The 141,698-nt window shown below is 48.8% G+C and overlaps 4 protein-coding genes and 1 long non-coding RNA gene across 15 annotated transcripts in view; 1 reads left to right on the top strand and 4 right to left on the bottom strand.

Annotated features, from left to right (window-relative positions):
* Positions 1–16,268: 16,268 nt before the first annotated feature.
* LOC127464054 (coiled-coil domain-containing protein 81-like) lies at positions 16,269–36,762 on the bottom strand. 4 transcript variants are annotated; one of them, XM_051774171.1, is made up of 12 exons: positions 36,490–36,682; positions 35,916–35,977; positions 35,446–35,599; positions 35,000–35,256; positions 34,340–34,425; positions 34,107–34,180; positions 33,908–34,004; positions 33,576–33,699; positions 32,669–32,805; positions 32,434–32,559; positions 31,691–31,956; positions 16,269–16,435 (listed from the first exon to the last, which is right to left on the bottom strand). In XM_051774171.1, the coding sequence occupies exons 1-11, from the start codon at positions 36,566–36,568 to the stop codon at positions 31,860–31,862; spliced, it is 1,293 nt and encodes a 430-aa protein (XP_051630131.1). In that variant the 5' UTR covers positions 36,569–36,682; the 3' UTR covers positions 16,269–16,435; positions 31,691–31,859. The 4 variants fall into 4 exon arrangements, with proteins under 4 accessions (XP_051630131.1, XP_051630132.1, XP_051630134.1 ...); XM_051774173.1 differs by lacking the exon at positions 16,269–16,435 and adding an exon at positions 32,049–32,297 and having other exon boundaries at positions 31,851–31,950; XM_051774172.1 differs by lacking the exon at positions 16,269–16,435 and having other exon boundaries at positions 31,823–31,950; positions 36,490–36,660.
* Positions 19,169–26,795, bottom strand: LOC127464068 (uncharacterized). The gene is made up of 5 exons (XM_051774180.1): positions 26,739–26,795; positions 24,349–24,525; positions 21,899–22,573; positions 21,013–21,418; positions 19,169–19,719 (listed from the first exon to the last, which is right to left on the bottom strand). The coding sequence occupies exons 1-5, from the start codon at positions 26,793–26,795 to the stop codon at positions 19,430–19,432; spliced, it is 1,605 nt and encodes a 534-aa protein (XP_051630140.1). The 3' UTR covers positions 19,169–19,429.
* A 17,499-nt stretch (positions 36,763–54,261) lies between the features above and the next one.
* LOC127464067 (uncharacterized) lies at positions 54,262–61,252 on the bottom strand. Its single transcript, XR_007901135.1, has 2 exons — positions 60,827–61,252; positions 54,262–54,524 (listed from the first exon to the last, which is right to left on the bottom strand). It is a non-coding gene; the product is annotated as an uncharacterized LOC127464067 (long non-coding RNA).
* Positions 61,253–76,143: 14,891 nt separating this feature from the next.
* Positions 76,144–122,166, bottom strand: MORC2 (MORC family CW-type zinc finger 2). 4 transcript variants are annotated; one of them, XM_051774132.1, is made up of 26 exons: positions 121,957–122,166; positions 115,622–115,675; positions 115,207–115,241; positions 114,229–114,297; positions 103,621–103,711; positions 101,203–101,311; positions 99,874–100,033; positions 99,681–99,792; positions 98,321–98,446; positions 95,304–95,383; positions 93,378–93,460; positions 92,383–92,468; positions 89,301–89,441; positions 88,710–88,864; positions 88,454–88,582; positions 87,073–87,178; positions 81,832–81,964; positions 81,450–81,524; positions 80,968–81,345; positions 80,437–80,577; positions 80,287–80,341; positions 79,370–79,511; positions 78,871–79,062; positions 78,684–78,777; positions 77,353–77,541; positions 76,144–76,467 (listed from the first exon to the last, which is right to left on the bottom strand). In XM_051774132.1, exons 1-26 carry the CDS (start codon positions 122,037–122,039, stop codon positions 76,399–76,401), a joined length of 3,087 nt encoding a protein of 1,028 aa, XP_051630092.1. In that variant the 5' UTR covers positions 122,040–122,166; the 3' UTR covers positions 76,144–76,398. The 4 variants fall into 4 exon arrangements, with proteins under 4 accessions (XP_051630092.1, XP_051630093.1, XP_051630094.1 ...); XM_051774133.1 differs by having other exon boundaries at positions 93,378–93,457; XM_051774134.1 differs by having other exon boundaries at positions 99,883–100,033.
* A 17,275-nt stretch (positions 122,167–139,441) lies between these two features.
* Positions 139,442–141,698, top strand: part of SMTN (smoothelin) — a 23,012-nt gene continuing 20,755 nt past the window's right edge. The window contains exon 1 of one of the 5 annotated variants that reach the window (XM_051774140.1): positions 139,442–139,849. In XM_051774140.1, coding sequence (XP_051630100.1) covers positions 139,799–139,849 — 51 coding nt within the window. In that variant the 5' untranslated portion in view covers positions 139,442–139,798. The remainder of the gene's footprint in view (positions 139,850–141,698) is intronic. The other 4 variants (XM_051774137.1, XM_051774139.1, XM_051774141.1 and 1 more) reach the window with 4 other exon arrangements.

Raw genomic sequence — 141,698 nt, 5'->3', positions numbered from 1 at the left:
CAGCCAATAGAACGGCTCTGCTGGAATGACGTCATTGCCAAATTCTGCTGGGCCCCTGTCCTTGTGCCGGTGAGTCACCCAATAGAACGTCGAAACTTCCGCGGGGGCTGCCGGGAGCGGGGCGGGGAAGGCGGGGGAGGGGAGGATCGGGATTGAACCCGACTGGTCCCAATCGATCCCGGCCCCAGGGTCTCCCCCCGCCGCGATATTTTTCACGTGCGACCCCAACGAGGCCATGGTGGTGTGGGGTGAGTTCAGGGGGTCCGGGGGCTCCTGGTGACCCCTCCAAATCTCCCCCAAGACTCTCAGGAACTGCCCAGATCCCCCCAAGAATCCTGGGGACCCTCCAAAAGCCCCCCTCCTGGGGGCCGACCCCTGCACCTTTCCCCCTCCCCTCCAAATCTCCTGTGCATCCCCTTAACCCTTGAAAATCTCCTAGGACCACCTCAGACCCCCAAACTCCCTCCTGGGGACCCCCAAAGCCTCTTCAGGACTCCTGGGTCCCTCCCGACCCCGTCCTAGAATCTTTTGGGTCTCCCCAAGCCTTTACGGTGGATTCCTCCATCCATTTTTTCCCCCCGGACTGCTGAGGGTCAACCCCCCAAGAAACTACTGGGAACTCCCCAGTGTCCCACCACGAGATTCCTGGGTCCCTCCCCCCCAACCCCCTGTGGGTGCCCCCATCCTTCCCCCCCTCGAAAATACTCTTGGGGGTCCCCCAATGTCCCCCCCAGCCCCCATCCTGCCAGGGATGGATTTGGGGGGATCTCCTTCCCCTTCCCTCTGGCCCGAAGGCAAATGCCCTCCCTGTCCTTCTTCCTTCACCCCCAGGCAGCAAAGAGAAGAGAAACAGCCAGTTGGCCCTGGCAGGTGTGGGTGTGTGCAGGTTGTGGTTGAGAAGGGTAAGGAGGGGGCTGGTGTTTGGGCAGAGTCCAGCAGGTGATGTCTTTCGTGTCTGGCAAGGCAAGGCAAAGAGGAGCTGATGCTGATGCTGATGCTGTCACTTGTTTTTGTGTCTGTCGGAACTGGAACAAGGATGTTTGTCCAGGAAAAGTGCTGCCCTAGGATACTGCCTTGCTCCCAAACATGGCCCCTTCCCCAGTCACATGTTGTTCTTTCTGTTTTACCAACAGTCCTTGGTCGGATCCACGACCATCCAGCTGTCAGTAATCACGACATACCCATCAGCCCCTTCTCTTCTGGGCTCCTACACTTGCCAGCCCTAAGCTGCTCCTAAGTTCTCTTGCTGTCAGTTCATAAAGAGGTCTTGTCAAGTGTTACTGATTTAGAAACTAAACCCTGACATCTTTGCCTTTGCCAAAGATGTGTGTGAAAGGGCAGTGCTGGTGCAAAGCAGTGTTGAGCTTCACACTGGGTGACTTGACAGCTCGCTCTGCATCACCCATGCACCCTGGGTTTCTTTGAAAAGTATTTTTACTCCAAATGTGACACCACATTAGTCTGTAGGACATCCCGTCCCCAAATGGATAACTGTAAATATTAATAATTAAAAAGTGACCCCCTCCATTATTCAAGAAAAGCTTGTATCTCTGTACTAAAAGTATCCAAGGGTCACGTCCCCCAGTTTTCTATCTGACAAGGGTTTGGAGGGGCTGCTTTGTGCAGGGAACCCTTTGGGGGCCCCTTGCACATGGGTGGGGCTGCACTCTGGGAGTGTGGGGCTTTGGTTCTTTGGTTGCCAGGGGCCACTGTGAGTCACTGAGCCGGGGTGGGGACAATGGGCAGGGCTGGCTGGGACAGGCTGTGGCACCTGTGACATAAAAGGGAAGTGTCCCCGTGGGGCAGCTCTGCAGGGCCCATCAGGGGATGCTGCCCAGTGCAGTCTGTGCTGTGGGGAGCACGCACACAGGGAGAGGCTGGGCCGGACGAGGGCCGGGGCAGCAAGGCCGCCCCAGGGAGTGGGTTCTACCCCTGCCTGCATGGCCCAGCCCCTGGCAGGAGTGCCTTGGGCAGGGCCTGGTGCTGCTGCTGGGGCAGGAGGTGAGGTCTTGCCGCCTGCCAGCTGCCTGGGCCCCTGTCCTTGCTGCGCCACATCCCCGAGGCTCCATCCCCGCTCCCCCAGCGCCAGCTCCCTCCTTCCCAGCCCCAACCAAGCCCTTCTCTGTGTCCTCCTGCAGGCCATGGCTTTCACAACATTCCTTTTGGCGCTTGTGCAAAGCATCATCCAGTCCCTGCAGGCGGTCGGGGAGGGGCTGCACAAGACTCAGTGGGCTTGGAGGTCTTTTTCAAGCTGAAGGACTCTTGGTTTCTGTGACCGTGTGCTGGATTCAGCTGGGTCCGTGTTAGCAGCATTAGTTTGCTCCCCAAGTTTCCTCGCTGTCAGCTCTTGTGACCTAAGGCTTGAGCTCCTTTAGCTCCTTGTGCTGAGCTGCTGATGGGAAACGAGAGGCCTCTGTGAGCAGATTCCTGGTGTTCCCTGTAGAACAGTGAGGGAGAAGGTGGTGTCAAGTGGGAAGAGGAGTACAGTTTGTGTGTGGCCTCCTATGTGGCCTTGGCGCCTTTGAGGGGCTTGACGGAGAAAAGAGCTTTGTTAAAGTGAGAAATGAAATAGTGTGTTGGTTGTGGGAATGGGAAGGGAAGAGGAACGGGGAATGGGAAGGGAAAGAGGAATGGAAAGGCATCTGCTGATGCTGTCATTTGTTTGTTATGTCTGCGTCTAGCAGGGAGATTGCCAAAACTGAAACCAGTACACAGTTGAAAGCTGAACAAAACAACATTTATTCCAAAGAAAGTAGCAAACAAAATGAGAAACCGAGAGACAGAAAAAAGAAGGGAAACAAGCCCCCAAGACAACCCCCCATTGGCTCAAGTGTTACTTACCAGGTTGTCTTACTGATCCCAGAATGCTTAGAATTCCCCATAGCAGAAGCTGCATCCTCATTATCCTCAATAAGCCAATTTTCATTAATGTGAGGAAAGCTGGGAGACTGTAGAAACATCAGTTGAACTTCAAAGTCTCCTGGATTCTATCTCTCCTAAGACTAAGAATCAGGGTTCTCCCATGTTTTCAACCCTGCCTCCCAACTACCAGCCTGTCTCCAAAAATTGCATACAGACAAAGATTGCTGCCACACCAAAGGTGCCACCACAGAAAACTCTTGCTGCCCATGGAGTCTCCAGGCTGGTTCACCAAGTGCAAAACAATACCAAAGCTTCCAGGCTCTCTTTCCTGGGTTTAAGGGCTGCTGTTTCTCTTTTCAGTCCTACCTCTAAAATGTCAGCCCTACACCAAAAATTTCGTATGGATGATGATTCCTCCCACACCAAAGGTGCTTGCACAGAAAGCTCTTCCTGCCAATAGAGTACCCAGGCTGACAAACCAACCGGACCACTAAGCAAAACCTTGCGGGCTTTCTTTCCTGGGGATAAGGGCTGTTGTTTCCTGGTTTCAGACCTGCCTCCCAACAGCCAGCCAGACCCTGAAAAATTGCATACAGACAATGATTCCTGCCACACCAAAGGTGCCAACACGGAAAGCTCTTGCTGCCCATGGAGACCCAGACTTGACCACCAACTGCACCAAAAAGTCAAATCAGCCAGTCTTTCTTTCCTGGCAATAAGGGTTGTTGTTTCCTGTTTTCAACCCTACCTCTCAACTGACAACCCAACTCCAAAAATTGCATACAAACAAAGATTCCTCCCAGAACAAAGATACCATCACAGAAAGTTCTTGCTGCTCATGGAGTCTCCAGGCTGACAATCCCAACTGCAACAAAAAGCAAAATCATCCATTCTTTCTTTCGAGGGGTAAAGGGCTGTTGTTTCCTGGTTTCAGCTCTGCCCCCAAACTCCCAGTCAGACCCTGAAAAATTGCATACAGACAATGATTCCTGCCACACCAAAGGTGCCAGCACAGAAAGCTCTTGCTGCCCATGGAGTCCCCAGGCTGAAAAACCAAGAGAACCACGAAGCGAAAGCTTGCAGGATTTCTTTCCTGGGGATAAGGGCTATTGTTTCCTTTTTTCAGGCCTGCCTCCCAAATGCCAGCCCGACTACCAGAATTGCATACAAAGAAAGATTCCTCCCACACCAAAGGTGCCAGCAAAAAAACCTCCTGGTGCCCATAGAGACCCCACACTCGCTCACCAACTGCCCCAAAAAGCAAAATCATCCAATCTTTCTTGCCTGGCGATAAGGGCTGTTGTTTCCTGGTTTCAGACCTGCCTCCAAACCTCCAGTCAGACCCTGAAAAATTGCATACAAATGATGATTCCTGCCACACCAAAGGTGCCAGTACAGAAAGCTCTTGCTGCCCATGGAGTCTCCAGGCTGAAAAACCCAACTGCAACAAAAAGCCATAGTTTCCAGTTCTTCTTTCCTTGGCATAAGGGCTATTGTTTCCTGTTTTCAGCCGTGCCTCCCAATGCCAGCCTGACTCAGAAAATTGAATAAAAAGGTTCCTCCCACACTAAAGGTGCCAGCACAGAAAGTTCTTGCTGCCAATCGAGTACCCAGGTTGACAAACAAACCTAACCACCAAGCAAAAGCTTACAGTTGTTCTTTCGTTGGGATAAGGGCTGTTGTTTCCTGTTTTCAGCCCTGCCTCCCAACTCCCAGCCTGACTCCCAAAATTGCATACAAACAAAGATTCCTCCCACACCAAAGGTGCCAGCAGAAAAAGCTCTTGCTGCCCAAGAGTCTCCAGGCTGACAAACCCAACTGCACCACAAAATGAAATCTTCCAGTCTTTCTTGCATGGCGATAAGGGTTGTTGTTTCTTGTTTTCAACCCTGCCTCTCAACTGACAGCCTGACTCCCAAACTTACATACAGACGATGATTCCTCCCACACTAAAGCTGCCAGCACAGGAAGCTCTTGCTGCCAATAGAGTACCAAGGTTGACAAACAAACAGAACCACCAAGCGAAGGCTTGCAGGATTTCTTTCCCGGGGATAAGGGTTATTGTTTCCTGTTTTCAGACCCGCCTCCCAAATGCCGGTCCGAGTCCCAAAATTGCATACAAACAAAGATTCCTCCCACATAAAAGTTACCAGCACAGAAAGTTCTTGGTACCCATGGAGACCCCAGACTTGCCCACCAACTGCACCAAAAAGCAAGATCTTCCAGTCTTTCTTTCCTGGCGATAAGGGTTGTTGTTTCCTGTTTTCAGACCTGCCTCCAAACCACCAACCTGACCCTGAAAAATTGCATACAGACGATGATTCCTGCCACACCAAAGGTGCCAGCACAGAAAGCTCTTGCTGCAAATAGAGTACCCAGGCTGACAAACCAACCGGACCACCAAGCAAAACCTTGCAGGTTTTCTTTCCTGGGGATAAGGGCTACTGTTTCCTGGTTTCAGACCTGCCTCCCAAATGCCAGCCTGACTCCCAAAATTGCATACAAAGAAAGATTCCTCCCACACCAAAGGTACCAGCACAGAAAGTTCTTGCTGCCAATCGAGTACCCAGGTTGACAAACAAACCTAACCACCAAGCAAAAGCTTACAGTTGTTCTTTCATGGGGATAAGGGCTGTTGTTTCCTGTTTTCAGACCTGCCTCCCAAATACCAGCCCAAATCCCAAAATTGCATTCGAACAAAGATTCCTCCCACACCAAAGGTGCCAGCACAAAAAGATCTTGCTGCCCATGGAGTCTCCAGGCTGACAAACCCAACTGCACCACAAAGCCAAATCTTCCAGTCTTTCTTGCCTGGCGATAAGGGCTGTTGTTTCCTGTTTTCAGACCTGCCTCCCAACTCCCAGCCAGACCCTGAAAAACTGCATCCAGATGATGATTCCTCCCGCACCAAAGGTGCCAGCACAGAAAGCTCTTGCTGCTAATAGAGTACCCAGGTTGACAAACCAACCGGACCACCAAGCAAAACCTTGCGGGCTTTCTTTCTTGGGGATAAGGGCTGTTGTTTCCTGGTTTCAACCCTGCCTCCCGACTCCCAGCCCGACTCGCAAAATTGCATACAAACAAGGATTCCTGCCACACCAAAGGCACCAGCACAGAAAGCTCTTGCTGCCCATGGAGTCCTCAGGCTGACACACCAACAGTAACACAAAGCCAAAGCTTCCAGTCTTTCTTTCGTGGGGATAAGGGCTGCTGTTCCCTGTTTTCAGCCCTGCATCCCAACTCCCAGCCAGACTCCCAAAATTGCTTTCTTACGAAGATTCCTCCCACAACAAAGGTGCCACCACTGAAAGCTCTTGCTGCCCATGGAGTCTCCAGGCTGACAAACCAACAGAACCACGAAGCGAAAGCTTCCAGTCTTTCTTTCCTAGAGATAAGGGCTGTTGTTTCCTGTTTTCAGCCCTGCCTCCCAACTGCCAACAAAACAACCGAAATTGCATACTGACAAAGATTCCTCCCACACCACTGATACCTGCACAAAAAGCTCTTGATGCTCATGGGGTCTCCAGGCTGAAAAACCCACTGTAACGCAAAGCCAAAATTTCCAGTCTTTCTCTCCTAGGAGTAAGGGCTCCTGTTTCCCGTTTTCAACCCTGCCTCCCAACTGCCAGCCCAACTCCCAAAATTGCATACGGACTAAGATTCCTCTCAGAACAAAGGTGATAGCACAGAAAACTCTGGTTACCCAAGGGGTCTCCAGGCTGACAAACTCACTGTACCAAAAAGCCAAAGTTTCCAGGTTTTTCTTTCCTGGGGATAAGGGTTGTTGTTTCCTGTTTTCAACCCGGCCTCCCAGCTGCCAGCCAGACTCCCAAAATTGCATACAGACGATGATTCCTTTCACAAGAAAGGTACCAGCACAGACAGGTTTTGCTTCCCAAGAATCTCCATATTGACAAACCCACTGCAACAAAAAGCTAATGTTTCCAGGCTTTCTCTCCTTGGGATAAGGGCAGTTGTTTCCCGTTTTCAGCCCCACCTCCCAGCTGCCAGCCCGACTCCCAAAATTGCATATGGACTAAGATTCCTCACAGAAAAAAGGTCATAGCACAGAAAGCTCTTGGTGCTCATAAAATGCCCAGCCTTGCTCACCAACTGCAACACAAAGCAAAAGTTTTCAGGTTTTCTTTCCTGACCATAAGGGCTGGTATTTCCTCTTTTCAACCCTGTCTCCCAAATGCCAGCTCGACTCCCAAAATTGCATACAGAAAAAGATTCCTCCCAGATCAAAGGCAATAGCACAGAAACCTCTTTCTGATCATGGAGTCCCCTGGCTGACACACCCACTGCACAGCAAAGCCATATCTTCCAGTATTTCTTTCCTGGCCATAAGGGTTGTTGTTTCCTTTTTTCAGCCCTGCCTCCCAACTACCAACCAGACTCCCAAATTTGCATATGGACAAAGATTCCACCCACAAGAAAAGTGTCGTACGGAAATCTCTTGCTGCCCAATGAGTGCCCAGGCTGACAAACCCACTGCAACAAAAAGCTAATGTCTCCAGGCTTTCTTTCCTGGGGATAAAGGCTGTTGTTTCCTGTTTTCAACCCTGCCTCCTAACTGCCAACCCAACTCTCAAAACTGCATACGGACAAAGATTTCTCCCATACCAGAGTTACCAACATTGGAAGCTCTTGCTGCCCAAGGGGTCTCCAGGCTGGCAAACCAACTGCAACAAATTCAAAATCTTCCAGTCTTTCTTTCCTGGTCATAAGGTGTGACAGCCTGGGGACTCCGTGAGCAGGAAGACCTTTCTGTGCTGGCACCAGTGGTGTGGGAAAGATCTTCGTCCGTATGTAATTTTGGGGGTAGGGCTGGGAGTTGGGAGGTGGGGCTGAAAACAGGAAACAACAGCCCTTCTGGCCAGGAAAGAAAGACTAGAAGCTCTGGCTTTCTGGTGCAGTTGGTGTGTCCACCTGGTGACTCCACGAGCAGCAAGAGCTTTCTGTGGTGCCACCTTTTTTCGTGTGGGAGGAATCTTATTCCATATGCATCTTTGGGAGTCTGGCTGGTAGCTGGGAGGCAGGATTGAAAACAGGAAACAACAGCCCTTCTGGCCAGGAAAGAAAACCTGTAAACTTGCTTTGTGGTGTAGTGGATTTTTCAGTATGAAGACTCTTTGGGAAGCAAGAGCTTTCCATGTTAGTACCTTTGGTGTGGGAGAAATCTTTGTCCGTATGCAGTTTTGGGAGTCTGGCTGGTATTTGGGAGGCAGGGCTGAAAAGAGGAAACAACAGCCCTTATCGCCAGGAAAGAAAGACTGGAAGCTTTTGCTTTTTGGTGCAATTGGTATGCAAGCCTGAGCACTCCATGAGAAGCAAGAGTTTTCTGTGCTGGCACCTTCCTCGTGGGACGAATCTTTGTCCATATGCAATTTTGTGAGTGTGGCTGGCATTTGGGAGGCAGGGCTGAAAAGAGGAAACAACAGCCCTTATCCCCAGGAAAGAAAGACTGGAAGGTTTGGTTTTGTGGTGCAGTTGGCTTGTCAACCTGGAGACTCCATGGGCAGCAAGAGCTTTCTGTGCTGTCACCTTTGATGTTGATATAGGAGGTTAGGCCCCAGAAGAGTTAACTAAGAGATTTGGGCCTGCAAACATGTTACCAATATCCAAAACGATCTGTACCCGTTCTGTTCTACTTACTGGACCAAAGCTTAAGAGCATAGTACGAAAACATGTAATAGACTTAGAAGCAATAAATTAGAAATATAACAGGATCAGGTAGACATTTGAATAGGAGAAATAGGCCTGGAGCCAGGACCTTTTCCAAGCTTCAGTGAACGGGTCAAGAACAATGGAAAAGAAGAAGGGTCAAGCTGAGGAAAATGAGTTAGAGACCCCTGCCCTATGGATGAAGATCAAAACAACCCCTCGAAATGGGGTGCCAAGAGAAGTACCGCCCCAAGCTCCACCTATACTCCGCCTATTATTAATATGTATTGATAGATGTTGTAATCGTTCGAATATGCATTTAATCGCATCTGAAAATTGTATAAAAGTGCTGATTTTCTGAGGAGCCGGTGAGCAAGTTTTTCCAGCAATAGTTGGCTTGCTCCCAACGCTGCTAATAAATACCTTTGCTACTCAAAAATCAAAAGTGTCTGAGCAGTTTGTCGAACTGGTTTTTCGGATTCAATGTGGGAGGAATCTTCGTCCATATGCAATTTTGGGAGTCTGGCTGGCAGTTGGGAGGCAGGGTTGAAACAGGAAACAACAGCCCTTATGGCCAGGAAAGAAGGACTGGAAGTTTGGGCTTTGTGGTGCAGTTGATGTGTCAGCCTGGGGACTCCATGGGCAGCAAGAGCTTCCTGTGTTATCACCTTTTTTCTGTGAGGAATCTTGGTCCGAATGCAATTTTTGGAGTCTGGCTGGCATTTGGGAGGCAGGTCTGAAAACAGGAAACAACCGCCCTTATGCCCAAGAAAGAAAGTCTGGAATCTTTGGCTGTGTGGTGCAGTTGGTGGGCCACGCTGAGCACACCATGAGAAGCAAAAGCTTTCTGAGCTGGAAACTGTGAGGTATCTTTTTTTTTATGCAATTTTGGTGGGTCGCGCTGGCAGTTGGGAGGCGGGGCTGAAAACAGAAAACACCAGCCCTTATCCCCACGAAAGAAAGCCTGGAAGCTTTGGGTTTGTGGTGCAGTTGGTTTGCCAACCTGGGGACTCCTTGGGCAGCAAGAGCTTTCTGTGCTGGCACCTTCGGTTTGGGAAAGATCTTCGTCCGTATGCAATTTTGGGAGTCGAGCTTGAAGATGGGAGGCAAGGCTGAAAACAGGAAACAACCATCCTTATTGCCAGGAAAGAAAACCTACCAGCTTTGGTTTTGTGGTGCAGTTGGTGTGTGGGAAATTCTGGGAAAAATGGGGGGAAATCTGGGAAAACGTGGAAAAAATGAGGAAAAAATGTGGAAAATTGGGGAAAAATGGGGGGAAATGTGGGAAAATCTGGGAAAAATCGGGGGGGAAATGGGGAAAAAATGGGAAAATCTGGGAAAAATGGGGTAAAAATGGGAAAAATCTGGGAAAATGGGGGAAAAATGGGGGAAATTCAGGGAAAAATGAGGAAAAATCTGGGAAAATCTGGAGAAAAATGTGGGAAAATGTGGGAAAAATGGGAAAAATCTGGGAAAATGGGGAAAAAACCAGATAAATGGGGAAATTCTTGGAAAAATGAGGAAAAATGTGGGAAAATGTGGGAAAAAATGTGGGAAAATGTGGAGAAAAATGTGGGAAAATGGGAAAAATATGAGAAAATTTGGAAAAAATGGGGGGAAATGTGGGAAAAATCTGGGAAAATCTGGAGGAAAATGTGGAAAAAATGGGAAAAATTCAAGAAAATGTGGGAAAAAATGGGGAAAAATGTGGGAAAATGGGGAAAAATCTGGGAAAATGTGGGAAAAATGTGGGGAAAATTTGGGATAGTGGGAGAAAAGGGAAAAAATGGGAAAATGTGGGAAAATTGGGAAAAATCCAGGAAAATGGGGAAAAAATCTGGGAAAATGGGAAAAAATGTGGAAAAACTGGGTTAAACTGGGAGGAACTGGGAGAAACTGGGCCGGAGGGAAAGGGTCGTTGCCATGGAAACATGAGCCCACCTCTCCCCCACCCGGCCCAGGGCCCGCAGGGGGAGAACTGGGTTAAACTGGGACCTACTGGGAGGCACTGGGGGGGACACTGGGAGTTACTGGGAGCTACTGGGGGGGGATCACTGGGGTTACTGGGATGGACACTAGGGTTACTGGGAGATACTGGGGGGTCACTGGGGTTACTGGGAGTTACTGGGAGCTACTGGGAGGGTTACTGGGAGTTACTGGGATGGACACTGGGATGGACACGGGGGTTACTGGGAGCTACTGGGGGGTTACTGGGAGTTACTGGGAGCTACTGGGAGCCCTGGGAGATACTGGGAGGCACTGGGGTGGACACTGGGAGTTACTGGGAGCTACTGGGATGGACACTGGGGTTACTGGGAGTTACTGGGATGGACACTGGGGTTACTGCTAGTTACTGGGAGCTACTGGGATGGACATTGGGGTTACTTGGAGCTACTGGGACCTACTGGGGGGGGTCACTGGGGTTACTGGGTGGGTCACTGGGGTTACTGGGAGGGGTCACTGGGGTTACTGGGAGTTACTGGGAGGGTCACTGGGGTTACTGGGAGTTACTGGGAGGGTCACTTGGGGTCACTGGGGGGGTCACTGGGGTTACTGGGAGCTACTGGAGGGGTGTTTGGGGGGGTTACTGGTGTTACTGGGAGGGTCACTGGGGTTACTGGGAGCTACTGGAGGAGTAACTGGGGTTACTGGGGGGGTTACTAGGGTTACTGGGAGGATCACTGGGGTTACTAAGGGGATCACTGGGGTTACTGGGAGGGTCACTGGGGTTATTGGGGGGTCACTGGGGTTACTCGGGGGGTCGCTGGAGATACGGGGGGGTTACTGGGGTTACTGGGGTTACTGGGAGCTACTGGGGGGGTCACTGGGGTTACTGGGAGTTACTGGGGGGATTGAGGTGAGTAACTGGGGTTCCGGGGGGGGTCACTGGGTTTACTGGGAGCTACTGGGAGCCACTGGGAGGAGCCCATCCCCTTCCCCCCGCAAGGTCACCCCGAGGACATGGAGGGGGGAGGCCCTGCCCCCTCCCTGTCCCTCCCAGTCCCTCCCAATCCCTCCCAGTACCTGAACTGGTCGCACTGGGAGCAACTCCGGGTGTCCCCCCCGTTTGGGCCCCCCGGGGCTATTTTTGGGACCTGGTGACATCACTGTGGGGGGAGGGGCCTCGAGGGGGCGGCCCCTCCCCTCTCCCTTCCCAGTACAGACCAGTAAGGGACCAGTGGTGGCACGAGGCCACACCCCCTTCCCAGTAACGGACCAGTAACAGACTGGGGAGGTCCGGGACCCTCCTAGTAACACCAGTAAGAGCTCAGGGACCCTCCCAGTAACACCAGTAACACCAGTAAGAGCCCAGTAAGAGCTCAGAGGGTGGGGGAGGAGTCTGGGAGGGGGCTTTTTGGGGGTAGGGGAAAGGCCTTGAGCATGGGGGAGGGGCAGGAGAGAACCCTGAAGGTGGGGGAGGGGCAGGAGCAGGAGGGTCACTGAGGGTGGGGGTGGGGAAGGAGGGTCCCTGAGGGTGGGGGAGGGGTCCTGTGGGTCCCTGAGGGTGGGGGAGGGGAAGGAGGGACCCCGAGGATGGGGGTGGGGCAGGAGGGGACCCTGAGGGTTGGGGAGAGGAACGAGGGGTCTCTGAGGGTGGGGGAGGGGCCCTGAGGGTCCCTGAGGGTGGGGGAGAGGCAGGAGGAGACCCTGATAGTGGGGGAGGGGCAGGAGAGGACCTCAAGGGTGGGGGAGGGGCAGTGAGGGACTTCGAAGGTTTGGGAGGGGCAGGAGGGTCCCTGAGGGTGGGGGAGGGGCCCTGAGAGTCCCTGAAAGTGGGGGAGGGGCAGGAGGGTCCTGAGGGTGGGGGAGGGGCAGGAAAAGACCCCAAGGGTGGGGTAGGGGCCCTGAGGGTCCATGAGGGTGGGGGAAGGGCAGGAAGTTCCCCGAGGGTGGGAGAGTGGCAGGAGAGACTCTGAGGGTGGGGGAGGGTCCCTGAGGGTCCCTGAGGCTGGGGGAGGGGAAAGAGGGGACCCTGAGGGTGGGGGAGGGGAAGGGAGGGCCCCTGAGGGTTGGGGCAGGGCAGGAGGTTCTCTGAGGGTGGGGGAGGGGCAGGGAGGGAGCCCGAGGGTGGGGAAGGGGCAGGAGGTTCCCTTAGGGTGGGGGAGGGGCAGGAGAGGACCCTGAGGGTAGGGGAAAGGTAGGAAGGGACCCCGAGGGTGGGGGAGGGGCAGGAAGGGGTGGGAGGGGCCTTGGGGGGATCCTTAACGGTGGGGGGAGGGGCTGAAGTTGGGTCCATCATTGGGAGGGGACACGCCCACCCAAAACCCAGTAAGTCCCAGTTGAGCTCCCAGTTCAGGGAGGGGGAGAGGAGGCAAAAGACACGCCCACTTGGAGAGACCATGCCCACCTTGGGATGGGACACACCCCCCAGGTAGAGACACCACGCCCACCTAAAGAGGGGACACACCCACCCCCAAACCAGTAAGTCCCAGTTGAGTTCTGCCTTAACTGGTCCCTACTAGTCCCACCACCCCATTCCGCGTTCCAGTGACCCGTACTGGTTTATACTGGTTTATACTGGTCTATCCTGGTTTATACTGGTCTATACTGGTCCATACTGGTTTATACTGGTCTGTACTGGTCTGATGTTGATGGAGATGCTTAAGTGCCCCCAACCCCCTTAACTGGTCCTTACTGGTTCCACCACCCCATTCCGCATTCCAGTGACCCGTACTGGTCCATACTGGTCTATACTGGTCCGTACTGGATTTTACTGGTCTATACTGGTCTATACTGGTTTATACTGGTCTGTACTGACCTGACCTTGATGGAGATGCTGAAGTGCCCCCAACCCCCTTAACTAGTCCTTACTGGTCCCACCACCTCATTCCCCGTTAGAGTGACCTATACGGGTCCATACTGGTCCATACTGGTCCATACTGGTTTATACAGGCCTATACTGGTTTATACTGGTCTATACTGGTCTATACTGGTCTGACCTTGATGGAGATGCTGAAGTGCCCCCAACCCCCTTAACTGGTCCTTACTGGTCCCACCGCCCTGCTCCCCATTCCATTGACCCATACTGGGTCGTGGTGGCAAGAACCCCAGCAGGAGCCAGGTGGGGTCTTCCTGCCACTGGATGAGTGCTGTGGGAGGTCAGGCCTGCTCACAGATCCAGATCACACCAGCACATTTCCAAGAACGCTGTCAGATGGGAAGGGTAAAGCACAATTATTTGGAAGGAAAGGAGCTTTTCTGAGGCAGTGTTTTCAGTTTCCTACTCCTGAGGAATCTGGGGGTTGAGAAATGGAAAAGAAACTCTCATGTTGGACAAGTCACTGAGACTCCTGAGCTGTAACTTGGAATGCACAAGTGCTTCTGTAAGCAACTTCCTAAAGTGCTTTCGGCCTCTACTCTGCCTTTGAAAGAAGCAGCATCACTTCTGCTGGACCCATCTGTTTTCTCTTTATCTACCCTTTTCCACCCGCAAAAAGAAAAGTTGCCCAGTCAGTGCCCTGCAAACAGGCAGGTTTCTCTCAGGCCAAAGTGAGTGCACAGACATTTGCATGGAGTGGTGACAGGGAAGTCATGAATGGATTTCTGATGTTGAGTCTACTGTTTTGAAATCAGAAAATGTGGTGCTGAAGTCATCGTTAGCCTTTGAGAGGGAAACGGGAGAAAAATCAGATAAACTTGTTGCTAAAAATGAGCTGCTTCAAACTGAGGTTGACCACCTTCAAAGTCTTGTTGCACCAGAGCGCAGAGAGAAAACTTGCTAAAAAAACAGACTCCTGGTTTGGTCAGGCAACTTCATAAACCAGTGTCTTACCCTGGCATTGAGACTTGGGAAACCACAGAGGACCCTGATTCTAAGTCTGAGGAGAGAAAGAAACCAGGAGACTTTGAAGTTCAACTGATGTTTCTACAGTCTCCCAGCTTTCCTCACATTAATGAAAATAGAGTGTGTGATCCCTGTGATAATGAACAAAGGGAAGATTATTCTTTACCTCCCTCAAATTCCTTTGTACCTGAAACTGAATCCACTAAAAACCCTTGGACTCAACAAGAGAACCCGACCCAGAAAACAACTCAATTCAATCTGATTCAAGTGGCTAAAGAGCAGAAACATTATGGCCATAAGCCTGGAAAATTAAAAGCCAACCAGTGAAATCCTGTCAATATATCGCATACCTTGGGATTCCACTTGGTTCTCATCAAGAGTTAATACAATTTCCAATGGATATGGGGACACAACGTTCACAGTAAAATGCCAAAGCTGGGATTAAAACCCAGACGAAAAAGAGTTAAAATCACTGGAGAAAAAGAAGCAACCAAAGTCTTCAACCAAGAGCTTCACCCTGTTACTGTTTTGTTGATATTACCTTCTTGCTTTTTATTCTAATAATCATATTGTATGTTAAAATTTAAATGATTATGAAACAGTCAGCTCACTGATTACCCCCATCAATACTAGACGATGCCCGCAGTTTAAAGGCATAAACCCCTCCCAGCCCCTCCAGGAGCCCTCAAATCCCATCCTGGTCCCACAGGACACTCCCAACTTCCCCTCAAACCCTCCGAGGTCCCCAGATTGACTCCCAGACCCCGAAAGCTCTTGCTGCCCATGGAGTGCCCAGCGTGGCCCACCAACTGCACCACAAAGCCAAAGTTTACAGTCTTTCTTTCCTGGGGATAAGGGCTGTTGTTTCCTGTTTTCAGCCCCGCCTCCCAACTGCCAGCCAGACTCCCAAAATTGCATACGGACAGATTCCTCCCAAATCAAAGGTACCAGCACAGAAAGCTCTTGCTGCTCATAGAGCGCCAAGCCTGGCCCACAAACTGCACCATAAAGCCAAAGCTTCCAGTCTTTCTTTCCTGGCCAGAAGGGTTGTTGTTTTCTGTTTTCAGCCCTGCCTCCCAAATGCCAGCCAGACTCCCAAAATTGCATACGGACAGATTCCTCCCACACCAAAGGTGTGGCTGGTACCTTGGGGGTAGGACTGGCGTTTCAGAGGCAGGACTGAAAACAGGAAACAACAGATTTATCACCAGGAAAGAAAGACCGGAGTGTTGGCTTTGTGGTGCAGATGGTCAGTCAGGCTGGGTACTCTATGAGCAGCAAGAACTGTCTGTGCTGGCACCTTTCTTGTGGAAGGAATCTTCATCCGTATGCAATTTTGGAAGTCATGTTGGCATTTGGGAGGCAGGGCTGAAAACAGGAAACAGCAGCCCTAATCCCCAAGAGAGAAAGCCTGGAAACATTGGCTTTTTTAATGCAGTGAATTTCTCAGTATGGAGACTCCTTCGACACCTTTGGTGTGGGAGGAGTCTTTCTCCGTATGCAATTTTGGGAGTATTGGCACTTGGAAGGCATGGTTGAAAACAGGAAAAAACAGCCCTTATACCCAGGAAAGAAGACTGGAAACATTGACTTTTTGTTGCAGTGGGTTTGTCAGCCTGGAGACACCATGAGCAGCAAGAGCTTTCTGTGCTGGCACCTTTGGTGTAAGAGAAATCTTCGTCCGTATGCAATTTTGGGAGTTTGGTTAGCAATTGGGAGGCATGGTGCCCTTATGGCCAGGAAAGAAAGACTGGAAACTTTGGCTTTGTGGTGCACTTGGTGTGTCAGCCAGGGGACTCCATGAGTGTAGAGGATTGGTTAGAAATACAAGGACATATGAACATGGCTAAGGCTATGGATGAGCTGCTAAAGTATAAGACTACTGCTAAAGTATAAGATGCAGTTTTCACTAGGTCCATGAGAAAGTTTGAGATAGCAGGGCCGTGAGAAAGCGGCAGTGTCCTTGGGTATCCTAAATTGAGCTGAAAAACAGGAGCTAGGCATTACCAAAACAAAAGACACTTAATGAGCCACCTGTGTAAACAATGGAAAGCAGTTAAGATGATATCACCACCTAACTTAGTACCAATAATGAGCCTAATTTCTGTAATATTCATGAACCTATTATAGAGTGTATATTAAGCTACTGTCAGTCTACAATAAACGAAGTTCCTGGATTCTCACATTGAGGTGTCTAGAGCTTTCCGTTGCGACATATTATTATTTTATTGGCGCCTGTGTGCAGGGACCAAGGGGGGGTCCCTAGGGGATCAAGTCAGATCTCCTGGGTCGGAGTCAAGTCGGACTCCCGAGAGCCAAGTCGGGTTCTCGCAGCCGCGGTCGGACATAGGAGTTTCGGTCGGTCTTGCCATGCAGCACAAGAAGGCGAAAGGGTTGAACGAAAAAGAGCTCAACTTGCCGCCGCCGGACGCCTCCCTTTCGGGGATTTCGGACGGCGAAAGAGTTAAGTTCCGCGTTCCCAGCAACAAAATAGTTGGACCCGGCACCCGGGAAGACTCCTGAAGAAGGAGGCCCGCTGACAAAGCCGCAAAGTCTCGTGGAAAGGGCTGCACAAAGCGTGGTAACACGTTTTTTAGGTAATGGAGAGACAGGCGGCACTATCATTGCTCCAATGCTTTCTGGGAAAGCGGGGAGTTAAAGGGTTAGATTTAAAAAAGGATTTACCGGAATTGCTTAAGGTGGGGTTTGCGAAAGGGTGTTTTGTGGACCCCAATACGGTCTTTGATGAAGGTGAATGGAAACGGTACAGGGATAAGTTGTGGGAGGATTTATTGAATGATGATAAAGTAGCTAAAAAGTTAGCCAAGTAGTGGCAGGCTGTTTCTAATGCTTTACAACAACATAAGGCCGAGCAGCAGGCTACTCGAGTCGCTGCGCAGCGTTTGGGAGACATCGGCAATCCTTTCGCGGCTGAGTCTCCGTGCCCGCTGCCTCCCTCGACTAATGTTGTACATATCCCGCCTGAACCCCAAGAGCAGGCTCTTATTACTCCCACTGCCCCTTCCCTAGAGTTCCCTAGCCCGTCCCCTGAGTCCCAGCAGACCTCGTCTACCGGGGCTGCGTCACTCCCCTCACCCGATACATCGAGTACTGTCGCGGCAGAGCGGCAAAAGCTCTGGCAAGGCATTGCCGCAGATGCTTTGCAAGCGGGAGATAAAGAAGCGGCAGAAACTTTAACTAATGCCTTTCCGGTAGTTTATGCTCTGGCAGAAGGGGGTGGATTGGTAGCGACTATCACTGCCCTTGATTGGAAGCTGTTGTCGCAATTGCGTGCTACCGTTAATGAGAGTGGAATCCAGGGTGAACCTACCCGACAAATGTTAAATTATATTTGGGGTCGCAACTTGCTTTTACCAGCAGATATTAATAACATTATGAAGTTGGTTCTTTCACAGCACCAGCAAATGCTACATAGTGCACACTGGCAGGCGCTTTGCCAGGAGGCCGTAGCGGTTCAGAGACAGGCAGCTGACCCTTTGCACGGGGTTATGCTAGATGAATTAATGGGCTTCGGACCGTACGCCAGAATAGAGGCACAAGCGTTAATAGGGCCGGATAAGATCAGGGAGTCTATGCACCTAGCCCGTCTCGCTCTAGATAAGATCAAAGCTCCAGGGGGAATTCCATCATATATGGGGATCAAGCAGGGAAGAGACGAGCCTTTTGGATCGTTTATAGATCGGGTTGCTAATGCCATCCAGTTAGCGGGGGTTCCCGAATATATGCACGGCGCTTTGCTAAAGCAGTGTGCGCTGCAGAACTGTAATTCTACAGCTCGCAATGTCATTGTTACGCTCCTGGGTAATTGGTCAATTGAGGAGCTATTAGAGCGAATGGTGCAAATACCCCAGGGGCCTAATGCTGTTGCCGGTGTATTTTGGTTCTGAAAAAAATCTCCGGAGCAGTTAATTAGGGGTGAGATAAGAAAGGGTTTATTTGCCAAGGCAATAGGTGATATAGACGCGCGCGCCGGCCGTGCCCAAGAGGTTACATTTTATAGCATTATCCATCCAATCCCAGATGTGTCCACCCTTTGGCCCTTCCTCTGGACCGCCCCGGGTCCTCCCCCTGAGAATTGGGTCTGGGGTCTTTTTGGGACCACCTACTTCATCATCTTCAGCTTCATCAGAGTACAAAGGGTATATTGTCACCTAGTTTTTGACCGTACTCTGTGGTTTAGGCCCTGATACGCTGTTCTCCAAACAGTCTAGGCCTTTACCTTGACAAAAGACTAAACACTGCTACTGGATTCAGGGGTAGGTTGATATAGAAGGCATAGAATGGGGTAAAAGGGTTAGGGAATGTATAAACAAGGGAAAGGAACAAGGGACAGAGGGGTTTCTGCTTTTAAAACCTACCTATAAAATTTACAAGTCTTATAACTATTAGAAAAATAAAAAACCATTAGGGGCTTAAGGCATCAGTTCCCCCCTTAGAGACTGGACAAAACCCAAAGGTCTTTGTCCAATCTCTACTACCTACACTTACAACAACTATAAAATCGGTGTATGCAGTGAGCTATTACACTAACACTAAGTATATACAATACTAAGATAAACAGTTGTTTCATCCATGTCCAGTTCGGTAACCATGAGGTGAGTTTGTTGAGGACGTCTCCTAAACCTAGGGAGACATCATCCAGAGATATCTGATGAAAAATTTCGGTTTGATTTCGAATTGCGGCCAAATCATTATTAATTCTACCAGTCTGATCTATGTAAGAACAGCAGCTGGTATTGATGACTTTACACACACCTCCTTGTGAGGCTAGCAAAAAACTGAGGGCCATTCTATTTTGTATTACCACACGAGACAAGCTTTGGAACTGTTCTTTCAGGGTTTGCCTCTGTAACTGGCTTCCAGGTCCCTGGGAAATTCATCATGGACTTACCGAAGTTTGTCTCGTTTAGTAAAATGCCAATTAGGGGCCACTCACTATTCTCATCGTCAATTGCTGGTACTTGAGTACAAATCCAGCATTCCATTTTTCGGAGAATTTTAGATACGTTTTGGACTAGGGCCACATGCAATTTTTGGTCCCAAACTCGGTTCATGGTTACCGGTTGCATGAACAGAATACACAGAACAAGCAGTCTATTCCACATCCTCGTTGTCGGTGTCTGGTTCTGTCTGGTTGGTTGTTCCAGGAGCTGATGCTTTCTTGACTCTAGAGTAGTGGAACCAGGGTTCTCTGCCAGCAACTTTGACGGAGGTGAGGGAGGTCAGCAGGACTTGGTAAGGTCCTCTCCACCTGGCTCTCAAGGGGTCACTGTTCCACCACTTGACGTAGACCCAGTCTCCTGGCTGGAATGGGTGAGCAGGGGTGTCCAGTCCTATAGGTCTGGATAACTCGATGACCTTCTGCAGCTTCTGCAAAGTAGAGCCTAAAGCAATCAAATATTTCTGTAAATCGGCTCTCCCCCTTAAGTGTACATCCCCTGGTACATGTGGTGCCTGATATGGTCTTCCATATAATATTTCATAGGGGCTTATGTTATCCCTCTGCCTCGGCTGGATACGAATTCTCAGCAGAGCTAGTGGCAAAGCCTGAACCCAGGACATAGATGTTTCCTGACAAATTTTACTAATTTGCATTTTCAAGGTGCCATTCATTCGTTCAACTTTGCCACTAGCCTGAGGTCTATAGGGGGTATGTAGGTCCCAGACAATTCCCAGGATGCGGCATACTTCTTTTACTACTGTCGCAATAAAATGTGTTCCTCTATCTGATGCCATTCCTAGAGGAACCCCAAACCTTGGAATTATGTGGTTTAATAAAGCTTTTACCACTTCCCTTGCTGCATTAGTGCGACAGGGGTATGCTTCAGGCCATCCACTGAAAGTGTCAACTAGTACAAGGATGTATTTGTACCCCCCCCATGGTGGTAACTCAGCAAAATCTATTTGCCAGTAATCTCCGGGTTGGTCTCCAGCTTTTGTTACCCCTAGTACCACTCTCTTTGATGTATCTGGATTATTTCGTTTGCAGATCTCACACTTACCTACCGTAGACTGCACAGCTTCGGTCATATTTGTTCCTATTACTGTTTTCTTTAGATGTTTCAGGAGATTTTCCGTTCCCCAATGGGTAGCCTCATGTTCCTGTTGAGCTATTTCCCTAAGGAGCGGTGGTGGGACTACAACCTGCCCGGTAGGGGTAACAGCCCACCCCCCTTCTTTGATTTCAGCTTTCAATGATTTAATTAGCTGATTGTCTCTCTCATCATACTTAGGGGTGTATTTTGTCAAGTCAATTTCTTTTTGTGGCACTACTGCCAAGATGCCTTTTTCTGCAGCCCTTTTTGCTGCTTGATCAGCAAACTGATTTCCCAACTCGGGAATTGTTTTCCCCTTCTGGTGGGCCCTACAATGCATAATAGCTACCTCCTCTGGTTTCCAAATACTCTGCAGGAGTGCATGGATTTGGTCTGCATGCTTGACTCCACTGCCTTGGGCTGTCAGTAGTCCTCTCTCCTTCCAGATGGCTCCGTGGGCATGTACAACACTAAATGCATATTTTGAGTCAGTCCAGATATTTACCTTCTTTCCTTCACTCAGTTCCAAGGCTCTTGTCAGTGCAATTAATTCTGCTTTTTGGGATGACGCATCTGCTGACAAGGCTTTTGCCTCGATCACTTCGTCTCTGGTTGTTACTGCATACCCTGTGAAGCGTTTACCATCTCGCATGAAGCTGCTTCCGTCTGTATACAGTTCCCAGTCTGCGTTTTCCAGGGGCACATCCTTCAGGTCTGGTCTGCTGGAGTAAGTCTCCTCTATAGTCTGCAAACAGTCATGCTCGGGGACACTGTCAGTTAGTGTTGAAGACAGAAACATAGCTGGATTTACAATAGATGTTGTTTTTAGGGTAACATCGTCCTGTTCCAGCAACACAACCTGGTACTTAAGCATTCTGCTGGGGGACAGCCAGTGGCCTCCCTTTTGTTCAAGCACAGCTTGAACTGCATGGGGTACATACACAGTGATGTGCTGCCCAAGGGTGAGCTTCCGGGCCTCTTCAATCAGGATAACAGTTGCTGCGACAGCTCGCAGGCACCCCGGCCACCCTTGGCTAACACTGTCCAGCTGTTTGGAGAAATAAGCCACAGCTCTTCGTTGGCTTCCTAGAGTTTGTGATAATACCCCCAGAGCAACATTTAACTGCTCGTGTGTGAACAGTTCAAACGGTTTAGTCAAATCTGGTAGTCCTAATGCTGGAGCTGACATCAAGGACTGTTTCAGTTGCTTAAACACATCTCTGGTCTCATCTGTCCATGTTATAACTCCCTCTTTGGCCGTTTTCAGGGCTTCATACAGAGGTTTGACTAGCAACCCATAGTTAGCTATCCACAGCCGACACCATCCTACCATTCCCAGGAAAGCCTGCATCTCTCGTACAGTGTGGGGCTCTGGGAGACGGCAAATGGCCTCTTTTCGGTCTGTACTGAGTCGCCGATGCCCACGATAGATTTCAAGTCCCAGGTAGATGACTATCTCCTTGGCTATCTGTGCCTTTTCTCTCGAGACCCGATACCCACTTAGCCCCAAAAAGTTCAAGAGACTTACAGTGAGCTCGATGCATTGGTCCCGGTTTTTGGCTGCAATTAAGATGTCGTCAACATACTGCAGGACAACTCCTTCTTGCTGCTGTCTTCTCCAGTCCTCCAGTTCCTTTGCCAACTGATTTCCGAAAAGCGTTGGACTGTTCTTAAAGCCTTGTGGAAGAACTCTCCAGGTTAGTTGCGTTTTTCTCCCTGTCTCAGGATTTTCCCACTCAAAGGCAAAAATCTCCTGGCTATCTTTGTGTACAGGAATGCAGAAAAAGGCATCTTTGAGGTCGAGTACAGTAAACCATCCTAAATCCTCTGTCAATGTGGTTAACAGTGTATAGGGGTTGGCTACCACTGGGTAAATGTCCTCAGTTATTCTATTAATGGCCCTAAGATCTTGGACTAGCCGATAGCTTTTGCCATCAGCCTTTCTCACGGGCAGTATGGGGGTATTAAATCTGGATTCACATTCTACTAGTAAACCAAATTTGAGGAACTTTTCAATTATAGGTGCTAGGCCTTTTCGGCTTTCTAATTTCAAAGGATATTGTTTCTGCCTTACTGGGGCTGCTCCTGGCCTGAGTGCGATGCTTACTGGTTCAGCTTGCTTTGATTTCCCAGGGTACTCGCTGGCCCAGACTAAAGGTATGACAGCATTTTCAACTTCTGCAGGGATTTCTCCATGTTTTTCCTGTATAAAGAAAGCAGCTGCCTCGACATATTTAGTATCTGGGATTATAACCTTTATGTCTCCCCCCTTGGTGAATTTAATTTCAGCTTCTAATTTTTCCAGTAAGTCTCTACCCAGTAGAGGCTTAGGAGAATTTGGCATATAGAGAAATTGATGAGTTACCCAGTGTTTGCCCAATTTGAATTTTAAAGGTTTAAAAAATGGCCTTGTTTCACTTACCCCTGTAGCACCTACCACAGTTACAGTTTCATGGCTCAGTTTCCCTTCCAAAGTATTTAATACAGAGTATGCCGCACCTGTATCAACCAAAAATTCAACATTCTCCCCCCCCAGCTTAGCTGTAACCAGAGGCTCTGCTGGGTAAGAAACCTCCGGTCCCCCTCATACATTCTGACTCACAGTCAGTTGGGGGGCTGGGGGTGGTGGTGGGGGAAGTGCGTTTTCAGTTCCCTTCAGCTCCGGGCAGTCTCTTCTCCAATGTCCCTTCTTCTTACAGTTAGAACATCTGTCATCGGCTATGTCCTGCCGGTGGTTAGACCTCTGATACCTGGGGTTACGTTTATGAGGCTCTTTGTAGCCACCTTCTTGTTCCCTTGTTTTCCTTTTCTGCTCCCTATTTTGATATGCCGTCCAGGCTACATCTAACAGCTCACTAATATTCCTTCTATCACCACCTGCCTTCTGCAGTTTTCTTCTTATATCATCTGTGGACTGCCCTATAAATAAGTATAACAGATTTTTCTTTCCCATCTCTGACTCTAAGTCGATATCCGTATATTTTCTGATAACATCTTTCAATCTATTTAGAAAATCAGTAGGTGACTCATTTATGTCTTGTCTAACCTCGTACATTTTGGACCAGTTCACCGCCTTCGGAACTCCATGCCGAAATCCATAAATTACCCAATCTTGATAACGTTTCAAAGCTCCTAAACCTGCTGCCACATTAGGATCCCATCCAGGATCCGTGAGGGGGAAGATATCTTTGACATCTTCGCCTGGAAACTGCCCAGAGGTTTTTTGTATTTCTATTGCTTTTTGAGCAGCTCTTTTCACCATTTCCTTCTCTGTTTGGTCTAATAAAGTATCCATCATAACCTCTAGATCATTCCAGTCAGGATTCTGAGATTTGATTGCTCTTTGGACATAATTTGCCATCTTTTCCGGATTATCTCTATAAGCCCCCACACAATCTTTCCATTGCTGTAACTCAACCAGTGAGAAAGGAGCCTTTATTAATACCGTGCCTTGATTGGTCACGGCTTGTCTTAAGGGGGCTTCTAACGGTGGCTTGTCTTTTGCCCTTGTTCTACTTGCAACCGGATCGGGGCAAGCTAACACTTCGCGAGCCAATTTTCCTTTCGGTTTTACTACAGGCTGGTCGGCTTCTCCTTCCCCCGAGTTATCACTTAATTCACCCTCTGCTTCCGTGTCCTTATCAAACGGTGGTAACCCTCGCTTCTCCCTTCTCTCTGCAGCTGGAATCGGCTTGCCCTGTCTGTGCGTTTCTGTTCCCTTTTCGTGAGAGGCAGAGATTGGAAACTCCCTCGGTTCTTCTTTTCTTCCCCCTCCCCCAAGGATGGAAGCTTCCCCCTCGGGAGGGGGAGGCGTGGGAAAGGGGGCGGCTCCAGCCCCACCTCCCGAGTCAGTCAGGACAGAGGCTCCGCCTGTTGGCACCGCCCCTGCCCCTCCTGCCACTGCTGCTGTGGCCCCTGCCCCTGTTACTCCCACAGTGCCTGCTCCTGTACTTGTTGCCATGGCAGCAAGTCCTGTACTGATTGTGCCCGGAGCAGCTCCCGCCGCCCCGGAGCCAACTCCCCCGGAGACTCCAACTCCCCCTGGCGCAGCCATGCCCGCGCCAGGGAGTCCCCCCACGGCTCCCGCCTGTCCAGCTGGAGCCGGTCCAGGAGGAGCAACCACTGCCCCGGCAGCTCCAGCCCCCCCCACCGCCGCTGCAGCAGGGAGTCCGATTTGTGGAGCTCCCGGGCTACTTTCTCTCCTGTCAGGTGATATCAACATATCCAAATCATCCTCTCCGGTGTTCTTAAATAGTATTTGTGGGATAGGAGCAGCTTTAACTCGATCTTTCCTTTTCCCTCTTCCTAAAACCATTTCTGCTTTTTCCATCTTTCCTGAACTTTCGTTTTCCTTATCTCCTATACCCAATTCAGGGCGTGTTAACAAAAACAAGAACAACTCTGCATATCGAATTTCCTGCCACCTCTGTTCTACATGAAGAAGCGAGATCAACCGAAACACTGTATCCAGTTCAAACGGACCAAATTTCGGCCATGCTATCCCTCTCATTTGTCCAAACAACGGCCAAGCATTTAGAGACAACCTACACAGCTCTTCCTTCTTTAAAGGTGTCTCAGAACCAGCTAAAGTTTTCCAGTGCTTTAGAACCAAACTAAGGGGGGATTCTTTAGGGATCTTAACTTTTGAATCCACACAACCCATGCTTGCAAAACAAAAGCAAACCAGTCACACACACTGGGTCTCAAACTGACAACCTTTAGGTCACAAGGCTGTTAACGTAACCTCTCAGCTATTTACCAAGTCGTACTGACTATAGAGCCCCACCGGCTCTCCCACAGCGTCAGAGCACCGGAGGGCGTCCCCTCCAAAACCAGAACAGCCCCTAGGCTGAACACCCGCCCTGACCTGGGTAATTGGTGAACTAACCCGTTCGCCTCCCCCTGAAAATTGACTCTCTAGACTGTTTCGAGGGCCCAAGTCAAAATTTTCAGGAATCCGTGCCCCCTATCCCGGGACACAAAACTTTCCCGCAGCTGCTAACTAACCAGATTCGCTCTTTTCTTATCTCACCTCTATGCTCCGTGCTTGTTTTCGTGGGTTCCGTGGAGCTGGGCTTCTCAGACCGGCGGGAATTTCTCTCAGATAAAAGCCGGCTTGCTGAGGAATATTCCTGCTGATGAAAATTCCAGTCTGAAGAAGTCCCCGGTCCAGTTCTCCCCGTGCGGGTTCCACAACTGTTGCCGGTGTATTTTGGTTCTGAAAAAAATCTCCGGAGCAGTTAATTAGGGGTGAGATAAGAAAGGGTTTATTTGCCAAGGCAATAGGTGATATAGACGCGCGCGCCGGCCGTGCCCAAGAGGTTACATTTTATAGCATTATCCATCCAATCCCAGATGTGTCCACCCTTTGGCCCTTCCTCTGGACCGCCCCGGGTCCTCCCCCTGAGAATTGGGTCTGGGGTCTTTTTGGGACCACCTACTTCATCATCTTCAGCTTCATCAGAGTACAAAGGGTATATTGTCACCTAGTTTTTGACCGTACTCTGTGGTTTAGGCCCTGATACGCTGTTCTCCAAACAGTCTAGGCCTTTACCTTGACAAAAGACTAAACACTGCTACTGGATTCAGGGGTAGGTTGATATAGAAGGCATAGAATGGGGTAAAAGGGTTAGGGAATGTATAAACAAGGGAAAGGAACAAGGGACAGAGGGGTTTCTGCTTTTAAAACCTACCTATAAAATTTACAAGTCTTATAACTATTAGAAAAATAAAAAACCATTAGGGGCTTAAGGCATCATGCTATGTTAGTGAATGCGGTTAAAGAGCTAGGTGAAAGCTTAAAGGAGCAGGCGAAGGCTACTAGCTCTCAGGTTTTAGCCGCGCTTGCGCCCTTACAAGCTCCGACCGGAGCCACGCAACGAAGCAGACCAGCACAAAGACACTGTTTTCGGTGTGGAGCATACGGACACGTACGAAGAGAGTGCCAGTCCGGTCCGGTGTGGTGTTCTCGCTGTCAGCAAAACACGCATGTTCCTGCTATGTGCTGGTGTGGGTCAGGAAACGGGAAAGCCAGCGCGAAGGGGTCCCGCGCCAAGACACAAGTGACGGCTCCAACTACTCACAGCTTCCCGGCTCAGACCTCACACTGCATCCCGCAACCAGAGGGAGCCTCGGGCTGGACCTGGCAATCACAATAGACTGCACCCTAATAGACCAGCGTCCTCAGAAAATACCGACAGGAGTGCACGGGCCGGTGTTAATCGACGGCAAACCAGTGGGGGCTTTGTTAATAGGTCGGTCCTCGTCCACAATGGCTGGATTAACTGTTTTAGTGGGACTGATTGATGCCGATTACACTGGAGAAATATCAATCATGGTAAATACACTATTTCCACCTTTGCATATACCGGCCAGATCTCGTATCGCACAACTGATACCGCTCCCTCAGATCGCTCCTGGACCATCGGATAAGCCCGAACGAGGAGATCAGGGCTTCGGATCTACTGGTGCATCGGCTCTGCTAACAATAGATTTGGCCAGACGACCACAAAAAGCTATCCAGCTCCAATGGAACTCACAAGCTGCACATTTAATTGCTCTTTTGGATACGGGAGCTGACGTCAGCATTGTTGCAGCTTGCAAGTGGCCCGCATCGTGGCCCTTGGTAAACTCAGGAGCAACAGTTGCAGGAGTGGGTGGTCTGACTCTGGCAAAAAGGTCCCCTCCGGTAACTATCACGTTGGATGAAATGACTGTGAACTGTACGGTGTCTGTTCTCCCCCTACCCGATGGAGTACAAGCACTTATAGGGAGAGACATTCTCGCTCAGATGGGAATGGTTCTGACCAACGAACCAAGATCCCCTTTAGCATGATGGCCATTGCCTGGACTTTCCCGATCCCGCTCCAATGGAAGACAGAAACGCCGGTGTGGGTAGAGCAATGGCCCTTAAAAAGGGAAAGTCTTTTACAGGCACATGCGTTGGTGTCAGAGCAGTTACAACAGGGGCATTTGCGTTTGTCAACTAGCCCGTGGAATACTCCTATTTTTGTGATCAGGAAGAAATCTGGGAAATACAGGCTGTTACATGATTTATGTGCAGTAAATGCCCAGATGCATACGATGGGGGGCATTACAACCAGGACTGCCAAATCCAGCTATGATCCCACAAAACTGGTTCCTGTTAATAATCGATCTTAAGGACTGCTTCTTCACTATTGCATTACATGAGCAAGATCGTCAGCGTTTTGCATTCACTATTCCTGCTATAAACAAGGAAGGACCAGCGCAACGTTATGAGTGGACTGTGTTGCCTCAGGGAATGAAGAATTCTCCCACTCTTTGTCAGCTCTACGTGGACGCTGCATTACAGCCAATCAGAAAATCATGGCCCTCGGCAGTCATTTACCACTACGTAGACGATTTATTGTTCGCCCAACTGACTAAGTTTACAAAAGATCAAAAACAGCAGCTGGTTAATCAGTTGCAGCAGCAAGGCTTAGTCATAGCCACTGAGAAAATTCAAGAATCCAGTCCCTGGCATTATTTAGGCTGGCAAATCACAGACTCTGTCGTTCAACCTCAGAAATTGTCTATCAATATAGAGATTGCCACCTTGCATGATGCTCAGAGACTCTTAGGAGACTTACAGTGGCTGCGTCCAGTAGTGGGAATACCTAATGAGTGGCTAGAACCCCTCAGGTCGCTATTAAAGGGTACAGACCCTTCAACAGCAGTAACTGTCACCCCGGAACAGCGAAACCTCTTACATCAGATTACGGCCAGTATTGCTGATCATGTCACACACCAACGGATAGAGGGTGCACCTGTCAATCTTACTATCTTGGCAGGAGAAAAGCATTTTATGGGAGCCCTCACGCAGCAAAAAATAAAAACGGGGGACAATCAAAAGCGGCTTGCAACATCAACTAAAGGGCAACAAATTGTGTTAGAATGGCTGACAACATCTTTGCAACCACGCAGAACAGTCCAGGAAAGGATTCGGACTTTATCAGAGCTCATTAAAAAAGGCAGAAACCGGATTGTGCAAGCGACCAGGTCAGAGCCACATGAGATACAAGTGCCGATAAGACAGGAGGACTTAGATTGGTATTTAGTCCATTCTCCTGAGCTGCAAGGAGCACTACTCGTGTCAGATGCCATCATTAACATCCGTCCTTTGCAGTCACCGACGCTAGCCTGGATGGCTAACCAGGCGTGGCTGCAAGTTCCAAAGCGATCTGCAACACCACTTCAGAATGCAATCATTGTATTCACTGACGCTGGAAAAAGATCACAGCGTGCCATAGCCACCTGGAGGCACGAAGGGCGATGGCATCAACACTTCTTAAGTGCTCACTTAAAGGACTCTTTACAAACATTAGAGCTTGCAGCTGTTGTGTGGGCATTATCTCACTGGCTAGATCAAACACTTAATGTGGTTACAGACTCGATGTATGTTGCAGGAGTAGCTAATCGAATCGAAGATGCCAGCATTAGAGAAGTTAAGAATGCCAGACTCATGCAACTATTACAGCAGTTTCACAAAGCAATTGCTTACCGGTCAGCCAGATATGCTGTGTTGCATATCAGGAGTCATCAATGGAATATAGGGCTGGGAGAAGGAAATGCTAGAGCAGATCGTCTAGTGTCAACAGCGACAGAAGCTCCTATATCTCCTTTCCTGAGAGCACGAGAGGCTCATGCTGTATATCCTCAAAATGCAAAAGGTCTCAGTCACTCATATGGACTGTCAATTGAAGATGCCAGAGCAATAGCGAAAGCATGCCCTATTTGCAGTCAGCAAAATAAAGGAGTAGGCCTCGGAGTGGGAGTTAATCCCAAAGGACTAAAAGCTAATGAGTTGTGGCAAATGGATGTCACACATGTTCCTGCTTTTGGTCGATTGAAATACATGCATGTGTCAATTGACACCTACAGTCACTTCGTATGGGCTACGCTGCAGCCAGGAGAAAAGGTCCAAGATGTGAAGCGTCATCTGACAGATTGCTTTGCTGTCATGGGAGTCCCTAAAACGTTAAAAACAGATAACGGACCTGCCTATGTTAGCAAGATTCTGGGACAATTCTTGCAGCAGTGGGACATAAAGCATGTTACGGGCATAGCTCATTCGCCTACTGGACAAGCTATAGTAGAGCGAATGAATGGAACAATTAAAAGCTACCTTGAGAAATACAAAGACATCAGGGATGCCCGAGAGAGAGTTAGCAAAATTCTTTTTGTCCTTAACCATTTGTGTATTTTCGGAGATGATTCAGTACCTCCTATCGTCAAACATAATCAGAAAGAGCAGGTGTCAAAAGGACCACCCATGAAGGTTCATTATCGGAATCCTAAAACTGGGATATGGGAAGGTCCAGCAGAAGTCATCTTTATAGGCCGAGGCTACTTCTGTGTGTCTACTTCTACAGGTACCCTGTGGGTTCCCAGTCATTGGGTCAAGCCAGCGATTGAGAGCCCTGGAGAACGAGGAGGAGAGGCACCTGCGGTGCCTGCAGCCTCACCTGACCTTACACCACCACCTCCAGCCTCTTCAACACCTGATTCCCCTGCACCTGCTGAAGAGGGAGACACTGGAACAACATCTGAATTGAGTAACTGTACACAAAGGAACTGCAAGACTTACGTACCCGGTCTTGATTTACTGGTTTTGTGTATTAGTATAGCAAAGATGTTAGGATTTCTGTCTATTTCATTGTACGGCTATGTAATAGGTTTTCTTCTTTTCACGAGTATGATTGCCAATGTTGGGGCTCTTCACACCACTGACCCTCGGAAAAATATATGGGTCACCTGGGCAAATCAAACAGGACAATCATCCTTTTGCTTGTCCTTGGCATCTGCCTCAGATCCTTTTCGTACTTGCTTATTTGGTATGCCTTTTAACTCGGTATATAAGTTAAACTTACTATTTGCTGGTTGGGTTTCATCATCGTGTGGGAATGAAATAATTATCTCTAATACATCTGCGTGCCTTATAAAAGCTCTCAATACGTCTTTACCCCAGAGTCCCCAGGAGTTAGACTTAATGGGATCATTGTCTGTACGTAATACAAGTAATAATGGGACTCAAACTTGCTTTATGCTGGGAACATTTCATTCTGGGTTAAGTGCACATCAAAGCCACGATTTGTCTAGATGGACTAATGTCACTTCACGTACCCCAGGGTTTAATTATAAAAATGTAGGAGACTATTGTGGCACTAACAATACTAACAACCAGAGCCTTGGGGCATATGGAGCTGAAGTCAAACTTTCCTCACCAGGTATTTGGGTTAACAACACTGCACGTGCCTTACCACCAGGTGTATTTCTTATTTGTGGTGACAGAGCTTGGCCTGGCATTCCTGTACGTGCCTTCGGAGGGCCCTGCTATATAGGGTCACTTACACTGTTATCCCCATCCTTTTTACAGCTTTTTAATCTAACTTCATCACGCAAACAAAAGAGGAGCCTAAACCAACTTTCCTCAGATTGTGATGACAAAGTAGAGCTATGGGGTAGAACAGTTGCTGTCTTTGGATCTATTGTCCCAGGTGTAGGCACAGCACAGGCATTAACATCCATTCGCAAACTTGCATGCTGGGCTGTAAAACAATCAAATGTCACCACCTGAGTAATAGCAGAACTTGCACAAGACGTTTAGGTAGTTTACGTCATGCTGTCCTACAAAATCGAGCTGCTATTGATTTTCTGTTGTTAGCACAAGGCCATGGCTGTAAGGACTTTGATGGTATGTGCTGTTTTAATCTTTCAGATCACAGTAACTCCATACATAAACAACTACAATGGTTAACAGATCATACAAAGAAAGTGACAGTAGCAACTAGTCCTATAGACTCATGGCTTCAATCTATCTTTGGTTCTATATCTGAATGGGCTCTAAGTTATATTAAGGAAGGCCTACGATGGATATTGACAGTTATTGTAATCTTAGTAATAGCTCGTGTTGCCTTTTCCTGTATTACTAGACGTGTAAATACTACAACAAAGAAAGCATTGTTGGCCCAAAATAAAAACGGGGGAATTGTAGAGGATTGGTTAGAAATGCAAGGACATATGAACATGGCTAAGGCTATGGATGAGCTGCTAAAGTATAAGACTACTGCTAAAGTATAAGCAGTTTCACTAGGCCCATGAGAAAGTCTGAGATAGCAGGGCCGTGAGAAAGCGGCAGCATCCTTGGGTATTCTAAATTGAGCTGAAAAACAGGAGCTAGGCATTACCAAAACAAAGACACTTAACGAGCCACCTGTGTAAACAATGGAAAGCAGTTAAGATGATATCACCACCTAACTGAGTACCAGTAATGAGCCTAATTTCTGTAATATTCATGAACCTATTACAGAGTGTATATTAAGCTGCTGTCAATCTACAATAAACGAAGTTCCTGGATTCTCACATTGAGGTGTCTAGAGCTTTCCGTCGCGACACATCACCAGGCCCAGGCCACTCAGTCCAGGTGGGAACATCCCCAGCAGTATTTATTTTGTATCCATGGGTGGACCTCAGCAGGTGAGCAGCCTCCCAGACCTGTCACTACCAGCCACGGCTGCAGCCACCACTCCAGCCCTTGCTCCTTGGCCGCTGGACGAGCACCTGGAGCTGAGGTGGGAGAGAGAGGTGTCTGGTCATACAGGCAGGGAGAAGGCACAGAATTCCTGTGGGATTGGCTAAGGCACCAGGGATGGAATCACCTCAAGGTGTCCATGGAGTGGGAGATGCCCCTGGTGATTTCCCAGCCTATGAGAAGGTCCTATGGTGCAGCTGGGGCAAAGCCAGGTTGGGCTGAGACCTTGGGTGTCCCCTACAGGTGTCCTATACAGGTGCCCCTGGTCAGGACAAGGTGTCGTGGGGTAGAACTCTACCAAGAAGGGCTCTCAGGGTTTGGGAAGCAGGCAGCCAGCTGTCAGAGTCCCTCTGCCTCCAACCAGGACTTTTCTGTCCTATAGGGGAAGCCAATGCTGGGTGTCCAAGTGGGCATCAGGGGGTTCCAGCCCAAAGGCAGCCTCCAAACCCACTTCTGTGCCCCAGGGCTGCCTCAGAGGAGGGATGGGGGGAATTCTATCCCTTCGGAGTTACCTGCAGAGCTGCTTCTGTTGCTCCTGCCGCCGCCGCTTGTTCTCAGCCAAAAACGTGAAGATGTTCCTCCGTGTCTGATGTGGCTCCAGCGCATGGAGCACCTGGATGGCTCGTGGGGAAAGGTGCCTGCAACAACAAGAAATCATTCTCCCAGAGTTGCCATCTGCCTCTCCCCTCATCCCAGCCTGCGCCCACCTGGTCCCACATCCACCCCTCTGGTCCTGCATTCACCCACCTGGTCCCAGGCTGGAATCTCTCCACCATCTCGTCCACAGGGAGGGGGGTTCCAACCCTCCCCCATGTCACAGTGACCCCCTTTCTCTGGGGCTGAAGTGAAGGATGGGGAGCCCAAGGACCTCCAGGGCCAGATACCTGCCAAGGAGGGGACCCTTTCAGTAAATGAGAGGTGACACTTCCTAGTATCCCTGGAAAGGTGGGAGCCGGGAGACTCCGCACCACACCATGGCTGATGGCTGATGGTGCTTCCCAGAGCTCTCCCTTGGGGAATGAGTGGGCAAACTCTGCTCTGTGGTTGGGTGACCCCCAACTTCCCCCCAAGGAATCCCATCTCCTTCAGTCCTAAGAATCCCCCCAAAGCCCTAGGATATTCACAATCCCCAGGGCATACCAAACCCTCTCAGAGACCGCCCTCCTCCATCCAGGTCCCCAGGGACTCCCATCTCCCTGGGAAGAGTCCCCCAAAACCCCAGGATCCCTCCAATCCCCAGGGATTACCCCCAAACCACCCCAGGGACCTTCAAAGCCCCCTGAGATACCCTAAGCCCTCCAGGAATCTCCAACCCCTACAAGAGACTCCTCCCCCACCCCCCAAAGGTCCTTCCCTGATCCCCTTGAGGTCCCCCCTGACCCTCAATTCCACCCCCCGTGCCCCTGTTCTGGGAGGGTTCTATGGGCAGCCAAGGCGCCCTCACGCACAGGGTCCCTGCCCATACCTGGGGCACCTGCTGATCCTCCCTGGCAGCCCAGGCTTCCCACGCCACCCATTCCACCTTCTGCTCTCTCCAACAGGAATTCCCGTGCTCCCACTCTGCAGACAGCTGACAGACCTCCTGGAGGTGTCAGGCACAGTTAGGCTCAGCTTTGGAGGAGCTTTCTTCAGGTCTGATCCATCTGGCACATACCTGGAGTGCTCTCTGGCAGTTCTCAGAGGCCAGGAGTGTGGTGTCGAGCCTAGCCGAAGGAGCTGACTCCTGCCCACCTGTCTCCCCCATCCCAGGAAAGATGCCTGGGGACAGGGGGAGCACACTGCAGAGACATGAGGAGTCAGCAGGAGCACAGGGCAGGCAGATATCCTGTTTTCCTATGGGGCCAAAGCTTCCCAGGTGTTGGAGAGAAGCAGAGAGCTAGGGCTGTTTCCTGTGCTCCTTCCTGAGTCACTACAACCCAAGTGTCTGAGGAGGCTATCACCCAGGGGTGCAAGGATCTCTCCCATCCCTTCCCACGAGGGTCTCACCTGGCAGATGGCTTCATCCCTGGCTCTTGCTGCCTCATGCCTGGCCTCTGGTTTGGTAGCATGGGGAGGGAAAACTTGTCAGGATGTTCCTGTGCCCCTGGGAAAGGAGGCAGCTCTTGGGAACAGCCCTGTGAGGGTGAGTGATCACCAGGCTGTGATCACCTCATGTGGGGTAGAGCAGCAGGGACCCATCCCATACCTGTTCTGACCCTGTGCTTCTCTGCAACCTTCGTGTGCCAGGTGGAGAAAGCCTCAGACACAGCAAGCTGAAACCTGGAATCACACAATGACAACATACTGAATTGGAAGGGACCCACAAGGATCACTGAGGCCGACTGCAGAAGCGAATGATGACACAGGCTTGAGGAATGGCAACTCCCACACCCTGCAGGATAGAAAGGAACCGGGAAGCCACTGAGGAAGCACACTCACCTGGGGAATGAGTGAGCCCATGCAGCCTGCATCCCCCCAGCAGTGGTCGCTCCATCACTGAGACCAGCATCCGGCACACACAGCCTCTGCAGAGTGACATGGAGCCATCAGGAGATTCCCATGGAGGAAGCAGACCTGTCTCCTGCTCCCTTAGGAGCCACTTCTCCAACCCCCTTTTCCCAAACCTCATCCATGAATATTAGGATTGTGGAATCACAGAATCATTAAGGTTGGAAGAGACTCTGGAGACCATCAAGTCCAACCAAGGACACCACTAAACCATGTCCCCAGATGCCACATCCACACGTCTTAAATACCTCCAGGGATGGTTATTCCACCACCCTGGGCAGCCTGTGCCACAACTGGACAATCCTTTACACAAAGAAATGTTCCCTAAAATCGAACCTAAACATATCCTCGTGGAATTTGTCCAGTCACTTGTTATCTGGGAGAAGAGACTGACCTGCACCTGGTTACACCTTCCTTTCAGGTAGATGCAGAGAGCAAGACAGTCCCTGCTAAGCCTCCTTTTCTCCAGGCTGAACCATCCCAGCTCCCTCAGCTGCTTCTCATGAGACTTGTGCTTCAACCCCTTCCCCAGCCCTGCTGTCCTTCTTTGGACACACTCCAGCACATCAATGTCCCCAGATTCCAGCTCACAGTGAGCAGCAGAGCCACCCAGGTGTCCCAGTTCTCCAGCTTCTTGACGCAGCTGCGGTTGAACTGCATGCACAGGACATTGTCCTGGCACGACAGGACGCCAATGTCCCCAAAGGCAAAGGCAAGGCGCTGCCTGTCCCTCAGCTGAAAGGAGTATAGGAGGACGGTCTCCTCCACACAGTCCCTCAATACGTCTGGCGGGAGGGACGTGGTCTGTGACAGCCACCAGTAATCCAGTGGTGCGATCTCAATGTCACCTGTAAGGAGGAAGAGGATGAGCATTGTCATGACCACAGCTGAGCAAATTTCCACATGGAATTCACTGCAAAATGCCAGAGAGAAAGAGGGATTTGTTTTTGTCCCCCAACTTTGGAGGCAATTCCCCCCCCCTCCCAAAGAGCAGGGGCACACCCCTCTCCCAAATGTGAAGCAGGATCCCTTCTCACCAGGGATCATCACTGTGGGGAACATCAGCTCCCGCAGACAGGACACATCCATGTCCAACTGGAACACAGGTCTTCGGACTACATACACCTCTTCTGCACCATCAACTTGCTCAGGAACCACGGCAAAGGTCCCTAGTCCTGGGACCAGGACACCCTGCCCAGGAAGAAGACAGAAGAGTTGAGTGAATACTTTGGAGATAAGAAATGTTAAAATTGTGGGAAAAATGAAAAACCCACATTCTCCATTTTCTTACTTCCCCTCTTCAAATTATTTGCCAAAATTCCTTGGCTAAAGAAGATCCCAAGGAATTCAAACCCAGGGAATGATTCCTGGGGATTATCCTTGGCATAGACCCAGCATGATCCTGAGTTTCTCCAGTCCTGGAAGCTTGAGGCACATGGGGTTCTCTTGGGGTGGTGCCGTGATGCTCAGGGAGGGGGGACTGCAGGGGACCAAGATGCCAGCCCACCTTGTCCTGCTTCATCTGCCCCAGGATGTACACAGACACGACATCCCAGATGGCCACCACCTCTGGAAAGTACCAGAAAGAGGCATCAGGTTCCACATGCGGCATCTCGGAAGTGATATCCGGGAAGTGACAGATGGGCCTCATAAAGAACCTGGCTGTTCCCCAGGTTCTACCTCCCTCTGCTCACTGAGCAGGGCTGGGGCAGAACTGGGGATATGGGAAGGGCTCAGGACCAGGGCTGTGATCATCCAACCCCCAAAAAGAGATGGCACCCCAAAACCCAGGTTGATGTCACGAGAGGATCCTATGGGAAGAACCAGAAGGTCTCCCAAAGGAGACTAGTTAAAGGGCTGATGCCCAGCCAGCTCCTGAGAACCCAGTGAGAGCTGTTGGACCTCCCATGCCCCAGGACCCCAGACCCCTTTTCACTCCAGAACCAGAACTGTGAGAAGTACCAGCTCCCACTGGAAGCTGGCCCTGGATGGGGGACATGCTGTGCTCACAGGAGCCTCGAGGCAGCCCCAACCCTGTCCAACCGTTCCACCAGCCCTCAGGGAGCTCCCCAAATCTTCACCCTCAGTGGAGAGCTGCAGGAGTGTGGGGAACAAGCAACTCTGCTTCCTGTTGATGCTGACAGTGCAGCACTCCTCCATCCTGCTCCCCAAATTCCTGTCTGATGACCCCTGCCCTGCTTGTCCCCAAGGGCCAGAACAGCCCCCACAGCCCTAAAAACAGCCTCCTGATCCCCCCTCCCGGCTCCGGGCAGGGCCCAGCAGCCCCCAGTCCTCACCGTGGAGTGCACCCGGTGATGTGGGGCACCACTTTGTGACATCACCAGCGGCCTGGGAAGGTGTGTTATGACATCAGCAGGGAGATGGCACAGCAGGGGAGCGGGGAAGGGATTGAGGAAGTAAGGGCCTCTCCTGGCTCACCTCAGCTGTTACCAGGTGTCACCAGGTGTCATTGCTGCTGAACTGGGCCGTGGTCCTACAGATAATCATAGACAATAACAGATACAAATATATAAAAATACACAAATAATATCTATTTAAAAAGAATCATAAATCATTTTTATGGGTTTTATCATCTATGAAATTTCAGGGATTAAGGGCTTTTCCCACCCAGAATGCTATTTTTTAACCCAAAAAAACTTAAGGGTTTTTTTCTTCTTAGTTAAAAATCCAAGAAACCCAAGGAATAATGGAGAAAAATTAGGGCTTCTGCTGGGAAAAAAAACACCTAAACCAACAGAAAGGTGATGAGGACTCTTTGATTTAAAAAAAATATGTCTAAAAAAGCAGGAGACGAAGTGGTTTTTCATTAAAAAGCCCCAGGGAATAAGGATGTTCTGGGGAAAAATAAGGAATAATAAGATTTGGAGGGATATCAAAATTGAAATAAAGGTGGAGTTTTTTTATTAAAGAAGAAATAAATAAACTTTTTTTTCTTACTAGAGATAATAACAGGTTTTTTGCTGAAAAAAGGTAGTAATTGAGGAATGAGGATTTTTAAAAATTAAAATAAGGCAAATAAAATGGGTTTCTTCCTTAAAAAAAAAAAAAATCATTAAAAAGAGAGAGTTACAAGGGTTCTTATTGCTAGACAAATTAAAGGTTTTGTCCCAAAAATCTTCCTGTTCATACTCGAAGTGGTTTCTTCGTGTTTTCCTGAGAACCCCCTGACGGAACTTCCCATGGGAAGGGATGGGCTCAAAAAAATGCAGATTTTGGGTTTTGAATCTGGGGAATGGGTATGGGGGTTGGGACAGTTCATTGGGTTGCAAAAGTGACCCTGAAATTCTGGAGAATTTGGGAATGAGTAGCTTGATCCTGTAATCGATAGAATGAGGCTATAATTTCGGTTGCAAGGTAAAACAAAGGTTTATTAATGCTAACAAGCAAAAACGGCCAGCCGGGCGACCGGGGAGACCCTTGCTCCACCACAGTGCGCAAAATGGGAAACCGAAACCACAACAATTATACCCTTTGTTGACACCACCCCCCCAAGTCATGTTCACAGTCCATTGGTGGGAGGTTCGCGGGCTGCTCCCTGCTTGGTTCCTCTTTCGCGGGCAGATCTGTGGTTGGCTCCTCCACTCGCGGGCATCTGCCTTTGCTGAGGGGCTTCCACCAATGATTTTAAAGTCATTAGTTCCTATGAGGCCGTGGTCCTGGAATTTTCCATCGGGAGATGTCATCTAATCATAGGACTCCTTGTGGCTTGCCCCTCCATATTAGTCCATATCAATATGCCTGTAATCAAACAGCTCCAAAAACACTGAGTCACTCTGCGTTGTGTTCTACAGCATACAAACTTGTGGTTAGATATTTCATAATCAGTCAACTCATGACTCTTAGCAATGTGGTTAGTAAAATACAGCAACTTTATTAACCCCTTTGAGCAGCAAATTTCCTGGGTTTACTTATAACAATCCTGTCACAGACAGGGGATATCGTGATAAGCACTGGACCCACAGGGATGTTGTGCTGGATGTGGGAGCCACATCGGTATCCCCAGCAGCCCCCACTTTCCCCTGGAATCCCCCTACCAAGTTTCATTGCTGGATTCAGCAGGTGGTGACTATATATACCTTTCCACTTTTATCCTTTCTTTGTCTTCCTTTCCTTATACATTTCCTCGAGTATTATTTTTATGCTTTAATATTGCCTACTTTAACATGCTTTAATATTGTACTACTAGAGATGATAACACCCAAAATGGCAACACACCTGTTTACTTTTGAAATAAAATTGTTCTAAAATAAACCCTACATATATATATTTACAAAAACTGTTTCACTGTAGCCCACCCAAAGGGATTTATTAACAAGAACCTGGGTTACCCTGCCCTTCTGGGATGATTTGTAGAAGGCTGGAAGGAACCTTTAATATCATCTCATTCCAGCCCCATGCAGGGGCAGGGACACCTTCCACTAGACCAGGTTGCTCCAAGACCCATCCAACTTGACCTTGAACACTTCCATGGACAGGGCAGTCACAGAATCTGTGGTAGGTTTTCCAGGAAGGCTTTGGTGCTGGTAACAGCTTGTGCAGAATTCCCCTATTCCAGTCCTCAAGTTGCTGAAGAGGAATTTAGATCCCTGCATCACCCCACTGATTTGAGTGCCAGCAGTTTGTAACAGTCACTCTCATTCTCCTTCCTTGCCTGAAGCATTGTTATCCTCCTGCAGCAGTGACAGACAAAGGGGTATAGGGGTTGTGTAGAGGACTGGAGGACTTGGAGGACTTGGGAATGTTTCCTGACCTCAGTGTGCCAGTCAGCACTGCTGCATCTCTCCCACAGGCAAACCAGAGCATCTTTCTGGTTCCCATAGCATATTTCCCTCATCTAACAGGGTCTGTGGCAGAGTGGGAGCATTTTAATTATCCTTTGGTAAAGTTTTGAGCTTAATTGTTTTTAATTCCTCAGGGGAACATCTGGGAACAGATTTTTTGCATTTCCTTCATCCTTGAGATGATCAAGGGATGGGAACCTTCTACTTAGTCGAGGTCAAGTGTCAATAAAAAAAGGCAGTTGCATTATTTTGTCAATGTTAATACCTGAAACTATGAAATTTCCCTCCCCACTAGTAGTGTTACTATTTAGTGCACTTTTTGCTGCTAAATAAACGGTATAGTTTCTTCTTTGTTTCTTAAAAAAAAGAAATATTTACAGATAAGGTCCAGTTAAGCAAAGGTCCTAAATGTGTCCCCCTGTGTGAGGAACTGGGCAGTTCCCAGCCTCAGTCACCACAGGGGCACCTGCCAGGTTTAGGTTGAGCAATGTTGGACAAAAATTATATGCTGGTTATGCAAGTGAAGTGATGCAAGAATAAATCCAGGTTTTTAAAAGTTTCCCTGTGTGCTGTCACGTTCTTGAGAAGTGCTGGACAAGAGTGAGATGGTGCCAGGAAATCTCTAGGTGAGTCTCTCTTCTCTCAGGCACCAATCTCTGCTCTGTGTGACCCAGTGACAGGACTCGAGGGAATGGCTGGAGCTGTGTCAGGTGAGGTTTAGGTTGGATATTAGGAAAAGGTTCTTCCCCCAAAGGGTGACTGGGCACTGAACAGGCTGCCCAGGGCAATGGTCACAGCACCAAAGCTGCCAGAGCTCAAGGAGCATTTAGACAACACTGTCAGGGAAATGGTGGGATTGTTGGGGTGACTTGTGCTGGGCCAGGAGTTGGACTTGGATGATCCTTGTGGGTCCCTCCCAACTCAGAATATTCTGTGATTCCATGATTATCAATGCTGCCAACGCTTACCTTGCTCCCGAGATGGACCAGGAACAGACGGGCATGACTGGAAAAGTCCCAAACCCACTCTAAAAGGATAGGGCAGGGAGAAAAAGAGAGAGAGAGAGAGAAAAAGTTCTGGTTCCAGTGTTGATCTATCTTGAGGTTAATCCTGATTTCTGCATCGATCCAGCTGCATCACTCTGGCCGATGGGATGTCCACTTGGCCTCACCTGCAGGCCCAGCTATGGGCCCAGGTGTAGCAGGGAGGGAGGATGCTGAACTGAAACCATACACCGTTGAAAGCTCAACAGTATTACCAAAAAAGTAGCCAACAAAACAAAAACCCAAGAGAGGAAGGAGGAGGAAAATAACCCCTCAGTATGACTCCCCCACTAACTCAGATGTTGCTTACAAAGTTATCTTACTGACCCCAGAATGCCTAGAATTACACGTAGCAGAAGCTACAGCAGGCTCACAAGATGGCGGGCATTCCCACAAAAGGCAATGTTGTCCTTCAATGTGAAGCTTGAGTTCCACTCCCAGCACTCTGCTTTTTATGCAATTAATTGGTGACGTCTACCTGGGCAGGTGTGGCCAGCACCGCCCAGCTAGAGGCCTTCAGTCCCTCCCTCCGTTATACAAGTGGCATCTCTTCTGCGCATGCGTGGGTATTCCGCATTTCCCCATGCCTGCGTGCTGCACCTTGGGGGGGTCTTTCCTAAATGAGTCTGGGGGCGTACTTCATCACCCTCCTCTTCACTTTCTTCTTCAAATGCCCTTGAAGGGCCATCAGCCAATAGTGAGGTATCAATTAATTTCAGTTTATACAAGATGCCTTCCTTCAAGGACAAAATTTTCATTTGTCAGTACTTGTTTTCTCATAACTTGGCAGGAAAAGAACAGACTCTCACAAGTGGCTGGGCCAAACACAGACCAAAAAATAGCAGCATCTAATTAAGCATGAATACACCATGGCAGGCTAGGAGTTGGGGTTCCCTTCCCCTTCTCCATCTCCATCCTCTTCTGGTCCATCTCTGTCGTTGTCTCCTGCAGAGAGAAATCCAGTGAACTACTTCCTCTTGAGAGAGTGGATCTCCTGGGATTGGGCTAAATTCCCTGCTCCTTTATATACGCCTTGGGCAGGGCAGAGCTCTGGTGATGTCCCAAGGCCCTCTGGGCACCAAAATGTCCCACATCACAAAGGGCCCTGAAATGTGCCTGTGTCATAAAGGGCTACACCTGACAACCCATCTGTAGAGGATTGGTTAGAAATGCGAGGACATATGAACATGGCTAAGGCTATGGATGAGCTGCTAAAGTATAAGACTACTGCTAAAGTATAAGATGCAGTTTTCACTAGGCCCATGAGAAAGTTTGAGATAGCAGGGCCGTGAGAAAGCGGCAGTGTCCTTGGGTATCCTAAATTGAGCTGAAAAACAGGAGCTAGGCATTACCAAAACAAAGGCACTTAATGAGCCACCTGTGTAAACAATGGAAAGCAGTTAAGATGATATCACCACCTAACCGAGTACCAATAATGAGCCTAATTTCTGTAATATTCATGAACCTATTATAGAGTGTATATTAAACTACTATCAATCTACAATAAACGAAGTTCCTGGATTCTCATATTGAGGTGTCTAGAGCTTTCCGTCGCGACGTTATTACTGGCGCCTGTGTGTAGGGACCAAGGGGGGGTCTCTAGGAGATCAAGTCAGATCTCCTGGGTTGGAGTCAAGTTGGACTCCCGAGAACCAAGTCGGGTTCTCGCAGTCGCGGTCGGACATAGGAGTTTCGGTCGGTCTTGCCGTGCAGCACAAGAAGGCGAAAGGGTTGAATGAAAAAGAACTCAACTTGCCACCGCCGGACGCCTCCCTTTTGGGGATTTCAGACGGCGAAAGAGTTAAGTTCCGCGTTCCCAGCAACGAAATAGTTGGACCCGGCGCCCGGGAAGACTCCTGAAGAAGGAGGCCCGCTGACAAAGCCGCAAAGTCTCGTGGAAAGGGCTGCACAAAGCGTGGTAACACGTTTTTTAGGTAATGGAGAGACAGGCGGCACTATCATTGCTCCAATGCTTTCTGGGAAAGCGGGGAGTTAAAGGGTTAGATTTAAAAAAGGATTTACCGGAATTGCTTAAGGTGGGGTTTACGAAAGGGTGTTTTGTGGACCCCAATACGGTCTTTGATGAAGGTGAATGGAAACGGTACGGGGATAAGTTGTGGGAGGATTTATTGAATGATGATAAAGTAGCTAAAAAGTTAGCCAAGTAGTGGCAGGCTGTTTCTAATGCTTTACAACAACATAAGGCCGAGCAGCAGGCTACCCGAGTCGCTGCGCAGCGTTTGGGAGACATCGGCAATCCTTTCGCGGCTGAGTCTCCGTACCCGCTGCCTCCCTCGACTAATGTTGTACATATCCCGCCTGAACCCCAAGAGCAGGCTCTTATTACTCCCACTGCCCCTTCCCTAGAGTTCCCTAGCCCATCCCCTGAGTCCCAGCAGACCTCGTCTACCGGGGCTGCGTCACTCCCCTCACCCGATACATCGAGTACTGTCACGGCAGAGCGGCAAAAGCTCTGGCAAGGCATTGCCGCAGATGCTTTGCAAGCGGGAGATAAAGAAGCGGCAGAAACTTTAACTAATGCCTTTCCGGTAGTTTATGCTCCGGCAGAAGGGGGTGGATTGGTAGCGACTATCACTGCCCTTGATTGGAAGCTGTTGTCGCAATTGCGTGCTACCGTTAATGAGAGTGGAATCCAGGGTGAACCTACCCGACAAATGTTAAATTATATTTGGGGTCGCAACTTGCTTTTACCAGCAGATATTAATAACATTATGAAGTTGGTTCTTTCACAGCACCAGCAAATGCTACATAGTGCACACTGGCAGGCGCTTTGCCAGGAGGCCGTAGCGGTTCAGAGACAGGCAGCTGACCCTTTGCACGGGGTTATGCTAGATGAATTAATGGGCTTCGGACCGTACGCCAGAATAGAGGCACAAGCGTTAATAGGGCCGGATAAGATCAGGGAGTCTATGCACCTAGCCAGTCTCGCTCTAGATAAGATCAAAGCTCCAGGGGGAATTCCGTCATATATGGGAATCAAGCAAAGAAGGGATGAGCCTTTTGGATCGTTTATAGATCGGGTTGCTAATGCCATCCAGTTAGCGGGGGTTCCCGAATATATGCACGGCGCTTTGCTAAAGCAGTGTGCGCTGCAGAACTGTAATTCTACAGCTCGCAATGTCATTGTTACGCTCCTGGGTAATTGGTCAATTGAGGAGCTATTAGAGCGAATGGTGCAAATACCCCAGGGGCCTAATGCTATGTTAGTGAATGTGGTTAAAGAGCTAGGTGAAAGCTTAAAGGAGCAGGCGAAGGTTACTAGCTCTCAGGTTTTAGCCGCGCTTGCGCCCTTACAAGCTCCGACCGGAGCCACGCAACGAAGCAGACCAGCACAAAGACACTGTTTTCGGTGTGGAGCATACGGACACGTACGAAGAGAGTGCCAGTCCGGTCCGGTGTGGTGTTCTCGCTGTCAGCAAAACACACATGTTCCTGCTATGTGCTGGTGTGGGTCAGGAAACGGGAAAGCCAGCGCGAAGGGGTCCCGCGCCAAGACACAAGTGACGGCTCCAACTACTCACAGCTTCCCGGCTCAGACCTCACACTGCATCCCGCAACCAGAGGGAGCCTCGGGCTGGACCTGGCAACCACAATAGACTGCACCCTAATAGACCAGCGTCCTCAGAAAATACCGACAGGAGTGCACGGGCCGGTGTTAATCGACGGCAAACCAGTGGGGGCTTTGTTAATAGGTCGGTCCTCGTCCACAATGGCTGGATTAACTGTTTTAGTGGGACTGATTGATGCCGATTACACTGGAGAAATATCAATCATGGTAAATACACTATTTCCACCTTTGCATATACCGGCCAGATCTCGTATCGCACAACTGATACCGCTCCCTCAGATCGCTCCTGGACCATCGGATAAGCCCGAACGAGGAGATCAGGGCTTCGGATCTACTGGTGCATCGGCTCTGCTAACAATAGATTTGGCCAGACGACCACGAAAAGCTATCCAGCTCCAATGGAACTCACAAGCTGCACATTTAATTGCTCTTTTGGATACGGGAGCTGACGTCAGCATTGTTGCAGCTTGCAAGTGGCCCGCATCGTGGCCCTTGGTAAACTCAGGAGCAACAGTTGCAGGAGTGGGTGGTCTGACTCTGGCAAAAAGGTCCCCTCCGGTAACTATCACGTTGGATGAAATGACTGTGAACTGTACGGTGTCTGTTCTCCCCCTACCCGATGGAGTACAAGCACTTATAGGGAGAGACATTCTCGCTCAGATGGGAATGGTTCTGACCAACGAACCAAGATCCCCTTTAGCATGATGGCCATTGCCTGGACTTTCCCGATCCCGCTCCAATGGAAGACAGAAACGCCGGTGTGGGTAGAGCAATGGCCCTTAAAAAGGGAAAGTCTTTTACAGGCACATGCGTTGGTGTCAGAGCAGTTACAACAGGGGCATTTGCGTTTGTCAACTAGCCCGTGGAATACTCCTATTTTTGTGATCAGGAAGAAATCTGGGAAATACAGGCTGTTACATGATTTATGTGCAGTAAATGCCCAGATGCATACGATGGGGGGCATTACAACCAGGACTGCCAAATCCAGCTATGATCCCACAAAACTGGTTCCTGTTAATAATCGATCTTAAGGACTGCTTCTTCACTATTGCATTACATGAGCAAGATCGTCAGCGTTTTGCATTCACTATTCCTGCTATAAACAAGGAAGGACCAGCGCAACGTTATGAGTGGACTGTGTTGCCTCAGGGAATGAAGAATTCTCCCACTCTTTGTCAGCTCTACGTGGACGCTGCATTACAGCCAATCAGAAAATCATGGCCCTCGGCAGTCATTTACCACTACGTAGACGATTTATTGTTCGCCCAGCCGACTAAGTTTACAAAAGATCAAAAACAGCAGCTGGTTAATCAGTTGCAGCAGCAAGGCTTAGTCATAGCCACTGAGAAAATTCAAGAATCCAGTCCCTGGCATTATTTAGGCTGGCAAATCACAGACTCTGTCGTTCAACCTCAGAAATTGTCTATCAATATAGAGATTGCCACCTTGCATGATGCTCAGAGACTCTTAGGAGACTTACAGTGGCTGCGTCCAGTAGTGGGAATACCTAATGAGTGGCTAGAACCCCTCAGACCGCTATTAAAGGATACAGACCCTTCAACAGCAGTAACTGTCACCCCGGAACAGCGAAACCTCTTACATCAGATTACGGCCAGTATTGCTGATCATGTCACACACCGACGGATAGAGGGTGCACCTGTCAATCTTACTATCTTGGCAGGAGAAAAGCATTTTATGGGAGCCCTCACGCAGCAAAAAATAAAAACGGGGAACAATCAAAAGCGGCTTGCAACATCAACTAAAGGGCAACAAATTGTGTTAGAATGGCTGACAACGTCTTTGCAACCACGCAGGGCAGTCCAGGAAAGGATTCGGACTTTATCAGAGCTCATTAAAAAAAGGCAGAAACCGGATTGTGCAAGCGACCGGGTCAGAGCCACATGAGATACAAGTGCTGATAAGACAGGAGGACTTAGATTGGTATTTAGTCCATTCTCCTGAGCTGCAAGGAGCACTCTCAGCAATTGTAAATTCAAAAATAAGGGGCTTTAATCGAGGTAGTGTGGAAAAAAACAGAAGAAATAACAACCCTTTTTTAAAAGATATATGTATGTTAGCAAAAACAGTAACAGAACACAAAAAAACCCTAGTCAGTAGTCCTAGAAATAAGAAAAAAGGTCTGGAGGAATACTTCTCTGTCCTTTAGCGCAGTCCTAATCGTGGCCTGCAGGGGGCACTGTGGGATCGCCGAAGGTGCAGAGCCTGCAGTTCTCTGTGGTGGTCAGCAGGGGGTGCTGTTGGGCTCTGGCAGTCACCACGTAGGGAGAGGGGTCGGGGGGGCGGGGAGGGCGGTCCCGGACCGCGGGAGAAACGGAGAAGGAAATGGGGGACCCTTCCCTCAGCGGGAGGAAAAAGGGAAGGGAAGCAGTCCACTTCCACGGGACTCGCTGCTGTCCCAGGTGACAGCATCTCAAAACTCCTTCCTTCTCTCCTGCGGGCACGCAACTCTCCGATGAAACACAGCAGATCCGGGGAGCGGGACAGCCAGGTAAGTTGAAGCCAGCAGTCCGAGTTGACCAGGATGAGAAGCCAAAAACCAGATCCCCAGTCCCTCTCCCCAAATGCCTGCACGCAGACCCCCGTCTCCCTCCGAGTGCCCACTCTGCAGTCTACCTCTCCCCTCTCTCAGCAGAGCCAGCCAGCCCCAGCCTCTGGTGGACCATTAGCAAGGAATGTAGCTCAGCTGGCTACATCCTTTGTAAAGCCAATGACCTCAAGATCTTAAAACTGTCCATGGAAAGAAACCAACTGAACTACACCTGCAATGAACATGAACTAATGAACTCAGGACAGGAGCAGTGCAAAAGCCAAAAATGTTTACTTTGTTAAAAAAAACACTTCCTAGGAATGAACGTCTTGAACACTTGATTTTTTCTTTTCTTTTTATTTTTTTTTTTTGTTGTTGTTTTTAAAAGCAAGAACCCTTTTCTTGATGGTTGTTCGGGTGCTAAATCCTACCACGGAATCAAAGGTGGATTTGCTGTCTTTGCCACCTGGTTGATCATTCCTGATGACTTGGAAAGAAAACCATGCCAGTGGCTGGGAATGCTAGAACAGCCATTTCTCTCGGAACTCTTTCTTCCTGGAGGTTTTCCCATGAACATTTTGAGCACAGAACCCTAAAAGGGGCGATGTGGCAAAGAGGGACTCCCTTATCTTGCCCATAATTCAAGATGTCTAAAATAGCTAAATTTGAATGTTTTCAGCTCTAGCTCACTCTGTAGTTAATATCACAGGGAAGGAAACATCCCTCCTTTTCCAAGGGGTCCCATTCAACTAGTTCATCACCTTCAGGAAAAAACCCTTACAGAATCGTTCCTCTTCCAATAGCAAAACACAAATATTACCCATCTGGTCAACATTTTCACCTACTACTTACATTTCTATCCCATTAATACAACAGACAACATTGTTGGGAGCAGTGAAACAATACTGTAGGATACAAGAGCTCTGCAGAGATTTGACCAGGCAAGGAAATCAAGGAAGTTTTTTGAATTTCTATGATAATATTCCACTACTGACACTTTAGCAGAGGAAATAACCTCAAGTATTAATGCTTATAGAGGATCCAAAGTCAACGAAAAAGCTTCTGTAGAAAAGTATTAAGATCCTTAATAGTAAAAACACTTACAAATTTAATTACAAATACATTTCAAAAGGAAAATCCTTAACTAAGTACATCAGGGTTGGTCAATATGGACAGTGTTCCTTCCTTTAAGAGGAAGTGAAGGGAACACCCACTGCACCTGTGGGAACTTGTCAAGTATATACACTTAGAGATCACACTATGTCAAAGAGATCAAGTGGAGAAGCACTCTATACAATGTGGAACCTACAGAAAGGTTATAATGGCAGATCATGGAAGTACTACTGAGTATTTGCTTTGCAACTTGCCCTAACATTTCATCCACGGCATCAACATCATCATTTCCTTGCTGCAGGTCCAGGTCAGGCACAACTGCAGCCAGAAGTTGTCCAATGTTCACTCCAAGAGAGCAGAGTTTCAGGCTGGCAAAAAGTAATTCCTTAGGATTAGATGGAGACACAGTTTTGTGTTCAAATACACAGTTCTTCATCTGACCAAGCCAGACTGATACTCCAGACTGGAAAGGCTCTGGATGTGACTCCCATAAACCAACAAAAAACTGATGCCGTTAGAACTGGATCAGGATTATTTCAAAACCTACCAGTTTTTCAAAGCTGAGCAGCTTGAGTTTTCAATTTGAAGGTGAATATTCCCTTAGTTTCAAACCAATCCTAAGTGCTAAACTGAATGCAGATCAGAAATATTTCTGAGTGCTTTTATTTCAATGAGCAAATAGGCACTGGCACAATCCTTTCTCCCACACTACCTTCTGATTTCTCAAACCAATATTAAGCCTCAGGGGTTTCATGAATTTAGAAGCCCAAACTACCATCACCTATGGGAGCAGAAGAAGAGAAAAAGAAGAGAAGGCAAGAAAGAGGAGTTTGTCTAAAGGTTTGAAAATAGAAAGAGGAAATAGGAGGTATGGTCCAAGGAAAGTACCTTGCCTCCTTTTTTTTTCCGCTTTCTTTCCTAGATGTCCTTGCTTTGTCCTCTTCCTGATCCAATTCCTTTCAAAGGAAAATTCTCTGGAACCCTTCCTTGCACCCTCATCTCCAGGAACCAGTTTTCACAGTGCTGTCAGATCCAAACCAACTTGTGGGGGAAGTTACTTCCAAGTCCTGCATAGATTTGCTAATTCTTTTAGGAACCACAAGTCAAGTGCTAGAAGGAAAAATAAAATGCAGTGCTGGCAGATAATTTCTCATGTGGGTAAATCTCTTCTTGAAGATTGAAAGGAGTCTGTGGAAATTATCCAACTCCTTCTTCACTCTCCCTGCCAAACATTCAAAGCAGGGCTAACTCAGATCAGGGTGCTTAGGACCCTCTTGAAAATCTCCAGAGGTAGGAGAAGGACTTTTTACAGGGACAGATAGTCACAGGACAAGGGACAATGGTTTTAAGCTGAAGGAGAGAAGGCTTACATTAGATATTGGGAAGAAATTCTTCTCTGTGAGGGTTGTGGTGCACTGGTACAAGTTGCCCAGAGAAGCTGTGGATGCACCATACCTGGAGGTGTTCAAGGCCAGGCTGCATGGGGCTTGGAGCAACTTGGTCTATTGGAAGGTGTCTCTGCCTATGGTGGCGGGTAGGAACTGGATGATCTTTCAAGTCTCTTCCAACCCAGACCACTCTATAATTCTGTAGACAGGTGTACAATTTCAATCCTCTTTCCCTAAACCATCTGCCACCGGTGCTGGGGACCTGCCAGCAACCCAATACTTTGGAGAACAAGCCACCCCATGCTCTGCACATGCTACAAGACCCCACAAAAAAAGGTGGAACTCACTTTCATGCCTGTGTCCACCCCTGTCAAGGCCAGGCCATTCATCCTTCCATCTGTTCCCTGCTGGAAAGCTAAGCTGTAAACAGGCTCCTTATTCTGCCACACTGTTTCACAGCGGATGTCTGCTGAAGAAAGCAGAGCAAAGACCACCTCAGTTCTTGTTCCTTATGCCTCAGGCAATCAAACTTCGGGCACATTTCACGGACTCTGCTGACAGATCCTGGAATTTCACTGCAAGGACTGAGAGGATGGTTTGAGGAAGTCCATTCCTGAAAGTTATGATTTATTATGCCTAAAGCTCCTGTTTCGGGACTGCAGGAGAAAGGTATAAAGCCCTGTCGCCCAGTCCATCCCCCGGGGGCAACAACTCCCTTTGTGCCACACTCCAGGGTAACAACCCCCGGGGGTAACAACCCCCGTCTGTACCCTCCTGGGACAAATCCCTCCTCCGGAACCCAAGCAACAGGCGGGCACGGGCGGCCCTGCACGGGCAGGGGCAGGGCAGAGGCGCCGCTGGCCACTCCCCTGAGCCCCAGGGACCACCAAACCCGCTCCCCACACCTCGGGGACCCCCAACCCCCCGGTGCCAGTCCCTCCACATGGGACAGACCCCTCCGCCCTCACCTGCCGCCCGCCCGAGCAGCCCCCGTGCGCCCCGGCCTTTACCCGCTTCGCCAATGCGCGCCCGCCCCGCCGCCCCGGCTACCCTCACGGGATTCCAAGTTAAAAAACAACTCAAAAGCATCAAAACAAAGCCAAAACGCAGAAGCCAGATGCTCGCCTCTTCCCAAAATAAGAGTTTTTTCTTTAACAGGTATTGCTGTGTCTGACCAGTCTAAATGTCTAAATGACTTAAAGGGTAACCTGTCCTCAAACTCCCTTTCAAATACAAACCTTTCCCTTTGAAACAGCAACAACAACAAGAACGACAATGACAACAACAAAACAACGGTGATATGTATTATACTATAATATATAATATTATTATATATCATTATATAATAATAACGGTGCCGGCCCGTTATTCGTACTCCAGAGGGGGTTGTTAAACCAGATGGGGGGGGGGGGGCTGGCTATAAAAGTCCGTCATATGGATGCACAGGTACCCAAGAGTTAGGCTATTGAAGAGCATTGCAACAACAGATAGGTCAGGCTGTAGCTGCAGCACAGCACAGGTGTGAAGGTCAGGCTGTAGCTGCAGAACAGCACAACATAGGGGTGAAGGTCGATCTGTAGAACAGCACAGATGTGAAGGTTGGGCTGTACCTGCAGCCCAGCACTCACTGCTCCATGTAGAACAGCCTGTAGTCAGATCAGTGCTCAGGTTTCCCTGTGACTGTCTGCACCCAAACCTGGAGTCACAGTTGAGCTGCTGCAGCCCAAATGTACACAGCCAGGAGGAGGTGGATCACAGGCAGAAGGAACTGCAGCCACATGGCTTGTACCACATCTGTGACACTTCTGTATTAAATGAAATGTAGTGGGACAGCTTATTCACATGCGGTATTGCAACAGTCAATTGGGAAGAAAAACGCTATACTGTGGGAAACCAAACAAGTGTTCAGGCTAGAGGCCCTGAAGCAGCAACTCAGCCATAGGCCTCAGAGATAATGCTGGAATCTACCAAGCGACCTTGGGCAGCCTGTGAAAGTGAGAAAAGAAGCTGCTAACTCCAGCTGAAGGATACCTGTGATGAATACCTGCAACCAAAGTTAAAAATAAGGAAGAAGAGACTGTTAAAGTTAACACCACTTATGAAATATATACGGGTGTATATTTAGCAATAGTTGTATGTTGTTAAAAAGTCTGAATAGGGTGTGTAAATTTGAAAGATGTATATAATGGTGTGTAAAATAGATCCCTGCATGCCTCTTTTCCTGTAGCCTAGAAATCATTGCGCTAAGTGTGATAAAAATGTCTTAATGTAAACATCGCATGCCTTTCTGCCATTACCCGAGGATGACAAGGACTGAAGAATAAAGCCTCTATTTTAGTGATACAGTCAGATTGTCTTATTTAACAGTCAGAGAAGTTTTAAAAGGTGTAGAACTGTGTCAGATAGTTTTTAGGAGTCGGCACCATACCTCTGAATGTCTTCCCCCTTCTTCCCCCAGCTTTCATTGCTAAGCATGATGTTGCATCATGCTAGACAAAAGCCTTCTGGTGCCTAAAGAAGACTTACAAGAAGGCTGGAGAGGCCCTTTTCACAAGGGTGTGGAGTAATAGAACAAGGGGGAATGACCTTAAACTATAGGGGGGTAGATTTAGATGAGGCGTTAGGAAGAAATTCTTGCTGGGAATGTGGTGAGGCCCTGGCACAGGTTGTCCAGAGGAGTTGTTGACATCTCACCCCTGCAGGTGTTTCAAGGCCAGGGTGGATGGGACTCTGAGCACTTAAGGTGTCCCTGCCTGTGGCAGGGGGTTGGAATGAGATGATCTCTAAGGTCCCTTACAATCCAAACCATTCCATGATTTTATGATATATTACGGGTTATCCCTTTGGTGACTTGGGACCAACTGTCCTGGCTGTGTCTCCTCATAACCTTTTGCCCACCCCCACCCTTCTCACTGGCAGGAAAGTGGAAAAAACAGCAAAACCCTCAACCCTGTGCCAGCACTGTTCAGCAAGAGCCAAAACATGGGTGAGTTATCCACACTGGTTTGGTCACAAATCCAAACCATGGAACCAAACAGGCTGCAATGAAGACCTTCATCTCAGCCAGATGGGGTAGGCTGGACTTCTTGGAAAGTGTGAGAAGGAACACAGTGAGGAATGTGAGAGTGGGAAAAACAACACAGTACCTGAAAGATGGACAGGGATGTCACTGTGACTGTTTCCTTGTCTGTGATGCTGCTGCCTTGTACCTGATGTGAATTATTTCCACAGTAAAATGAACCTGAGTGCTTTCCCTAATGCTGAGGACATGAAGGATGAGGAATGAAAAAGTGTAATTTGGGCTGGATATCTGTAGAAAACATCCTATGAAGGCAGGTTTGTCGTAGGCAACACAAGGAAACCAATAGATGGGCAGGCAAGGCAAGGCCAGGCAAGGCAGGCATATGCAAGGCAAGGCAAGGTAAGGCAAGCCAGGGGCAGAGAAGGCCAGGCAAGAAAAGGGTAGGCAAATCTAGGCGGAGGATGGGTATATAATGCAATGTAAGGCAAGCCAGGGGTAGGCAGACCAAGGCAAAGGGTGAGTCTTCAAGGCAACAGAGAGGTAGGCAAAGAAAGGTAAGGCAAGGGAGTGGTAGGCAAGGCAAGGCAAGATCAAGCATGGCAAGACAAGGTCAGGCATGGCAAGGAACTGCAAGGGTGACGGTATATGGTGGAGAGGAAGAGCTATATGCATTCCCCCGACAAAGAGCTATCCTGGAAGAGGTTAAAATTCCTGGAAGCAAAAAGGAATTCCAGCATGATTTAGGATTAATGATGTTTTGGAGGCATAGTCCTGATTTTTCAGGATTTTTTATGACACTGTGGGGCCTTGGTTCTTTGGTTTTTGGGGCCATTCTGGAATGGAGGGAATGGACTATGACATCACAAAGGGGCCAATGGTACACCTGTGGGGTTGCACTGTGACATTGTTGGGCATTGGTTCTCAGTTTTCTAGGGGCCATTCTGAAATGGAGAGGATAGGTTGTGACATCACAAAGGGACCCATAGCACAGAAGTAAGGTTGCAATGTGGGGGAATGGGATGTGTGTTCTTTATATTCCAGGGGCCTTTAGGAATTGGATAGGCCGTGACGAGGCTGCATTCTGACAATGTGGGGCGCTGGTTCTTGGGTTGCCAGGGGCTATTCCGGAATGGAGAAGATAGGCCGTGACATCACAAAGGGGTCCAAGGAACACAGGAAAGGCGTCAATGTGGGCGAGTGTTATATGTGTTCTTTGGTTTCCTGGGGCCATTCTGGAATGGAGAGGATAGGTCACGACATCACACAGGGGCCTGTGGTACAGGGGTTGGACTGCACTATGACATTTTGTGGCTCTGCTCCACTGGGAATACAGACAGCCACTGCAAAAAAAATCACAAAGGCAAAGGCACATACTGACTGAGTGAAACATTCTGACCAAAGTTCCCCTCTCAGGTTCCTTCACACTTGTCATGGTTTGAGAACCCCAAAATCCAATTCTCTAGTCCCAGCCCCCCTCCCACATCTCAACCCAGTGTGAGATCAGTTTTCCAGACACCACACGAGACTCAGAATGGGGGGAAGGGATTATATATTACAATGACTGTACAAATAAATATTACAATACATTACACACACAATCTCAGCTATCTTTACCATGACAAAACAGTATTTACAATGGATCAAATCTCTTCTCCCTTCCAAATAAGAGTCCAGGAGGGAAGAAGGAAAAGATCCTTTCCACTCTCAGAGCAATAATGTCTCTAGGGCAGCGGGTTCTCTCACTCTCTCTCATGCAGCAGCTTTAGCTGGATCTCTGCCAGTACACACGAGGGGAGTATCCAAGCCCCTCTCAACCCTTCATCTCCAAGCGAGGGTCTTCTCATCCGTGGGCTGCGTTCACCTGGACAACAGTCGCGTCACCACAGTCATATCAACGAAGCTCAGGGGTCTTCGTGACGGTCCGTATTGTCAGGGGATTCAAACCCCCTTTGCAGAACTCTGTGCTCTGTCTCAAGCAGCGGGGAGGCCAAGGTCACCCCCTCCGCATTCCTTCTCTGAGCTTTTCAGTTCCTTTCTGCAGTGCTGTAGCACTCCAAGACTAAAAGTCCGTCATCCTCCTCTCTTTAGGAGGGGTCTCCAAGGAGTTTGGGGGGTTTTGATTCCGTTCTTATCCCAAAACTCTGTCTCTGTAGAGCTTAGTTCTGCTCTCTCTGCTGCTGGCTCTCTTTCTCTTCAGACAACTCTGTGTCTCTCTTTCCTTGTGTCTCAGTCTGAAGAGACTAGACTGTTTGCTAAAGAGGATGAGTTGTGAGGTAGACCCAACTCCTCTCTCTCTGCAATTGTAATGTCAAATTAAGGGGCTTTACTCGAGGAAAATGTGGAAAAAACAGAAGAAATAACAACCCTTTATTAAGAAATATATGAATGTTGGCAAAAAAAAGAAAAAAAAACAGTAACACAAAACAAAACAACACCAGCAACAACAACCACAACAACAAGTCTAAAAGAATACTCCTCTGTCCTTTAGCACAGTCCTAATTGCGGTCGGCAGGGGGCGCTGTGGGATCGCTGGAGCTGCAGGACCTGCAGTACCTGGTCGTGGTCGGCAGGGGGCGCTGTAGGACCGCTGGAGCTGCAGGGCCTGCAGTACCTGGTAACGGTCGGCAGGGGGCGCTGTTGGGCCGCTGAAGCTGCAGGGCCTGCAGTACCCGGTCACGGTCGGCAGGGGGCGCTGTGGGCTCCGTCAGTCACCCGCGGGAAGAGGGGACCGGAGAGAGCGGTCCCGGACCGCGTGGGGAAGCCGAGGAGATGGAGGGTCCTCGCCTCCGTGGGGACGAAAAGGAAGGCAGGCAGCACACTCCCACGGGAACTCACTGCTGTCTCAAGTGGCGAGGACTCACTGCAGTCTCAGGCGGTGGTGTCTCAAAAAACTCCTCCTCCTCTCCCGCGGGCAAACAGAACTCTCCGATGAAACACAGCAGCTCCAGCGGGCGGGACAGTCAGGTAGGTCGAAGCCAGCAGGACGAGAGGTCGAACTCCCAGGATTAACAGCCAAAAAACCAGGCTAGACCTCCGGTCCCCCTCCCCAACAAAATGCCTGTCTGCACCCAGGGAGCCAGCCACAGCACTCTGCCTCTCACCTTTCCCACCAGCGCCCAGCCCCCCGCCTACCTCTCCTCTTTCTCCAAATAGTCCATTATCCTAGGTTGGTTACATCTTTTGTAATGCTAATGACCTCCCTTCCCCCTGCTCACTCCGTTTCTTTCCCTTGGAGTGAGGGTAGGGGAAGAAAAATTCCCCTGATTTCCTAATCTATAACATTATCCACCCCTAATTTTTCTTTCCCATGCTACCACACTTTATCAGGTTAAATCTTTGATCCTCATACGTACATGCAGTATTCCAACTATGTACACATCCACTAATAGGTAGATACAAATACAGAGACAGGTACAGGGTTACATACAGATACAAGTATACAGTTACAGCCAGTTCATCCCGGAGTAAGGTTTCCCTGAGGTATGCACCGGGTTTCTCCATCTTCCTGCATCACCCACCAGGTGCAGCCGGGCCCTTGGGCAAAAACAATCCCACGAATGGGTTTGTCTTTGCTCGGAGTAGGGTCAACCCAAACCTTTTTCCCTAACACAGCCCTCGCATGGATCACGGGGACCTTATCTCCATCCACGGTGTGGAGGGACTCTGACTGGGCAGGGTCGGCTCGGTTGATGGAACCTCTGGTGTTAACTAACCATGTAGCCTTTGCTAGATGCTAGTCCCAGTTCTTGTCTGTCCCTCCACCCAACGCCTTCAGGGTGGTTTTCAACAGTCCATTATGTCGTTCAACTTTCCCTGCGGCTGCTGCGTGGTATGGGATGTGGTACACCCACTTGATGCCATGCTCCTCTGCCCAGGTGGCAACTAAGCTGTTTTTGAAGTGAGTTCCGTTATCTGATTCAATACGCTCTGGGGTACCATGTCGCCACAGGACTTGCTTTTCAAGGCCCAGGATGGTATTTCGGGCAGTAGCGTGAGGCACCGGGTACGTCTCCAGCCATCCAGTGGTGGCTTCCACCATAGTAAGCACATAGCGCTTACCTTGGCGGGTTTGTGACAGTGTGATGTAATCAACTTGCCAGGCCTCCCCATACCTGTACTTACTCCAACGTCCACCATACCATAGGGGCTTGAGTCTCTTAGCCTGTTTAATGGTAGCGCAGGTCTCACAGTCATGGATAACCTGGGAAATAATGTCCTTGGTTAAGTCCACCCCTCGGTCTCGTGCCCATCTATGGGTGGCATCTCTGCCCTGATGGTCTGAGGCATCATGGGCCCACCGTGCTAGGAACAACTCTCCTTTGTGCTGCCAGTCCAAGTCCACCTGTGACACCTTGACTCGTGCAGCTCGGTCTGCCTGTTCATTGTTGCGATGCTCCTCATTGGTTCGGCCTTTGCGCACATGGGTGTCTACGTGGTGGACCCTCACAGTGAGCTTCTCTGTTCGGGTAGCAACGTCTTGCCACGTATCAGCAGCCCAGATGGGTTTTCCCCAGCGTTTCCAATTGGCCTTCTTCCATCTGTCCAACCATCCCCACAGAGCATTGGCTACCATCCACGAGTCAGTGTAGATATAAAGCTTTGGCCACTTCTCCCGTTCAGCAATGTCCAATGCCAGCTGGACAGCTTTGAGCTCTGTGAATTGACTTGATTCTCCTTCCCCTTCAGTAGCTTCTGAAACTTGTCAGGCGGGGCTCCATACAGCTGTTTTCCATTTGCGCTTCATTCCTACAAGGTGACAGGAACCGTCAGTGAAGAGGGCATAACGTGCTTCTTCTTTCGGTAGTTTATCGAATTCTGGAGCTTCCTCAGCCCGTACCGCCTACTCTTCTGCTTCCTCATCTGCTAGACCAAAGCTCTCACCTTCCGGCCAATTTGTGATGACTTCTAGGATCCCAGGGCGATTCAGATTTCCAATACGGGCACGCTGTGTGAGCAGAGCAATCCACTTACTCCATGTAGCATCAGTGGTATGATGTGTAGTGGGCACCTTTCCCTTAAACATCCAGTTCAGCACTGGTAGTCGAGGTGCCAAGAGCAGCTGTTCTTCTGTGCCAATCACCTCGGAGGCAGCTTGTACTCCTTCATAAGCTGCTAGGATCTCCTTCTCTGTTGAGTGTAGTTGGTTTCAGATCCCCTGTAGCTTCGGCTCCAGAACCCAAGTGGGCGGCCTCGAGTCTCACCAGGCACCTTTTGCCAGAGGCTCCAGGAGAGACCTTTATTCCCAGCTGCAGAATAGAGTACATTTTTCACATCTGTCCCCGTCCTGACTGGCCCGAGGGCTACAGCATGTGCAATCTCTCATTTAATCTGTTCAAATGCCTGATGCTGTTCAGGGCCCCACTGGAAATCATTCTTTTTTCGGGTAACCAGATAGAAAGGGCTTACGATTTGACTGTACTCCGGGATATGCATCCTCCAAAAACCTATGGCACCCAGAAAAGCTCGCGTTTCCTTCTTGATGGTTGGTGGGGCCGTGGTTGTGATCTTATCGATGACTTCTGTCGGGATCTGACGACGCCCATCTTGCCATTTCACCCCCAGGAACTGGATTTCTTGGGCAGGTCCCTTAACTTTACTCTTCTTTATGGCGAAATCGGCTCCCAGGAGGATCTGAATGATTTCCTTTCCTTTCTTGGAAACCTCCTCTGCCGTGTCCCCCCATATGATGATGTCATCAATGTATTGCAGGTGTTCTGGAGCCTCACCCTTCTCTAATGTGGCTTGGATCAGTCCATGGCAGATGGTGGGGCTATGTTTCCACCCCTGGGGCAGTCGGTTCCAAGTGTACTGCACACCCCTCCAGGTGAAAGCGAACTGTGGCCTACACTCTGCTGCTAAGGGAATGGAGAAGAATGCGTTTGTGATGTCAATAGTGGCATACCACTTCGCTGTCTTGGACTCCAGCTCATACTGGAGCTCCAACATGTCTGGAACAGCAGCGCTCAGCGGTGGGGTGACTTCATTCAGTCCCCGATAGTCCACAGTCAGTCTCCATTCTCCGTTAGACTTACGCACAGGCCAGATGGGACTGTTGAAAGGTGAATGGGTCTTGCTGATCACCCCTTGGCTCTCCAGCTCACAGATCATCTTGTGGATGGGGATCACAGAGTCTCGGTTCGTCCGGTACTGCCGGCGATGCACTATTGTGGTGGCGATTGGCACTTGCTGTTCCTCTACTTTCAGCAACCCTACGACTGAAGGGCTCTCCGAGAGGCCGGGCAACAAGTTCAACTGTTTAGCCGCCTCTGTCTCCACAGCAGCTATTCCAAAAGCCCATCTATGTCCCTTGGGGTCCTTGAAGTACCTGTTCTTAAGATAGTCAATGCCCAGGATACATGGGGCATCTGGACCAGTCGCAATGGGGTGTTTCTGCCAGTCTTTCCCGGTCAAGCTCATCTCAGCTTCCACCATGGTCAACTCTTGAGATCCTCCAGTCGCCCCAGAAATGGTAATAGTCTCTGGTCCCACATGTCCTGAGGGCATTAACGTACACTGAGTGCCAGTATCAACCAAAGCCCGATATTTCTGTGGGTCTGACGTGCCAGGCCATCTGATCCACACAGTCCAATAGACACAGTTGTCCCGTGCCTCTACCTGGTTAGAGGCAGGGCCCCTCTAACACTCGTCTTCATCCTGCCAGTCATCGTTTTCCTCTTGTGAATGTCGACGGGAGGTGCTCTCTAGCGAGTCAGATCCCTGCCCGCAGGATACTGGTACGGCACTCACTTTTGCAGACTTCCCTTTTCCTTTCTCTTTCAACTCCTGTACTCGGGCTGCTAGGGCCTGGGTAGGTTTCCTGTCCCACTGTCTCATGTCTTCTCCATGGTCAGTTAAGAAGTACCACAATTCAGTTCGTGAGGTCTGTCCGTTCTCTCTAGCTGGGGGACGTCTGGTTCTCACTGGGGCCATATGGAAGTTGTTTCCCTCAATACACTCTTTCAACCCTGTAGTTAATTCCTTGAGCTCATTAATCATTGTCTCTACAGAGGAGATGCAGGCCTGTATCGGTCCTTCGATCATACTGTTGTACAACTGAAGTTTATTTATTACAGACATCACTGGCTCCCGCTTCTCTCCAGCCTGCAATGATGTCAGGTAACCTTTGTGTGCAGACGGCCCCATACGTGTGAAGCTCCACCACATCTGTGGTGTACACTTAACCTTGTCAGGATCGTTGGTAGGTTGCCCATTCCCTCCAAACAATACTTCCAGCAGTGCCATTTCTCTCAGCCGTAGGATTCCTTCTTCCATGGTCTTCCAGCTCTTGGTGTAATGATCTGCCTGCAAGGAATCTCTGTAAATGAACCTCTCCCTCACACTGTCTAAAAGCCATGCCCAGAGAGACAGGGGCTTCGATTCCCTCACAAACACCTCCTCAATACCCGCATCTTGGGCAATAGATCTCAGGAACCTCGCCTCACCGCCATCAAGATTTACTGCATCACCTGTAGAGTCCCAAACTCGGATCATCCAAGCCAGAACGGGCTCACTCGGACGACGAGTAACGTCTGTCCGTAAATTCCGGAGGTTATTATACGATAAAGACTCAGTGATGATTTCTGGCTCTGGAGCAGCCGCTTGTGAGGACCCTGCCCCTCCATCATCATCAACTGGGCGAGCTGATTTGGCTTTATATTTCTTCCTTTGGATAGGGGCAACCTCCGTTGGCTTAGTCTCCCCCTTAGTTTTGGCCTTATCTTGAGTCACCTTGGTATCAGGCATCTTGTTCTCATCTTTTCCTTTCCCCTGGAGATGCTGCACCATACCAATCAACTTCCTGTAGGCAATGGCCAAGGCCCCGCATGCAGTTACCAACTGCTTCTCCATGGATCCATCATGACCCTTCTCCCTCACAGCTTTCATTATTTTTATAGGGTTCAGGAGTTGTTCAAGGGTAAGCTTCCATGTCATGGGAGCTGAGCAACTTTCTAGGAATTTACCCATGTCCTCCCATAACCCACGCCACTCGAGGTTTTCCACCCCTGGGCCAGGCTCCTGAACGTCTTCTCGGTAATTCTTGGCCTTGGCTTGGTATATCAGGTATACTATAGTGGCACAATTTAGGATGAAAAGCCTAACAATTGAAATGTCTCTGACATCTAAAAATGATTTAAACTTCCCAGAGGCCATTGTGTTGTATCCAAAAGGGAACTGAATAAAGGGTTGGGCGCATGCATTCCCCTGTGTGTCCCCGTAAGAATGGGTACTATTATCCTTAAAACCCCAGAGGAAGCAGCTTAGGCTAGAGCAGTAGTGCATCCTTGGGGACATATTCCGGATGAAAACCACAGGTGCTGAGTTTGCCGTGTCATATACCCAATGCACAAACTCAAAGGTACTTATCGCAATGAGAGTACTAGTATCCGAACTGAAACACGTTGACAGGTGGGACAGGTATCTTGGCATGGTTATATGCCAGAGGAAAGCAGCAACCCCTAACATCATGGTGCCTACAAGTTCAAAACGCGTGTCAATCACACAAGGGGTTCAAAATGCGTGTAACTCACACAAAGGGTAGTTATTCTTTTTCCACCTTTCCTCTTTCCAGGCCCCACGTTGGGCGCCAAAAATGTCTCAGTCTGAAGAGACTAGACTGTTTGCTAAAGAGGATGAGTTGTGAGGTAGACCCAACTCCTCTCTCTCTGCAATTGTAATGTCAAATTAAGGGGCTTACTCGAGGAAAATGTGGAAAAAACAGAAGAAATAACAACCCTTTATTAAGAAATATATGAATGTTGGCAAAAAAAAAGAAAAAAAACAGTAACACAAAACAACACCAGCAACAACAACCACAACAAGTCTAAAAGAATACTCCTCTGTCCTTTAGCACAGTCCTAATTGCGGTCTGCAGGGGGCGCTGTTGAGCAGCTGGAGCTGCAGGACCTGCAGTACCCGGCCGTGGTCGGCAGGGGGCGCTGTGGGCTCCGTCAGTCACCCGCGGGAAGAGGGGACCGGAGAGAGCGGTCCCGGACCGCGTGGGGAAGCCGAGGAGATGGAGGGTCGTCGCCTCCGTGGGGATGAAAAGGAAGGCAGGCAGCACACTCCCACGGGAACGCACTGCTGTCTCAAGTGGCGAGGACTCACTGCAGTCTCAGGCGGTGGTGTCTCAAAAAACTCCTCCTCCTCTCCCGCGGGCAAGCAGAACTCTCCGATGAAACACAGCAGCTCCGGCGGGCGGGACAGTCAGGCAGGTCGAAGCCAGCAGGATGAGAGGTCGAACTCCCAGGATTAACAGCCAAAAAACCAAGCTAGACCTCCGGTCCCCCTCCCCAACAAAATGCCTGTCTGCACCCAGGGAGCCAGCCACAGCACTCTGCCTCTCACCTTTCCCACCAGTGCCCAGCCCCCCTCTTTCTCCAAATAGTCCATTATCCTAGGTTGGCTACATCTTTTGTAATGCTAATGACCTCCCTTCCCCCTGCTCACTCCGTTTCTTTCCCTTGGAGTGAGGGCAGGGGAAGAAAAATTCCCCTGATTTCCTAATCTATAACACCTTGGTTTCAATACCTCTGCTGCTTCTCTCTTATCTTCTGGCTCTCTGCCACTTTCTCCGTCCACTGCTGTCTCTGCTGCTGCTCTGTCTCCTTCTTACAGTGGAGGAAACTTCTTTAGCTTCTCAGTCACAGACCTCAGTCCAGTTTAACACTGTTTCCGAGTTTCTGTGACCCCAGCCGGGGGCTGGGAGGCCGTGGCCCCCCAGGGGGGCTCTTGCCCCTTCTCCTCGTGGCTCTACAATATGGCTACTTCTTCTACAACAACTACAACTACTTTCAACAACATCACCTTCTCTTCCGGTCTAAGTGTGATATGTTTATATTTTGCAAAAGCACTCATTGGCTCAGACCTCAAGTGTCACCATCCCCTGGGGATTTACCATTTTAGAACTTCAGGGAGAAAACTGTTTTTCCCCCACCACAACACTGACCTCTTACTGCAAGGACCTCCTTCCCGTTCTGCTGATGCTTCTCAGGTTGCGTACCACCAGGAAAAAAAACAATTGCAAGGGATATGCTTAGATTCACCAAAAAGACAGCCCACCAGAAGTAACATCTGATTCAGACTGGCAGGAAAATGCTCCCCTTGCGCGTCTATCCTCCAGTGCTGATAGCCCACCCCACAGCTTGCAACCCATGTTGAAAGAAAGAACAAAAAGATGCTTACAGAATGACCTCTGACAAGAAGTGCCTGTCAGAACTGCAAAGACGGATGAACAAGATTCTTTCGTAGGGGATATTCTCCGCTCTGCCTTGCACACCCTAATGCTGGGGTCAACACTAAACCTCTCTGCTTCCCTCTTCTAAAGGACTTGTTCTTAGACATCTGTGATAGGGAGAGTTCAAAGGATACTGAAACCGAAACCATGACACCGTTGAAAGCTTGACAGGCACTGATATTTATTACCAAGAGGTGGCCAACAAAATGAACAAACCCGGAAGAGAGAAGGAGGAGGAAAATAAGCCCTGGGTATGACTCCCCCAATTACCCAGGTGTTTCTTACCAACACAGAATGCCTAGAATTACCCATAGCAGAAGCTGTATTCCTGGAGAGAGTCGGCAGGCTCACAAAAATAGCAGGCGTCCCGGCAAAAGGCAATGTTGTCCTTGATGTGAAGCTTGCTCTCCTCCAAAAAGAGCTATCTGCTTTTTATACAATTAACTGAATGACCTCTACCTAAGCAGGTGTGGACAGCACCGCCCAGCTAGAGGTCTTCAGTCCCTCCCTCCGTTATGCAAGTACTATCTCTTCTGCTCATGCATGGCTTTCCCTGCGCCTGCCTACTGCACCTGGGGGAGGGTCTTTTCCAGGGGGAGAGTCTAGGGGTTTACTTCATCATCCTAGTCTTCAATTTCTCTTTCAAGTGACCTTGGAGGATGATGAGCCAATCATAAAACAGCAATTAAATATAGCTTATACAAGAAGCTCTCTTCAAGGACAAAGTTCACGATTATCAGTGCTTGTTTTCTCATAACTTGGCAGGAAAACCATAAACTCTCACAGGTGGCTGGGCCAAACACAGACCAAAAGTATCAGTGTAATTAAACCCTGATACAGACATCCCTTTCCCTTGTATTCATCTCAAAAGCCCTCCCGGCAATTCCCAAGCCTGTACCTGTCTCTCATCCCCTCTCTGGCTCAGAGCCCTTTGTTCCCTTCGGAGTGAGTGCAGCCTCAGAGGGCTGAGCCCTCTTTGGCTGAGCTTGGCCTCTCCTGGAGAGACTCAGGCCTGGCTGGGCTGCCCCAGGCAGACACTGCAGGAAGAAGAGCTCAGGCCGCCTGGGTCTGGTGACCCTGGGGCTCAGCCTGTGCCCCATTGCTGTGCAGGGGCTGAGCCCCACCTCTGCCTCGGGGCCTTGGCCAAAGGGCTGGCAAGGAAGAGGCCCAGGAGCCTTGGGGCCTGCCCAGCTTTCCTTCTCCCTGGGGGCTCTCAGTCCTCGCCTGACACCGTGTTGGCCCAAGGCCTTGCTGGCTTCGGGCTCACGGCCCACCAGCACCATCCCAGCGGCCTGACCCCCCTCCTTCCCCTCTCTCCAGCCTCTCCTGCCTTTTCTGGCAAGGGGTCATCCAAGGCAAACCCCGGTTCTCAGCAATGGCACCTGTGGCACAGCTGCAAGGGTCGAGTGGGCCAGGCAAGAGCAGGAGCACAGAGAGCCTGAGGAGCTTGCGGGACCTCTGCACAGTCTCTGGTCATCCCTGCCAGCTGACTTCTGCCCAGGTTCTGTGCACAGGGACAGAGTGCTAACAGTTTTCAGCTACCACGCTGTTCCACAAAGGCTGTGATGTCACAAGGCCCTTACCTGGCAGCTAGGAGATGGGCAGGGCAAGGCAAGGACAGAACCTCTGAGTACACTGTCCCCAAAGGCTGGGATGGCACACAAGCCCAGAGTCCGTGAGGTTGACAGAGACTTCGGAAATCAACTGGCGTCCAGCCTACGCCCCATCCCCAGCACGTCAAGCAGACCACAGCACTAAGTGCCATGGCCAGTCTTTGTTTAAACACCTCTGGGGACAGTGACTCCACCGCCTCCCTGGGCAGCCCATTTCAATACCTAGTCCCTGTTTCTGCCCAAAAAGTCCTGCTCCTCTCCGTGACAAACATCCCCTGACAGGCAGGTCCTCATGTCCTCTTGTCCTATTGCCTGTTGCCTGGGAGAAGAGGTTGACCCCCCCACCTGGCTCCACCCTCCTGTCAGGAAGTTGTGGACAGGGAGAAGGTCAGCCCTGAGCCTCCTCTTCTCCAGGTTGGAGAAGCCCAGCTCCCTCAGCTGCTCCTCACAGGCCATGCACTCCAGACCCTTGCCCAACTCCATTGCCCTGCTCTCCACCCACTCCAGCCCCTCAATGTTCTTCCTGAATTGAGGGGCCCAGAACTGGACACGGCACTCCAGATGGCACTCCAGATGTGACCTCACTAGTGCCCAGTCCAGCAGAAGAATCACTGTCCTGCTCCTGCTGGCCACACTATTTCTGATACAGGCCAGCCTGCTGTTGGCCTTCTTGCCCACCTGGGCACCCGCTGGCTCAGGTTCAACCTCTGTCGACCACTACCCTCAGGGCCTTTCCCACAGAGACCTTTTGCAGCTCTTCTGCCCCCGGCCTGGAGCTGCAGGGGGTTATTGTGGCCAGAGGCACCAAAGGCACTCTTGAACCTCATGCCTGTGGTCTCTGCCCAGAGATCCAGTCTGTCCAGGTCCCTCTGCACAGCATTCTTACCCTCCAGCACATCGACATTGCAAGCTAACATGCTGTCATCTCCCAATTTGCTCAGGGAAGACTCAATCCCCTCATGCAGATCCCCATGAAAAATATGAATAAGGACTGGGCCTGTTACCCAACAAGTTCTATTGCTTGACAAAGGAGCCCACGCAGCAGTGGGGAGAAATTATTGGCAGGAGACTGAATCGGTGAAAGAGACAATGGATGATGGACAAGTTCTAGGCCATGTCCATTTGTTAGAAAAACAAATTAAAAGTTTAAGGCCAGACACACTTTTGTGGTTTTTTTTCAGGAGGATTTTTAGGCGGTTTTTGGGAGTTCTGGGTGGGTTCCTCGGACTGTTAATGGGGGGTTCTGGTGGGTTTTGGGTGTGTTTGGGGGGTCCCAGGTGGGACTGGGATCTCCCTGGGTGGGTTTGGGGAGGTCTCTCCCCTCCTGACCCCATTTTCCCCCCCAGGCTGCCAAATCCCAGATGCCTTGGCTATCCTACTGAGACCTTATCACATACAAACCACAAGGGCTGAATTAACAGAGCTTGTACAATTTATTAAAACGGTAGTGCCAGAGCTGCTGTTGTAGAAGCCCTACACTTAGAAATATGGGACAAAATCAGAAACCTCATGAGACTGAAAGCTCAGGCAGGAGACTCCTGAGCTAATAATGCCATTCCAGCCTGGCAAATCACGTCTGCCTTGCACAGAGCCCACGAGTGAACGGTACAGTCATTCCCCACTAACACACAAACCCCCACCCGTGCTGCTGGTCGCAGCCCAAATCCCACACGCAGATACACAAATGCATGGGGTTTACCGTGAGGGGAGGGAAACACTTGCAAGTTAAGTTACAGGTCAGGCACCTGTAGCCACGGGAACACAGGTCGCGGAAAGGGAACGGAGCCTTTAACATGGGATCCCAGCTGATGGGGTCAGCATAGGGGGCCCCGTTGCAGTGATGAGGAGGGGAACCCAGCCTATTTGCCACCTCTTGCTGTAGATGAAGAGTGACCACGTGCACTGGCATGGGCACCACTATCTTGCGCGCCAAACGGACCGGAAGTCGACCCGTCTCTTCCGGCCCCAGCCCTGCCCCACTCCAGCCGTAGGCATGGTGGGGGGAGGGGAGGGCCTCTCCCCCACGTCACGTCCATCATCCACCACCAACCCCCACAGGGAACCGGGTTTACTGGGGCCACGGCGGGGAGGCATGGGAGGATGAGGAGGAGGGACCAGGGATGCTTCTACCAGGAGGGAGCGAGCGTGCAAGTGGGGGAAAATCGGTTGACAGGTGGGAACAGTGTTGGGAGGAGGCGTCTCGGGTGGGAGACTTGCAGGTTATACATGCATGCCCAGTTGTTTTTTGCCAATGTCAGCCCCCTCAATTCCAGCCTCTGCCATATGAGGTGACAAAGGAATTGAGGCAATTGGTAAGGGAAACTGGTGTGTCCTCAAACAATACTTCTGCGTATTTGAAGACGCTGAGTTCCACCTATGTTTTTACACCTCATGATTGGAAGACCTTACTGAAAGTAGTTCTTACTGACATTCAGTACAGCATCTGGTAAACAGATTATTGGGAGAATATCACTGTGTACGCTTACAACCCGCAAGCAGGCATAACAACACACCAACTAACAGGGGAGGGGAATTACAGCACAGTAGATTCCCAGTCCAGTTATCCCAGAGAAATATATGAAGTAATAGCCAAACAAGCCCTGAGAGCCATGAGGAAATTATCCACTACAGACCAGGATAGCAACCTGTCATTCACGAAGGTATTACAAGTTTCTACTGAACCATACTCACAATTCCTAGATTCGGCTGCAATCTGCTTTAAACAGGCAGGTTGAGCATGATGAAGCCAGAGAGATGCTTTATAGGTAACTGGCTTTTGAGAATGCGACCCCCGACTGTAAAAGAGCTTTGCAGGCCTTTCCTAAAAGGGAGAGCTGTATCATTGCTGAGTTGGTTCAAGCCTGCCAAGGGGTTGGCTCCATGGAACACCTCTGCCTCCTTAGCTACAGCCCTAAGCGCCCAGCTAAGAGTACAGGAAGGAGCCAGACCCAAAAGCGGTTGCTTTAGGTGTGGTGCCCCGACCACTTTCAAAAAGATTGCCCAAGGAGACCCTCTGCAGCAGCATCCCACAAGTACTCAAATGGGAGGAGGGGGCCAAAAACCTCCTCGCAGCGGGGAAACTGGGAGTGAGGGGCATTGTCGTGCACCCCAGTAGAGCAAATAAATGCGACTCACAAGAACAGGCTTATGATTTGTGCCCCTCCACCTCAGCCAGCGCCGGGTTGGATTTATCCAACCGAGAGTCAGTCATCATAACTTCCACAGATGTAGTACTAATCCCTATGGGGCTTTGGGGTTCCTTTAGCCCAGGGGTACATGCACTACTAATTGGGAGATCTTCAACCAGTAGAATGGGTTTATTTGTGCTACCTGGAGTAATAGACTCTGACTCTCGTAATGAAATTCAAATAATGGCCTGGACCCCTTCACCCCCTTGTTTCATCCCTAAGGGACAAAAAATTGCCCAACTAATCCCCTTCTACAGCATGTCACCTCCGGAGGAGGGGGAGCGGGGTTCAGGGGCCTTTGGGAGCACAGGTCAGCCACAAATTTACTGGGCAACAGCCATCACAGCCACACAGCCATGCATGATGTGCCAGGTTGATGGGCACTGAATTACAGGCTACGTGGACACAGGAGTCGATGTTACCATCATAAAGGACTCCGAATGGCCACTTAACTGGTCCACTGTTTGCCCAGTTGCAACCATTCAAGGGGTGGGAGGCACACAGAGGCCCAGACAGAGTGCTCAAATACGCACGGTCTTGAGGCCAGAAGGTCAAATAGCCAAAATAGTTCCCTTTGTTGCTCCCATTGCGTGTACATTGTGGGGACGGGATGTTCTCGGACAGTTCAGCACAGTAATGCAAATTGTTCCTGCAAGCTGCCAGGTTCTCCAATAGGGGCCATTGACCAGCTGTCCCAAGGACCATTTAAACTGGTCTGGAAAAGCGAACAGCCAGTTTGGGTAGATCAGTGGTCCATGAAAAAGGAACGGCTTGTATGCAAGAGAGCTTGCAAGGGAGCAGCTTGAAACAGGTCATATTGTGCCAACAACTAGTCCCTGGAATACTCCTGTGTTTTGCATCCCCAAGAAAAGTGACCGGTGGAGAATGCTGCAGGACTTACGAGCAGTTAACGCAGTCATAGAGCCTATGGGAGCATTGCAGCCTGGACTTCCCTCACCTGCTATGCTTCCAGTGGGGTGGCCGCTAACGGTAATTGACTTAAAAGAATGCTTTTTTACCATTTTCCTACACCCTGAGGATGCACCAAGGTTTACCTTTTCCATCCTGGCCTTGAACGATGCACAGTCCATGCAGAGGTATCACTGGGTTGCCCTTCCTCAAGGGATGAAAAATAGCCCGACAATATGTCAAACAGCAGTGGCAAACGCTATTCATCCCATCAGAAGGCATTTTCCCTCAGCCATCATATACAACTTTATGGATGACATATTAATTACCACAGCCACAGAAAATGAACTGCAAATTGTTGTTACTGCTCTAACCAATGCTGCCCAAGATGTAGGGTTACAGGTTGCTCCAGAGAAAATCCAGCGATCGCAATCCTGGACTTACCTTGGATGGAAAATCACGCAGTAGGAAATTTCTCCACAGCCACTGCAGCTCGAGGTAAAAGACAATTTAACTTTACACAAGCTGCAAAAACTTCTGGGAGCCATCAATTGGCTAAGGCCTATTTTGGGCATAACCACAGAGGAGCTACACCTTCTATTTGAGCTGCTTAAGGGGGACTCAGACCTAATGTCTAGCAGGTCTCTGATTGCAGAGGCAAAGCAGGCGTTAGACACCTGTGCCAAGGCAATAGAAGCCAGGCAAGGCAGAAGGAGAAATCCTGAACTGCAAATCTGCCTTGCCCTCGTACCCAGTAGGTACCAGCCATTCACAGTTTTGTTTCAGTGGGATCAGACTGAAAAAGATCCACTGAAAATCCTAGAGTGGCTGTTTCTGCCCCACACACCCCCTAAAACTGTGTGGACTACTCATGAAATGTTTGCCAAGCTTGTTATTAAAGGCAGAGGATGGCTACAGGAGCTGGATGGGAGAGATCCTGCAACCATCTACATCCCGGCTACGAAGGACAACCTTGACTGGATGCTAGCCGAGGATGCAGGATTCCAGGCTGCCTTGGCAAGCTTTGACGGTGACATTTCCATTCATTTTCCCAAACACAGACTGTGGGCAGAAATCGGTAATTTACCCCTAAAAGCCACAACCAGATGCAAACATGAACCAGTGAGAGGCTTCACGGTCTTTACAGATGCATCTGGGCGGACCCGAAAAGCTGCAGTGACATGGGTAAACCCTGATACAGGACAATGGGAATGAGAGGTACAGACCATGAACCAGGGTTCCGTAAAGGTTCTGGAACTGGCGGCCATACGTATTGCCCTGGGAAAGTTTTCAGAACAACCTGTTAATATTGTTACAGATTCCCATTATGCTGCAGGGTTAGTATCCCGTCTCGAACGTTCATTTCTTCAAGATGTTGCTAACCCTCACCTGTTGTTTGAAATGCGTTCTGTATGGTTTCTTGTCAATCACAGAAAGTTTGATTTTTACGTCATGCACACAAGATCACACACAGAAATGCCAGGACCAATAGCTGAAGGGAACCGGGAGGCTGACAGGGCGGGTACGTTTAACACCATACCTAGAGTCTTAGAGCAAGTGAAATTGTCTCATTCATTTTTCCACTGGAATGCACGTTCACTGAAGAGACAATTTCAAATAACACTCAATCAGGCTCGAGAAACAATCATGTCATGCCCAGGTTGTCAGCAAATAACACCCATGCCACCTCAGGAAGGTGTTAACCCCAGAGGGTTAACGGCAAATGAGATATGGCAGACAGACATCACACAGATAGCTGAATTTGGTACATTAAAATACGTACATGTCACAGTTGACAGCCACTCACAATACGTAACTGCCACTGCACACACTGGGGAAAAGGCTAAGGATGTAATAAGACACTGGCTCAGTTGTTTTGCAACCCTTGGTGTCCCAAAACAGAAAAAGACTGACAATGGACCAGCTTTCATTTCAGAAAAGCTAAGAAACTTCCTGTCAAATTGGATAATGTCTCACACCACAGGTATTCCACACTCACCCACTGGACAAGCAATTGTGGAAAGGGCACATCGCACCCTAAAAGATATGTTAACAAAACAGAAAAGGAGGGGAACCGTCTGTAGTCTGCAAGAGCGTCTGTGGAAAGTCACATATGTCATACATTTTTTAAATTGTGATAGTGCTGAAAAAAGCAGGCACGAAAAGCAGCACAGACCTCAAGCTTTCACCTTCCCCAAACCACCAGCCATGATAAGGGATCTGATTTCAGGGCAGTGGACAGGACCGGTGGATCTTGTGACTTGGGGGCGAGACTACGCATGTGCGGCTACAGGAAAGGAGCTGAAATGGATTCCTTCCAGGTGTGTTAGACCCTACCTAGGTACACAACCACAGCAGCAAGAACCAGAGTAACACAGAAGTTATAAAAACAGTTATGTTTCAGCAATAATGTTTACATTTCAGGTTTACATTTGAGGATGACCAATGTGGCAAATGCAGAGCTTATACAAAGCCCATGAATGTGTGTATGATGAATGGAATGGACAGTCATCAGTGAATGTGTGTGTGAATGAATAAAAGAGTTGTATGACTGGACAAAGCACCTTAAACACCAAACACCTCACAAGAATAACACTACCTCAGCCACATGGTCACTTTAAGAGAAATTAGTTGCAAGGGGGGTACTTTTGAATTAGATGATCAATGGAGCATAGAGGCGTGAAAAAGAGATCATATTAGGATGTGAAACCAGCTAGAGTATGGTACAATGTAACTTCATGGCACAAGCTAATTGTAAGGTCCATTGTGCTTTTTAGCAAGTCAGCTTGATATCTCCTATTATCAGAGCTGAGTTCTTCCTTGGTTTTGCTATGCATTGCAAGATAGATACATCTACCCTTGAAACACAATGGTAGAGGTCATACATAGGAGTGAGAAAGATGATGATGGGAGGAAGATTATGCAGGCAGGGGTCGCTCGCCCCTTGCCCTACAAGTAGGGCATGCGCAGACTGTTACCATTAGGTGATGAACAGGCGGGGTTTGGCTGCCATTCAGGCATCACCTTATACTACGTACTGGCCCTATGTGGTGTAATGTGGAACTGATAAAAATGGGGTGTCAGAGCTGCTGAGTTGAGCGATACTCATCCTACCACCGAGGTTGTGTTGCTCCGCGGGGACGCCCGCTAAGCATGGGTACCGACCAGCTGCTGCAGATCCTGGCAGCCCTGGCCTGTCTGTGTGGGTAAGCAGAGTTTATTGATAGGAAGCAACCGAGAAAGCAAACTTTTTAATATCCTTTTAGTGTTCCTTTTATTCCCCTTTTATTGTTGAATATTGTTACATAAATAAGTTGTTCCCTTTAATTTCCCTTTTTACTAACCAATATCGTGTTAATAGTTATCCATAATATTAACATCCCTTTTTTGGTATCCCTTTAACCCCCTTTTCACTAGTTAATAATGTATTAAATGCTATTTGCAGTATTTGTTTTAATACCATCCGATAAGGTAGTTATTTTGCATCATTTTTTAGTTTTTAATTCTTTTGCAAAGTTTATTATCATTATTATTCTCACAGTAATTAAAGATATATTGTGTGTTTGAATGTTTCCGGCACTTGTTTTTATTCCAGACATGTATCCAAAGGAACTGTTACAGTGCTGCACGAACGACAGGTGAGAGATGGAGGGTCAGGGCTTTTTTTCCTGGCTGGAAAGGCAGCGGTTCATGGGCAGGAGCGCCGTTCCTATATCGGCCATGTGAGTGCCAAAATTCAATATGGACAAAGATTCCTCCCAGACCAAAGGTGCCTGCCCAGAAAGCTCTTGCTGTGCACGTAGTGCCAAGAGTGTTGCAACAATGGCAGGTGAGAGACAGAGAGTCAGGGCTTTTATTCATGGCTAGAAGGGCAGTCATTGGCGGGTAGAAGCCCGGTTCCTAAACGGGTTGTCTGAGGGCCAAAAGTGAATACGGACGAAGATTCCTCCCAGACCAAAGGTGCCTGCCCAGTAAGCTTTTGCTATGCCTGCAGTGCCGAGAGTGCTGCACGAACGGCAGGGGAGAGACGGAGGGTCAGGGCTTTCTTTCCTGGCTGGAAGGGCAGTCAGTGGCGGGGAGGAGAGCTGCGCCGCACTCGGCCGTGCGAGGGCCAAAACTGAATACAGATGAACATTCCTCCCAGAACAAAGGTGCCCACCCAAAAAGCTCTTGCTCTTCACATAGTGTCGTAAGTGCTGCACCAATGACAAGGGAGAGACAGAGGGTCAGGTCTTTTTCCTGGCTGGAAGGGCAGTCGTTCGTGGGCAGGAGCCCCGTTCCTAAATCGGCAGTCTGAGGGCCAAAACTGAATACAAAGATTCCTCCCAGACGAAAGGTGCCCGTCTAGAAAGCTCTTGCTGTGCACATAATGCCGGAACTGGTGCACCAACAGCAGGTGAGAGGCAGAGGTTCAGGGCTTTATTTCCTGGCTGGAAGGGAAGCCGTTGATGGGAAGGAGCCCTGTTCCTATATCGGCCATGTGAGTGCCAAAATTCAATACGGACAAAGACTCCTCCCAGATCAAAGGTGCCCTCCCAGAAAGGTCTTGTTGTGCACGTAGTGCCAAAAGTGCTGCACCAACAGCAGGGGAGAGGCGGAGGGTCAGGCCTTTCATTCCTGTCTGGAAGGGTAGTCGTTTGCGTGGAAGAGAGCCACGCCGCGCGGCATTCTGCAGTCCAAGGGCCAAAAGTGAATACGGACGAAGAGCTTATACAAAACCCATGAGTGTGTGTATGATGAATGGAATGACGGCCGTCAGTGAATGCATGTGTGAATGAATAAAAGAGCTGTTTGACTGAACGAGCACCTTAAACACCAAACACCTCACAAGAATAACACTACCTCAGCCACATGGTCACTTTAAGAGAATTTAGATTGCCGTGTTTACCCTGTTTTTGAAATAAAGTTGAATTTCCCAGTTATTTAAACCCTCAGATTAATAAAGGTTATAAATCTATAGGTAACACATGGTTGGGCTAAGGCCCCCAGGTTAATAAAGTTATTTTTCCAAGTTGCACTACTCCTTAGAAATATAAGAAGGTTTTAGAAGATTTACAATAGATGTATAAGTTGTTAAGAAGCCAAAGCGAGCAATGTGCTGGGTCATTGAGAAGCTATGGTAGTTTATAATGTGTTGTTCTGTTGTTTGCACTGTTGTTTTTTGCACTGTTTTCGACACTATCTTAAATAATTGAGAAGGGGGAGATGTAGGAGGCGTGTCCAGGGGTGCGGGGGAAGCACCCGGGGCGAGGGAGCTCAGGGGACATGCGCCAGAATCTATATTCTCATTGGTTATAAGGTCACATGGTTTTAAGGGATAAAAAGAGTCCCAGGTTTGAATAAATTTCTCGTTGGCCACTACCTCAGCTGGGAGCAGGCTCCATTTCTTTATTATATAAAGATCCAACACCACCCCACACAGGGGGCACAGTCATTTTATGTCATGAATGTCCAGAACTCTGAGATCATGAACACATGCAGATGCTGCTAAGAGGGATTTCAGGATTTGAAGGTACAAGTAGATCAAGACTCCCTGGGTCTTGAAGACCAGAAAGACTTTCTGGTAGGGAAGGCTGCTACGCCTTTTGGGCAAGGCAGTGGCAGGAGAGGAGGCTTGAGTGTTCCCCACAACCCTGTTAGATGGCTGAAAGGTAGCAGCACCCAAAGCCCAGCTGGTCTCTGCTATGGACTGCAGGAATTACTTGCAAAAAAAAAAAAAAAGTTGATCCCGTTGCCATAAAATCAAATCCCAGATCTGATACTGGTGACATGGAATTTCAAGCCTCCACTTAAGGAACAGCGGCAGTACACAGTCCTATAAAGATGTGCAGGCAGGACCACATCCCACACACTGGGAGAGGGATCAACTGCCATGAACTCAGGGTCCATGTGTCATTCTGCAAGAGAAACTGGGTGAATCCATGTCAGGTGGAAGATCGCTGATAGAGCCCTTGAATTCCAGGGTGGCACTTCAGCAAGGGAAGCAGCATGGACAACTATGGTTCTGCTGTCAGGAGCCCCCCAGGGTTGTATGCTACAGCAGGCAAGACACTGAGGCAAAGTTGGCTTGAAAAAATAGTCACAAGTCCCTCAAGTTCATGTCAAAAAAAGGTCTCTTTATTAACTATAACAATGTCCCCCCTAGTATTTCTGCTGTAAGAAACAGCTGAAAGTGAAGAGGAAGACTGAAAGAAGAGCTGAGGTATTGACAGGCTTGACCACAGCACAGAAGTGTCATGGCAGGGTGGCAGAGAGGTGATAGGTTCTCAATGGCAGCTGGAACAGCCTCTGAAATGTGACAGGGACACCCCTGTGTTATGCCATGGAAGAACACCTGCAGAAGTGTGTGATGCAGAGCTGTGGGACAACCTCCACTCCTAAGAGCTCTACAAGAAAAGGCCCTGAACAACCTGGTAACAGCTTTGGAATGCATCCAGCTTGGAGATGGCAGTTTGATTCCCTGCTGAAGGCATTCTGATCCTATGGGTTTTAAAGGTGTTACTAAGAACTGATGTTACACACAAGGTTACAAAAACAAAACTGCGATAAAGAGGAGGAGGAGGATTGTGGAGAAGGATTGCCAGGAAGAGTTTGAGAATGAAAAACCTTTTTTATTGGCACTTAAAAATTCTTGGCTTGCTTTTCCTAGCAAAAACCTTGGAACAAGGTCCAAAATAAATGAAATGCAATAAAAAACAAGAGTTAACGCTGGAAATGAGAAGTTATACAGAACAGAGGGAAAAACCCAGAGTAGCACTTTCCTACCAGGAGTAGAAGTAGGGAATCAAACTGTGCCGGAAGCTCAAGAACTGTGTAAGAGCTGTTAGTCCCATATTAGTGCCCCCTGGGTGTCAGAGATTAAAGCCTGCATATAAGCAGCAGCTCTGAACTGCAATTTAACAAAACTTGTTTCTCTATAATGTCTGCTGGTTCCTGGGAAGGACAAAGATTTCTTCTTTCACCTTAATAAAAATGCAGCTTCTCCAGAGAGATTATTTTCATCAGAAGCACCAGTCTGCCACTACAACTAACAAACCTCCAGTATGCATGAGGAAATGGAGACCAGCAGAGCCTGCTTCTCCGGCTAAGGAACACTGCCTCTCTGTGATGAAAGGTGTACAGGGACAGGGGGATGCTCCTTACCTTCATATACTGTAGGATGTTGGGCCCAGATTCCAGATGGAAGCAGTCAGTTTCACTGTGCTGTGACAAGCACCTGGAATTCAGATAATGCGCAAAAGCCTTCCCTCTCTCCTGTGGTGTGTAGAACTTGGGACATCTTCAGGACTAAAAACAATTAGTGCTAATGATTTTCTGTGCAACAGACATTTAATTTGAAAGAGTTTTTTGCAAAACATCTGTTATACATCCAGATGCCAAGTGAACCCCAAAGGTCCATTCCACCTGACCCCCCTGATGGTGGGCAGCTCTTGCTCACGCCATGTACCTCCAACCACCTGGCTGGCAGGGGGACTCGTTTCTGAGTGAGAGTCCATAGCCACCTTGTCCTAGCAGGCCTGAGAAGCTGTTGACCAGCTGGCAAACTCAGACCAAGTCCCCTTGGCCATAAGTGGCCTGTTAGGAGCTGGCTGCAGCCAGAGGGCAAAGGACAGGTGTTTTCCTTGCTGCTGGCACTGGGCCAGATGCCATTCAATGGTGTAGGGCTCTGAAGGCTCCAAATTCCAGCACTAATAATTACCCAGAAGTGTAAGTTGATCAAAGCAACACACACCTGAGGAGGTGACAACTGAACAGGGGTCACTTTATTGTCAGGTGGTCGAGTTCTTCTGATGTGATGTTGCAATTATGCCTCAAGAAATAGGTGACTGCAAGCAGAGAACCTGAACTCCAGTGTTCTCCCTTTGATGCTCACAGCCCACCATGATGGCCCAGGAGGCCCAGGATCCTCAGCCTCTTGGCTGTCAGCATGGTGGCAGTTCCACTTGCTTATGGTGACCTCCTGTTCAGGAATGTGCCAGCGTCACTCCCCCCCCGATCTACTGAGGTTCCATCCCCTCCACTCATGCTCATACCAGGGACATTTCCTTTCAACAGCTCAAATTCATGGCTTGGCTTTCTGTAGCCCAAGTTGAGTATCTTCCACGTCTCAGTCCTGACCTTCTCTGCCAGAACTCAAGGTTTATTTTTTAGTTTGCTGTCAGGTTCTTACTGCAGACAACCTGTTAGGCAGGATGCTCTGGGCTCCCAGGTTTAAATGCAAGAAGGGTACTCACACTTTTACATCACTAAAAAACCGCAGCAACCCACCCATGGTATCAGGCACAGTTCCTATTTCTTTTAAAAATAAATATTTATAAACAAAAGAAAGAGATTCAGAGAACTACAATGTTGAAAATTTTCCTGTCAACAGCACAAATGCTTTTCATGTACAGTCACAGGAACAAGTTGCACACCAACAGGAGTACTGTTTAAAAACCCTCTTCTGTCATCAGCTGCCCCAGGCCAACCCTGCAGGAAGCCACATCTCCCACTGCAGCAGCCAGCTCCTCTGCACTTCTCCAGGACTCGTACTAGGGCTGCTCAGTCTCCTTTCATGATCAAGTCCTCGATATATGCATCCAGTTCATCATCTGTATTAATATCAATGTCCTGAAACAAGAAATATCAGTGAGAAGTGAATCTTGAAGAAGAGTGCAAGAATCTTCACCCAGAGCAGCTCAGCATCCTCTTCAACATGTGGTCTGCTCAGCCTCTATGCTGCAACCTCCAGCACCCATCAGCTGCTGACAGCTGTGGTGAGAGCACCCCCAGCTTTCCCTGTCAGCACCTGACAGACAACATCTGGAAACCCATCAGCACCTGAGGCTCAAACAATGCACTCAAGTGATGGATTTACTGTGCAGATGTGGGTCAAGTTAGGTTTGGTTGGGATTTTTTAGCTTTAACACATTTTCCTAACAGGGAACAACTGCTTCCAGCTGTTTTCAGTAGCTTCTCCATTGGTTGATCCTAATTTTATTTAAGTAGTTTTTTAACTTAAAGTTTAATTATTTAAGGGTTTTACTTAAATATATTTTTGCTATTTTAATTAAATATTTAATAGTATAATTAATAAATCGGTTTCACCATAAGATTTTTTGTATTATTTGCTTAAAAGTTTGCATTTCTGTAAGGGGTTCAGGATCTGCACAAGAATGGGGAAAAAATTCCCTGCCGAGCACTGCCTGTGCCTGGGGAAATTCTGCAGCAGAATGCAGAGAACAAACAGAACTTGTGCAGTATGTACATGCCATGACAAATCATCCTGTGAGAATTAATACTCAATGGGACCCCAAGGGCCTGGATCCCAAGAGTGGGCAGGGACAGCAGCTGTGCACTTGTCTGCTATTGATGGGTTGAGTCCACGTTGCTCCCAGCTGAGGAAGAGCTGGAGCCCAGTAAGATGCTGGATTGAAACACGTGGAATGCCCAGAAGGGGTTGGGTCAGGTGGCTACTCTGGGGCAGCTCAGGGTTTGCCTCTCTTCCTCACCCACCTCCTGCACTTTCTGCAGAAGGGCCATGATGTTAGTCCTCAGTTTCTGTAGTTTCTCCTCTGTTTCCCTCAGCTTCCTCTCCGAGTTCCGGAGGTTTTCCTCACAGGCTTTGGCCCGGGCATCAGCGCGTGTCTGATATGAATTGCACAGGTTCTGCAGACCTGCCTCATATTGCTTGAAATATTCTTTCTGCAGCAGACAAAACACAACAGATGACACACCAGGAGAAAGCACCGAGCATCGCAAAACCAGCAGCACTCACAGGCTTGTAGAAGAACCAAACTCCCGGCCCCTGTGACCAAATCTTCCCCACAGCATGTCTCTGCACACCCTGCCCACGCCCACATTTGTATCTGATTTGCCTACTGCAGCCAGCATGAAACTCTAAGGGGTTTTCACATTCTTCCAGTATCAGGACTGCCCCCAAAGCTGCCTGAATTTAGATTAAGGGTGCAACGTCTTTTAAAAAGCCTGAACTCACAGGTATGCTGCAGCAAGACTTGACAGCCCCTGTATACTCTGAGTGTCCTTGGTACAGATCACCCAGACAACACAGCCTGTCACTGTGAGGTAGGAACACCTGCACTCGCCAAATACCCCAGACATGACCTAGGTATACTGTGGAAGCAGTGGGAGTGGTAACTCCAGCAGATGCCTGAGTTAACAGAGAGAAGAGGAGGAGACGAGACAAACTGCCAATACACACACTGCGAGCATGGGAGTACCAAACAGAACTGGCTTTGGTCATCTGCAGGTGGTTTTTGTCATGTACAGGTGCCTCTTGGAAAGGTCTCCCTTGCTGCTATGTCAGAGCAGGGAGAAGTCAGAGAGGCCAGTTCCCTTGCTCTGCATTCCAGCCAGCACTGGATCTCCCAGTACCAGCTCACAGACACTGGTGGAAGCTCAGCCCCACCTGTTCTGTACCCAGATAAATGGAGGCCATGTTCTCTTCCATTTTTAAGATTGCCTCCCCCTAAGTTATAAGGCTGGGAGCAAAAACTACAGATATGTCTGCATCCTGCTTCTACAAACCTCTAACCTGGCCTCTCTTTTTTTAAAAGTTTAACAGTGATAGATAAGAATTCAGGATAGTAGTAGCCAACAGCATTCCCACATAGATGTACGGTAACTAGAAATATCCTCAGACAACTGTCACAAGACTCAGGGCATCTGTCAGAGCTCTCATTCTTTTCCTCAGCTATGTCAGTTTGCCGAGGATCCAAGTCACCTTTTCAAGTGTGCTCTTGCATCAACAGTATGCACACTTGCCATAAGAATGGAATACGTATGGGAAACCCCCAAACTTATGTTCCTAGAAGTAGTGGACTTACCAAGGGAAATGACAACAACCCTTCCGAGCTCATGGAACTCAGCTCATTCTTGGAGACTGGAAAATTTGGAGGCAAGAAGTACCGCAAACAATTCCTGTGCAGGAAAGAAAATCAAAGCCAGAATTGGGAGTTAACCAGGCTGAAGCAATCAGACTGCAGAGCTCCCAAGGGTCTGCAGTGAACCCACCGAAGGATCTGGACTAGAAGGTCAACTGTTTCTTGGCTGCTGCTGGGACCAGTGGTGTCGGGCTCGATTCTGATGCAGTCTGAGGTAGAAGGTTCAGCCACAACCACCTCCTCTTCCTGCTGTGTGTCTGGAGCCTGGTACTCAGGAGAGGGAGGCTTCATCAGCCTCACATCCTCACTGCCTTTCTCTACCCTGAGAAAAGTATTAAGGGAATATCAGGAATCTTCTACATTGGACACATCTGAAACACCATTAATAGCCTAATCAGAACCTGTACCCAAGTGTCACTCAGACCTCTAGACAAACAGCAGCTGCCTCCATGGTATAACTGATGGAGTCTGTCAAGCCCATTCGTTATGAAGCCACTGCACTGTCCTGAGTTCACATGCTCCCTGACATGACAGCAACATATTTGTCTTCAGCATCTACGGCAGTAAAGCAGGCCCTTCTTCCCAAAAGCAAAACAAGCCTCCAAAATCCAGTAGCTCGAGATAGTTACCAGCGATCCCGTGGTGTGGTGTCTGTAGGGACATAATCGAACTTCACCTTCCACCGGATCGCATGTCTGCCCCTTTCCACAGCTGTGACACGGCCTGTGAACCACTCCTTGTTCACACGCACCTCCACATGCAGCCCCTTATCTGTGAGGAGGAAGCAAAGGTGTTCGCAAACCTTCGGCTGCTGGAAAGCACATTCTGTAGGAGCTCTTGAGATTCAGGCACCTCAGTGGGGAGCACACCTGAACCTATGACAATGCCCTCAAATAGTACAGACACCATCAAAACATAAAAGGCACATAGCTCAGCTCTTGCTGAGAAACATTAAGATGCATGAAAATGACCTGGCTTTCCAGACAGAAGGTTTCTCCTGTACTCCAGGTTGTTTGACATGGGCTTTCCAGGCTCGTGAAGGCCTCTAGGACAATTTGCCCCATGTCCCTAGTTTCCAGACAGCTCCTTGGAAGCACGCTGAAGAGATGCCCTTCTCTGGCAGAAGGTGCAGTACCACACTGGCTATCACCTTTTTTGGGTTGTCCCAGCCCCTCTTCTCTCACAGCAGCGCAGCAGGTCTGGATACAGTCCTGAGCACTTGCCAGCTGGTACGGCTCCATGATCCACTCAGGAAGGGTGAACATGTCATCAGTTATACCCCACAGCCCAGTCCCACACTTGTCAGTATGATGCAGCCCTTGACCACAGAGCCTCCCATGCCACAATTGCCTCTAGTCTAATCAAAGGGCTCCCAGCCAAAATGTTTCATGCAAGTTAGAGTCATCTCAGGGTCTGGGATTCAAATTTACACTATTTCTTATTCAAAAAGCTCATTACTGAAATCACACGTTTAACTGACGAGTCTAGTTCTGCAAGTTCTTTTCTATGTCAGATACCAGCAGCAGCCCAATGGCTCATTTCTCACCTTTCTGAGCTTTCTTCAGTTCCACCAGCTCTTCCTCTCCAGCACTGTCTGTGAGCTGGGAGCAGAGAGAGAGCTCACATTAGCTGCCTCCCACCAAGATTATAAACACCTGACAAATACCTTTTACTGGGGAAAGCAGCACACTCTCACCTCCACTACCACCTCATTGGAATCCTTCTCTTCTTTCACTGCCACAAATTTTCCTCGTTTTGTCCTCTCCTTTTTGTGCTCCCCCTCCTCCTCAGACCCATCCTCTGGGATGTTCGAGGTCCTCTTTCGAGTGCTGGAGGCCTTTAGGAAGCAAACAAGCTCCAGCTGTTAATTCCACCCTGCTATTAACCAAAAACCTTCTTTCAGCCAAGTTAAAAAAAAAAAGAAAAAACGCCCAACATCCAGTATTTAATTTGGAAGTTGATCAGCTTTTCTGAAAGGTTTTAGAGGTGCTACGTGATCGTGCAAATGCTCACCCCACCACTTCACATTCTTTTTTTCCTAAAGAAACAATCTGGCCTAACAGGAGAGAGATGAAACAAGTCTTCTCGAGGGGTGTAAATGGCACCCTAACCCCAGAGTAAAGTAAAAGTTATCTTGTCTTGCGCAGGGCCACAGTGCACATCTCATGGGAGAGAGCAGACAGGCTGAGCAGGACAGTGGGTGAGGAACTGAGGGGTTGATTCTCACCTGTGAGCATTTGCCAGAGGCAGATTTCTTTACTGCTGGCACCTTGGCAGCTTTTGGACTGGGTGTCTCACGTGGGCTTTTAGGGCTCTGCAGGCCAGCAGAGAGGGACTTCGTGGATGTACCTGGTTTGGCAAGAGTTTTTGAAGTGCTGTTAGACTTCCCAGATATCACAGTGTTCTGGTGTGTCCTGGAAGTGCTGGCCTCCTCTGTGAAGAGTGTGCTGGCCAGCTTGGAAGAGCTGGTATTTGGACAATCTGAAGAGCTCTTTTTCAGCTGACTGCTGGACTTGGGAGGAGGTGAAGATCCCGGTGGTCTGCTGGGAGCGTTCTTGATTACATCAGGCAAAGGAGGAGATCGTGGGCGCTGAGGTCGGGTGTGCTGGAATAAATGTGGGTACAGAGAGAGGAAGGGTGGCAGAGTGAGGAACTGCTGTTCAGAGCAGCTAAGGAAGCACGAAAGAGTAAAAGCAGTATGCCATTTACCTCTCCTGAAGGTCGTGCTGTCACTTCCAGAGGCAGTTTCTTCAAGTCAGCTTGAGATCGAATTGGAGTGGTTTTCTATTTTAAAAAAATAAATCAGAAAGGTCATCTTTACAAGCTGCCAGGCAGTGCCTGAACCCAGCCCAACAGTCTTCCAGGTTAAAACCAATGATTATAAGAAAGTGTGTTCTGTGTCCTTCAAGAGACAGATGTCACTCCCGTTTTCCCATCAGAAAATGAAATGCAAGTTTAGATGCTCGTTTTCTGTTATTAAAACAAACCCTGCCCCATGAAGGAACACAGATGGCATCAGACTCAGGAGCATCTCTTTGCACTAGGAGGTCCCTCAAACCTGCTCTGCTTAGCTGGAGACCTCCAGACTCACCTGCAGAGCTTCCAGTTTTTCCTGCTGCTGGCGGATTTTCTCTGTCAGTTGTTTCTGCTTTTCCTCATGTGATTTTGAGTCTTTTTTCAGAGTTCCCAGTGGTACCTTCTGTTTCTGCTCTGCAGCCTCACATCTAGCATGGAGGGAAGGCCAGATGAGATCAGCAAGGACAGCAGAACCTGTGCCATTCTCACACAGGATTGCCCCAACATCCCATCCCAAATGCAGCAGGAAAACCACTTTCCTTTCTGCAGTAGCCACAATCGCAAAAGCAGTGGTTTTCTTCTTGGGAAACAGATATGATTTAAGGAGCGAAGGCATAGTTGTTAATAAAATGCATTTATGTTGGGAATCACCAATTCAGAGCCCAGGAACAGCTGTGACTGGTTTCTGTACTGCATCTGTACTCCAGACTTTTTCAGCAATTTTCCTTCCTATCAGCTTCTTATGTATTCATATCAGTTCCTCTTTTTACAGACTTCCTTTCCCTTCAGAAAGGAAAGCACAGTACTAGTAACCCATGACTAAGACATCATTCCCACAAGTCTTCCAGCAGCAGATGCCCTCTGGCTTGCCACCCTAGGCCACACCGTTTCCTTTGCAATATCCTGTAGCTATTTGCTTTTCCCATCCTGTTCAGCCCATGGCCTACAAAACAGCGGTGAGTATCCTACTCCCCCCAGGTCCTCTCAGGTGCAGAATCCTGGAAGAGTCCTTGCGAGAGGAGGAAAACACAGGTAGGAAATACTCTCTCAAGTGGACTGGCATCACCTTTAAAGTGCTGGCTGAGCAGCTGTCCCTCAGGAGCACTGCCAGAGGAGAAGGAGGGGACTGAGCAGTGCCCAGGTCATCTCCTGTCATCAAATGGAGTCATGGACAGACACACCAGGATCAGCCCGGGTGGGGCAAGGTCACGCAGGGATCGTGCGAGCCAGGAAAGCAGCAGCACCGAGACGGCCCCTGTACAACACAAGAGATCCAGCAGATCCCACACTGAGTCTGGGCCAAGCTGCCAACCTGCAGGTGTGAACCTTACAGGTAAAAGGAGGACAGTGCTCTCACTGTAGATCACTCAGAGCTCCAAGATGCTGAGGAGAGATGATTTCATCAAGATCTCTGATCCTGAACCTGCCAACTGACGCGATATCTCCCAATCTGCCAGATACACACTGGGATCAGCTTTGGAACACAAGCAGCAGTTTCTCCATCAGCCTCTGAAGCACTGCTGGGGCATTTTCCATGGAGTAGTTTCATGTGTCATCACTGAAAAATGACTGTCTGACACCAGAGCTGCAGTTTCCAAAGATAAAGCTGAACAAGTGGCACCGTGCACAGGTTTCCCAGTGGAGAAATGCATCTCCCAGCCTGTGGCATTGCCTGAGGCCGGAAGCATTGCCAAGTTGTTTCTTACAGCACACAAAAGAATGAAAGCACCATTAGTTCTTGGACAGGAAAAATTCAGACAACTCACAGCATTCAAACCCACAGATTATATCACTGGAGGCAGCAAGTCAGAACAAAGGAATTATCTTGGTAGTCAGAATGGCCAGGAACTCAGGACCCAGACTCTGGTGGTGCTCAAGGAGCTTTGAGACACAGAGTCATCTTCAGCTGGTGCTTTGGCCACCAGTTCAAAATACCATTTAGGACCCAAGTGGATGTCAGGTAGGAGAAGAGAGGCAAGCAAGCCTGGCACTGCAGTGTGAACAGGCACGCTGCCTTTCCTGTGACAAAGTGAACAATGGTGGCACCTAGTGCTGACTCCAACACAGACTGTGGCACTGGCAGGGGTGATTGCTTCACATGACAGAGACAGAGGAAGGGCATTCAGCCCCCATGATCTGGGATAACATACCACCAGCAGCCACTGAGGTGTAGGTGGACAAATCAAAAGGCTGGGGAACAGCTCAGTGCCAACAGCAGCCACTGTGCCAAGGCAGCAAAAACCACCATGTGGTCTCTGATGCCAGGAGAGTCTCAACACCAGCTCTGACACTGCTTCATTTCTGATTTGGCTGAATGACACTCTGCACAGACCCTCATGGCACACAAGCTTGAGGACCCCACCCATGGTGGCTGTGCTTCTCAAATCCTGTTATCCTTCAGACACTACAAATATCAGAAATAGTCAGGACGTAGAGGTGAAGGTGTTCAAACTCTCTGCAAAAGGACATGGCAGGAAAAATCAGGCAGTGCAGCACTTGGAACTGGTCCCAGCTAAAAGCCAGATGAGTGCTGGAGCAACTTCTGCTGAAAATCTTCTGCCTCGTGTAAAGGACACAACTGCACTTGTTGCTGGAAAGTACACGAGAGCCTACTCAATCCAAAAATGTTCTGGAGTTATTTATTCTCCAAGAGGAAGACTCCTGAGATCCCTTCTGAAGCTGAAATGACCAGAAGTTTGGATCACCTGTGTCAAGTGCCTCATCTGCCCTTTCCCAGCTCCCTGCATGGAGGATATGGGATGGTACAACATGCACTGCAGACACTCAGGCTCACTCCAAAAAACATCCCAACATCCATCTCACATGAAATGCAGCCAAACCCCCCACCTACTGAATTTTCATGGTATTGTAAACACAAAATTTAAATTCTTTCATGAGTAAATCAAGTTCCTGGTAGGTGACAAGATAAAAACCCTGTCTGCACACAGATGGAAGAGCACAAAGGCAGGTGGGGGGATCTGAATAACACCCTCCCATGGTTATTCCCAGGCCATCCCAGGAGCCACCAGCCCATCTAGGGTCCATTTCCACAAGCCCAGAGGCCCAAGGCAGTCTAGGGGATGCAAATTGGGTTTTCTGGGAACTGGGGAATGCAAATCTGTTCAGCAGAACAGATACTCCATTTGGGCTACTGCCCGGGCTGTCCCAGGGCAGCCTCAGCCCCAGTGTCCAATCAGTGGGAGCAGTCCTCTGAAACATCTTCTGGACCAATGGGAGGAACCATAAGCAGGGAAAGAAAGGGACTGAGATGATTTGGGGAAGAACAAACACGGGAAAACAAAGAAATAATAGACTAAAACCGACCAGTTGTAAATAAACCATCAGCTGGTCAGGACACCTCTGTAACCTTATGTCTCCTCTTTTCCTGGGTGAGGGGCTCCATTCCACGTATGCACCTGTGTAGAGTGGTGCGAGTGCCACCAGCTGCAGTGACTACTGGCATGTGCACGAACATGAGTCACAGCAAACGCTGGGCCAGAGGAGCCAGCCAGGAGGTGACCTGGGAGCAGGGGGAGGAGGCCCTGCAGGAGCCGACTACCGGAGGGACCAGGGAGTCCTGCCTGATAGAGATGGGTATGGGGCCGTAGGCAGAGCTGTGGGTGTCTCTAGGCAAGAAGCATGTGGGAAGAGCAAGGATCTCCATCTGATCACCTGATGGAAGAATGCTCAAGGTGAGACACTGGGAGGTTTGTAGTGTGTATGTTACGTGTAACCACAGGAGGTCTGTACCCCTCGCTCCCTGGGACTGCAGGCTGCAGGGCCCATCTATGCCAGTGCAAATTATCAGAGAGACAGAGGCCAGATATGGACATGAGTATTTCCACTAGTGGTCCTTCATCCTGACCAACCAAGAGGGAAAAGGATGAGGCTGCTGGTGCAGTCTGTGTGAGTGCTGAGAGTGCCCACCTGTGCTGATCTGCGGGGCTGGATGTACATGTCTGTGTACATACATGGTCTGTCTATGTTTGCATGTGTGTGTACCAGCAACACCTTCCCAGCTTTGCTACTGCTTCCACCTGAAAGGCTGGATATGTGGCAGCCCCTCCTCAGGCTCCAGGCTCAGCCCTGCCCCAGCAGTTTGGCCAGAAACAACCTTGGCACAGCCACACTCCTCAGAGCTCCACAGCAGGACACACACACATGGAGCAACAGGGAAGTCAGAATATGTATTCTTCCAATGGCAGGCGCCAAAAGGAAGAAGCCAGAAAATCAGTACTGTTAAATAGAAACATCAATACTCTGTAGCCTTTTCAGCCACAGATGTTAAAATTTTTATTCCAATTAAAAGCTACCACCTGGATTCATCCCCTTTGTCATTAAGCCCTGAGCCAAGGCATCTGAATTTCAGAAGAGCAGCTTCCCTCCTTAACACAGACAAGAATGGGCTTCCAGCAGCGTTGCTCTCCACAGAGAAGCAGCCTGGAGCAATCATTTTCCTCACTCAAATTACGAGATTCTATCTACGTTTTATAACTGTAAAACTCAGCGCTGGGAAGTGCTGCTCCCTCAAGCATGCAAAATGTCCCCCCTGGGCTCACCTCAACCCAGTGCAGTTGCTGCAGTTTGGTGTCTGATGGGTGAGAGCTGTAGGAGCAATAAAGACAACTGCAAAGCCCTCCTGAAGATGTGTCACTCCCCGCCTTCACCATGACAATTCTCCAACTGCCATCTATGCTGCCTATGGCAAAATTAACATGATCTAAGGCTACAGTAGTATTTCCATGCCAGTGCAGAAAAGCCACAAAGGATCCAAATTTCACCAAATCACTGGCTGAGGCTGGAGGCAGCTCTGGGGTCTCTCTGATCCCACTCCCTGCTCAGGCAGGGCCACCCAGAGCCAGGGGCCCAGGACCATGTCCCAGAATATCTCCAAGGATGGAGAGCGCACACCTTTCCTGGGCAACCTGGGCCAGGGCTTGGTCACCCTCACAGGGGAAAAAAGTGTTTCTGACATGCAGAGGGAGTCTCCTGTGTTCCGTTTTGTGCCCATGGCCACTGGTCCTGCCACTGGGCACTAGTGGAAGAGCCAGGCTCTGTCCTCTTTGCAGCCTGCCTTCAGGTGTTGGTATACATTGATGAGAGCTCCCTGAGCCTGCTCGGCTCCAGGATGGACAGTGCACACTGCTGCCGGGGTTGTTCCTCCGCAGGGACAGGACTTCGCATTCTCCCAGTTGAACCTCAGGAGGTTCCTGTTGGCCCATTTCTCCAGCCTGTGCAGGTCCCTCTGGATGATTTCGTGACCTCCTGGTTTGTGAGCTGCTCCTCCCAGTTTGATGTCATCTGTCACTTGCCGAGGGTGCCCTCTGCAATTTGCACATCACACAAACGCCCACCAACATTCAGCTCTACACGTCATCACTGCCTTTTCATCACTGCTCACTGTGAGCACAGTTTAAAGGTACCGAATTACTGCCAATCCCTCCAACTACTGTCAAAGACCAGATGACCAGAAAAAAGCTCCAAATGTACAGGCAAGACACACTGAAGAAAAGTCTTAATATTAACTGATCCTTACCTGTCTTGTTCAGGATCAGGGTTCATGGAGCACACCCAGCTATCAGGGTAGTTCTTCTCCACAGAGCTTAGCTGGAACGGGAGAGTCCGCCACTTCAGACATACATCTGTCACACAGACACTTTGCAAATTAGAAATACACAGTCTGACACACAACCTCATTTTTTCCCCCAGCCCATTCAAAGCCCAAGTACCACACCGAAGTGTATGCAACAATAAGATTAGTGGCCAAAAAAAGTGAGACAGTCGCAGGATACAGAGTCAATTCTTGCTTCATGCTCACAAAATGCTTGGATGAAACCCTCAAAGACATCCCTAACAAGAATGCAATGAAGCCTGGCATCAACTGATACCAGAGGACCTCACGCTCCTGCTGCAACAATGGCATGTACAAATCAGTCAGAACAGCCAATCCTGACATCATGGCTCAGCCCAGCAATCAGGTTGTCTCCTACCGATACCAACACAACAAAAGTCAGAGACTTATCCACTAAAAGAAAAAAAAAATTATAATAATTATTAAAGTTTTGATGAACCAGGAACACTTTGAGAGTATTGCTGGCCTATCGGGAAAACAACAGCTTCACAAAATCAAGTTTTGCCAGGAAAATCCAAATGTCCTTAAATCAGGCTCTGCAAAGATGTCAACACGGGAGGACAAGAAGAATGAGAGTAAAGCCCCTCCTCTTTGGTAGGAACTTTGAAAGGCCTGAGAAAACCATCGAAGTAGAAGAACCTGACAAAATAATTCCACAAGAATGGCCTCCCATTCTTTTCTTACATCCTCATCCCCAAGTCCTAGGAAGAAAATAAGGGAGTTTGGTGTCCCTCTACCAGGAGACAAAGTGATAGTGTTGAGCTCTCCCTAACCCTGGCAAGGGCTTACCCAGAGCTGTTTAGAGGTGCAAAGAAGAGAACTTGCATTAAATTCCAAGGAAACTGTAAAATGTTCCCTTTGTGTTCACACCCAGTACTGATCAGCAGGTTAGTGCATTAGGGTGCAAATTACTTGGCCATTTCCCATTGCCTGTGGGGAAGTTTCAGATTTTACTCTGCTGCTGGGATGGGTGGCTTTGGTCAGTTCCAGTTCATACGAGATTTCTGAGCCCACTCTCAACACTGCTACTGGCCACACCTGCCCCGCTCTGTCAGGGGATCTGAAGAACATCACAGTTAGTGAACTGTGCAGGAAAGGAGCCTTATGCCATGATGTTCCAGTGCACCATCGTGTGCAGACAGAGGCAACTCATAGAGAAGACAAGCCCTAAGAGGGGATAACGATAATGAAGCCCATCTCAAATGTCCTACGCATTTAGCTGCTCCCCAGCTGCAGCCAGGAGTGCCTCTCCTTCCCCAGGGAGGAGCAGCCAGATCAGACGCACCGCACTGAATCGTGGTGGGGATCTCCATGGCTCTCCGGCGCTTGTAGCGTAGTTCACTAGATGGAGGCTGGTTCCAGTTTGCTGATAAATAACCAAACTCATCCCAGAACTTGATGATACCTCTCTGGGCTGGAAAACAAAACACATCCTGCTCAGTACGGAGCCATTATCACAAAATCACCACCTGCACTCTGGGCTGCCCTCCAGACACCCAAGTTTCTCCTTCCACCCCCTGGTAATCATGAAGCTTCATTACCTATAGCAACATCCTTCCAATACTGAGCCAAATGCTCTCCCATGGCCTTCAGCAAGTGTCGATACTCTTTGGCATCAGCGAAATCTTGTTTATTATGGGTTGGCTCCAGAACCAAATAGGGCACATCGACCACACCTACCACTCCTCCACATGCCCTAGAAGAGGAACACACAGTCACAAACATTAAACTGCCAGGTTTGCAACCTGAGCCATCATACAAAAAGTAAGGTGGGCTCAAATATTTGTATTTGCTGTCAAGACCTATTTTCCCTGTCCCTAGAATGAGGCACTGTTGGTATCAGCACTCATCAGTGCCACACGCCAGCATTGAGCCCAAGCACCCCATACTGCTGCAGGGATGACCAAAATCCATGTAGAGAACTCAATACCAAGAAACCGGGGAAATTAATATTAAGCAGTATTAAACATAATTTATTTGTCAGAATGCAAACTGAAGGCTGACAAAATGAGCAGGCCTCATGCTTGTGAAGAATGATTAACGCATAACTTAGGTTATTGCACAACCTAAGTTAGATGTAGAAATGTGCCAGGCTTAAGTAAAAAGACTGCAGAAAAATCTGCAAGACTCACATGCCGCCCTCCAGCTGCGGGCCCACCTTCTCATACATCTTGATCAGCCGACTACAGTTATAAACGAACATGCCGTCCAGCTCACGCTGCTCGATGTTCACTCCAAAGATAAAATTCAGCTCTTTGGGTTCCTTCAGTGCCCTGGAAGGGAACGAAACAGAGCCTCAGAGATGCTGAAAATAAAGCATATTATATACTGGTGTTAGAGAGAGGGTATGGAAATCTGGCATCCTTGAGCATTAAATTAATCCTGTAATCTCCTATTTCTGAAAAATACAAAGCAGTTGTTGAATGGGCATTACAACTGAACATGAACAAAATACAAAAACTTTGCAATACAGACACTATTTTAGGATGGACAGATAATTATCCATTTGCTTGTGTTTTCTCCTTCACAACAGATTCTGGATTTTACTTCAGATGTACTTGTTCAAAAAACGACAGTGAACTAGTTTCATGAGAGTGTTGTTTGGTACAGACTGGTCCTTACCAATGCTATTTTGGTTTGTATTTTCCAGATGCAGATCCCTGTCTAGATAAACCATGAAAATTCAGATTTTGATACAAAACTGTAGTCTTGATTTTCAAATTCTGGAAAGTTCGCCTAATTTCAAGTTTTGAAAGGCTGTTCCTTAAGCTGGAAAGCTGGAGGATACAACGCACAGCCCAAACAGACCTTTTTTTTCTTTCATGCCAGGATATCAATTTGCATGATTTCTCCTTTATCTACGCAGCGGATGACTCCAACAAAAGTTGGCCTCAAATATGTTTGTGAGCTCATAGGGATTTCCGAATCTGAACTTTGGTTACCGGGAGTTCTGTCTCCAGTGAGGCAGAAAGCCTTGAGATTGATCTCTTTGTGCTATAAATCAAACAGAACTACTGCTCTTTACCAGATTAAATTAATCGGGTTCCACAGTTTCCCTGAAATCCACGCTGAGGATTTTTCATAAGGAGGATCCTCAGCTTCAGGCTGAAGGTATCCTCCAATGCAAGGTCCAAACCTGTAATTACTACAAGGCAGAGCCTATACCACAGTCCTGCCCACCTCTCTCAATTTTGACCTCACTTATATCCCCCCTTCCACCCTCATAAAGTCCTTAGCACTTATGTGCTTTATCCCACTTAGAAATTTGACTTCTGCTTCAGTGGTTAGTTGAAGATAGCGGAATTCTTTAAAATGTTCTGCTGTCTACTAATATCAGATATTAGGAGGACCTGAGCTGTGCATGCTCGAGCCCTGCACTGTGATCACGTGCATATATGAGATGTAGTCTGTCTTAATGGTGAAACATCTCAGAACAAATCCCCAAAATAGACTGAATTCATATTCATTTTTTGTTTAAGGCCATCCTCCCCCACACAGATGTAACAGCACCCTGTGTTACACCTTCCTCTAAAACAGGTGACTATAATACTTTTCTAGGAAAACATCTGTAATAGCAATTTTCAGTACTTTTAAATCTAATCTTTTGCCAGTAGGGGTTTTCAACACTGCCAGCTGCTGGGCTGGAATGTGACCCTTTGGTCCCAGCTCATCAAGGTGGACAACCGTGATTCAAGAGCAGGAGGAGGTGTGGCAAAACACCCATCTCAGGGATTCATTTTCTTTTTATAACTTCTGGAAAAGGATGCAGAGCCTTACATTTCAAGTAATACCATGCACTCCCCCACAAAATAGGAAGGGCATCTCCTCATTTTTATCAGAGAGGACGGGAAGTCAAATTATTATCCAAACCATGGAAAATTAAGTGGTGGTTCAAAAGCCAGGGATTTCATTACTAAGAATTTAGTACCTGTCCTATCATTTGGACTTATAACCTGATCTTATGCAGGCTTTGGAAAACAGAAAGCACTTCTTTCATTGATGCACTCAGCACCAGAGAAACAGCAGAAAACTGTCCTAGGACATCCTCTGTAACTCAGGAGTTTTCCAAAAGGTTCATACAGAAGGTTTCCTATTATACACATTTTTCAGGAATTTCTTCTGTTTTCTGGATGAAGTAAAAGGTTGTGGAAAAGCCTGACCTTCTGAACTGTCTCCGATCACCCGTGATGAATGCAGGGACACAGGGAAAACCATGTGCCTGCCCAGAGCTTTTTTTGAGGGTCAGTTTATTAATAGGAAAAAGTATTTTGCCCATGGGCACAAGGGGCAGGAGACCATTCACAAAATTTTCCTTTGCACACTAACGTCACCAAACTCAAGAATTAAAGGACAAACTGTTACATGGAAAAGTACGTGGAAGCTGAACAAAATAGTTTCTCCCATGAGTTTCTACATCCTTCAGATCTCAGCCCTAGCACTTTTAAATTAAAGCTGTATTTATTTCTTTCCTTTTAGCATTTTAAGATGCATTAGATCTATCTCTGGCAACAAGTCTGGGATAGTTCTGACCTAGGCAGCCATGTAAACTAGCATGCAAACAACCAGGTGGGAAAAGAGACATGCTGTACGCAAATCCCCAACTTCCTCAGACTCAGCATTTGTTTTAAGAGCATTTGTTTCTGGTTACCACTTAATTTGAGAAATGCAAAAAAATGTATATAAAGAGTGAAATATTCCTGTGAGTACATCAAAAGCCAAAGTTAATTGCAATCAGACCTAAACTAGAAGCATATCTTCAAATTTCACAGCACCGACCACAACAAAATTCAGCATGTTTTCAGAAAACATCCCTACAATTCCTAAAGCTGTTTTCATTGTAACTTGTGAACATTGGTTCACCAGCCTGAATCTTACCTGCAGGTGGAAAAGTAAAAGAGTGAAAACAGCTGATGTGAAAACCAAGTAAACATCTACAGCAAACAACTTAACCCACGCACCCACATCTTTCAGCAGATAAAGGGGGGAGCAGCAGAGGTAACCAGAATAGTGACCTAGCTGCTTGGTTTAATAGCCTGGGCATACTGGATGCCCATGGATATTTAAGCTTTGAGCTGAATTCCTCCTCCTCCACCACACGCACAAAGCACAAGAGACATCTGAGCACCTGGGAGCAAACAGCCACGGAACTCCAGAATTTGGAAGCCCCTGCACTAACCACTGGGAACTCTAGAGCCTGGAAGCCCCTGCACTCACCGCTGCTTTGCATCCTTAATCCTTTTCTTGACATCAGCCTCCCGCCGCATGGTGATGGCTGAGTTCTGGACCTGACGCAGCCTCGCCTGCAAAAAGGCATTGCACAGTAAAGCTGCTGCTGGGAAATTCATAAAATTCACTCAAATTATGATTTTTTTCCCCCTTTCAAAAAAAATCTGAGAAATCGTTCTAAATGTAAAAGAATTCATGACGGGTGACAACCAGCATGACTCCACATGTAGGGCAGCACTTACCCTCTGTAGTTTAAGCAGCTACACAGTTGCTTGGAAAAAAATGTCTAAATGTAATTAAAGGTCCCAGGAAACTGAAACTAGAGGCAACTGAGCACAGGGAAACAGCCAGGGCACTTGGATACTGTTGTTTCCATCTGATGCCAATAGGAAGCCCATTGATTTTAAGCTGGTGACACTTGCTGACCTTCCCGGTATCCCTGCGAGCCCTCCTCCCCCCCTGCAGCACTGGGGTCAGCCTTGCCCCTCTCAAAGCCACAGTCCCACTGGGAGAAAGCAAAGAGCCCCTCTCCAAAAGCCCCTGCCCAAATGCCTTAGAGACAGCTGCACAGGTAGGGGGGAACAGCCAAAAAGTCCCCAGTTCTACTCCTGTTCCAACACCTCCTGTTCCCCAGGCCTCTTCCACAGAGTCTGACAGCAAACAGCATCTGGGGCTTGGAGGTCGCCTTCCCACCCAGAATATATGGGGGGTGTGGGCAAGGGAATGCCAGCGTGTGTCCCACTTGGGGTGGACATCAAGTGCAGAATGTGAAGCACATACAGTGGTAAGGAGATTATGGAGCTGCCTGAACGCTGCTGGCAGCTCACCATCAACTGGAGTCACCACCTGCTTAACCAGCACACAGGATGCTGTCATGGGGGGGCTGCCACAGGTGCTGCTCAGCCAGCACTGCTCCGCTGCCAGTGCTCTGAACTGTCCCTCAGTGCCCCAAACAAACCACGCTGCTAAAGCACAAGGCTCACCCTGGACTCCCGCGTGAGATCCCCTCCAAGGCGCTGCTCAAGGACACGAGCTTTGCTCTCTGCCTCACGAGCCTTCTCCTCTGCTGAAACACACAGGGACAAGGATGATGTCAGCCAGTCAGTACAGGAGAGCGATTCCAGAGAGCCTTTGCTGCACAGATGTGTTACAACAGTACAAAGAAATACAAAAAGGTACAAAAATCAAACCTTACATGAGAGGGCCCCACCAACACAGCATCTTAAACATGCTCAGAGGTCACAGTCAACACTGTCACAATTGCAGGGATAAACTCTGCAAAAGCATGTTTAAAGGAAGGATCCTAGAGGAAGTCAACAAAGAACTGGAAAGCATAAGGATACTAGTGGCCCTGCCCGATCTGCCTGGCAATGATTCACAGAAAGATTCTCACAAAAAGAGGTTCGAAAAGGAATTCCAAAGAGATCATTTTCTTGCAGAGATGAAGGGAAAAGACTACTCTCAGAAATGCTTTTGTCTCTGCTAACAGCTAAATTTTGCCTGGAAAAAGAGAAATCTGTGCTATCCACGAAATAGGGCCCAGCATTCTGAAAACCTACCCTGTACCTGAGCCTTGCATGCAAGAAACTTAATACATAAAAAATACTCCCCTTTTCACTTCTCTCCTAGAGCAAGAGGAATGCTGGCGATAGGTGCACACAACCCTTATATCGCTTAAGATTCATTCAATAAACCTCATTATCAGCAAGGAGAATGGATTGAGAGCAGCCCTGAAAAGGACTTGGGGGAGTGCTGGTGGGTGAGAGGCTGGACATACCCCACCTGTGTGCACTGGCACCCTGAAACCCCCCATGTGCTGGGCTCATCCCACAGCATGGGCAGCAGGGGAGGGGAGAAATCTGCCCCTTTGCTTTGCTCCGTTGAGACGCTTCCCACCTGCTGAGCTGCCTCCAGCTCTGGGGCCTCAACATCAGAAGGACATGGAACTGCTGGAGCAAGTCCAGAGGAGGCCACAGAGATGCTCCAAGAGCTGGAGCAGCTCTGCTCTGGAGACAGGCTGGGAGAACTCGGAGTGTTCAGCCTGGAGAAGAGAAGGCTCCAGGGAGACCTTAGAGCGCCTTCCAATGCCTAAAGGTGCTCCAAGAGAGCTGAAGAGGGACTTTGGACAAGGGCCTGGAATGACAGGACAAGGGAGAATGGCTTCTGACTGACAGAGAATAGGGCTAGAGGGACTGTTGGGAAGAAATTCTTCCATGTGAAGGTGGTGAGGCACTGGCACAGGTTGCCCAAATAAACTGTGGCTGCCCCATCTCTGGAAGTGTTCAAGGCCAGGTTTGACAGGGCTTGGAGCATCCAGGTCTAGTGCAAGTTGCCCTGCCTAGTGGAAGGGCATGGAATGAGAAGAGCTTTAAGGTCCCTTCCGATCCAAACCATTCTGTGATTCTGTGATTTGGAAATACAATGGGTGCACGCTGAGGGACGGTGTGGCTCACACCAAGGTGAGCAGAAGGCCCACGCCCTCGCAACAGGGGGACAGCAGCACAGTTACAGCACACCCAAAAGCCATCTCCCTCCATGCTCTCCTCACACAGAGACAAACTGCAGCTGTGAGACTCTCAAAACCAAGAGCTCATGATATGCTAAAGGTGAGAGCAGAACTGTGGGGTGACAGGGTTCAACCAGGCTTTGGCTGGAGTGAGGGCAGACAGCTGGGGCTCCAAGGGGTATCCTGTACAGCTGTTACCCAGATGAAATGATCTCAGAGAACAATGTACATTCCTTCCACTGCATGGAAGCAAGTCTGGGTCGTCTGCAGTCACTGTAATAACTCAGTTCCTGAGCAATTCCAATGATCCCAGAGGCAAGCAATCCAAGTCATATCCAGCAGGTGTTCAGACCTTCCCTTCGCAACAGCTGAATGAGGGCATATGCATACCCTGAGGACTCACCTATCCTTGCCATGTGCTCTGCTTTCTTCACCTCTTGCTCTGCACGGGTCTTGAAACGGTTTGAAGTATATTTGTACATCCTGTGATGATCAAAATTTATTAATCAGCAAACTCAGCAGTAAGGTCAAACCAAGATTTCATCACTGCATGAGAGAAAAAAGTCCCTACAAGTAGCTACTGTATACTCCTCCCAACAGACTCAATAAATGGAAGAGGTTTACATATCAGGAACTGGACATTTTGGTTGAACCTAGGCAAAAATCTCTTTAAGTCAGAGATGTTTTAGTAGAAGTTGCAACCACAATACCCTGTCTTTTTCTGCACTAGCCAGTGGGGGCAAAATATACCCATACTCTGAGGAAATCGCAAGACTTAGAGAAACAATTTCTTCTTCAGAAGTGGAAAGGAAGAATGAATATATATGGAAAGCTTCTCAAAATCCTCCCACTACAGCTAAATAATCTTTCCTTTTTCCTGCAAACAGCTGTCCACGGGTGCCATCTGACAGGTCCATCTCACGCAGCTTTTCTAGCTCAAAGCAGAAAAACAATCTGATCACAGCTGTAAGTTTCAGGACATTTCTGTGTGCTCCACATCTGACTTACAACCCTGTAAATTGTGCTGGAGCTGCAGTGGCTTGTTTCACCTTTCCTATATCTTTAAATGCCCAATGCAGATCCCAATCCACAGACTGCTGCAGAGTGAGAGACGGGTGTGTGTGAGGCCAAAGCTTACGAGTGCCTCTGAGCAGAGGCACGTAATTAGGGAAGACGACACCAAGGACAAGCAAAGCCTGCAGGAACTCAGATCATCTTAAGACACAAGGTTTTAGATGTATCAAGAGGAAAATCCTACTCCAAATAACTCTCTATGGAAAATAAACCTTTCCAGCATTTAGCCAAAGCAAAAGCCACTAGAAATGCTTTTTACATAGGGACATAAGGCTTGACTGACCAATTTATTGGAATCACATTTAGATCCCAATGAGAGACAAGATTACCTCCAAATGGCAGATAAACTGTCAGGACTCATGAGAAACCACACTCATGTACAGATGAAAAGTTTTGTTTAGGTTTGTTTCTGTGGGTGAGCACATACGGATGTTGGTACTGAGGTCAGAAATAGTCTCCCCAACAGGAATCCCTTGCTCCCAAATCTAGAAAATTCACACCACAAGCACAGTTCCCTGAAATACATTTTGCTAAACTCATTTTCTGCTATTCATAAGGATTTCCTCAGTGACAAAAAAGCAGACAGGTGCTAATGCTTCCAGAAATCACCCAGTTGGGTGAAGTCACTGTGACAGGAGTTGTAGAGACAGGATTTTGGCAGTATCATCTCTAACTTATGTAAGATTGATGAAAGCTACCTGGGGGCAAGAGAGAGAGCACAATGAAAGCCAGGCTGCTCTCAACATGCTGGCATAACCATATTACCTCATCCATATCCAACTGATTTTTCTGAGGAAAAAAAAAAAAGAGAGAAGCAAGGTGAAGCTGAATTATCCCCCCATGCCCAGCTCAGAGGCAGGGCAGCTCCTGAGGGGACTATAGGGACAGCAGGGAGCACTGTGAGCAACTGTAGGGTGTCCCAGATGATGGCACCGTGAGCCATCACCAGCCTCATGACATTCATTTACATACCCTAAATCCACGGTGGATTTCCATTCTTTGTTCTCTAACACCAACACTGGAACCTGCAGACAAGCCACTCTACAGGCTTTTCCTTCAGAGATGAAGGCAATCTGACTGACAGTCCTACTGCAGGAGGGAGCCCCCACTTAAGGGAAAGAGCCCCTCAGGATGTCCCACACCAGCTACGCAGGGTGTAACGCAGCAGCACCTCTGCTGCCTGTTCCATCCCTTTGCTGGACCAGGAAAGTACAACACTTACCTGGTCCAGGCTACTGGGCTAGAAACACAGCCATGCTAAAGAGCTGAGCACTGATGCTGCATCAGCTGACCCCAAAGGAGCCCATGTAGGTAAAACAGAGTCAGAAATCCAGAAATTCTTTACCCGGCAAATCAGGATTTACAGTAGCAAGTTTCCTGCCATCTGCAGGGAAACAACTGACCTGGCCAGCACAGGGAGTAGTGGGTGTAACATTCCTTGACTTTGCTCAGGTTTCTAATAACATCTCACACATTCTCACATAAGGAGCTGAGGAAGTATGAGCTTGACAGACAGACCATGCCCTGAGTTAGAAACCAGCCAGACTCTTCAGGCACCACTGGGCACATGACACTGGCCTGGGGTAGGTAAGAGCGCCTTAGTGGGCTGAGTGTGGGCCTATACTACTGAAATACCACTGCAAGCCAAAATGCTATACTAAAACAATCAGCTAATACTCTGCAAAATTACTACGATTTTATTAAACCAAATCATGTTAAAGTATCTAGAATGCAGACTGTGTGCTCCCAGGGACAGAAGAACACTACTGCCTCAAGCAGACTTAAATACATGTTTCCCTTTACCCTCCCACGCTGGTAAACTTTTCCAGTCTCTGTTCAGCCAACTGGAAGCACACCTCAGCTCACTGTCACATTTTTTGTTTAAGGGAATGTAAAAGAATAGAGAGAAAGCTATTTCTCAATCTCTATTCAAACCTAGATTAGCTACGTATAAAAGCAACTGTTTCAAACTGCTCAGTCTAGTTTCGTTTCAGTAATAATCCCAACGCCGACTATATGTATTTCCTTGTCCTGCTCAAAAAAACAACACAGTTACCCAACAGTTTTGTGTGAATATAGTATTTTGAACAAGGATCTTCATTTCTTAGTTTGTTCTAAAAGGGAGCCAAATTGCACCATTGACTCATGCAATTTTTAAAAACATTAGATTTTCCAAAATGTACCTCTTTTTCCATGACATCAGCACCACATGCCATTTTCTTATGGTCTGTTTCTGTGGCTTTAACACGGAATTATGCAGAATGTTTGCTGGAGAGCAAAATGTTAAACCTTTTCCCTAATGCCAAAAGGTCCCACGCATCTGCAGATTTTGGGTCCAACACTTACCTTGGCTTGTAGAGGCAGCACGAGAGTCGTTTGGTTTGCACTTTGTGTCCGTTGATGAAGATCCTCATCCTGGGATCGATGTATAGCACAGCAGCATAAGCACGGAAGGAACGGCGCTCCGGCTTGCTGCAAGAGAGCCATTTACTTCAGAACAGTGCCCTCAGCAAGACAGCCAGGTGAAAGAAAAGGCTTTTCTATTTTAACTACCAGGTAGCTACATTAAGTGAGGCTTTTCTTTAAAGTTTTTTTCTATCTGTGTCTTCTCCAGAGACTCTCTATTGAACTGTACATTGTAACTACTTCTACCAAATACTGATAATACACTACTGCAGTTTCAAGAGGGAGTTTGAATACATCTGCATAATAAACGTCAAAGCTATAAAAGGGACCATTTAACACTCTGTGCCCATCTGCCAGAGATTTCTTACCCTTTGGTGAAGCAACAGTGTGCTGCCACAGAACCTGCACTGCTCACACACAGACATGGTACCACAACATTAGGAGGAAGAAGCAGTGATGCCTTGAGAGCTCACATTAAAGAGGCTGAGAAGCACATGAGATCCCTGGAGGGATCAAAGGAGTTTGCTGCACTGTGCACTCAATAACGTCACTCTTAATACATAGAGACAGAGCTGCTTTACAGGGTCTGAAACTTCCCATGGAAAATTCAAGCACTTCAGGGAAGAAGCATGTAATCTCATTAGAAAGGTAAAGCTTGCTAAGTGTCCCCACAGAGCTCTGGGATCAAACATTTGGCTCATTTCAGCTCAGTCTTTCCTTTTCAGGCTACACATAATCAACCCAGCAAACACTCAGCTCTCTCTGAACAGGGCCCTCTGCTTCTCCAGCTGCCCTCAGAGTATATCCTTCTTCTTCCTATGCAGGAAAGTCCAGGAACGGCCCCTGCTCCCAGACAGATGTGATTATACACCCCACCTGCCCCCCCTGTACCATCCACCCATGGAGGCTGACCTGAACAGCGCCTCATCTTTTACCATTTAATCACAAAATTGAACAGAAGTTTAGAAGCAGCACAGACTGATGATGAAAACATCTTTGATGAGTGTAGAAAATTAAACCTATAGCTTAGGGCTCCTTGTTCTAAGGTGTCTAAAGGGCATTGAGTCTGCTGCTTTGGCTAAGCTGAGACCAGCTAGCACAGGTGTTCACCCAAAACACAGCCACAACACCCGTGGGCTAACACACACATGAATCCCAAACTACTACAGAATAAACTACAGATCTTCTACATTCTCCAGTTCAGTACAGAAAGAGATGCTTTAGAAAACCCCATGCACACACTATGTAGCCAAACCCCGCACCCAGTTTGATCAGGGCCTGCAATACTGGTCACACTTACGTTCCCTCAGGGGGTGTTTCTGCCATCTGAATGTCTTGTGGGTCAGAAGTCACATCCAGTTCTGGCTCTCCATTATCCATTAGTTTGAGGTTAAAGATGATCACCAGGGTGCCTGAGCAAGTAACAAGACGATCAGGCAAATCCCGGCCAAACCCCAAATACCTCACCCATGACCTGCACCATCCACATGTACCTTTCTCACCACGTATCTTACTGAACTGCTCCATCACTTCTCGTTCTGATTTGAAAGGGGAATACTTGTAAATGAGCTCCGTCTCAATAGCAAACTTCTCCATGTTGTCCGTCAAAGGTTCATGGCTCCGTGCATTCCAGGTGGGCAGGGGAACAATGACCTGCAAATCCCATTGTACTGAGAGTGACTCCAGCTCTCCCACTCCAGTCAGCCCCTCCTGTGGGTCACAGCCCAGTGATTTACCCCTCCTGACAGCCCCCTAATTCACCATGAGTCCTTTCCAGCTTTTCAGTGGTTTGCACATCTGTCAAATGCTTGAAGACCCTCTTTGCCAGCCTCTGAGTTGCTTTCCTACAACACCAGTCTCAGACTGAACCACCTCTGAGTCACCCATATGGTACCAGCTACTCACACACTCAATAGCTTTTTTCCCCTCCCCTTGTAGCAACTTTCATAACACTAAAAAAACACTCAAACTTGCCTTTTTTTAAAATGTAATCCTCTGGCTTAATTTCTCTCATGAACTCAAATATCCTTCACTCATTTAACCTGATCTCACTCTTTATTACTTTTATGGGGTTCTAGCAAGGTTACTGGTGGTTTCTATTATTTAGAGCAAAAACACAGATAGAATTATAAACTGCAGCTGCACAAAGGACTTCAGTCATGGGCTGGCAGCCAGCATGCACTGCCCCTCCCCAGCTTCTCTGCACAGTTCCCTACACTCACTCCCTCCCTCAGGACAGAAGATGTTTCCTGAGATACCATCTCAATGCAAATTTAAAACTTTTCATTATCGGCCTTGCCTGGAGCAACATTGCCCGAGTTATCTATTAAGATATACAAGTTTTTTTTTTTCACAGGTTGAACCACACTGACTTTTTATTAAAAAGAAGAATATCTGAAAGAAGAGACATGCCTGGAGTTTATGACCCGTGGGTAGCAACTTCAACAACACCTTTTATTCTCTACAGAAAATCAAGTTAGAGCAATAAATTTAAATACATCTCAAACTCAAATTTTGTGGGAAAAGGAAAATGCAAGAAGTCTGAGCATTTTCTGAACTCAGCAAAAGCACCTTTAAGTGACTGAAACAAGCCCTTCAAACTTGCTGTAGAGGGACTTCTCAAAGAGAATTAAAACCAAAAGGAAGAAATCTTTGTTGACTTTGCAGAAGCCCTACAAGCATATCACTAAAAGAAAACCATATGCTTGATCCTACAAGAGTGGCAACCAGCCCTGACACAGACCATTCTCCTGTGAGAGCTGGGCAAGTTCAGACAAGGCAGCATTCACTAAATTACTTCATTGCAACAAGCACATGCAAACCTCATCGATGCCTTCTTCCTCATGGAATGTCCGTGACAAGAGGAGACAAGTCATGGTGTTGTCTTTCTTTGTGAAGAGGATAAAATCCTTCCCAATCCGCATAGAACCCCTGTAGACAGAGATCGGGCTGCATGTTACACCTGATGTACCACACTGTTCAAAACACAGACCACTTTACTGAGCTTTCTTCCCATTATGTTCAATTATAAGATGCCAAAACCAGGTTAGGCAGAAGGGCAGAAACAGCAACTACCATTTCTCTCTAAATATCTGTCCTAGTTAGGACAGCTGAGATCAGTTCATCATGGTGGGTGTAACCCAAAACTGTATTCTATAGCCTTCCATGTCATTTCCCAGAAACTAGACTATTGTTGTCAATAGACTATTCGCACCCTCTGCCCATAGAGCATGGTGGGTGTAACCCAAAACTGTATTCTATAGCCTCCCATGTCATTTCCCAGAAACTAGACTATTGTTGTCAATAGACTATTCGCACCCTCTGCCCATAGAGCCTGACTCCTCAGGCTATAAACTAGGTGTTAAGAGGCCTGTGAGATAGAAGGATGTTTCTGTCCTCACACCCTTTGTGAACTCCCCGCCCTGAGGAGAGTACCAAGCATTCCTGCCTGAACTGGAGGATATATAATCTTGGAGTTTTGGAACATTTTTCAACCCACTCGTGGGATCCAGAGGAAGGCTGCATCTCATCGCTCTCAACCAGACTTAGACCACCACTGGACTGCGATCACCAGTTCTGGCCAGACTGCAGCAGCTCTCCCACCAGCAGGTTCTTCCCCTCTCCCTTTACTTTGGACTCAAACAGGGCCCAAGGAACACCACTTTGTTCAGGCCCCAGGGTACTGGGTTATACATTTGGGTTTTTGTGGGTTGAGACCAATTGTTTGTTGGTATTATTGTACTTACTGTATTATTTTAATAAATTGTTATTCTGACTTATAATCTCTCCTTTGAGTTGAGTTCATTTCCCCTGCTGGTTAACTTTTAAACCAGTACAATATCTCATTCCTTTCAGAAGACATCTCAATCTAGACATTTTCACAGTGTTTCAGAACATTTAACACCAGTCACAGTTAAAACATGCAGAAGTACAGCACAGCGTTCCAGACTCCTACTATGTAGACAGTTTAAATAAAAGGAAAAAAAATTTAAAAAGAGAACTAGGGGGAGATGTGACAGTAACCTTCAAACCTCTGAGCAGAAATATCAGTGACAAAACAAGCACACCTCTCATTTCTCTGTATCTGGAATGAATAGCAGCAGTCTGGAGACAGAAAATTAATTTCCTAATATCTAACTAAAGCCTCACTGACACTTCAGCCAAGGCAGCTTAGCAGTTCATTGTCACAAAAAGGGACAGTCCCATCTTCCTCCTCACTCTCCTATCCAAAATAGTGTCTTTGCATCTTCTCTGTTACCCTGTTACCAAACTCATCCAAAAAACCTTAACAGATAACAATTAACATTGCATTGAAAGAGGTATCAGTCTTACATCAGTGCATTTGTCTTGAGACTGGCTTAAGGCCATACCACAGCGATACCGCAGCTCACCCTTCACATGCTGGGGCTTCAGGCAGCATTTCTCAGCTGTAATACAGTACAACTCTTATTCAAGGTTAAGAAGGGACACAGATCTGTCCTGGAAGTGCACAGGTCAGAATACGGGATGTGTCCTATGCTGCAGCTGAATCAATACTACCTCAAGATCCCCTAAATCCTGTTTTTTTTCCCCCCAGATTATAGAGTCACGCCAATTTCCCAGTAAAATGCATATAATCAAGCCACACATGCCAGGACAAAGCAGAACAGAGTAAGCCATAAAGCTCTCTAACTTTTCCAAAGACACAGCAAGCATCTTCCTCTTTCCTAGCGAATCCCCTCCAGCAAGATTTCCTCCCCACCTCTGTTCCTCTGCACTTAATCCCATTCCTCCTCTCATTCCTTCCATCATTCCCCCTTTTTCTGCTTTTGTTTGGTTTAAGAACAAAAAGAAACAGTTAAAGTCCATCTGCCTTGCACCAGACAACTTTCCTACTGAGAGGCTGCAACACTATTTTGTTCTAATTGTATTACTTGGCTGTTGCAGGCAGGTTTTTCAAATTACGGTTTGGTTTCCAGCTCTTTCATTATTTTTCCCTGGCTCTGACCTGCACCTTCTGTCTCACGCAAACATAGTGCCAAAATACTGTCATCAGCTGTGGACAGCCTTCTTGGCCACGGGAGAACCACAGCAGATGTTGACAGAGCTCCTGCCTTACCAAACCAGGGCATCTTATCTAGAGTTCATCTGCTTTATTTTTCTGGAAAAAAAGATATACACCTTCAAGCAAAAAATACATTAACCAACCACCTGGCTTCTGACCTCCCCAACCTCAGAAGGCTGGCTTTTGTTATACCTACGATTTCAAGCCGTTCCCATACTGCCCAATTTGAGTGGACTCAGGTGATCGCTTGGCTGATTTACCAAACTGGATAACACTGGCAGCTTCATCTGCAACAAAAGACAGGGAACAAAAAGAGCTTATTTTAATGTACAGACACACACACACACACATCTTTTAGATAAAGAAGGAAGATAACTACTTCACCAACTGGAAACAGCACAGAAAGACATGAAAGAGGACAAAAGCCCAAGTTGAAGTTCCATCCTGAAGCTGAACCACAGAGCCCTGTGAGGTGTGTGCTGCTCGAGGGCACTGACATTATCAGAAACTTTCTACAGGTGGCATGATGCTGACAAAAAGAGTTTTTAAGTTTCAGCCTAGTCCAGTGTCCCATCTGAACTACATGAAGACATTTCTTTTTGTAAAAAAAAAAAAAATCCATAAAAATGGTCTGTTTATGTCCACCACAGTTACCAATACTCATAAACCAAAACCTTGGGAAGTGGCAGCTCTGCTGCATCCCATGTCCCACTGACACCACACACTTGAGAGCACTGGTACTAGAGCATAAGTCAGGACTACAAAAAAGGTCAGGATCCAGAATAAACACTACTATTTCTTCACAGTGCTGAATTGAACACTTTGGTTAATTAAAGCACTAGTAAGACACAAGCTAACTTTGGAAGCAGATTGCTGGACCCCTGGCAGCAGGACAGCTGGGAGGAAAGGCAGCATGAGCAGGTCCCACAGCAATTAGTGGAGTATTTCATTAGCACAGGACAAAATGAAAGGACATGATGGCTTTACAGCTGAGAGGGTTTGTCATTTTTAGTTCCAGCCTTTCTACTTTCAAGGGATAAAGCCAAAATTTTAACATCATCCCTAGGACAGAATGATTCCTTTCCCTTCCCCCAAGAGACAGCAATCATTCCACCAGAGGGTTTACTGGGAGAAATGAAGTGCAATTCCAGAGACAAGGAACACAAAGTGCCTTAACAGGAAGGCTAACAACAATCACAGCTCTCAAATGCATACACAAGCTGTGAGGGAGCACGGGACATCACTCACCCCACTACGCTGAGGGAGGCTGAGCCCATGGACTGGCTAGATTTCAGCACCCAGGAGACACACTCAGGCTCACCAGCCATGACAGCCAGTTTTACAGTAAGATATTCAGTATTAACAGCATTGGTCAGACATGGCATCACTGAGCTGGTGTCAGAATGCCATTTTCAGTTGAAATCATATTCAGATTTAAAGCCACAAATACAGGAGAGCAACTGTGCAAACCCCTCACTGTCTCAACTGTGGGTGTTCATAGTGGAGCTCCACAGCTATTCCAAAACCAACTTTGGACTCGATGAGGGTACCTCTGCCTTCTCTTCAGCCTACTGTAGTATTTTCTAGCCAAAGAAAACATTGGAATATCTTGTATGTGAGATCTGGGTAAAGATGTCCATGATGACATTATTTTTATTATTATTATTATTATTACTATTATTACTCTAACTACTATGACTGTGTTATTTTTAAAGCCTGGTCAGGAAAGGGGATAGGGAATATTCTAAGAAGAGAAGGACTACTGGAACCTTTTTGTTGTATAAACATTTTTCAATAACTATTTTTAAGAAACCTTCAGGAAGCTAAAAAAGTTAAAGAGTAATTATCCAAAGCATTTCCTCTTTTAGAAAAGGTGACCATATGGTTCATCACTCAATGCTGGGTGTCTGAAACCACTCTATAATGACTCTTCTTTCAGGGCAGAGAGACGAAGGCAGTGCTGAGCAGAGGGGACTGTGAGGGAGCACCTCTCTGCTCCAGACTGACTGTCTCTGGGAGAGATTTAATCTTTACATCCTCTAAAGAATCAAGATACAAATGAATTTTTTTCCAGCTCTTTTGAGTTAAGGCTCTGGAGGGAGTTTCACTTAAGGCTATTTTAGTCACAGTGGTTCTGTTCTGTTGTGTTTCAGAGCTACTAGATTAAAAAAAGGCAAACTTCCTGGCAAGAAAAAGGAGGAGGGGGGGGATCTATGCTAAACAGACGAGAGAAAAACAAGTTGAAGAAATTCACTCAATATGGCAGAGTAGATCTTCAGAGCCCAAAAAATCAAGGGCACATTGTCAGAGGTTGAAACTGGCCCCTCTGAGAGGTTGGGGGGGGCTCAGAGGTGATTGGGTGCCAGGACAGTGTTCCCTGGAGAGCCAATCACTGTCCATGTTGTTCGCTTCTGCTCAAAATCATATATCACAGCACCGGAAGCTGTTGGCAGTTCTATCTTGGTTGTTTTGCTAGTGGTGTCTGCTGCGGGTAGGTGGAGAAGGCCAGGGGGTGGCTGGGCTCCCTCTCTCTCCCCCTCCGGGGGAAGAGGGGAGCCCTGTGGCCCTCCTAACTCTGCCTAGGCCAGAATTAGAGACAGCACTGGAATGAGTGCATGTTTGTGAGGGATGCGACTCACAAACAACTGGTAAGTGGGAGAGAGAGAGGTAGGCCCTGCAGCCAGGCCCTCTTCTTCTTTCCCCCCCACCTTTGCAGCCAAGTTGCAGAGGAGGGATGTTTTCTCCCTCTCGCTGTTTAGTGAGAGTGGATGCGAGGCTCAGCATTGGAGCAGAGCCAAGTGGACAGGCCTGAGGAGGCTCGATTGCTAGGGAGAAAATCCCAGGCAAGAATTGGAGACGGACCCCCAGAGAGCTCTCCAGGGGGCCCGGAGGATGTCTCTGCCATGATCTAAAACGCAGGACAGCCGAAAACCCGAGGAGAAATCAACATTCCAGGACGTGGACGCTTGATAAGTTAAACTACACTGCAGCAGCCTACGAACCGAGGTATGAGAGAGAGAAATCACACAGCAGCAGAAGAGCAAGGACTCAAAGCTATCTTCTTGGACTTCATGAGGAGGAGAGACTGCAACAAACAACTGGAACTTGGGGAGGGGGAGCGTTCAGGAGCCCAGAACACTCCCACAGCCTTGAAAAGCTGCTCCTGGACTAAAGTTAAAGAAGGGGCTTGAAAGGACTGACTGATAGAAATGTAATATATATATAGTTGCCTTTAGTTTGTATAGTATTTATTTGTGTAAATAAATGTATATACTTCCCCCTTCCCCTACAGAAGCCTCTAGCCTGAAAGTTTCTCTCCGGTGTTAGGATAAATTGTTGGGAAGGGGTGGGGGGAGCCTGGAAAATTGGATTTGGGATTTCTAATGTGGCTCAAACTGCCACAATTTTTGGTGCCGTGACTCGGATAATCTGATTGGCTGTGGGTAGAAAACATGAGACTTGTTGACATAACAAAGAGAAGTTTTCAGACATAACAAACTGTACCAGGGCTGATAAGGTAGAGCTTTAGTTAGAATGTAAGTGCTTGATATGGAGTTAAGTTCATAGTAATGTTGTGCTAATGTATAGTAGAAGGAGTTGTATTTCATTTTAGGTTATATGTTAGTTGTAGAGTATTGGAATTGTTGTGATATATGATTTTTCCCAGAAGCAGGGGGTGGAAGTAGAGTCGTGCTGGGGGAAAACTGTTTTAGAACTGAAGTTCTAAAATGGTAAACCCCCAGGGGGTGGAGACCCTTGGGGTTTGAGCCAATGAGCGCTTCTGCAAAATATAAACATATCACAAGCAGACCGGAAGAGAAGGTGATGTTGTTGTTGTTGTAGTTGTTGTTGTTGAAGTGGCCATGTTGTAAAGCCACAAGGAGAAAGGGCAGGAGCCCCCTGGGGGGGGGGGGGGGGCTACAGGGACTTGGAACAGCCTAAGGCTGGGCTAAGTACCTGTAGCTAGAAAGCTAAAGAAGTTTCCTCCACCGTGAGTGGGCAGACGGAGCAGCAGCAGAGACAGCAGCAGATGGAGAAAGTGGCAGAGAGCCAGAAGAGATAAGAACGAGCAGCAAACAGGCATTGCAGCCAAGGATGAGAGACACAGAGTTGTCTGAAGAGAAAGAGAGCCAGCAGCAGAGAGAGCAGAACTAAGCTCTACAGACAGAGTTTTGGGATAAGAACTGAACCAAAAGACCCCAAACCCCTCTGAGACCTCCTAGAGAGAGGAGGATGAACTTTTAGTCTCGGAGTGCTACAGCACTGCAGGAAGGAGCTGAAAAGCTCAGAGAAGGAATGTGGAGGGGGTGACCTTGGCCCCCCGCTGCTTGAGACAGAGCACAGAGCTCTGCAAAGGGGGCTTGAATCCCCTGAAAATACGGACCGTCACAAAGACCCCTGAGCTTCGTTGATATGACCGTGGTGAGGCGACCGTTGTCCAGGTGAACGCAGCCCACGGATGAGAAGACCCTCGCTTGAAGATGAGTGGCCGAGAGGGCTTGGATACCCCCCTCGTGTGTACTGGCAGAGATCCAGCTAAAGCTGTTGCATGGAAGAGAGAGAGACAGACTGCTACTCTGAAGAGAATGCTGCTCTGAGAGTGGAAAGGATCTTTTCCTTCTTCCCTCCTGGACTTTTATTTGGAAGGGAGAAGAGATTTGATCCATTGTAAATACTGTTATGTCATGGTAGAGATAGTTAAGATTGTATATAATGTATTGTAGTATTGATTTTGTACAGTCATTGTAATATATAACCCTTTCCCCCCATTTTGAGTCTCGTGTGGTGTCTGGAAAACCCATCTCACACTGGGTTGAGATGTGGGAGGGGGGCTTGGACTAGGGAATTAGATTTTGGAGCTCTCAAACCATGACAGCACATATAAAACGATTCTTAATAAGGAACATCAGACCTCAGAGATGAAGAAATCGGTAGATGGAGTTGTCTAGTTCTGGAGTATTCCTGAAGTCAGACCTGGTTCACCCTTTGAGGAAAGTCCTCTCATATCTCAAAGTTCTCCAGCTGAGAATATACCAAAGAAGGTCCTGATCTGAGCAGAGAAAATTATCCTTCCTACCTTCTCCACAAATTCATCTGCTATATTCATATTAGGTAGAGTACTTGCAGAGGACTCAACAGCATCCTCAAAAGATATCTCAGAGCCAAAGAATCTAATTCACGACGTAGGGGAAATCAGCCTAAAGCAAAGTTGAGCTTTCCTTGGAACAGGGGAAAAAAGGGAGAAGCTCCAAGGTTCTCTGTAACCACAAGACACCAGCCCCATTGGGTGATGGCTGGAAACCACCAGTGATTAACAAATCACTTTGATACATGTTTCTGCAATTTATTTCAAAAATCTGTTAACTTGAGAGGAAATGTCAGTGTTAAAGATTACGGTTTAACCTTAAACAAGGTTAAACAGACATTTTCCCCTGAGAAATGTGTAGACCGCTCCCCTGAAAATGGTCTCCAAGAGTCTCTGCCCACACACACAAGTGTGTACACACTCTAAAATAAGTGCTGAAATCCCATTTACATTTAAACAGTGTTCCTCACCATTGTGAGCCTTGGATAAATAGTATTTTTAAAATAAAGATCTAGTAAAGTAACCAAGACACTAGTACTTATTTAACTGCTTCCAGGAAAACAAAAACTGTTCTGAGCTTCCAAACTTCAAAAATACAGTTTAAAAGAGCAAGAAGTGATATATCTCTCAAAAAACAATGGAACGGGTCCTCTTAAAAAAGTATTACAAGCCAGCTGAGACAGGTGACTGGGATAAGTCTGCAAAGATTTACCCAGGCAAGTCACTGATGGTGACTGATCTGGTTGCCTTCTGCAAGGCAGCCCTTTCTGTTTATGTGGAGAGCAGTGTGTATTGTTTGGCTGGACTTCAGCCAAATGGTCAACACAGATTTCCACAGCCTACTCCTGGACAAACTGGGGAGACTAGACCAGACAGGTCATATGCAAGACAAGAAGGGAACTCGCTCACAGATTGTGCTCAGAGGTGATCATCAGTGGTTTTCATTCTGGCTGGCAGCCTGTCACAAGTGGAGACCCCTGGGGATTGAAGCTGTGGTCCATGCTGCTCAACATCTCCATACAGGATTTGGATGATGGGATCAAAGGCACCCATATCAGCTTTGCTGATGAGGGTGAACTGGGCACATAGGGAAAGCTTTCTTAGAGACCTAGATAGGCTGGAATAGCGGGCAAGCAAGACTTGTCTGAAGTTCAAGGGAAGCGTAAGGTCCTGCACCTGAGATGAAATAACCCAAGAGCCCAGCACAGACTGGGATCTGCAGGGTGTGGGGAGCTGCCATGCTGGAAGAGACTAAGAGGTCCTGCTGGACAACAAGCTGAGCATGATCGACCAGTGTCCCATGACAGCAAAACAGGCAAACAGGGACAGTATCCACAGGGACACTGCCACAAAGATGGAGATGTGATCATCCCACTCAACTCCTTGCTTGTCAGGCCCCTCTGGCAGTACTCTGTCCAGTTCTGTCTCCTTAGTTCAGGAAGGATGCAGATAGACTGGACAAAGTGTGAAGGAGAAGGTGATCAGAGGGCTGGAGAGCCTGCCTTACGAGGAAAGCTAGATCTCCTTCCTGGAGAAGAGAGGGCCCAGGGGGAATCTCATCATAGTATTCCAGTACTTGAAGGGTATCTACAAAGAGGATGGAGGTTCTCTCTTCCCTAGGAGCCACATGGAAAAAACAAAGGGCAACAGTACAAGTTGCACTGCGAGAGGTTTCTTCTTTATGTAAGTAAGGAATTTTTTAGACATCAATCAATCAACCCCTGGAACAACTCCCCAGTGATGTGGTGAAATCTCCTTCACTGGAGGGACAGGGTGCTAAATCATCTCCTCCCTTTCCCATGAAAGGGAGCAGATGATCTTTGAGGTCCTTTTCAACCTGAGCTGTTCCATGATTCTAAAATGCAAGTTATAGACTTCTTTTTCTTCAATCGCTTAAGAACATTACAGATCACTTCCTAAATCAGTTGTTACACTTTTTCAACCTACAAGTTGACTCACTGAATCATTCAACCTGTATTTTGATTCACTGAATTCATGAAGCACCTTCAGAGCCAGGCAGCAGGTAAAATTCTCAAGCCCAAGTATCCTCAGTAGTGATTCCACTGAAAATCTGGGAAATGCTGACCTCAGACGGGCTGCATGAGAACTGTTGTTCAGATTTCTAATGGACTCCTATCTAGTCCCTTATGAAAAAGCCAAACTTTAGGGCTAGTACTATTACCCTCTCTGTCAGGGGCGGGGGGCTTTTACACTGGATATTAGGAAAAAGTTATTCCCCTAGATGGTGACTGGGCAATGAACAGGCTTCCCAGGGCAGTGGTCACAGCACCAAGCCTAAGAGCGCTCAAAGAGCATTTGGATAACACTCCCAGACACATGGTGGGATTTTGGGGTTGTCCTGTGCAGGGCCAGGAGCTGGCCTTGATGATTCCTGTGGGTTCCTTCCAACCTGGGATATTCTATAATTCTGATATCTCCCTTTGGGACATGACAGTTCTTTTGAAAAGAGCTGTCCTGTGGTATCGCTGAATCTTCAGACCTTTTGATAACTCATGACTCTACAGTATGAGATGTCTGCCGCTTGAGTACAAATGTATCTTGATCTTCAGACCACACAACCCAGAGTGATCATTAAGAGAGCCAATGCAGCAAGTACTCAATGCAACTTGAATCACTTGACAAACACTCCTCGTTTTTAGAAATGAGAAGCTGTCATTTGGCTTGCTAATCAGGAGGCATCAGACAGAGCACTCAAATCTGGCCAACTGCCTCGCTCTGTTTTCAGAGCTTGCCAAAGAAATCTAGAAATGTCCAACACAGAACAAGACCAATGAGAACAGCAATAGAGTAATACAGAGAACGTGTTAATGGAATGTTCAGAGCCTTCAGCTTTTCCCTCTGTGTAGAAGTGCCCAGAGGCACTCATCCTCCCCAGATCGTGCCTCATCAAGCCTTCCAAGTTGTCCTTTCAGCGTACTTGGGAAGATCCCATGGGTTCCAACACACAATGGCAAGTCACAGAGTTATTCTTTTTAGCATGTCAGCTTTATCTAGGATAAAATTAATTCTTAATTAAAGGTATCATGCACAAAAATAAAACACTCCCAAGCTCTATGATTTCTGTTGAAGCAAGGGTCTGTATGAAAGGAGAAAAGCCCAATAAAAGGTCTTCTGCTGACATCTCCTAAAGTCATCTGAGATGGATCAAGGAGATCTTCAGGATGCCATTAAAACTGGCAGGTCTGCATTATGAGAAACTAAAGTTCAGATCCCTACAGCCAGGGATGGAACCAAAGAGAATCCCATGAAGGGAGCTTGGATTAAAGACTCTCCTCAGCTGCTTCTGTTCATTCTGACAGGCTGTCCATGCTGTCTGTGCAGCACATGGAGCTTCCACCCAGCTGCCCTTAGTCCAGTGACTTTCAAATGCTCATCAAGCCTTAAGGTGAATGCCCAGTGCTGAAGCCGTGAAGATGTGATCAGAGTTAGACTGTGCATCAAACAATATATCTGAGACTACAGAAAATTAAGAAAGGCTTTCTTGAAAGCTCTAAATGACACTGCATACTGATTTTACATTCTGAAAAGTGATGTCCTGGAAAGGGGTAAAGGTAACTTTACAGCCTAGGTAAAATTAAAAAAAAATAGTATCTAAAAAAACCAAATATAGTATTTTTTTTTCAGACACAGAATAACCCAAATTTGATGCAAGCATCAAGACAGTCAAAGGACATGAATTACATGGTATTTGCTGTATCTGATGCATAGTGCTATGAAATACCACTACAATCCATAGTAGCTGCCAATCTCCTTTACTGAGTATCTCAGATTAACAGTCAAGATAAAATCCTTCAACATTTAGCTGAAAGATCAGTCAAAAGAAGCAATATAACCATTACTTAAATCCCACTTTGTCACAAAACCAGCAATACGAAAGCAACAACAGCGTAAAAGCTGTCATGAAACTTGGTGGCACTAGAACAGACATCTGCCACCTTCCAGAGACAAACAGGTAGTTTTCAAGACAGGCAGAAAAGGTTGTATTTCCTCTCCCTGATACAAGGGCTTGCAAGAAGGTCATAGTTCAGTCTCGGAGTCTTTTTTATAGATGGGGCTTTATTGCTTCCTTCAGTTCCACGGGTGGTGGAAAAGTACTCTCAGAAGACCTGTCTAGCATTCCTAATTGTATTTCTAAGAATATACAGAAGGTACCTAGAGTTCAAACAAATTCTTTCATGGAGGTCACAAATCTGTGTATGCACCAACAAATGTGTACGCATCTTGTGTGCACTAACAAATGGAATGAAACGTCTTGTATCTGTGCTGAGAGAAGAGTTCAGTCTCTCCATACTAGCCTGCATGGGGCTATGGTTTTGGATTTGCGTTTAAAAGAGTGTTGCTAATACAGCAATGTTTTCATTAGTGCTGAGCAGAGCTTACACAACATCAAAGCCTCTCCTGTTCCTCACACCGCCCCACGAGCAAGTAGGCTGGGGTGCACAAGTTGTTGGGAGGGGGACAAAGCAGGGATAGCTGACCCCACCTGACCCAAGGGATATTCCAGACCATATCACAGAATCCTAGAATGGTTTGGATTAGAAGTGACCTTTAAAGACCATCTCGTTTCAACCACCCTGTCATAGGCAGGGACACCTTCCACTAGACCAGGTTGCTCCAGGTCTCATGAAACAGGGTGTAATGCTCAGCAGATAAAGCTGGGGAAGAGGAAGGGAGCATGTTTGGTGTTATGGCACTCTCCTTCCCAAGGCACCGTTGCGCACGATGGAGCCCTGCTCTCCTGGGGATGGCAAACACCTGTCTGCCCATGGGAAGTGGGGAATTAATTTCTTGGTTTGCTTTGCTTGTGTGCACAGCTTTTTTCTGACTCTCTCCATCACCCCACAGGAGGAGGAGTGAGCTGTTTGGGGCTGAGTTGCCAGTTGTGGTTAAACTATAACAATATCACAAGAGGAACTTAAAGTACTGAGGGATCGGAACAAAAATGTTAGTTGCTGCTTATTCACCCACCTCCCTTGCCTTCTTCAAAACCTCCCAATTTCACCCAACTTTTCTGTCCCGTGGAGAACTCCTCACAGGACGATTTACCAGTCCCCAAGACTGAAAGAAGGTGGTGTGGGTTGACAGTAAGCTTATTGATGCTGAAGCAAAGCAGGAGAGCTTTTAGGTTTCTCCTGTTAGATATAATACAGATTTATATAAATCCTTATAACAAGACAGAAGTACATATTATATTCTTCTCATATTTTAAGATTTTATATTGTCCAGTATTGATCTCCGTCACAATGCTAATGATGAAACAACAGCAAAGTGCTTTCAAAGTTGAGTCTTCAATTTCCGCCGTGACACACCTGACTAGAGCTGAGATACACTGACCACCTGGCAGCCATGGATGGGGAAAAGGCTTATGCCCATCAAAGTTTGTGCTTGTTCCCCATCTGGCTACACTATTCTCCCTTCAGCCCTAAGGCCAATTTCAGTGTGCTGGAAAACTACAGGCCAGGCTGACCCAACTCTATAATGCAGCAAAACAATTTTCTTTTGACCAGATTAGTTTTCTGCAACTGAAGAGGTGAATAGTTTTATATATAACATGGTACAAAAGAACCAGTGCAGAGGCAGGAACACACATACAGGCATGAAACACGCTCTTTTCAACAGAACTAAGATGTTAATTCAGCCTAAGACATAACATGAAACCTCAGCTTGCAAATTCAAGTGTAATTTCCTGTCACTTACTTGAATCCATTCCTGTTCCATCATCCAAAAAACACAGCATGAATCCACCTCGTAGGTCCTCTCGTTGCTCTGCAAGAGAAAGGTCATTCACTGCTCTCACAAGCAAAAGTTCCATAAAATGGGATTGGTGTTAACAACAAAAGTAACACAACAAATAGGACTTTTACAACACCAATATGGCTAAGCTGTAAGAAAGAGCACCAGATTTTTGTTACAGAATGACTAAGAACTCTGCACTTTATACTGTATGTAACTGTGTGCTACAAGAGCGTACTGTGATAGCTGATTTCTTAAGCACTCAGTAAAAACTGCAACTCACTTCACCCGACCTCAGGTGAAGGCTGACCTAAAGTGCTTCCCTGAGGTATTTGTAAAAGTACTCTGTTTTGAAAGACAACAGGCACTGGGGCACAGGAGAAATGGTAGAAAACTAGAATCATTTACATTGGAAAAGATCCTGGAGATCATCAAGTCCAACCAACATGGGCAGATGGTGACTCCACCACTACCCTGGGCAGCCTGTTCCAGTGTCTGACCATCCCGTCAGTGAAGAAATTTTCCCTAGTATCCAATCTAAACATCCCCTGGCACAACTCGGGGCTATTTCCTCTTGTTCCTATCACTTGTTACCTAGAAAAAGAGCACAACACCCACCTAGTTCCACCCTCCTGTCAGGGAGTTGTAGACAGCCAGAAGGTCCCCCCTGAACCTCCTTTTCTCCCAGTTGAGCTTCTCCAGCTCCCTCAGCTCCTCCTCACCAGACTTGTGCTCCAGACCCTTCCCCAGGGTCATGCTCCCTGGACATGCTTCAGCCCCTCAATGCCTTTCTTGTCGTGAGGGGCCCAAAACTGACCCCAGGATTGGGGCATAAACACCCTCACTCTTATTCTATCAAGGACAGCACGCATTTGCAGCCTAAATCCAAGTTAACTACTGACTTAATTGCTGACATGCAAGGAAGCAGTAGGAGTGACTTACCAGTATAAATGTCTATTCTCGTGGCATCTGCATCTCTACAAAGCAATAAAAACACAACTGTTATTCAAACGTCAAAGAGAAATTAAACCAAAATCCAGGCACATGTAATCATTTCCAAAATAGCTGGCTGCACACATCAAAGTCTGCAGAGGCCCCACAGCCAGCACTGATAGAAAATTAAAAGACATATTTTCCTACTTTTTGCCTACTTGAACTTAAACTCCAGCACAAGACATTGCTGGCACACAACCAGATCTGGTGACAGGGAGTATCACTGGCTTTTTAACAGAAGTCATATTTTGTATTTTTTATAAAGTCTATTAGAAGTGAAAATTCCTCAAGATCAACTAATAGACAGGTGAATTAAATCTCAACCGAAGTTACCTTTGGGAATTACATAGTCTCAGGTACGTACCTGGCATTATCTACAAGTTCAGCAAGGGCACCAAACAAGAACTCATGGGTAGTTCTGGAACAAAACACAGAAATCAGCAGGGTTACAGCAACACTTAAAAAGAGAGACCTTTAAATAAACAAGAATCTCAACCACATTTCAAACAAATCCAATCAAATGTCTACCACACTATGGTCTGGCTGGCAGCAGGTTAGGAATGAGCAATTTAGTGCCTCCCAGAGGCAGCCAGGCAGAAGCCAGGCTGCCCCAAACTGCAGCTCAATATGGTCTAAAATATACGGCAGGTACGCAGACACAGCAGAGAAAATGATGGACCCAATGAACCAGCCTATGACACTGACAATAATTCATGGCAATCCTTACTCACATCGACAGGTCTCTTTAGAGCAACTAAACACTGCCTATATGTAAACACAGACAAGTGAGGGTTATCACACAATCACAGAATGGTTTGGGTTGGAAGGGACCTGAAGGCTCATCTCATTCCAATCCGCCTGCCATGGGCATGCACACTTTTCATTACATTAGATTGCTCCAAGCCCCATCCAGCCTTGCCTTGAACACTTTCAGGTATGGGGTAGCCACAGTTGCTCTGGACAACAAGACATGGACATTATGCACAAGGTTGGTCTCCCCCATGTACACAGTCTCATCGTAAAAGTTATTTCTGACAGGAAAAAGCTTCGGGATCCTGGGAGACTTTCAATAGCTGCAACTGCTGCTAATCCAGACAAAGAGTCTTCTAACACCACTGTACCACAATGCCTTCCCAACTCCATGCTAAAATCATGAACCCAGCTACCACTTCAGCACAATCTCAAGAGCCACGTTTAGTTTCCAGCCTCTTAACTGCCACCTCTTAGAAGCAGCACCTATTTGGAAGCCATTAGTTATGTGCCTCAACACTGAAGGAAGATACATGGTGAGAAACGTTAAGGAGCTAATAAAAATCATTACAATATATTGTCTGCCAACATAAATGCTGTATCTCCACTTAATGCCCAAACTGGCAACTTGGCTTCAAAATCCAACATTATTTCAAATGCAGATGAGCCTTATTGACCACAATATTAACAGCAGCTGTAAGACTGGAAAAACAGCTGCTGGGATTTGTTGCTCCTCTAAGATGTTTGACGGAGAGATCAAGGCCTCAGAAACTGGTTTTATCAATGTGTTTCAGTTTGCACAAAACCCTCACAAACAACCTGTTCTCACCACTACCCAAAAAGGCCAACAGGTGACTAAACAGAAGACACTTATTCCTATTTTCAGCTTTCCAAGAACAGACATGTAGGTACTTCCCACATATAAAATATATAGCAGTCCACACTGCTAATAACCACAAAAGAAGCTTTCGTATCCATCTTCAGTGTCATGACACCAAACCTACCAACTCAAGCTCCAGTCAGAGGTAAAACATATCAGCCTTCAAAGTTACCACTAGGACCATGGGAATGGAGATTTCCATCTTTGCAAGCTCCCACTTGCCCATGCAGAGACAAGACAGATGGGAATAGTGTTTAGAAGACTATCTATCCAATCAGAAAGCTTCTACAGAAATGCAATCCTGCTGTTTTTTCCTTTGAGCAAGATTTCCTGCTGTCCTGGTTTCAGCAGGGTAGAGTTAATTTTCTTCTCAGTAGCTGTTACAGTGCTGTGTTTTGGATGTAGTGCGAGAATAACATACTGATGTTTTGACTGGTGCCAAGCCATGAGTACCGTAAGTCAAAGACTTTTCAGTGTCCCAAGCTCTGCTAGTCAGTTGTGTAAGAACCTGGGGGGACCACAGTCAGGACAGCTGACCCAAACCAGACAGAGGAATATTCCATACCACAGAATGTCCTGTTCAGTGTATAAACCAGGGGAAGTTGGCCAGGAGAGGCCAATCACTGCTGGGAGATAGGCTGGGCACAGGTCAGTGGAGGCTGAGCAATTCTATTGGGCATCACTTGACCTTCTTGAGCTTTATTCCTCTTTCTCATTAGTACCATATCTTACTTTACTTCAATTTTTGAACTGTTCTTAGGTTAGCTCATGGGTTTTAACCTTTTTCTAATTCACCTCCCCATTCCACTGGGGTGGTGAAAGAAAAGGTGTGTGGGACAATCACAGATTTCAAGCACTCTCGAGTTTACAAGCACCTATTCAGCTCCACAAATCAACATCCCAGAAGTTTATTTAGGAAGTAACCCATAAGCAAGTGGATGCTTTAGCATTAGTAACTACGCTTCATTAGCAGCCTCTAGTCCACAACTTAAAGGATACTTCAAAGTAAGTAAATCATAGAACCATAGAATCAGCTGGGTTGGAAGGGACTTCTGAGATCATCAAGTCTAACCCTTGGTCCACTACCACCGTGGTTACTAGACCATGGCACTAAGTGCCACATCCAGTCTCAGATGCAAATAAGATACAAGTAAGGATTTCCAAAGAAAGATGCTGGAACAAAACAGCGGAACACAGCTGTAGGTGGTAAGAGAGGTAAGAAAACATCTCAATGTAGCCTGACACCGTACTGAACTTGAAAATCTTCCAAAACTGCAACCTCTCCTGCTGACGAAGGGAAACAATGCTACAAGCAAGTGAAATTCACTCCAGCTATTTATCACTAATAAAAATGAATATATAGTATAAAAATCTTCTGTTCAGTTTGTGAATCTCAACACACTTGTCAGTATCTAACTAAAGTCACATGAAGTGCTTTGGCCTGGTTCAATCAACTAATCTTTGACAAACCCCATGGTCTTGTCTTATAGTCAAGAGTGCCTCAAATACATCATACCCAGCATGATCGACTAATGATAATTTCTCCCACCTCCCAGAAAAACTTTGGGATTACTTAGCTTGCGACACAAGTTTAAAAAACACAAGGCAAGCTGTTGGCAAAATGAAGTCTTATCAAGTAACTCGGAAATATCTGAGCATAAGTAGACGGGCGTCATCAGAGGCAACAGCAACCAGCATCAGAGCATTTGAAATACAACTATTACTGGTCATACAACAGATGAAACAACACATGGAAGAGAGGGAAGTGTTATCAAAATCCAGAGTCTCAGCAACAGCTCATCTTTGGCAGACAGACTGGCTCGGACTTTCCCACAACTTCTGTTTGAGCCAGCTTCACTCAGGAGCACAGGCTTGACAAGGAACAAACAGGTAGTCCAACGCTGCTGATTTACTGAAACACAGGTTACAAAAGGTCAAGTCAGACTGTTCTAGAACATGACCAGCTTCGAATATCCCTACAAACAATCATTTGGAGTAACGTGCCGAGGGAATCTAAGCTTGTTTTGTGAGCGGTTCCTACAGGATCACCCCTTTTTGAACCCAGTTTGACTCTGGACCCTGCATAATCAGACAAGTATCTAATTACTAATGACAGATGTAAGACTTCAATTTTGTTCTAAAGGTGGTCACATCTGGGAAAACGTGGGGGGGTTTTGGCATGTGTGTTAGGAAAAAGAGCTATCCTCTTAGTACTCTGCACTCCTTTTCAGGCCAGAACGGAAAACAAACACAAGAAGAAGTAGAGTTTGGAGGGTGGGGAAATGTTTGTAGTCTATTATTACTAGTTTTCTTCAAATCCACCATTCAGTCATCTTGAAGTCTGTCTATTTGTACTCAATGGGACAAGTCTAGTTACAGGAAACCACTAAGTTCCATCACAAGCTAAAGGTTACCTACTGCTAGAAGACAATTTCAGGTGTTTGACTTTTAACGAACACCTTCAAATGTTTATAACAAATATTCAAAATATACAGACATAAGTTGTTTGGGCTCAGGTGTGGTTTTGGGATCATCTCAATGAATTACTCTGGACGGATCTTAAAGTAAAAGCATTTAATTCTTAAGGAAAACCAATGTGAAGGCAAGCAGATGGCTCTGGGAAGTCGTAAATACAATGCATGGGTAATTTTCACATGCTTATGTACAGTAGTTTTCTTTCTAGGATCCAAAAAGACTTTCACGCAGAATCATAAGGGTTGGAAAAGACCTTTAAAGGTCATCCAGTCCAACATCCCTGCCATAAGCAGAGACACCTTTCAGTACACCAGGTTGCTCCAAGCCCCATCAAACCTGGCCTTGGACACTTCCAGGGATGGGGTAGCCACAGCTTCTCTGGCCAATCCGTGCCAGGGCCTCACCATCATCACAGGGAAGAACTTCTTTCTTATATCTAGTCTAAATCTACACTCTTCTAGTTTAAAACTGCTACCCTCTGTCCTGTTGCTACAGGACCTTCTAAAAAGTCTGTCCCCATTCACCTATTCACCAAATAAAGCACCTGGAAAACCACAATGGTGCTTCTATTTAAAAAAAAAAAAGGCAACTGAAGTGATTCATACACATGCTGTGAACCTTGCCATCAGACATGGAAGCATTAAACAGCTATTGGAAAGATCTGCTGCAAGTCCTCAAGCTCAGAGACCAGATCAACAGTCTCCTATAAAGCACCTCAGACTGAGTGTTCTGGGTTAGACTTAACAAAACCTTTCCTAAAGAAGGTCTTACAAATGGAGAAAAAAAAAAAAGTCATGGTTTCCTTCTGCACCCTAACAGCTAGACAGCTGGTCTTTAACTCCAATTTAAAGAACTTCTGCCTCCTTGACTATTAGAACACTTTTAGCACTGAGAATTTATCTGAGATGGGATGGTCTTCCTTGGCAAGAGAGAACAGTCCAAAAGACTAGTCTCCTCTATGAAAAGTCCTGTGCTGGTTTTGGGCTGTTTTGAGGTATGAGTGTTGTCTTTTTTGGTCATTGTTTTATTGGAAGAGCACAAAAGTTGTTTGCCATGGCTTGGTTTGGAGTTTTGGTTTTAAATTACTTCCACTGTTTCCATTCCCATTCTTAGGGAAGCATTTGGTTTATGCACTGATTCCCATAATCTCAGAAGGTTCTTTGTTCATGATGGACAAGAAGCCCCAGCTTTGTCTTATCCAAGAATCAGCTTCCAGCTCCTCCCAACAATTTGGTCACGCGGGTATCACTGTAGACATGCAGCACACTGCAAGCAGACCAGGCAGCATAAGCACAGTGGCAACATGAAGTAGCTTTAATATACTTGAGGACAGCACCAACACCTCAGTCTTTTCTGCAGCACAGATTTTATCTTCTTAAAAAGACATAGTTCCGGAGTTCTGAAGGCAAACAAACTGCTGACTGAGTTCTGCCATCCGGTCTTCTAATCCATAAAAAAGACTGTCTTCTGCAGCTGGGCACCAGAATTTCACAAATCAACAACAGCACTAGAGCATGACTCAGTATTGTCCACCTTCAGGCACCAAAGTGTTCACTCTCCACCAGCTGGGCCAGAGAGCAAGGCCACAGGACACAGAGCCAAGGGTGACATGGAACTGTTACTAGGTTTATTCTCCTGTGCAACACCCCTTTGCTTTTCTGATTATGAAAAGAAATGGATCGTATGCTCTTGGCATACATAAGGGAGATTAGTCTTGGCTGCTCTTGCAGATGTATCTTGTTTACCAACAGAACCGGAGAGATCTACTTTGAAATCAAGTCGCTCGTGTCTCTGTGCCATCTTTAGACTGCTGTAAACTGCTGTGGTCCTTCACGCATTGAAAAGGGAAGCAAAAAGATAAACTTGCACTCCACTTCTTCTATCGATGGATAACACTAAGAGTCAGCTCTTCTGCAGAACATCAGTGGACAATCTTAGGCCGGTGACCAACTAATCAAAATGAAGCAATGCCAAATATGGTTCGACACTGTTCTTCTGGGCCAGCTGAGGAAGAACAAGCATTTTCTTTCATCTCTTCTGTACGTGGCAACTACAAGGCTTAGGAGTGGCAGGCAGGTATCAACAGGAGCCTGACCCCACTAAGCACTGTTTGCTGGTGACGCTTCCCATTTTCTAGTCAGGTACTCAGAAGAACCTCATTTTAAACAAGGGCTTTGCCTCTTCTCAGGATGTGTTATTTCTGAGGGATTCACTGATGACATGCAAAAATCTGATTGGAAGAAAACTGTCATATTCCTGTTGAAAATAAATCTGCACAACACAAGTGGGCACGCACGAAGCCAAACGCCAAAGCAGAATGGTGGGCAGCACAGCAGCGCACGCGCTGCTCCGCAGAGGTGCGGCCACGGGGGTCCGAGTGCCCGAGGGGCCCCTCCGTTCCCCCCGGGCCTACCGTCCCCCCACACCGGCTCTCCATGACCCACTGACCCGCCCTGCGGTGCGACAGCCAGGCCTGGGACAGGGAGACCACTCTTCCCATCGGCCCGCGTGGCTTCGGCCGGGTGCACCGCGCTGACCCGTCGCCCCAAGCAGGCCAGGTGTCGCGGGCCTGCCCCGCCGCAGCCGCTACTCACGAGTTGGTGTGCAGGTACTCGAAGGTGAGCTGGGCTCGGTTCAGGCTGCTGTAATTGCCCAGAGACATGACGGCGGCCGTCATCGGGGCCGGGCTCGGGCCCGCGCCGCGTGCGCCGGTGGCCGCGCGCGCCTCGAGGCCTCCCCGCCCCCTGCCGGTCACAGCCCCCGCAGGGCGGCTGGAGCTGCGCTGTGCCGCGTTGTGCCGCCCCGCGCTGCCCCCGCCGCCCCCGCCGCTGCCCCCGCCGCTGCCCCCGCCGCTGCCCCCGCCGCTGCTCCCGCACGCCCCCAGCCCCGGGCCGGCCCCGCTTTGTCTCCGCCGCGCCGCGATCGCACCCGGCGCTGCCGCAACGGCCCCCGCGGGGGCGGGGCCACGCGGCGGCTACCCATTGGCCGGGCCGCGGCACGTGACGGGAGGGTCCCTGCGCGGCCAATGCGGGCTCTGCGCCGCCGCGTGACGGGCGCGCGCGGCCGGGAGGGAGCGGCGGCGGTGAGTGCGCGGTGAGTGCGCGGTGCGCGAGCGGTGAGCGCGCGGTGCGCGCGGCCGCCTCGGGACCCCCGTGGAGCTCCCCCCCGCCCCGTAACATCCCCCCGGGACCCCAGGGGACTCCTTCCCCAGGCTCCGCCCCGACGGCAGCCGCCGAGCGCCTCAGCGCCGCGGGAGCGGCCGCTGCGGCTTCCCCAGGACGGCCAGGCCGGAGGCCGCGCGGAGAGGCCGCCCGGTAGCGTGAATCACGTCCGGCCCTGGGCGAACGCGCCGGAGCTGGGCGGCCCCACCGCCGCGGGGCCGACGAGGAGAGGGGGTGCACCAGCTGACGGTGACTGTAGAGTGCCGCAGCGGAGCGGGGTAGGCCCCTCGGCCCCAGACGGTGGGAGCGGCTCCGGAACGCAGCTGGATGGGAGGATCCCACCGCTGAACGCCTCCGGAGGCTCCGCACGGAGCTCGGCGGGTGCCGATCCTGCGGTGTTGGTGAAGGCTCCGGGAAGTCACCGAGGAGAAGCGCCTGAACGTGCCCGTACTTAGGAAAAACATTAATATAGACGATATATAAAATCATTCTTGCTTCAATCCTGTGTCTTTCGTTCATCTTGAAACGCCAAGGGATTGAGCTCAAGAGCTGTCCTCCCTGTGCCCTGCACACACCTTGTGCCCCCAAACCACAGCCCAAACCCAGAAGCCCTGAAGGCCAGGAGTACTTTGCTGAACACTTGAGTTGTGCCATGGAATAACACACCCCACTTTCCTTCTGAAATGGACATTGAAACAGGATGGCTGCATCTCCCGTGTCTTGGATAATAGGAATCTGAACTAAAGATCAAAAATCTGTAGGAATTCAGTCTGTGCAGAAACTGATGTGGCGTATTCCTTCTTGAAGAATGTCCAGCAAGAATGAAACATGTAAGATTGCAGGTTTTAAAAGAATAAACATTATTTGACATCGCAGGGGAAAGGTAAAGGTTTCATAAAAGAAAGAAGCACTTTAATTTTATCTGGGGATTTTCCAGCAATAAAATATAATCCATTAGGGAAAAAAAAAAAGTATGGGAGTTGGGATTATTCAACCTTGGGAAGAGAAGGATATGAGGTGACATTAGTTCAGCCTTTCAGTATTTGCAGGGACTCCAATGGAGCTGGAGAGGGACTTTGGACAAGGGGAATGGCTTTAAACTGGAGGAGGGTAGGTTAGATTAAATATTAGGAAGACATAGTCCCCTGTGAGGGTGGTGAGGCTCTGGCACAGGTCGCCCAGAGAAGTTGTGGCTGCCCCATCCCCGGAAGTGTCCAAGGCCAGGTTGGATGGGGCTTGGAGCAAACTGGTCTAGTGGAAGGTGTCCCTGCCCAGGGCAGGGGGGTGGAATGAGATGAGTTTTAAGGTCCCTTCCAACCCAGTCCATGATTCTGTGGTATCCGAGCTATCTGGTGAAAAGTCAAATTTAAATCTGTTAATCATGGTTGGTGAATGACTAAAACCTGAGTTTCATGTTTGAGGTTTTTGCCCCTCATCCCCAGTGGTGTGTGAGCCTGCACTGCCAATTCTGCAGCTTTGGCCTGAGAACTTCACTTCCCAGTGCAGCATTTAGTTCTGTTCATTCTCAGTTTAGCCCATTCACATCTAAAGATTCCTTCAGGCCAGGAAGTTATGTCCTTCCTGCTGACAGGAATTTCTCTGTGTGTTCTTGTGTAAGCATCAAGAAAATCACTGTGTACGTTCATGCAGTGGCTCTTTTAGGCCTTATCTCTGGAAAGCTGCACGCAGCAGGACATCAAAGCTGCATGAAAGAATTGGGAAAATTACTGGCAAGAACTGTACTTACGTGTCATTAGGTTTATGACGATAATCAACATGAGTCTTTTAAGGATTGTAGCATCATCTGTTGTGCTCAGCTTTTATTCTGTCACATTGCAGTCAATATAAGCAGCAGATGTTCAAAAGCAATGTAAATCCCATCAGTGTAAGGGCAAAGTAGCTACCTAGATACATGTTCCTGAGGAACATGAACCTGAACTTATGCATCTCATCAGCCTTGTCCTCTTAGGTGCTCTAAGCATCTCTGTTCCTAGCATCATCTTACCTTCAGGGAGGAACTAGTGTTCCTTTCCTGACATTGGAGAGGTTGACGACATCGTCCTGGTACTGCAGTGCTGTGGAACAGAGCAGTTGGGCACCTTCTTGCTGCTCCTGTGAGATCTGACCTGTTCCAAGGGAGGGCTGGCTGGATGCCAGTCCTTTTCGTCTGTCCCTTGGGAGAAGACCAGTACTTGGCAGTTCCATTTCATTTTGCCAGTTCTAGGCAGGAAATTGCTCATTTTCATTCCGCCGTTTGGTGGTGATGAATTCCACGTCTTTTTTATTTTCTTTGACAAAAGTGAAATGAAAATTAAATTCTTACACTTTCCATAGCTGTTCTGCAGTAGGTTTCAGGCATGCTACTGACTCCTGCTCTTTGATCTCTTTTGCCCAAGTCTGGAAAGGATTGTATCTTTGTTACCTGGCTCTCTGAGCTGCCAGATTTTGTTCCAAGATGTAGTGAAATGAATTTACATTTTGCAAAGCAGCATTTGGATCACACCAAAGCTCTGCCTTGGCCATGGCAGAGCTATGCTTTGGTAGGAACCTCTCTGTCTGTGGATGGAGAGATAACAGGCTTGTTTGGCCTATGTGCTGCTGCTGCTGCAAACTGCTGAATTCTTCAGTATTTTGGAGATGGAAGTCTTCCTACTGCAAATTCACATTTATCCTCTTTTGGGGCAGCACTTTTATGTTGGAAACTCTCTCCCCAAAGTTTGTCTAAATAGTTGACCAGATCTTTCAGATATACTGGTTATGACAGGCAACTTCCTTTTTTTTTTCCTTCTACTACCGGAACCATTTCCATGACTTTCTGTTCAGCACCAGGATCTCTGCAGTATCTCTTACGTGTATGTATATATTGTATTAGCAATATCTTTGCAAAATCTCTTACAATAATGGGCAAAACAAGTCTGGCTGCTCAGGTGTCACAGGCAGTACCCCCCCACCCTTGAAGGCTCTCAGTGCAGTAGAAAGCAGCAGTTTGCTCTGGTGCACATAACTTTCATGATAAATGACCTGTGGGTTGGTCCTTTGTCCAACCTGTACATGTTGAGCTTAGGGCAAACTGTACTGCTCTTTTTTAACCTTAAGGCTGAGTTTCTTACTCTACAATAATCCCCAAATCCCCTTGTAAAACTAGTCTTGATTCCACACTGGTCAAAGTCTGTATTTCTAGACTGTGGTGTGAGAGTTCCTGTGCAGTCCCATGTGGTGTTTGCTGGGTCCTTACCCTGGCATGGCATTTTGCTAAGCCTCTTTCCACTAAGTCCAGGCCATAGCCTGAGATTGTTGAATAGTTTGTTTATGTGGCCATTGTTCTGCAAGTTGAAGGTAACTGCTTCTACACCTGTGTGAGCCTTGAGTTAATGATTATTCTTTATCTCCCCTATATTTTAAGAAACCAGATTTCCAAGCCAGTATTTAATGCATGAGTCGCCATGGCGAGTACTAGATTCTGCACCAGACAAGTGTCGTGAGTGCAGCAAAGTATCTTTTCCACACTCTCATGAGGTCTCCCAAATTAACTGTTTGTGGCTTTATTCTGTGTTTATGCACATGAAGAAATGTAAACCTTTGCATTGTAGAAGTGAGGTTTTCACTGTCAGAGTGAAATAATCTGCAGGCAGTGAAAAATAAATCTGAGAGATCACAAGTAATCCTCAGGGGCTTACTGGTCCTTCCTTTATCCTTCATTTTTCTGGAAGGAGAAAATGGCATTGCCTTTGGGTGCAAGGTCCTCTGTATATGTCATGACAGAAGCTGCTGAAGTTCTAGGTCGGTGCTGCTCGACTGAGCGTTCACCTTGGTACCTCTCTTAAGAAGTTTGGATGCAATCACAGGCCCCAGTAACTGAGTTTTTCCATTGCCCTGAGTTTATAGAAGAATTTCAAAGCACCTTCCTTTAACGGGCTGTGAAATCATCACGTTGCCTTGCAGCTTTTCGGTTCGTTCCTTCATATTGTGCCACATACCAGCTCTGCTGTGTGATGAGTCCTAATTATCTACCTGTACAGAATGGGAACTTACTCCATGAAATACATCGCTGCCTTCAAACAGCATGAAGTGTTCTTTAAATGGAGTGTGCTGGTCTCACTCACAGAGAAGAACCTGCGTTATTCATCAAAGCATTCTGCCTTTTCTTGGGCTACAATGCAGGAACACAACCCTGAAGTCAAGGATTTAGAAGGAAGTGTTTTTCTCCTGGCTTCTCTTAGTAAGAAGTTATTCCCTATGTGACCTGGGACAGTCCTGTTTCTTGTGTTCATAGCCACGTAGCATGTCTGCCCAGCCTCTCCATCATTCATGTCAAGTAGCAGAGCAGTTTGCCGAATAAATGTAGTAGAGTCATGAAGTTAGACCTCTCTGCATGGAAGTGTCTTTTTTTCTATGTTGGGAGATCTAAATCCTGCCATTCTTCTTCTCTGGAACAGTAATTGAATGAGCAGTTGGTGTGTCAGTCCTCACAAGACATGCAGACCAAGATGTTCAAAGGCAAGACGTGTGGTAGGTACTGGCATAACAGTTCGGAGGCCTTTTCTGTAGTGCCAAGTCTCGGCCTCTTGCTGCTTTATCTTCAAGGAAAGTCACACCATGAATTTAAATTCACTGTTTCAGTCTAGGTACCATTCTCAATGAGACACTTGATGTCAGAAATTACTTTGTAAATGAATTTGCAGAAGAGTGGAAAGTGTAAGAGTACATGAGAGCAGGAAGACAGTGAGAACCAGGAAATTTTCAGTGGAGAGATGAAAGGGGAGAATTCTCCGCTGCCAGTTGGGCTCCCGCTGTCCTGAGTCCAAGTTTGATTAATGAGTTAACAACAGGAAAAAAATGTCACAGATGCTATAGCATTAAGTCACCACCTCAGGCCTACTGCAGAAAACACTCTATCCTTTGCAAGAATGACGGGCAGAAGAACCCATGAGAAGATGGTAGAAAAGGAGCGATGGTGGTGTCTTACAAGAATTTAACTGACAAACTTGAAAGAGTTATGGATGGCACGAACTCATCATTTGTCAGAGATTGACAGTTTGGTCTAGGTTGGATGGTTTTCCATGGGGATGCTGAAAAGGACCCAAGCCCAGAAGCTTCTTGCTCTGAACTGTGACTGCATGACATTTTTAGTGGCTTCGACCAACATGAGAAGGTGTGCAGGCTTCTTAATAAGGTGACTAACTAGTACAATTAATTCTTTTCATTAATAAATAATTTTCCCTGTCTCATTATTTTAAATGTGTGGACTGTGTTACCTGTGGGTTTGGTCCAGTTCAGACTGTCTGTTTAACCCAGCCTGATGGATGTGCCTGACAACAGTAATTTCAGTCTAGCAACTTGCAAGCAATCAAAAACATGATCTTGTAGTGAAAAACTTACGGAAACCTCCTGGGTGCCTCAGGGAAGCAGCATCCAAGTAGATTGATCTGTGGTACGAATGAAGAGATGAACAGCTGTATCACCGCGTCTGGTGCAGAGCACGCTTGGCGAGTGGTAGGGTGGGAGCAAGGCTCTGCAGGTCCTTCCCATCGAAACATCAACAGCGGTGACTGACAATAGATAACTGCTCCTCCATCGTGTGCTGGAAATGCCACCATGTGTCAAATGTCTTTTGTCATCTCCGAAGGTGTTCCATCTCCTCTGTCTTTAGCACTAGGCAGGTACAAGGTGCACCAGAACCCTGGACTGCCCTTCTGCCTTACAGGAAGCTGGTAATGCAAAGGCTTAACTGCCTTGATGAGAGAGAATGAGGGGAACTTCACAGATGCATAACATCTTCCCTGGCATGTGGTGGTTTGCAGGAAGCTGGTCAGGCTAGTAGTAAGGAGGTGGTGTGAGGAGCAAAAGTACCGTAGCAAAAAGCTGTCAACAGTCTGTCAGTACACAGCTCCAGAGACTGTACCTAGCCTGAGCTGAGACTGTCAGGAAGCCTGGAGGTTCTTCGAAGGCCAAAGAAAATGCATATGTGGGGCAGTGGCATTTTTTTCAGCAACTTCACCCTCAAGTTATTTCTTCTCATCATTCAGATCTTTAATCCAAACATGGTTATTTTCATTAAGAGAAACAAACTCAGAAAAGGTTTTATCAGCACAGTTGGATCATCTTGTGGTGGTTTGATCAGTCCTCATAAATTCTGTAATCCCATCAGTGTCCGGTTTGGAGGATGTGTGGAGATGTCATCATGCTTGCTCAATACATCCTGACCTCCCCTTCTTTGTCTTGCACTGGTGATCCACGTAATACATGTTCTTTTCTCACATGAGCCTAAATATTTTAAGAAGACAAAGAGCTTTGTTCTGTAAAAGTGGCTTTGCCTTTGTGCCTCTCCCAAGCTATTTCTCCACCCCCTCCCCACCTAACCTGACTTAAGGAAGAGCCAAGTATTCATAGCCTCACAAGGGATGTGGTGGTGACACGTTTCCTACAGGCACGTGGGATCGTGGGTACGTGAAAGCCAGTGAAGAGAGACTCCAGCTTGTGCTGAAAGTCAGTTTCAATGTTGCAGCAGCTGCATCAGTGGCTGAAATGTAGGAAACACTAGCATTAATGACAATAGTGCAAAATTGCAGGCAGGTGTCTGGCCCAGGGCTGAGGTTAAATGGAGGGATGACTGCCAGGCCAAAGCAGGGCTAGCCCTGACCCAGGGCTGAGCAAACAGCAAGAAACAGTCAGACAAAAGGGTGAGAGGTAGTGTCAGCAGTGCTGTCTGACTGGAATCACTCACCAAGGCTGTAATCACTGAACAAGGATGCCAAATCCACAAAACTCGAGCCTGAGAGGGAAATAACTGGGGTAGGTTGTTCGTATGGTAGGGGAAATGGCAACAAAATAGAGGGCAAAGCATGTGATTGGGGCGGTTTGGGGCCAGGGTGGTCATCAACTTGGGTGCAGTCAGGAGTAGGACATCAAGTCTGTTGTGGCCATATGAGTGGATATGCCTTGCTTCTGCAGCCAGGGTGGTGGGATGCGGCCCCCAGCACCACAGAACAAGTCCTCTGACATGATAGCAGTGAGTGTGCCTTAAATTAGCATCTCAGTTCATCAGAATCTCAGAAAAGGCCTTCTAAGGAATCTCATTTGTGTCCACATCCCTCTGCAGTCCTCCACACAGAAGGACTAAAAGAAGGAGGAATGTCACAAAGTGCCCCCTCCCTCCTCCCAGGAAGAGCTGCCCACAGGCCCTTTTCCGGGCTACTGCTTCCAGAGTCTTTGAATTCAAGGCAACACATCTCACACTCCAACACACCCAGGCATTTGGTTCAAACTGGGAGGTGATGTTGCCAGGACCAGGAGGTGACCCTGCTCTATTCTAGGCAGCAGGGACATGTGCCACCAGACCTGTCAGTGCACTTCAGTGCCGCCAGAAGTCATCCCAGCTCCAAACCCTACATGGGGAAGCTGCCTGAAAAATGAGGGAACGGTTTTGCATAAGGAATGACTCAGGGCTTTGGTATATAGTGTTCTCAAATATTTATTTCAGTGTTCTTATAAATGTTTTATTTGAAGAAAAATATTGTAATTGGACAATATTCCAGAGAATCTAAATATTTTGCTCTAGGACAGTACTTCCTTCCCCCACTTCACAGAGATTTAATTCTTTGCTGATTATGTGGCTCTGGCCATGACGAGGGCTTGCCTCTGCTCTGCCCTCTGTTTACATGAACTAAGGCCTTAATCCAACCACTGATATAGAAAGGGGGAGAAAAGACAGTCTATCCTTGGTTAATCCTGGAAAAAGCTTTTCATCTGAAAGACTTACCCACTGAGAATGAGGAATATGGAAGAACACACATGGGAAGAGAATGGGGGCAGAAGCCAAGACTCCCTGCCCCCCTGCATCAGCTGTGCAGGGAAGGGGGCACTTGCAAGGAAGGGGTAGCCCTTGCAACAGAGGCTGTGTGATCTCAGCTCGTGGGGCCCCCAGAGCACACGGTGTGGTGGGGAGCAGGTAGTGTGGGCTGTGTGCCACATCTGGACCTCATCCCTGCCAGCTCCTCCCCGAGGCTCTCCAAAGCCTCTGCCTGTGGAACAGCTTGCCTTCTCTCTGGATGCCAAAGGTGTCACCTTTTTCATAGTGCTGAAAGGGTTTCAGGCCCACTACGTGGTCCTGCTGTGGAGAAATGTCTTGCCCTGCACCCAGGGCTCTGCAGTATTCACAGATGTCTGCTGGGTTCACAGTCCAGAGATCCATGAGGCAGAGAGGGGTGTGAGCCCCCACTGAGGGCCGCATCTTGGCACGACTGCCATTGTAGCATACAGGGGACTGGCCCTGATCTCCCCCTCACCTGAGTCTGTGGCAGGGCTGGGGTCAGACTGCTGAGCTGTTATTGTTGGAACAAGCAAGCACCGGCTCTTGTATGCAGACAGGTGAAGCACAGCTTGCTTTTCGGATACTGATAACTGATAGGAGGTGGATGTCTCTTGAGCAAGCGCTTCCCTGAAGCAAGGAGAAAAATGCAGGGACTGGAGGCCGGAGGGTTCAGGGGTAGGAGCAATGCCTGCTGTGTGTTGGTGCAAGTTCTGCCCAGCCCAGGGAAGCACGTTCGGCTGGGAGCCACCCCAGCCTGGTGTTGAGCTATAGCTGATGAGTTTTGGACCAGCTCGAGGTCCCTGCTGCCTCTGAGGGGTCATGTCCTTCTCTGAGCCACCAGGGGAGGCATAGGATGTGGTTGTTAAGGGGACAATGGTCCCCATTGCACATGGTAGTTGGTGAGACTAGTTGCCTCCTTTTTTTTGCTTCTGGCAGGACCCAAACTATAGTTTGGCAGTTATAGAAGTGTGTGTTCTGTGGTGTTTCTTCAGCGACCAGTCTGACAGTACCTGCTGTGTTTCCATGGGGTGGGTTGGGAAGTCTTCAGCAGGAGCATCTTAAGAATTGTGAGGAGTTTTTGTAACATCAGCCAGAGTCTTTGATCCATTTTATGGTCTCAGTGAATGTTGGTGATATCCTTCATCATTTTGCTGGTTCACTTTACCATGTGTACCCAGGGCCAGGAAACATCTTAACAGATACTGGGAGAAGAGAAAGAGCGTTGTAACAACAACCTGATGATTTGCAGGCTGGCAAAGGTGTGTGGGTGTGTAAGAAAAAAATGTAAACACTGAGAGGGGATTGGGAGGTTTTACTTTCTGGCAGCTGCTTGTTGTGTTCTGCGTGACAGTTGCTGGAGTGGGGACAGGAATGGGGCATGGATTGGGTGGCAGGCAGAGCAGCTTCTTGAGGGACCAGGCACAGCCTGAGGGTCCTCCAAATGTGGGCATGACTTGCGAGAAATGTCAGAGTTTTTGTGAAAGTTTATTGTAAGATTTCTGTGTATGCCATCATGCCATCATACCACTGAAGAGGGAGAAGGAATATCATGGAAGGCAATAGCTGGATTAGGGTGCAGCTGTCAGCTGGGTCACAAGGAACAAAGTGCTGGTCTGTGACCTCCACACATGCTGGAGCTGCAGGTGACCCTAGTTCAGTTACCAAAGTTGGGACTTATGCGAATGACCTCCAGAAAAGAGAAGAGTAGGAAAGTACATCACAGAAAGCCAACAGAGCAACATGGGATGCTGGTGGGGAGCATTTGCTGCAGGATAAGGACCTGTTCATACTGGCTTTGCAGTGGATAAATTAATCTTCCATATTCAAAGTGAATTGGAGACCACATGTGAAACGCTGAATGGAGTACTAGCAATCTCATTGTGGGTGGACAGGGCATTTTAATGCAACAGCTCAGCCTGCCTGCAGTATACTAGGCATAGCAGCAAGGACTAGGAGTCCAGTGCAAGACTTGGCAGAGTCACAGCTCGGCAGGGAAGACTCCTGACCAGGCAGCTGTTCAGTTCTTTCTTACATAAGCTGTCTAGACAAGAAGACAAGAAGAAGCAAAGCCAACCCTCTCATGAGACTATCGCTCCCTATGCAGATGGTCTCCAGTCTACAGCTTTCGTATCTGAGCTTGTGCAAAGCAAGGAGGGAATAGAAGAAGGATGTTGGTAGTCCAACCATCTCTGTATCAGAGAAAAGTCTATGAACAGCTATAAAAATAATGGAAGAGAACAGTAACTAGTGAGGTTTATTGCAGGTAGGAAAGCATTTGATGTTTTGCACACAGAAGGTGCAGCATTGTCAAGAAAGACTTTGTCATGGTGAGCCTGTGAGACTCAGGTAGTGCAAGAAAATATAGCATGGAGCTGTGGGCAAGGGAAAGGATGGTCCTGGGGAGGAGAAGCGCTGAAGAACACACTCAGGAATATTTCACCAAGTTTTCTTAATTCCTTATGACTCTCCTAGTGGAAAATCAAGTGAATATAAGGACAAGATATGTTCAGAAAAGAGCCTGGTCTTGAAATAGTTCACATGGTGAATGAGACAGAAGGGCCCTTGCCTGGGACAGGTGCAGAGGCGACCAGAGCTGTCACCAGAGAGCAGCAGATCAAAGCTCATCCTCTTGGCCTATAAGGACATGGTAGTCCTGGAGCATGGGTTAGCCGTCACTGACCGTGAGCTGCAGGAAGCCCGGAGGTGTGACACACAGCTGGGCTTGCACCAGGTGGCAGGATGTGACCCACTTGGGGCAACACACCCAACCGACTGCCTTTTGTCAGCGCGTGATTTGGCTTATTGGCAAATAACAGGTCTGGTCTCGTACAGGTGCTCCATAACATTCCAGGCTTCTTGGAGCCATGTGGCACTGGTGCCTTTGATGCTGTTTCCACGCTGCCAGGGACCCACAAGAGAGCAACTTCTAAGTGCGGAGGCAGGTTTGTCCCCAGCTGCCCAGTCCTGGAGGAGAAGCTGTGTCTGTAGCCAGGGCTGCCCAAAGCCAGCCTACAAGCGTGGGCTGTGCGAGACCCTGCACTTGGGGTTGCATCTCCCTCCATGCACACAGTGTTGCGGCTCTGCGAGGAGCAGTCCGTTTGCCTCGGCACGAGGCTGCAGAGAGGACCTGGACAGCCCCGGGGGTTTGACGAACTCTGCCCAGGACTGTTCGGCCTTGCTTGTGGTACAGCAGTGCCACTTTGGTTTCTCTAGTCCTAGTGACCTGGAGGACCTTTCCCAAACCCCTCCCTGCAAGAAGAGTCATCCTGCTCTTGCCACACAGCTTATGAATGAAGCCATTTTTAGGGCAGTTTGAAAACCAATTCCTTGGCTGCCCCCTAGCATCCTGGTGGCCAAAAACCCCTAACTGACAGGCAGGGTCCTTGGAGATGCAGATGGCTACTTTGGTCTTCTGGGAAAGCCCTGGAAGTGTCATGTTTCACAGAGTAATAGAATGATTCAGCAGGACCTCAAGCTTATCTCGTTCAGCCCCCTACCATGGGCAGGGACACCTTCCACTAGACCAGGTTGCTCCAAGCCCCGTCCAACCTGGCCTTGGACACTTCCAGGGATGGGGCAGCCACAGCTTTGCTGGGCAACCTGTACCAGGGCCTCACCACCCTCACAGGGGAGAATTTCTTCCTAACATCTAATCTAATCTAAATCTCTCCACTGTCAGTTTAAAACCGTTCCCCCTTGTCCTATCACAATCCACCCCCTTTAAGTACTGCAAGGCTGCAATGAGGTCTCCCCAGAGCCTTCTCTTCTCCAGGCTGAGCAATATTTGGAGGTGTCTGGAGCCTAGGGTTTAGGGGTAAGTCACCAGGAATTGCATCTTTCCTAAATGCATGTCCTTTTTCCAAACCCTTCCTTTCTTGGCCACAGCAGATCTCAACATTGTGATTTATAGGCTTTAGAGGTGTCTCAAAAAGAGAAGAAATAGTTGTGTCCACTCAGTGTGACAAATAAATTAGAAAGGCAGGAGGGGGGAAGTGCTATTGGGTCACCTCTCAGGAATGTCCTGTCTGTGGAAATACTGAAGCAGCCTCCCTTGTTGTCACACACAGCCAGGACTTCATGTGAGCTCCCAGAGCTGTGGCTGAGCTGGAGCCTCCCTCTGTTCTGAAAGCACTAGGTATTTCCCTTCAGCTCCAGGTAGAGTTTCTTCGATGGCCAGGAGCTGTGGTCCCCTAGGGCGTGGTTCCTAACGCCGCTCCAGCTGAAGAGCACAGCCGGGTCAGACCCCTAGGGGTCAGCCCGCTTAGTGAGTACAACCCATTGTAGGAAGGTGGAGAGTCAGACAAGGGATATTTGGAGGTCTGGGCAGGCTGGAGGGGAACTCTGCAGCCCAGCAGTGCCAGCTGAACAGGAGCACAGCTCTGTGGGAAGCTCGGACACCACAGAATGCCTCTGCAGGCACTGGCGGCAGCGGCTGTGCAGCAGGACAGGGGCCATGTGCTCAACCTGGGCACACGTGTTGCCATGGGCAGATCCATCTGGAAATGCCAGCATACAGTGCAGAAAGGAGGTTCCCATTCTTCCTCGCAGGCTGGCAGCCCTGTGGTCTCTGGAGATGCTGACACCAAGGTCCTGACCATTTCCAAGCACTCCAGTTCCCCAGGGCCACTGCCAGGGAGCAGGCTGCAGCCTGGAGGGCCATGTCCTGAGCAGATGCTAGCTCCACAGCAGCCTCTGTCTCCGGGCTCCCTCTGCTCCTGGCGGACACAAGTGTCCTGCCTGTGTCTGCATCCTGTGCTGCAGGGTGCTGTGCAGCGCCATGGGTTGCTGGGTTCCCACAGTGCTGGTTACTGACTGTGTTTCACTCTCCACTCCTTCCTGGGGGCACAAGCAAGGTGCATTCATAAGCAAGAGGTGCCCAGGGAGGAACAGGTAGTGTCAGAGGCACTGCAGCAGAAGCAGATCCAGGCTCCCATTGTAGATGTGGTGCCTCAGGACAGACCCTGGCAGAGGGGTCCACGCAGTCCCCATTGCTGTCTGCTGTGGCAGGGCAGGCAGTGGGACAGATAGTGCTTGTTTCACAGGATCCCTGGGGAACTCTGCATGGGACAGAGGCCAAAGGTGAGCAGAGGGAAATGAATTCACTTATCTGGGGTTTAACTGCTACCAAGCAAGGCTGTGGTGGGGCTCAGTGCCCCACTGCTGCAGCCCCGCAGCAAGAGGTGAGCTGGACTGGGGTGGGCATGGGCAGGGAGGGTGCTCACCCAGCACCTCGTGTGTGGACCTACCCTTTAGAGAGGCTCCACCAGGAGTGCAGGTGTGTGCCCTGTGCAGGCTGAACCCCCAGGGACTTGCCAGCATAGCTCCTGTGCCAGTTGGGCCCCTGGCACAGCAAGAAGTGGCTGGACCCTGATCCTCAGTGTGTCCGTGCTGCAGCCGCTGTCACACACACCTGGCCTCAGCTGGGGCACCCACACCTCAGGCAGCATGAGCAACAGACAAGAGCCTGGAGACAGATGGACAGACCTGCCCGTTCTCTTTCGGTATGCAGGTAGAGAGGCACAGCAGAGATCCAGCCCAGGAGATCCGCACATGGGGCAAATTGCTTCCAGCTCATAAGGAAGCAGTGTGTACTTTGCACGTGCTGGTCCCTGTCCGGGCCAGCCAGGTATGTCAACTGCAGCCCTCAATACCCGCAGCAGCACTGCTCCTCCTTGGGTAGTGTGGCACCCCAAAAGCAGGACCTTCCTTATCACACAGCTCCTCCCTATTTCTGGTGATGCAGCACCCTAGGGCAGTCAGTCCCCAGCACTGCCCAGTGCCCCTGCCAGCAGCAGGATATGAGGAATCCATCACACCTGATCCTACCCTGGCTCTCAGAAGGATGTGAGTCACGCCTGAGAAATGGGGACATGTGTTTGTGCATAAGTGCCCTGTCCTAAGCAAGTGGCACTACTTCTGAGCAGGCAGATGGTCCCTGTGGCTGGCCTAGCTGCAACAGAGCTGCCATGCTACTGCCCTCCCACCTCTGGCTATGCTGTGTGTCCCACTGCTTCACGGACACCTTCCCATGCATCACCCAGGCCACTCTCCCTTGCCCAGCCTCCATCCACACCTGAGGGCAGCCCTTCACCCATCCCTTGTCCTGCCTCATCTCTGTGGGGTGCGCCCATGCGCAGGTCCAGCTGTTACTCTGAGGGGGAACAGCCCTACATCCACCCCAGGTCCTGCTGCTCTGGCCTGTCTTCATGCCAGCTTCTGCACTAACCAAGCTGCATAGTGCCCAGGGACCTAGTATCCAGGAGGATCTTCACACATCCTCACACCCAAGGCTGCAATCCCCAGGAGGGAGAGGAGGAGGAGGCACAGAGAGACCAACTTCCCCTGCAGTCTCAGGGAGCTGGTGACTACCAGGGTTCTCTGCCATGGGTTTCCCTGGATGGCAGTTTTGAAAGCTCCAAAACTCGGCCACCATGATGTCACTGTTGATAATAGCATGATGCTCTGTAGGAGCTGCCCTGGTGTCAACACGCAGAGGAGTGGTGGCATCAGGCTTCACGTGTGTGGGCCACGAGTGAACAGCACAGTGCAGTGAAGCCAAGAGCTATCCTCCTTCTTCTCTCCCTCCTCTTTCTCCTCCTCCTTCCTGAGCTCATCCAGCTGCTTTTGTCAGCCAGGAATGGGTGCCTGGCCCAAGCATCTTCCCAGGGTGACAGGTCTCACCTCCCAGGCTTCCTCTGGGAGTGAGGCCAGCTAGGTCCAACCAACTTGTGACTTCAGGAGCGGTCACAAACTGTTGGGTGTGGGGACAGTGGGATGGACACAGGTCTGTGGGTGTCAGAAGTTCCCAGGAGAGGAGGCATGAGGCCATGAAAGCTCCAGAAGGGAAGAAAGGGGGCCCAGGATGCTCCTCTCTGCCTGCTGCCAGGCTCCAGCAGCCTCTGCGGCCCTGTGCTGCTGGTGGGTCTGTGCTGCCACGACAGCAGGGTAATGCCTGCCCTGCACTCTGCTGCTGTGCCCAGGGGAAGGGCCGTGCCTCAAAGGAGATTGAATTCTCCCTGCCTGGCACTACAGTCAGGTCCCTACCCTTGAGTCAGACAGGTGTCCTGACCGGTTTCAGACACATGCTTGCACAATAAAATTCCATAATCGGTATTTGACATTATGTTTAGCATCTCCAAAGGGAACCCAAAGGACTCTTGCCCCTCCTCCCCTTGCTGCGCTGGGTCCCTGGCTGGGGAAGCCTCTAGGACCTGTGCACTCACCCAGGCCTGGTGCAGGTTCATCCCATCTACTGGATGATGTGCCCCCCTGTGCTGGCACAGCACACACAACAGCACCTGTGGTTGCTGCAAGCCAGTGAGATCACCCACTCACCTGCCCCATGCCAATGCACTGGGCAGCCATCCACAGTCCTCCCAGAGCCAGGCCTGGAGCCAGAGCCCCTGGTCTCTCTGAGGGGTTTGTAAATCTCTCCTTGCTATGCCACGTGGAATAAGGTCTGCTTGGCGTCTGTGCTTGACTGGCTGCATGCCCACCTTACCCCCGGGGAGCCCCAGGGGTGCTGTGTGGGTGCAGCAGGGCTGGGGGCTCCCTGCTGCACTGGCACTTGGCAGTAGGTCACTGAGGATGTGACAGGGTCACTATCTGGGGGGAATGGAACCAGGCGTGTTGGAGACCTGTGGGAGCAGAAGCAAGATGAGTGCCACTGCAAGTGCCGAAAGCTGTGCACCCAGCACCCCAGACTGCTTTATCCACACAGCTCATCATGCTTTTGTGGCTGGGTGCTCCATGTGGGAAGGCCCAGTGCTGCTGCTGGGCAAGGGGCTGGGAAACAAACTTGATGTCCCTCCACTAGCTCAAGGTTGGCAGTGGGGTCCCCCCCACACTCCAAAGGCAGGAGAGCTGCTGCCAGCTATGCTGCCTGATGACCAGGAGCTGGGGATGTGCCGGTGCCTGCTCCCATGTGACAGCAGAGCTGCAGGGGATGCAGACCTCTGAGTGTGCTGGTGCCTGCTCCCGGAGGGGCTATGTGACAGCAGAGCTGCAGGCAGAGCAGACCCCAGACCAGCACAGGGCTCATCCAGCAAGTGAAATGAGGTTGCTGCTGAGGCTGGCAGAGAGTGGCGTTGTGCGGGGGGGCACAGTGCTTGGAGGGGGTTGGCTTTAGCTCAGTTGCTTGGGAATGGGCTGCCATCCTCCAGTGGAGCCTGATGCTGCTCAGGGCTGAAGAGTGGAGAGCTGCTGAGGAGCCAAGGGGAGCAGAGGGCTCTGGGACTCCAGTACAGCTGAAGACCCACACTGTCAAACAGTGTGGAGTGAGATATCTGAACCAACATTCCCAATATGGAAACTGCTGGACCTTCAAGGTATCTCCACCACACCCCATCTTTCTCGCCTTTCTGGGTCCTTCCTGTGTCAGGGGATGATGTGGTCCTGCTCCATCCCATGCATCTCCGCAGGTTGCTGGGAACTCCCAGAGGAGCAGTGAACTGAATCCCTGTGACCTGCTCTGAGGAAAGTCCCTTGGTCTCTGCTGGTCAGGGCAGGGAGCAGCACCTGGCAGTTGTCTGCTTTGCAGAGCCCACAGCACCTCTGGGTGACAGCAGGAGCTTAGTCCTCTCCAGTGAACACTTTTGGCCTTTGCCCAGAAACAAGATTAAATGCAACAAAGCCTGTCCTCTGCCGAGCAGGGCTGCAGCTTGGGGTTCCATGGGATCCTCCTGACAGTCCGACACCCGGGCTTGTCTGCCCTGGCACTGCCATCTAGGATGGGAGGACAAGGATACCACAAGCACCTTCTGAGTTGGAATGAGCACTGTGGGGCATCACATCCCCAGGGACCCCTGGCAGGTGGGGGGCTCTGAGGGTGCCCTGGGCATTAATCCTGGGGTATACCAGGGAGCAGCTCAAATAGCCCTCCAGAGCATGCAGGGGCACCCCATGGTGTGAACCCCCGGGCAGGAGGTGCTGGTGACTCTCTGTCCCGCATCCCACAAGCCAGGGGTGCAGCAGCTTCTGCGGGCGGGAAGTCCCCGCGCCCGGACTGCAGCCGGTCCGGGCTGGACGAGGGGACGCTCTGCGGGCAGCGATACATCCGTAGCGGGTGTGCCACCGCAGGCGGGCCAGACCCGAGTTCCCCGGCACCGGCGTGGAGACCGGGACGGGAGGGAGCCCAGAGCCTCGGGGCACGGCACGGCGGCTCGGCTCCGCACACAGGCCTGGGCCGGGCCGGGCCGGGCACCGGGACCCCCCTCTCCGGCGGGGCGGGGCCGGGCCGACGGCGGCGGGGCGGGGCGGTGGGAAGCAGCGGGGCTGCGGCGCTGCCTGGAGCGCGGGCGGGAACGGAGACGAGCCGAGCCGAACCGGACCGGACCGGGAGGCAACAGAGTGGGGCCGGGCGGGAGCGCAGCCGAGCCAAGCGCGGGGCCGCGCTGCCCCGGACGCCCTTTGTTGTCTCGGTCGCCGCTGAGCCCCGGCCGCAGCAGCGCGGGCCTGGCGGGCGGGATGTCCCAGGAGAGCCTCCTCGGGATGGACGAGGGAGCGCTGCGGAAGCTGGTGAGTCCCGCGGCGGGAGGACCAGGGCACGGTGCGCGCTCGCGGCGGCTCTGGGGGCCGATCGGTGCGTGCCTGGGGGTACCTCGGCTCCCTGAGCCCCCCGGGCCGGAGTAGTCTGTCCCAGGCGCGGGCAGAGCGGGACCGGGCGGGCCGTGGGTCTGCCGCTCGGCCGGGGCATTCCGGAGCCCGTGTCTGGGAGTGACTGTAAGCGGTGGGGGTCCCGGGCGGCAGCACCCGGAGGGGCCCGCTCTGGCTCGGGCCGGGGTCTGAACCCAAGTGAGCTCCAGCACGAGCCCTCGCACTGCCCCGGTGACTCTGGCCCCACCGCTCTCGCCGCGCTTGGCTCTTTGCTCGCACCGCGCCCGGGCGTACCGCCTATCCCGGCTCCATCTCCTCGGCTGGCGGATCCCGCGAAACCGTTCCCTGCTGCTGGCTAGGTTCCTTGCTCCCCGCTCTCCCGGTGCGGGCTCCTGCTCTGCCCGAGGCTGGCGCGGTGCCAGGCGCACCTCCCGGGCTCTGCCCGCATGGCCGGGCATCCCATCCCCTCCTGCGCGGTGGCTACTAGAGCACCGGGCACTGCCCCGGGAGCCAGAGCCGGAGCGGGGCCCTGCTGCGGGCGATGGGCTATGGGGGAGGAGGGCCCGCGTGTCCCGAAGGCGGAACTCAGGGTTCTGGGCTGCGACCTGCTCAGCCGGGGCTATTGTCCCGGGAAGCCCCTACAACGTCCTGGCCGGCTTCGGGGACCCCCAGGGATCCCCGGCCCGGGGCTGGGCTGTGCTAGCTGCCCCGGAGGCTGAGCCAGGGTGGCCCGGGCCAGCGCTGGGGAATGGTCACGGCAGGAAACTGAGTCAGCCAGGAAGGCCAGTCTGCGGGAACAGGAAAGAGTTGGGATGCCGGCGGGAAGGGGGAGCTGTGCTGTAGGTCGGCACGGGGGCTGCCCCCGGCCGAGCCTCCTGCTGTGCCACCCTCAGCCAGCTCTGGGTGACGACAAGTAGACCTACCCGTGGCTCGTGGACTCAGGAGCCCACTGCTCCTCGTGGGATGATGTTGGGGTCGACAGATCACCCCTCCGGAGGTGCGGGGTTGGGTGGTTTGGGTTTCTCCCCATCCTGCCAATGCTACAGCTCTGCCATGTCCCAGCTGGGGTCTCCGGGGTGAAATGGAGCCCCAGGAGTGGTAATGGGTGCCGGGTCTCTGGCCAGTCTAGGGAGGTGCAGCAAGCACTGCTTCTCTGAGGGCTTTTTCTTTGACCCACTGGGCCTTTGCCTTCTGAGACTACCCTGCTCCTGACCCAGGTCTCCCTGTGCTGTGCGGCACAGTCTGGGGAAAGCCTGCTCTGGGCTGACATGAGGCAGGGAAGGAATTTTTTTTTCTGATTATGTTTTTGGCTCCACTCAGCTGGAAGAGGATTAGTCCATATAAGGGAAAACTGCCTTTCCCACCGCTTTCTCCCTGCTCCTCTGCTCTCACAAGCCCTCCACTCTGCCTTGCTTTCCTCCTTTCTCCCAGCAAGTGACACCTTGGCAGCAGCATCTGATGTCGCCAGGGATACTGAAAGAAGGAGGATAGAGGACATGAGCCCCCTGCAGCCCCCTCACCCTTGTGCTGGCTGGGCTGGGAGCTGCTGGGGACCATTTGCCTCCCAACTCTTGCCGTAGGCATCCACATGGGTCCATCTCCAGCTGCCCACTTGTACCCCACACCCAGAGAAGCCAGTTGGGATCAACCCGTGGGGCAACATAAAAGTGACTAAGGGCTTGGAGGAGCCTGGGGAGGGAGCTGTGGAGGATGGGGTGTGTGCTGCTGCAGGGTGGCCCTTAGGTGGATGTCTGGAAGCAGGGGGTTGTTT

The sequence above is a fragment of the Manacus candei genome, unplaced genomic scaffold (assembly GCF_025592945.1).
Source record: "Manacus candei isolate 608988 ecotype Guabito, Panama unplaced genomic scaffold, ASM2559294v1 h1tg000189l, whole genome shotgun sequence".
Classification (NCBI taxonomy): Eukaryota; Metazoa; Chordata; class Aves; order Passeriformes; family Pipridae; genus Manacus; species Manacus candei.
The sequence above is the reverse complement of the archived record's forward strand: the minus strand, read 5'-3'. Positions and strand labels throughout refer to the sequence as shown.

Bases quoted from the DNA above. Each gene is read 5' to 3' on its own strand.
- LOC127464054 (XM_051774171.1), bottom strand. From the start codon at position 36,568: ATGGAGGAGTGCTGCACTGTCAGCATCAACAGGAAGCAGAGTTGCTTG. The intron at 35,257-35,445 runs GTGAGAAGGGAT...TCCTCCTTACAG, and splicing joins CCCCACAGTGATGATCCCTG to GTGACATTGAGATCGCACCA. The intron at 32,806-33,575 runs GTATGTGCCAGA...CCTCCTTGGCAG, and splicing joins ACTGCCAGAGAGCACTCCAG to GTATCTGGCCCTGGAGGTCC.
- LOC127464068 (XM_051774180.1), bottom strand. From the start codon at position 26,795: ATGGTCCAGGAGCGATCTGAGGGAGCGGTATCAGTTGTGCGATACGAG. The intron at 24,526-26,738 runs GTATATGCAAAG...TCCCTGCTGCAG, and splicing joins TGCGATACGAGATCTGGCCG to CGGCGGTGGGGGGGGCTGGA. The intron at 21,419-21,898 runs GTAAGTCTCTTG...TTCTCCAAACAG, and splicing joins ACCAATGCATCGAGCTCACT to CTGGACAGTGTTAGCCAAGG.
- MORC2 (XM_051774132.1), bottom strand. From the start codon at position 122,039: ATGACGGCCGCCGTCATGTCTCTGGGCAATTACAGCAGCCTGAACCGA. The intron at 101,312-103,620 runs GTAGGTATAACA...CTCTGTCTACAG, and splicing joins TATGGGAACGGCTTGAAATC to GGGTTCTATGCGGATTGGGA. The intron at 95,384-98,320 runs GTAAGTGTTGGA...TGATCATCACAG, and splicing joins TGCTGCCTCTACAAGCCAAG to GATGTACAAATATACTTCAA.